We start from the raw sequence: 144179 nt of genomic DNA on the forward strand, positions 1-144179 counted from the left end.
ATGGTTCACTGTTGCTTTCCTCGAAGCGAGCAAAGAAGGCATTTAGCTCGTCTGGAAGGCTCGACTCACTGGATAGTTTGTGGCTGGGTTTCCCTTTGTAATCTGTGATAGTTTGCAAGCCCTGCCACATCCGTGCGGATTTTGCCTGAAATCCATGGCTTCTGGTTGGGATATGTACGTATGGTCACAATGTCATCAATGCACTTATGATTGATGTGGTTAACTCCTCAAAGCCATAAGATGAGTCCCAGAACATATTCCAGTCTGTACTAGCAAAACAATCCTGTAGTTTACCATCCACAGGAAGTACCAGTGACTCGTATTGAGCGTGTCATTGGTACTTCCTGTTTGAGTTTTTGCTTGTAAGCAGGAATCAGGAGAATAGAGTTATGGTCAGATTTGCCAAATGGAGGACGAGGGAGATCTTTGGATGCGTGCCTGTGTTGTGGAGTAAAAGTGATCTAGTGTTTTCGCCTCTAGTTGCACAGGTGACATGCTGGTAGAAATGAGGTGAAACGGATTTCAGTTTTCCTGCATTAAAAACACTGGCCACGAGGAGTGCTGCCTCTGGATGTGTATTTCCTTCTTAGCTTATGGCCCTACACAGGTCATTGAGTCCGGTCTTAATGCCAGTATGGTAAATAGTATGGTCTACAGTTTATGAGGTATTCTAACTCAGGCAAGCAGAACCTTTGAAGCTTCATTAATATTAAAGATTACGTACCAGCTGTTGTTAACAAAGAGACACACCACCCCCCTTGAGCTTACTCAATACTGCCTTTCTGTCCTGCTGATGCATAAGAAAAGCAGCCAGATGCATATTATCCATGTCCTTGTTCAGCCAAGTTTCAGAGAAACATAGGATATTACAGTTCTCCAGGTCCCGTTGATAGGATAGTCTCGAACGAAGCTCATCCAGTTTGTTCTGCAGTGATTGTACATTAACAATTTCTTGTCATTCAGCTCAAAAAATTCACTTTCTGTCCTCTTCTTCCATGGGCAAACATGTATGGAAAGTTTTATTTAAATCAACAGGGATGCAGCAACAGTAATTGAATAATAATGTATTTACCCATGAGCATTTCAATGGCAAAGAGAGGTTCAGGGAAATAAATGATAAATATATTTAGTTATTTTCATGAAATAAACAACCAGTGATTTATTAGGCATGATTTAAAAATACAATTAAATAGACTGCTATTTGGGGGCTTTAAAGTACAGTACTGCTTATTACATTACACATCAAATGTCCTTTTCACAATCACAATCAGTATCTTTCAAGCTCAGAGCACTATAAGCCAAGGAAACTAAGGGCAATTTTAAATCTAAATTGTCAACAAGCAAATACAAAATCAACAAGATTTATTCTAATTTATTAACAGATTTGATCACTTAATTATAGTACATAAAGGAACAGGTACCACCTGATTATGCCAAATAATGTTGCGAGGGACATTATATTTGTTATGAATAGAACATAGGCAAAACCAAATTGAAAGGGGAAATATAATGTTGCTCTTCAATAACATGACAGTGTTTTGACTATGCTAGCACCCAAAACAACAAGTCTGTATATCTGAGAATGTGAGTGTACACAGATGCTCAACTGAGGGACTTAGAGTACTTTAAAAAAAAATATCGTAACCCAAGACACTTCACATGATAAATATAATGTCAGCTAAAGAATGGTTCCCAGATATCCCCTGTATAATACTCAAGCCACAGTGCTACAATTTCTCCCCATTGTGGACACTCCTATGTCTGGTAAGGTTAGTCAGGAAGGAGAAGCTCTTGTAACATAGTTTGCACTTGAAGGGCTTCTCCTTGGTGTGAACGGTCTGATGCATCTTCACATAATTCGACTGAGCAAAGCGCTTCCCACATGTGGGGCAGGCGTATGGCTTGTCGGCATCCCCCCTAATGCTCCGCCTCCCACGTTGTGACCCAATGACACCAGGCAAGGTAGAAGCAGGAGCCACCACCCTCAGGTGGTTAGTCTTTGAGCTCCCCCCTCTAGCCATTGTTTGGGTGTTGTTGGGATTGTGTGCTGTGTTGGTAGGGTAACCATGAAGTAGCTGAGGAAGGCTAGACCCAGGCCCAGGCCTTTTATGAACCCAGTCACTAGATATTAGACGAGACCCTGAAAGAGAAGACAAACTTCCTGTTAGATTCCCATCAGGGGAGTCTCCCTCCACTCTCTCGGAAGGCTGAAGCCCAGGGTGACCTGCTCTGTTCATCATGGATACTGTGGAGTTTGTATCATAGGAACAGGAGGGTCTATCTCTATCAGCCCCAGGCCCTGCTCCATCCCTGCACTGAGACTGTGAAGAGAAGGGTCTGGGCTGCATACTGGAGCCTCTCTGATGACCACCATGTCTGAGGTTGTTCAGTCCACCTGTCCGCTGGTTGTGTTCTGTGTGGTGCTGGTGGTGGAGTCTCTGTCCCTCGCGGTTGGTTCCTGGATCCGACTCAGGAAGAAAGAGTGACGGCTCCTGATCCATGATCCTGATCCGGGGCCAGAGTTTGTGACCAGCCACCTCAGAGGTCCAGTCTCTCCCACCAGCAACACTGGATATTAACAAGTCCTCGTGGACTGCAGACTGTAAACACAAATGGAAGAGAAAATCATAAAAGTTTATATAAGAAACTTTTTGCTGTACATACACAAACATGACAAGATACAAGATATTCTAAAATATTAACCACAGTCAATGGAGGTATGGGGGATATAACCAGGTTGGGGGAGTATAGGGGATATGACCGGGTAGGGTTGGGGGAAACTTTGGAAAAAGTTCAACATTACATGAAAATGCTTTTCAATAATGAAGCATTTTTACAGACACCATCACACTATCATCTACTCTGCCTCATCTTACTCATTCTTTCCTCAGTTCTCATCCAGTTCTCTACTACATCCAAAACCAACAGAATTAACTACAAACCAACTAACTAGTACTATGTCACATTAAACTATACATGGGCCGTGTGCATTTTCTGGTGGTGTATCCTGAGGTAGGTCCTCTCTGAGAACCTCTTCTAGCAGTGTGTACAGGCGAACGGCCTCTCTCCCGTGTGGATCATCAGGTGCATCTTCAACTGGTGGGAGAACCTCTTCTCATACTGGGGGCAGCTGTAGGGTTTCTCCCGTGTGGACACTCTGGTGTCTCTTCAGGTAGCATGAGTCGAAAAAACAGGCACAGCACAGGCGGCAGCCCAACAATTTCTCCCCGTGTGCATCCTCTGGTGGATCTCCACCTGTTTGGGGAAACTGAAAGCTTTCCCACAGAATGAACACTGTAAGAGCTTCTCTTTGCCACCGGATCTGCTGATAGCATTACTACTACTGTAATTTGTGAATGGGCTTGTGTAGCCATTTAGTGTTGAGGCATTGGCATTGTCTGAGGTCTGGTTAAACATTAGGAGAGTGTGAGGAGGACAAAGGCCAGGGAGTGTCTGTTGTCACAGGGTCCCTGTTCCAGTTGATAGATCCTATAGAAGGCAGGCTGAAGGCAGCACCTGTTAGGGGGTTAACCTGAGGCGCCATCAGTCTGTCTGAATCACAACTATAGGAGCAGGATGTCGCATTGCTAGGCGAGTCTGTGTCTGTTCTCATACAGACACCTCCCCGTCCCCGCAGACCAAATCTACGCCTCACCCTGGTCTCAGCCAGTATGTTGTCATGGAGACTAAGTTTGGTTGCTGTTTTGTGTTCGACTGTCTGTTTCTGGTTGTGGTTAACAATGTTGTTCCCCAGCCCAGAGTTGAGGATGCTATGCTATCCACTGACCTCCAATATGTCGCCTCTGGTCATGGCCTGCTCAGTGATGTTGTCCCCTGGGCCCTTGGCTGCACCCGTCTGGGTCTGGGAATCCAAGATGGCCGCAGAGTCTCCTCTGTTTGCCTCCAGCCAACCACCTGCAGGAAGACGTTACAAAATAGACTTTACAAACATGGCAGAGAACTCATATACCAATGGAGTTCTTTGAGTCAATTACCTGATCAAGTTCATACATTATAATGTGTGTTTTAGTATGTAAACATAAGTTGTATTGATTTCATTTTATCAATGAAGAAAATTAAGAAAGAATAATAGCCAGGTGCATCACTACTCCCATTGAAGATGTATTACTGTATGTAGGTTATATGTATTTCTCCCTTACCTTGCTCCCCCATCTTTAGTCCACACCGCAGGTCAATTCTCTCTGGTCCGTCCTTTATTGTCTCTTCTTTGACAAGCAGCAGATCAGGCTTCACATCCTCCATGTCTACTGCCTGTAAGAGATACAGCGTGAGACGATGTTGGATGAAAAAATCTCATATGAGCACCCTGCTATGGAGCATATTCTGATGGGTCAGTGAAGGATTGCTATGAGTACTATGCAAACATGTTAGTTCATTTGATACTATGAGAGCTTCATCTGGGTGGACTGAGCTCTGCCAACACTGCTCACCCAGTTCCCGCTTAAGCCATTGCATCCAGTAAATTGAAGGAGATCTGTCGAATGCGCAGTCTGTTCTGCTCTCATGTGGATGGCCAAGGACCTGGCAAAGTCTCAGCTCACTCAACAAATAGCTGAAGATGATCCTATGCCAGTTAGCCCTTATGTAAATGAACTGAATACCCCCTCTAAATCTTGTAGGGGGGTAATGCACCTAAATGTGCGTAGTATGATTTAAAAAATGGGCACAATTGACATTTGTATACAAAACTATGGGCACAATTGACATTTGTATACAGAACTAGTGTCCTGACATTCTGGTTATCTCGGAAACATGGTTAAATGGTTCTGTCTCTGAAAAAGAGATTAAATACATTATAATAATTTTCTTAAAATGTGACGGATTACAGAAAGGGGGGGAGTGGCTTCAGAAAGTACTCTTATTCCACATTTTACTGTGTTTCAGCCTGCATTCAAAATGGAGTAAATAGATTTTCTTTCACCCATATACACACACACACAATACCCCATAATGACAAAGTGAAAACATGTTTTTCGAAATTTTTGCAGATTTATTGAAAATGAAATACAGAAATATCTACTTTACATAAGTATTCACACCGAGTCAACATTTTGTAGAAGCACCATCGAGCACAGCTCTGAATCTTTCTGGGTAAGTCTCATAGAGCTTTCCACACCTGGATTGTGCAACATTTGCCCATTATTCTTTTCAAAATTCTACAAGCTCTGTCAAATTGGTTGTTGTACATTGCTAGACAATCAATTTCACGTCTTGGCATATATTTAAGTAGATTAGTCAAAACTGTAACTTGGCCACTCAGGAACATTCACTGTCTTCTTGTTAAGCAACTCCAGTGTACATTTGGCCTTGTGTTTCAGATTATTGTCCTGCTGAAAGGTGAATTCATCTCCCAGTGTCTGGTCGAAAGCAGACTGAACCAGGTTTTCCTCTAGGATTTTGCCTGGGCTTAGCTTCATTCCATTTTATTTTATCCTGAAAAAATCCCCAGTCCTTGCCAATTACAAACATACCCATAACATGATGCAGCCACCACTATGCTTGAAAATATGAGAGTGGTACTCAGTAATGTGTTGAATTGGATTTATCCCAAACATAACACTTTGTATTCAGGACAAAAAGTGAATTGCTTTGCCACATTTTTTAAACAGTTTTACTTTTGTGCCTTTTTGCAAACAGGATGCATGTTTTGGACTACTTTTATTAGGTACAGGACTCTTTATTCTCCCTCTGTCAATTATGTTAGTATTGTGGAGTAACTACAATGTTGATCCATCCTGAGTTTTCTCCTAACACAGACATTAAACTCTGTAACTGTTTTAAAGTCACCATTGGCCTCATGGTGAAATCCCTGAGGGGTTTCCTTTCTCTCAGGCAACTGAGTTATGAAGGACGCACGTACCTTTGTTGTGACTGGGTGCATTGATACACCATCCAAAGTGTAATGAATGACTTCACCATGCTCAAAGGGATATTCAATACCTGCTCCTGTTTTTACCCATCTACCTATAGGTGCCCATCTTTCCAAAAAAGAGTTAAAACCTCCCTGGTCTTTGTTTTTGAAATTCACAACGTGACCGAGGGACCTTACAGATAATTGTATGTGTGGGATACAGAGATGAGGTAGTCATTCAAAAAATCATGCAACTTATTATGTGACTTGTTAAGCACATTTTTACTTCTGAACTTATTTAGGCTTGCCATAAAAAAAGGGGTTGAATATTTATTTACTCAAGACATTTCAGCTTTTAATGAATTAGTAAACATTTCGAAAAGCATAATTCCACTGACATGGGGTAGGCTAGTGACAAAAAAATCTAAATGTAATCCATTTTAAATTCATGCTGTAACTTAACAAAATATGGAACAAGTCAAGGGGTGTGAATACTTTCTGAAGGCACTGTATGTAAAATATAATTTCATGGCGTCCCATTTAAAAAATATATTTCTGTTCCCAAGAAATGTAAGCTCCTGGTTGTAATTGTGTCCATAACCCAGAATACACATGTATTTGTTGCTGTGATTTACCCCTTGCTGCCATGGCGGATGCTATTGGTGCTATATCTGAGTGTTGACCCTTTCCCCCCGGCCTCAGATCAATTAAAGAATACAGTGCCTTTGGAAAGTATTCAGACCCCTTGACTTTTTCCACATTTTGCTACGTTAAAGCCTTATTCTAAAATGGATTTCAGCAATCTACACACAAAACCCCATAATGACAAAGCAAAAAAAGATTTTTAGGAATTTTTGCAAATGTATTGACATTTTTAAAACATACCTTATTTACAGTTTAAGTCGGAAGTTTACATACACTTAGGTTGGAGTCATTAAAACTCGTTTTTCAACCACTTCACAAATTTCTTGCTAACAAACTATAGTTTTGGCAGGTCGGTTAGGACATCTTCTTTGTGCATGACACAAGTAATTTTTCCAACAATTGTTTACAGACAGATTATTTCACTTATAATTCACTATCACAATTCCAGTGGGTCAGAAGTTTACATACACTAAATTGACTGTGCCTTTAAACAGCTTGGGAAATCCAGAAAATGATGTCATGGCTTTAGAAGCTTCTGATAGGCTAATTGACATCATTTGAGTCAATTGGAGGTGTACCTGTGGATTTATTTCACGGCCTACCTTCAAACTCAGTGCCTCTTTGCTTGACATCTTGGGAAAATCAAAAGAAATCATTCAAGACCTCAGGAAAAAAAATGGTAGACCACAAGTCTGGTTCATCCTTGGGAGCAATTTCCAAACGCCTGAAGGTACCACGTTCATCTGTACAAACAATAGTACGCAAGTATAAACACTGGAACCACAGAGCTGTCATACCGCTCAGGAAGGAGACGCGTTCTACCTCCTAGAGATGAACGTACTTTGGTGTGAAAAGTGCAAATCAATCCCAGAACAACAGCAAAGGACCATGTGAAGATGTTGGAGGAAACGGGTACAAAAGTATCTATATCCACAGTAAAATGAGTCCTATATCGACATAACCTGAAAGGCCGCTCAGCAAGGAAGAAGCCACTGCTCCATACCCACCATAAAAAAGCCAGACTACGGTTTGCAACAGCAAATGGGGACAAAGATCGTACTTTTTGGAGAAACAAAAATATGACTTTTTGGCCATAATGACCATCGTTATGTTTGGAGGAAAAAGGGGGAGGCTTGCAAGCCGAAGAACACCATCCCAACCGTGAAGAACGGGGGTGGCAGCATGTTGTGGGGGTGCTTTGCTGCAGGAGGGACTGGTGCACTTCACAAAATAGATGGCATCATGAGGGGGGGAAATTATGTGGATATATTGAAGCAACATCTCAAGTCATCAGTCAGGAAGTTAAAGCTTGGTCGCAAATCGATCTTCCAAATGGACAATGACCCCAAGCATACTTCCAAAGTTGTGGCAAAATGGCTTAAGGACAACAAAGTCAAGGTATTGGAGTGGCCATCACAAAGCCCTGACCTCAATCCTATAGAAAATTTGTGGGCCGAACTGAAAAAGCGTGTGCGAGCAAGGAGGCCTACAAACCTGACTCAGTTATACCAGCTCTGTCAGAAGGAATGGGCCAAAATTCACCCAACTTATTGTGGGAAGCTTGTGGAAGGCTACCCTTGAACGTTTGACCCAAGTTAAACAATTTAAAGGCAATGCTACCAAATACTAATTGAGTGTATGTAAACTTCTGACCCACTGGGAATGTGATGAAAGAAATAAAAGCTGAAATAAATCATTCTCTCTACTATTATTCTGACATTTCACCTTGTTAAAATAAAGTGGTGATCCTAACTGACCTGACAGGTCATTTTTACTAGGATTAAATGTCAGGAATTGTGAAAACTGAGTTTAAATGTATTTGGCTAAGGTGTATGTAAACGTCCGACTTCAACTGTACCTAAGTATTCAGACCCTTTGCTATGAGACTTGAAATATAGCTCAGGTGCATCCTGTTTACATTGATCATCCTTGCGATGTTTCTACAACTTGATTGGAGTCCACCGGTGGTAAATTCAACTGATTGAATATGATTGGGAAAGGCACACACTTGTCTATTTAAGGTCCCACAGTTGACAGTGCATGTCAGAGCAAAAACCAAGCCATGATGTTGAAGGAATTGCCCGTAGAGCTCCGAGACAAGATTGTGTCGAGGCACAGATCTGAGGAAGGGTACCAAAAAATGTCTTCAGCATTGAATGTCCCCAAGAACACAGTGGCCTCCATCATGATTAAATGGAAGAAGTTTGGAACCACCAAGACTCTTCCTAAAGCTGGCCCCTTGGCCAAACTGAGCAATCGGGGGAGAAGGGCCTTGGTCAGGGAGGTGACCAAGAACCCGATGGTCACGCTGACAGAGCTCTAGAGTTCCTTTGTGGATACGCGAGAACCTTCCAGAAGGACAACCATCTCTGCAGCACTCCACCAATCAGGCCTTTAGGAGAGAGTGACCAGACAGAAACACTCCTCAGTAAAAGACACATGACAGCCTGCTTGGAGTTTGCCAAAAGGCACCTAAAGGACTCTCAGACAATGAGAAACAAGATTCTCTGGCCTGATGAAACCAAGATTGACTCTTTGGCCTGAATGCCAAGCGTCATGTCTGGAGGAAACCTGGCACCATCCCTAAAGTGAAGCATGGTGGTGGCAGCATCATGCCGTGGGGGATGTTTTTCAGAGGCAGGGACTGGGAGACTAGTCAGGATCGAGGGAAAGATGAACGGAGCAAAGTACAGAGAGATCCTTGATTAAAACCTTCTCCAGAGCGCTCAGGACCTCAGGCTGGGGCGAAGGTTCACCTTCCAACAGGACAATGACTCTAAGCACACAGCCAAGACAATGCACAAGTGGCTTCGGGACAAGTCTCTGAATGTCCTTGAGTGGCCCAGCCAGAGCCCGGACTTGAACATCGCTGGAGAGACCTGAAAATAACTGCAACAACGCTTCCCATCCAACCTGACAGAGCTTGAGAGGATCTGCATAGAAGAATGGGAGAAACTCCCCAAATACAGGTATGCCAAGCTTGTAGGGTCATACCCAAGAAGACTCGAGGCTGTATCGCTGCCAAAGGTGCTTCAACAAAGTAATAACTAAAGGGTCTGTATACGTATGTAAATGTGATAGTTTTTTATTTGTAATAAATTTGCGAAAATGTCTAAAAACCAGTTATTGCTTTGTCACTATGGGGTGTTGTGTGTAGATTGAGGGAAAAAACGATTTCATCAATTTTAGAATAAGGCATTAACGTAACAAAATGTGGAAAAAGTCAGGGGGTCTAAATACTTTACGAATGCACTGTATGCATTGATTTTAATCTGTCTCAATTGATCTCAAAACCCACACAGGTAAATGTCTTACTAATAACCCCCATAAATATTTGTCTAGTGATCATTGTCCCATACTATGTATGTATTAGAGATACCAAACAGCAAAATACTAATCCTCATTTAATAAAAAATATGCATTTAAAAAAGTTTCCTCCTTAAGGGTTTTTACATGACATGTTCTACTCTGATTTAGCCACTGTCTCCTGTATTCCTGACCCTGAGTTGGCTTTAGAAAATGTATCCTCCATATTTATTCCTCTGGCAAATAAACACGCCCCTTTTAAACAATTCAGAGTCAAAGATAGAAAACCAAGGGTTAGATCTTCGGAGCTATCTGAGCTCCTTCAGACGAGAAATCAGGCCCGGTCCAAAGCAAGGAAAACTGACTCTGTTGTGAACTGTGAGAATGATGCACTCTCTCTGACTCTGCTGGTGATTTTGAACAGTAACAGTAAATGCATTGAAGTGTAGAAATTCCTCTTCCCTGCCTAAGCAAGTTCTGTCTGACTCTGGCTAACTGATAAGAATGAGATAAGTGATGCTTTTAAACATAATTTTACCTTGGCAGACTTATTATTTGAGATAAACTGTGGTTTAATTGACACTGGTCAGTCAATCGACTGTTCTCCCCTCTGCCGGACTCTAGCTAACTCGACGGTTAACCAATCAACTTCTAGTGAATCTTTTTGTTTTCATTTCACCAATTTACTACCTGTTATGTGCTAGATGCCTTGCTTAAAGGGACATTTAAAAAAATGTCAACTTTATATTCATCATCTCCAGCACCACCATCAACATACAGTCGTGGCCAAAAGTTTTGAGAATGACACAAATATTAATTTCCACAAAGTTTGCTGCTTCAGTGTCTTTAGATATTTTTGTCAGATGTTACTATGGAATACTGAAGTATAATTACAAGCATTTCATAAGTGTCAAAGGCTTTTATTGACAATTACATGAAGTTGATACAAAGAGTCAATATTTGCAGTGTTGACCCTTCTTTTTCAAGACCTCAGCAATCCACCATGGCATGCTGTCAATTAACTTCTGGGCCACATCTTGACTGATGACAGCCCATTCTTGCATAATCAATGCTTGGAGTTTGTCAGAATTTGTGGGTTTTTGTTTGTCCACCCGCCTCTTGAGGATTGACCACAAGTTCTCAATGGGATTAAGGTCTGGGGAGTTATCTGGCCATGGACCCAAAATATCGATGTTTTGTTCCCCGAGCCACTTAGTTATCCACTAAGTTAGCCACTTAGTTATCACTTTTGCCTTATGGCAAGGTGCTCCATCATGCTGGAAAAAGGCATTGTTCGTCACCAAACTGTTCCTGGATGGTTGGGAGAAGTTGCTCTCGGAGGATGTGTTGGTACCATTCTTTATTCATGGCTGTGTTCTTAGTCAAAATTGTGAGTGAGCCCACTCCCTTGGCTGAGAAGCAACACCACACATGAATGGTCTCAGGATGTTTTACTGTTGGCATGACACAGGACTGATGGTAGCGCTCACCTTGTCTTCTCCGGACAAGCTTTTTTCCGGATGCCCCAAACAATCGGAAAGGGGATTCATCAGAGAAAATGACTTTACCCCAGTCCTCAGCAGTCCAATCCCTGTACCTTTTGAAGACTATCAGTCTGTCCCTGATGTTTTTCTTGGAGAGAAGTGGCTTCTTTGCTGCCCTTCTTGACACCAGGCCATCCTCCAAAAGTCTTTGCCTCACTGTGCGTGCAGATGCACTCACACCTGCCTGCTGCCATTCCTGAGCAAGCTCTGTACTGGTGGTGCCCCGATCCCGCAGCTGAATCAACTTTAGGAGATGGTCCTGGCATTTGCTGGACTTTCTTGGGCGCCCTGAAGCCTTCTTCACAACAATTGAACAGGTCTCCTTGAAGTTCTTGATGATCTGATCGATGGTTGATGTAGGTAAAATCTTACTGGCAGCAATATCCTTGCCTGTGAAGACCTTTTTGTGCAAAGCAATGTTGACGGTATATGTTTCCTTGCAGGTAACCATGATTGACAGAGGAAGAACAATGATTCCAAGCACCACCCTCCTTTTGAAGCTTCCAGTCTGTTATTCGAACTCAATCAGCATGACAGAGTGGTCTCCAGCCTTGTCCTCATCTACACTCACACCTGTGTTAAGAGAATCACTGACATGATGTCAGCTGGTCCTTTTGTGGCAGGGCTGAAATGCAGTGGAAATGTTTTTTGGGGATTCAGTTCATTTGCATGGCAAAGAGGGACTTTGCAATTAATTGCAGTTCATCTGATCACTCTTCATAACATTCTAGAGTATATGCAAATTGCCATCATACAAACTGAGGTAGCAGACTTTGTGAAAATTAATATTTGTGTCATTCTCAAAACTTTTGGCCACGACTGAACACTACATGACCAAAAGTGGACACCTGCTCGTCGAACATTGCATTCCAAAATCATGGGCATTAATATAGAATTGGTCCCCCTTTGCTGCTATAACAGCCTCCACTCTTCTGGGAAGGCTTTCCACTAGATGTTGGAACATTGCTGCGGGGACTTGCTTCCATTAAGAAACAAGAGCATTAGTGACGTTGGGCACTGATGTGGTGCGACTAGTCCTGGCTTGCAGTCGGCATTCCAATTCATCCCAAAGGTGTTTGATGGGGTTCAGGTCAGGGCTCTGTGCAGGCCAGTCAAGATCTTGCACACCGATCTCAATAAACCCTTTCTGTATGAACCTCGCTTTGTGCACGGGGCATTGTCATGCTGAAACAGAAAAGGGCTTTCCCCAAACTGTTGCTACATAGTTGGAAGCACAGAATCGTTGAATGTCTTTGTATGCTGTAGCATTAAGATTTCCCTTCCCTGGAACTAAAGAGCCTAAACCATTATTCCTCTTCCGCCCAACTTTACAGTTGGCACTATGCATTGGGGCAGGTAGTGTTCTCCTGGCATCGTAAAAACCCAGATTCGTCCGTCAGACTGCCAGATGGTGAAGCGTAATTACGCCAGAGAACGCATTTCCACTGCTTCAAAGTACAATGGCGGCGAGCTTTACACCACTCCAGTCGACGCTTGGCATTGCGCATGGTGATCTTAGGCTTGTGTGCGGCTGCTCGGCCATGGAAACCCATTTCATGAAGCTCCCGACGAACAGTTATTGTGATGACGTTGCCCCAGAGGCAGTTTGGACGTCGGTAGTGCAACCGAGGACAGAGAATTTTTACGCGTTACGCGCTTCAGCACTCTGCGGTCCTGTTCTGTGAGCTTTTGTGGCCTACCACTTCTAGTCGGAGAACTGAATACTGACAAATTCTTAAACTACATTGGAGGAGGCTTATGGTCGTGAAATTAGCATTACATTCTCTGGCAACAGCTCTGTTGGACAGTCCTGCAGTCAGCATGCCAATTGTACACTCCCTCAACTTGTGGCATTGTGTTTTGTGACAAAACTGCACATTTTAGAGTGTCCTTTTATTGTCCCCAACACAAGTTGCACCTGTGTAATGATCATCCTGTTTAATCAGCTTCTTGATATGCCACACCTGTCAGGTGGATGGATTATCTTGGCAAAGGAGAAATTATCACTAACAGGGATGTAAACAAATTTGTGCACAACATTTGAGAGAAATAAGCTTTTTGTGCATATGGAACATTTCTGGGATCTTTTATTTCAGCTCATGAAAATGGGACCTACACTTTACATGTTGCATTTATATTTTTGTTCAGTATAACTGGTTTAAAAATTACTTGACAAATAGACCCGCAGGGGTCTATTCTGGGTCCTGTACTTTTTACTGTTTACATTAACAATATTGTTGCAGGTTACAGAAAATGTATACTGTTGTGTATGCTATTGCCCCCACGATTGACCAGGCTTTATCTGAACTGCAGTCGGTCTTTATTGTATTACCAAAAAACTTTATTGACCTGAAATTAGTATTGAATGCAGGTAAAACTAAGCATATGTTGTTCTCTAGAGCGCATAAAAATAACTAATGTACTTTGGACGGTGTCCATATTGATTGTGTCCCTGCCTACAAATGTCTGGACATCTGGATAGCTGAAAAGCTGTCTTTTAAAAATAATATGGAGAAGTTGAGAATAAAAATAGGCTTCTTCTAAAGAAATAGATCATGCCTCTCGCTAAATAGTAGACAGCAAATTATTCAGTCTATGGCGACATCATCTACATGAACGCAGCTGCCACTTCATTAAAGCTGTTAGATGCTGTTATCATAGTGCTTTAATACGGGCGTCAGATTTAGTACTCATCAAAGCAATCTCTATCAGAAAGTTGGTTAGCCCTCTGATGTCACATAGGTTGATACATTTTCATTTATAAAGCCCTTTTACAAAAACTCCCACTGTACCTAACATTATTGCTAAACTTTAGACTTATGAGTTACTACACCCGGTGTCAGGGTTGGCTAACTCCGGGAATTCCTTTGGTCTCTAAGTTAGGTTAATCAGCTTTTAGTTGTCTTGCATCGTATATGTGGAACAATCTTCCAAATGTTCTTACATTTATACTTTGGTGCCTCTAGGGCAATTCAGAAGGCTGATTGAGGACCTTGTTACTGATTAATGTGTTTGTTTTTTATGACTTTTCTTTCTGGTTACATTTTGGATTTATATTTTGTTGTGTGTATTTTCTCTAATTTCTGTAATTCAGGGCTCATCTGTAAAAGAGACCTTGGTCTCAGTATGACTCCCTGATGAAATAAAGGTTAAATAAAAAAACATGTTCATTAATTTGATTACTTTACACTAATGGTTCGATCATTAAAAGGCATGGTCCCACAGTTTAGACTAAATAAAATCCACAAAGCATCTCAGAGTAAGAGTGCTGATCGTCCTCACCTGTCTACATAGTCTTATTCATTATGATCTAAAAGACAAAACTGATCCTAGATCAGCACTCCTACTCTGAGAGGCTTTGTGGATACAGGCCCTGACCTAATACCATTCAGACAGGAGTTCACAGTGGACTCACCTCAGTGAGACTGTGTGTGGTCCTGTGCTGCTCAGCTGGTTCCTCTGTGGGTTCAGAAGGTGGTGTAGTCTGGTTGTCCTCCATGACCATGTTCCCCTCAGGGTTCCCCAGACCCTCCTCACAGCCCTCTTCCTTCACCAGCAGCACCTCTGGACCCTCCTCCTCCTGGAAGAGACAGGTGTTACAGATTAAATAGACATACACTCCATCAGATACATAATGTAAACATGCACACACAGATAATAAACCAGGGTGGGCGCCAGAACGAATCCGTTGGATGGGCATTTGATTTTTTCATAGGGGGGGGCACGTTTTTTTCGGGACCTATGTGGATATATGTAAAAATATATATATATAATTTTCACGTGTTCAGTAAATTGTAAGTGTTGATATGACAGTCAGAAAGTCAATTATCAGTTGGAGCGTGTCCATGTCACACAGCCTAAACAACGAAAGCTGTGGAGTGCGTTGCTGAATTGGTTTCTTGCTAGAGATGTAGGGCCTGCTCTCTCAGTGAAGACATTTTGTGCTGATAATGGCCCGTAGAATTCTCACCGGCTTGTTCTATTCCGAATAGTGCCGTCCTCTTTCCTGTCTCACCATTTCATTTGGTGGTGGCCCTACCACCTGCTCAGTGCGCACAATTATGTATGTTTTGCGCTTAGGACTCGGAGGAATAGGTTCAGGTTGAGGCTCAGAATCAGAAGAAGACTCATCAGAGATGTGCTCATGATTCATTCTTCCACACCATCTGAGTCGTTTTTATTCAGATTTTGTAGCAACGCTAACGAGTGCATTCATTCATCTTGGCCTTCTTGCCATTGTAAATTACACACGCTCTCACGGTGTACTTCAAAAGGTCCAGAATACACTGATAGAGTACATACCATGTTTGGATTAGAATTAAAATAGATCAATACAATAGAATGTCCTTCATTAACAATCGGTGATTACATAATTATGCATTGTTCGCTTCCCCTTCCTCATCAACCCATCCATTCTCCCCCATCATACTTTAGCCTACTTAATTTATTTAATCTCTTATGCGTTTGAATTTAGTTCCGGTATAGTTTAGGTTCAGCTTCGAGACAATTATCGGCGTGATTATCAACTGGGCATGGCATCTTCAACTAATCGGGAGAAGGTGGGGAGCAGGCCATATTGTGGGGAGAAGGGGCCTCCTAAAACTGTCTATTACACCAATTCTGTTTGTGATATTAAGATTCTGACCATGTGTATTATAGACTTATTTAGGAAAAGTCTAGGACGGAGGAGGGCATGACTTTAAAATTAGCAGAGTAGCCTAATGCATTTTTTTTTGTATTCATGAGCAGTCCAAATGACTGCTTTTGCGCTTCTATTGTGGGTTGTATAGTAATGCATGTAGTTTAATGTGGCATGAACACAACACGTCATGATGTTGTCATCTGATTGTAAAACAAATCACTGTAAAAGTAGGTTACCTTCACACGTTAGTCCAAAATAGCATTGGAACGACTGAAACAGCGCCTTTCTGTGTTACTATATGTAACCCCTTTATCTGATGCGGTCAAAAAAGAGAATGTCATGCCATACTCTTTTAGTCCAGACAGCATCAGATACATGGGCTACACATACTGAGACAGAAGGGCGCTGTTTTGACTGCTCGGATACTTTATCTGACAGTGATAGGTCTTTCTGTCGGCGCGCGTCTCGGTCAAATAAATGATAAATATTAAAATATTTTGTTTGGACGATTATGGAGATACAGTACGGCGGGCCCCCCTAAGACCCGCCCATAATGCCGGCCCTGTAATAAACACACTTTCAGCATGAAGTGTTTACCCATCCCCACTACAGTTATAAAGGGCTGTCGAGTGTATGCAGAATAGGGTGAGATCAAATGTGATGTATACTAAAGGGTCTCAATGAAAGTCTTAGAATGAAAAGTCCCATTTTGTGTTTATTAAACATTTAAGTGTTAAAATACACCACATGAAAACCACACATACACGTCTCTGCATGCCTGGCAGACATCTCAGCTTGGATGTCGACCCACCACCTCAAGCTCAACAAGACGAAGCTGCGCCTCCATGGTGTCCCCCTCCCAGAGTGCAAAGAACATCGAAGCAGTGACTCGCTCCTGCAGGTTCATGCTCTACACCATGGGTGATGAGTTTGACACATGCTCTATAACATCTATAGAGTACGACCCTTCCTCACACAGGAAGCGATGCATGTCCTAATCCCTGCGCTTGTCACCTCCTGTCTAGACTACTACAACTCTGTTACCTGGATTTCCTGCTTGTGCCATCAAACCCCTGCAACTTATCCAGAACTCCGCAGTCCGCCGGGTGTTCAACCTTCCCAAGTTCTCCCATGTCACCCCACACCTCAGCACACTCCACTGGCTTCCAGTTGAAGCTTGCATCCACTAGCAGACCATGGTGCTTGCTTACAGAGCAGCAAGGGGAACTGCCCCTCCCTACCTTCCGGCTATAATCAAACCCTACACCCCAACCCAAGCACTCCGTTCTGCCACCTATGGTCTCTTGGTCGTCCCACGGCCAGCCCAGGCAATGTTCTTCTCTATCCTGGCACCTGATTGGTGGAACCAGCTTCCCCCTGAAGCAAGGAAGCAGATTCACTGACAATCTTCAGAAACCCTACCTCTTCAAATAGAATCTTAAATGAATCCGAAAGCCCCCCGAATCATTAAAATAAATAAATACAAATAGTATTTTCCTACTTGCACAGATATTACTGATAACTACTTTGAGGGAAACTGTACTTGCTATAACTGTGATATAAGTCGCTCTGGATAAGAGCATCTGCTAAATTACTAAAATGTAAATGTAATGTCTCAACAAAAAAATCACCATGAAGTTGATAAACCGCATACATTTTCTCATAGAAATAGTATTGGGGAAAAAATTAAGTAGTTGAATGCAGGTAATGAAACATGCAATTTTGAACATCATATAGCCTACACAGTACAAACACAATATGTAAGACTTTTTAGGCTTATATATCACACAATGTCTGAATGCAATATTCTACCAGGAATATTCAACACTGAAATGTGTTACTCTCGTTATTCCAAATGCATCTGTGGATCTTTTCTGCTGACAACAATGAAAATCAGAAGCTATCGTGTGGAATGGTTTTTCTGCTGGTGTATCTTGAGATAGCTCCTCTCTGAGAACCTCTTCCCGCAGTGCGTACAGGCAAACGGCCTCTCTTCCGTGTGGACCTTCAGGTGCATCTTCAGGTTGCCAGCCTGGGCGAAGCGCATATCGCACCGGGGGCAGCTGTAGGGTTTCTCCCCTGTGTGGACCCTCTGATGCCTCTTCAGGTGGCAAGCCTGGGTGAAGCGCATCTGACACTGGGTACAGTTGAAGGGTTTCTCCCCTGTGTGGACCCTCTGGTGCCTCTTCAGGTTGCCAGCCTCAGCAAAGCGCATGTGACACTGGGTACAGCTGAAGGGTTTTATTCCTGTGTGGACCCTCTGGTGGATCTCCACCTTCTGGGGGCAGCTGAAGCCTTTGTTACAGAACGTGCAGAGGAACCGTTTCTCTTTGCTATTGCCAGATGTTGGTCTCCCTCCCTGCTCCTTGGCCCTTTGGTCCTCTGAGTTCAATACCTTATCGAAAAGGACGCAGCCATGTGAATTGGAAGGCCCCATCGACGTGGACACAGGCTCACGATCCCTGAGCACGTGCAAATGGGAGTGGGTTGCGACATTTGGATTTGTCTCCAAGCTCTCCCTGTAATCTAAAAAATCTCTGCCTTTTGAATGTCCTTCTCCTAAGTGAGTCTTGTCTACATTCCACATCAGAGGCGCGTCGCCCTCCACTTTCACATCATCTACCACTATATCGTCCCCTTTCTTATCTAGGCACCCTTCAGTGTATACACTACTACTGTACTGGTTCCAGTCCTCTCGAGACAGATCAGTTTGTCTCTCTAAGCCCAAGGGCATGTTGCCAGGGTCCATCTCTGTAGTGTAAGAACAAGACAGATCATTGCCAGTCTCCAACGTGTCACCTGAGTCCCGATGGGAATGAACCATCCTTGGGCTTGGGATACCGTAAAGCAAATACTCTGAGCCAGGAGCAGGACGACAGCCCAGTGGTCCCAGCCCCAGTCTCTCTGGGTCTGACATTTGGTCAGGTCCTGTGTGTAAGAGCCTGTGTGTTACAGTTAAATTCTCGCTGTCTGTCTCTGACTTGAGGACGGCGTTCAGCATTCCACTGACCTCCGTGATGCTGCGTCGGTTCCTGGGCTGGGGCGGGGCGGTGGGGTCCTCCGTGGCTAAAAGGGGTGCCACTCCAGCCACTGCGCCAGTCTGGATGTCTCTGCTGTGTCGTGGGTCATCTCCTTCAGTCCTCTCTTGCTTGACCAGAGACGATCCTCCAGGACCTGCAGCCTCTGCATCTGCAGACTGACAAGAAGAGAGGAGGTTATTACAGGTACATGAGCTGAATTGGATAATAATGTCGTAGGGAAGTCTCACAAGTGCCCCTATGGCAGATAAATAAGGATGTACATGTAAGCAAGTCAATAGCTGAGGGGAGCCTTTTTGAAATAAACGGGCGACATTTGATGTACAGTAATTTACATATAACGTTTTATGCACACTAACCTCTATCACGATAACATGCTGGGTTGAGGTTCCACTCCCCTCATCTATAGATATGGGTTGGTCATCTATCCATGTATTGTGTCCCGCTGGCTTCACAAAGCTCCTGTGGCCTCCAGTGAGATGTCCTTCACCTGAGAGTGATTGTGGGGAAAAGGAGTGGTTAAGTTAGGTACTGTCAATGCTATATTGTACACTATTGACACTGTCTACAATTGGCAAGGATGTAAGATAACACTATTCATAACTTTTTAATATAGTATTTATTGATTGATTATATTACATGCATCAAAAAATATATATTGAGTATAACAGGAAATTCAAGAATTTTGCTAGAATATGATATTGTCTTTGTGCAAGAAGAATTTGTTCTTAATTGATCTGCCAGGTAAAATAAAGATATCCAAGTAATCTGGGGAAGTTGTATACTATCCAAAAACTGACCAAGACCCAATTCTGGATAACACATCTGAACACATGTGGAGAGGGGAACGGGGCGACAGGCCCTGCAGCCTTCTGCAAAATGTACCTCTTGCCATTCCCCTGTATCTGTCGAGGATCTTGACACTACTGGGACGACTGGCGAGGACGCGCTCTCGAATTGTCCTCTCTGCGCGCTCCCGTGCCACCTTCAGTTCCAATAGCTGTAGTTTCCTCCGCAATCCCCTGTTTTCTTTCTGGCTTTGAGAAATTTCCACACGAAACACTGCATAGTCGTCGTCTACGAGTTTACAGATCTCTGCCACGGCTGCATTCGCTAGCACCTCCATGATGGAGGCTATTTGAGTGTGAAAAACCATACAGTTGGCCATTGTTTGCTAACTTTTGCAGCTAGCTAGCATTACCTAGATAACATTTATCAAGTCCTGTCTCCAATGCGAATTAAAGACTACACGAGGTAAAGCTGTGCAGTTAAATGGGTCATATTGTAAGGCTCCAGTGAGTTAATAAACGTCCAAATAACAACAATATAAACGTTAATGTGGAAATGGTTCTTGGTCACCTGTTCACTTCCGTTTACACAGAAGAGAAAGGATTTTATTTGTTGGCGTCATAGCTTAAAGGGTGTGGTTAAATGAAAAATGTATGCGCGCTGTTCTTTGAATTACGGTACTGCTTATTACATTACACATCATTACATTACACACTTATTACATTACACGTATGATCAGTATCTTTCAAGCTCAAAGCAGACTTGTTTACAAAGAACAGTGTGTTAGAATAGAATAGAAAATAATACAACTTTATTCCAAAGACTCAGTAAGGTAAATATTAAACTGTCCTAGCATAGGTTTACTCCTTCCTGTGAGTTTCCGGCAGCTAGACTTGACGCTGTGTTGCTGTCTTTTACAGGTTGGATTGTGAATTGCACATTATGTCACAGAAAAGAAGGGTGAAAAATAAATCGCACCAATTTCTAACCCTACACATATACCAATACTTTAGCCCTACCAGATCCTACTGCAGGCCAACAGCTGCTGCCACTACCACATCTATTTTCTGGGATTTATGCTCCATCAGTGCAGACAATTAATAACCATAGCAATAAATCCTGCCTTACTAATACTCATCCTCTATGGATTGCTCTCTTCAGGCCTACTCACTGGGGGGCTCCCGGTCGAACACTTAACCTTGGCCAATCCTCTGCTCTCTTCACTGCCTAAGCATAGTAAACTTTCTGCCCCACTCAAACTCGTCTCCCTCTCAAAGAGCACTTCGTATCCCCAGTTGCATGGGTGCCCCTACCCCATTCATAGACGCTAACTACCTTTATCACCTATTGATGATAGAACCGATGTTTGCTCTCAATGTTAACAAGTATCGCTTGCGGTAAGGTTTTGGAAAAATAAGGAACGTAAGTTTCATATCAGTCCCCGCAAAAAACAAGGTTAAATTACTACAGGCCTTTATAGGATTAGGATGTGTGTTCCCACACGTCCATATATCCATGTTACAGTACGTGTTTATAGAAGACAGAGGGACCTCCTATGCTAATTAGCTATATAGCGTGCTCTGAACACCTGTGTGTAACGGAAGAAGGCTGCCAGAAACATGTAACTGAAAAATACTGTTGGCTGCAACTGTGATAAAGCCAGTTTAAACAGTACGTGTATATTTTACATTTGTGAAATTATTTTGATGTGGTATTAAAGTAAAGGGCTTTGTTTATAGAACCGCGCCGCAATTGAGAATCAATTTAGACTTAATTGTACATCTTCGGCGCCAACAGTTGACACACAGTTCTTTCTCAGTGCTTTCTCTATCCTTGTCACTAAATTATGTAGACAAGGAATGTTGAATAAAATTATATTTAAACTTACTCTGCCAGTTGTCCACAATGAAGTATTATTAAACCAACTTCAAAACGCGGGTCTATGTGTGTGGCAATCAATATGTTTTGCTCATGACCGAAGGCAGGTGCACAAGATGGAAGTACACGCACCAGAACCATGCATACTAACTGAAGTCTTGCAGGAGTTTGTCAGACCCTCCCCTATAGGTTTTGGTTTTGCGGCCGGAGTCCGCACCTTTGGGGGGGGGGGGGGGGGGGGGGGGGGGGGGGGGGGTACTGTCACGCCCTGACCATAGAGATCCTTTTTATGTCTCTATTTTGGTTGGTCAGGGCGTGAGTTTGGGTGGCCATTCTATGTCTGGTGTTCTATGTTGTCCTTGTTTTGTATTTCTGTGTGTTTGGCCTAGTATGGTTCTCAATCAGAGGCAGCTGTCTATCGTTGTCTCTGATTGAGAATCATACTTAGGTAGCCTGTTCCCACCTGTGTTTGTGGGTGGTTGTTTTCTGTTTTGTGTGTTCACCTTACAGGACTGTTCGTTTATCGTTTTTGTTGTTTTGTCAAGTGTTTCATATTTTAATTAAAATAATGAACACTTACCACGCTGCACCTTGGTCCTCCTCTCCTTCACCAGAAGACGATCCATACAGAACCACCCACCAACAAGGGACCAAACAGCGTGGTGGAATGGACTCCTGGACATGGGAGGAAATCTTGGACGGCAAAGGACCATGGGCACAGCCGGGAGAGTATCGCCGTCCGAAAAAGGAGATGGAAGCAGCTAAGGCGGAGCGGCGACGCTATGAGGAGTTGGCTCGAGGAAAAGTGCACGAGAGGCAGCCCCAGAATTTTTTGGGAGGGCACACGGGGAGATTGGCGGACTCAGGTAGGAGACCTGAGCCAACTCCCCGTGCTTACCATGGCGAGAGAGTGACTGGGCAGGCACCGTGTTATGCAGGGAAGCGCAAGGTGTCCCCAGTGCGCACGCATAGCCCGGTGCGCTACATCGCAGCTCCTCGAATCGGCCGGGCTAGAGTGGGCATTGAGCCAGGAGGGATGATGCCGGCTCAGCGCATCTGGTCTCCAGTGCATCTCCTCGGCCCGGGGTATACTGCACCAGCCCTACGCACGGTGTCCCCAGTATGCCAGCACAGCCCAGTGCGGCCTGTTCCAACTCCCCGCACTTGCCGGGCTACAGGGGGGATCCAGCCAGGACGAGTGGTGCTAGCTCTGCGCTCGAGACCGCCAGTGCGCCTCCATGGTCCAGTGCATCCGGTGCCTCGGCCAAGGACAAGGCCTCCTGCATGTCTCCCCAGCCTGGTGAGTTCTGTGCATGTGCTAAGCTCTAACCCTCCTGCATGTCTCCCCAGCCTGGTGAGTCCTGTGCCTTCTCTCAGAGCGAAGCCTCCTGTGATGATCCATGGCAAGAAGCCTCCAGTGATGATCCATGGCACGAAGCCTCCTGTGATGATCCATGGCACGAAGCCTCCAGTGATGATCCATGGCACGAAGCCTCCAGTGATGATCCATGGCACGAAGCCTCCAGTGATGATCCATGGCACGAAGCCTCCAGTGATGATCCATGGCAAGAAGCCTCCAGTGATGATCCATGGCACGAAGCCTCCAGTGATGATCCATGGCACGAAGCCTCCAGTGATGATCCATGGCACGAAGCCTCCAGTGATGATCCATGGCACGAAGCCTCCAGTGATGATCCATGGCACGAAGCCTCCAGTGAGGATCAATGGCACGAAACCTCCAGTGAGGAGTTATGGCACGAGGTCCCCAACGAAGGACGTCAGTCCGGAGCCTCCAGCGACGCCCTCTAGTCCGGAGCCTCCAGCGACGGGCTTCAGTCAGGAGCAGCCAGAGTCTCCCTCCTGTCCGGAGCAGCCAGAGTCTCCCTCCTGTCCGGAGCAGCCAGAGTCTCCCTCCTGTCCGGGGCCCGCTGCGAGGGTCCTCGGTCCGGGGTCGGCGGTAAGGGTCCCCGCTCCAGAGGCGCCACCTAAGTGGGCCAAGACTAAGGTGGAGGTCCACATCCCGCACCAGAGCCGCCACCACGGTGAAATGCCCACCCAGACCCTCCCCTATAGGTACAGGTTTTGCGGCCGGAGTCCGCACCTTTGGGGGGGGGGGTACTGTCACGCCCTGACCATAGAGATCCTTTTTATGTCTCTATTTTGGTTGGTCAGGGCGTGAGTTTGGGTGGCCATTCTATGTCTGGTGTTCTATGTTGTCCTTGTTTTGTATATCTGTGTGTTTCGCCTAGTATGGTTCTCAATCAGAGGCAGCTGTCTATCGTTGTCTCTGATTGAGAATCATACTTAGGTAGCCTGTTCCCACCTGTGTTTGTGGGTGGTTGTTTTCTGTTTTGTGGGTTCACCTTACAGGAATGTTCGTTTATCGTTTTTATTGTTTTGTCAAGTGTTTCATATTTTAATTAAAATAATGAACACTTACCACGCTGCACCTTGGTCCTCCTCTCCTTCTCCAGATGACGATCCATACAGAGTTTACAAAGTTTTGCGAAGGTGACATACATTTATACTTCAGTACCGGTTCTCTAACAAGTCAGGTAAACAATACTTTCCTGTGAATATTTTGTCTGAAAGACCAACACCACGGAAAATTGGCAGAGTAAATTCAAATATAATTGTATTCAACATTCTGGCTTGTAGAGGACCATTTCCAGAATGAAACACTATACATGTCTTAAGCTAAAGTGTACAACACCTGTTGAATATTGCCGGTGTGAGTAAACGCCGGCAAAAAAGCGTAATGAAATTGTTGCCAGCGAAGCTGGTTAGGCTGTTTTCCATGTTATCCAGAGGTAAACAAATCATCGGCCAGAGTGTCAAGTGTGGGCTCTGAAAGCGCTGAGAGCGAAACGAGATGGGTGGGACTAAAGCTTAAGGGGATATAAACAATGCTGAATGGGTGTAGACAAAGAAAAGCTCTTCACTAGATACCAAAACATTCAAAGGCCATTTTCTCAAAAGTTTAGCAACTTTCAAAGCAGCATTACTTTCCCATTGTTCCTCAAAAATGCAGTGTATGATTACCATTTTGTAGCCTCTACTTCTCTACTTTGATCCAATATAAAAAAACACAATTTCAAATTTTGCTACATAAGACCAAATCAAGGTGGTGAGTCACATATGACCTAACCTGGTAGAAACGGTCTCAAATCTCAACAAGACAGACCGGGTATTCTCAGTCTTGCCATTGCCACCAGGTCTGCGTCTCACCAAACGGAGGGTGTCACAAACACCAGGAATATATTTTTTTAATTTGATCCACTTCTACACTCAATGCTACCCCATTGATCACTCCTGTGAACGGTGCCCTGCTCCGGAGAGCAAAACACGACACGGGTCGATCCCTGAGGGGCGTGACACGAAAATGGAGCTGACGGATATGGCTGCCGTGTTTCTAGCTCTTATGAAACGTTGAAGTATTTAGTTTTTTTGTCATATTTCTTACATTATTAGCCCAGGAAATGTTTGATGTTATTACATACAGCCGGGAAGAACTTTTGGATATCAGAGCGGCGGTAACTCAAAAGCATTACCAGAATCGGATCCTTTGTTCGTACCTCCCAGGGCGGTTGAGCTGATTCCAGTGGCTGATCCAAAACACCACCGGCGGAAAAGAGGAACTCTGAGTGGACTTCTAGTCCAACTCAGGAAGCGCACACACACCCGCCGCTTCCTAGTATGTTACTCGCTAATGTTCAGTCTGTGGATAATAAAGTTGACGAGCTCAGGGCGAGGATTTCCTTCCAGAGAGACATCAAGGACTGTAACATACTCTGTTTCACGGAAACATGGCTCTCTCAGGATATTCTGTCTGAGTCCGTACAGCCAGTTGAGTTCTCAGTTCATCGCGCAGACAGGAATAAATATCTCTCTGGGAAGAAGAAGGGCGGGGGTGTATGTTTCATGATTAACGACTCATGGTGTGATTGTGATAACATATAGGATCTCAAGTCCTTTTGTTCACCTGACCTACAATACCTCACAATCAAATGCCTACCGTATTACCTCCCAAGAGAACTATCTTCGGTTATAGTCACAGCTGTGTATATTCCCCCTCAAGCCGATACCACAACGGCCCTCAAAGAACTTCACCGAACTTTATGCAAACTGGAAACCACATATCCCGAGTCTGCATTTATTGTAGCTGGGGATTTTATCAAAGTACATTTGAGAAAAACATTACTGAAGTTCTATCAACACAATGACTGTAGTACTCACGCTGCTAAAACACTCGACCACTGCTACTCCAACTTTCGGGATGCCTACAAGGCCCTCCCCCACCATCCCTTCGGCAAATCTGATCACGACTCAATTTTGCTCCTCCCTTCCTATAGGCAGAAACTCAAACAGGAAGAACCCGTGCTAAGGACTATTCGATGCTGGTCTGACCAATCGGAATCCACGCTTCAAGATTGTTTTGATCACGTGGTCTGGGATATGTTCCGGGTAGCCTCTGAGAACAACATAAACTCAGTCACCATATCAGTGTATTCGTCTATCAGGAAGTGTATGGGAGATGTTGTACCCACTGTGACTATTAAAACCTACTCTAACCAGAAACCGTGGATAGATGGCAGCATTTGAGTAAAACTGAAAGCACGTACCATTGCATTTAGCCATGGCAAGGTGACAGGGAATATGGTCGAATACGAACAGTGTAGTTATTTCCTCCGTAAAGCAAACAGGCAAAAGGTCAGTATAGAGAAAGAGTGGAGTCACAATTCAATGGCTCAGACACGAGACGTATGTGGCAGGGTCTACAGACAATTACGGACTACAAAGGGAAAACCACCAACGTTTGCTTCCGGACAAGCTAAACACCTTCGCCCACTTTGAGGATAACACAGTGCCACCGACATGTCCTTGCTACCAAGGACTGTGGGCTCTCCTTCTCCGTGGCCGACGTAAGACATTTAAGCGTGTTTACCCTCGCAAGGGCTGCCGGCCCAGACGGCATCCCTAGCCGCGTCCTCAGAGCATGAGCTGGCTGGTGTGTTTACGGACATATTCAATCTCTCCCTAGCCCAGTCTGCTGTCCCCACATGGTTCAAGATGTCCACCATTGTTCCTGTACCCAAGCAAGCTAAGGTAACTGAACTAAATTACTATCGCCTGTAGCACTCACTTCTGTCATCATGAAGTGCTTTGAGAGACTATTCAAGGATCATATCACCTCTACCTTACCTGACACCCTAGACCCACTTCAATTTGCTTACCGCCCCAATAGATCCACAGACGATGCAATCGCCATCGCACTGCATTCTGCTCTATACCATCTGGACAAGAGAAATACCTATGTAAGAATGCTGTTCATTGACTATAACTCAGCATTCAACACAATAGTACCCTCCAAGCTCATCATTAAGTTTGAGGTCCTGGGTCTGAACCCTGCCCTGTGCAACTGAGTCCTGGACTTTGTGATGGGCCGCATCCTGGTGGTGAAGGTAGGAAACAACACCTCCACTTCGCTGATACTCAACACTGGGGCCCCACAAGGATGCGTGCTCAGCCCCCTCCTGTGCTCCCTGTTCACCCATGACTGCGTGGCCACACACGCCTCCATCTCAATCATCAAGTTTGCAGACGACACAACAGTAATAGGCCTGATTACCAACAATGACGAGACAGCCTACAGGGAGGAGGTGAGGGCCCTGGGAGTGTGATGCCAGGATCAACAAAACAAAGGAGCTGATTGTGGACTTCAGGAAACAGCAGAGGGACCGAGAGACTGAAAAACAGCTTCTATCTCAAGGCCATCAGACTGCAGCCATCACTAGCACATTAGAGTCTGCTGCCCTATATACTACACTACCGTTCAAAAGTTTTGGGTCCCTTAGAAATGTCCTTGTTTTTGAAAGAAAAGCAAAAAAAAATTTTTTTTTTTAAAATAACATCAAATTGATCAGAAATACAGTGTAGACAGTGTTAATGTTGTAAATGACTATTGTAGCTGGAAACGGCAGATATTTTATGGATAATAATATCTACATAGGTGGACAGAGGCCCATTATCGGCTACCATCACTCCTGTGTTCCAGTGGCACGTTGTGTTAGCTAATCCAAGTTTATCATTTAAAAGGCTAATTGATCATTACAAAACCCTTTTGCAATTATGTTAGCACAGCTGAAATCTGTTGTGCTGATTAAAGAAGCCTTCTTTAGACTAGTTGAGTATCTGGAGCATCAGCATTTGTGGGTTCGATTACAGGCTCAAAATGGCCAGAAACAAAGCACTTTCTTCTGAAACTCATCAGTCTATTCTTGTTCTGAGAAATGAAGGCAATTCCATGTGAGAAATTGCCAAGAAACTGAAGATCTCGTACAACGCTGTGTACAATCGTGGCCAAAAGTTTTGAGAATGACACAAATATTAATTTTCACAAAGTCTGCTGCCTCAGTTTGTATGATGGCAATTTGCATATACTCTAGAATGTTATGAAGAGTGATCAGATGAATTGCAATTAATTGCAAAGTCCCTCTTTGCCATGCAAATGAACTGAATCCCCCAAAAACATTTCCACTGCATTTCAGCCCTGCCACAAAAGGACCAGCTGACATGTCAGTGATTCTCTCGTTAACACAGGTGTGAGTGTGGACGAGGACATGGCTAGAGATCACTCTGTCATGCTGATTGAGTTCGAATAACAGACTGGAAGCTTCAAAAGGAGGGTGGTGCTTGGAATCATTGTTCTTCCTCTGTCAATCATGGTTACCTGCAAGGAAACACGTGCCGTCATCATTGCTTTGCACAAAAAGGTCTCCACAGACAAGGATATTTCTGCCAGTAAGATTGCACCTAAATCAACCATCGATCAGATCATCAAGAACTTCAAGGAGAGCGGTTCAGTTGTTGTGAAGAAGGCTTCAGGGCGCCCAAGAAAGTCTAGCAAACGCCAGGACCGTCTCCTAAAGTTGATTCAGCTGCGGGATCGGGGCACCACCAGTACAGAGCTTGCTCAGGAATGGCAGCAGGCAGCAAAGAAGCCACTTCTCTCCAAGAAAAACATCAGGGACAGACTGATAGTCTTTAAAAGGTACAGGGATTGGACTGCTGAGGACTGGGGTAAAGTCATTTTCTCTGATGAATCCCCTTTCCGATTGTTTGGGGCATCCGGAAAAAAGCTTGTCCGGAGAAGACAAGGTGAGAGCTAACATCAGTCCTGTGTCATGCCAACAGTAAAAGCATCCGGAGACCATTCATGTGTGGGATTGCTTCTCAGCCAAGGGAGTGGGCTCACTCACAATTTTGACTAAGAACACAGCCATGAATAAAGAATGGTACCAACACATCCTCAGAGAGCAACTTCTCCCAACCATCCAGGAACAGTTTGGTGACGAACAATGCCTTTTCCAGCATGATGGAGCACCTTGCCATAAGGCAAAAGTGATAACTAAGTGGCTCGGGGAACAAAACATCAATATTTTGGGTCCATGGCCAGGAAACTCCCCAGACCTTAATCCCATTGAGAACTTGTGGTCAATCCTCAAGAGGCGGGTGGACAAACACAAACCCACAAATTCTGACAAACTCCAAGCATTGATTATGCAAGAATGGGCTGCCATCAGTCAGGATGTAGCCCAGAAGTTAATTGACAGCATGCCAGGGTGGATTGCAGAGGTCTTGAAATAGAAGGGTCAACACTGCAAATATTGACTCTTTGCATCAACTTCATGTAAGTGTCAATAAAAGCCTTTGACACTTATGAAATGCTTGTAATTATACTTCAGTATTCCATAGTAACATCTGACAAAAATATCTAAAGACACTGAAGCAGCAAACTTTGTGAAAATGTATATTTGTGTCATTCTCAAAACTTTTGGCCACGACTGTACTACTCCCTTCACAGAACAATGCAAACTGGCTCTAAATAGAATGAGGAGTGGGAGGCCCCGGTGCACAAACTAGAAAGAAGACAAGTACATTAGAGTGTCTAGTTTGAGAAACAGACACCTCACAATTCCTCAACTTCAACAGTGAAGAGGCGATAACGGGATGCTGGCCTTCTAGGCAGAACTCCTCTGTCCAGTGTCTGTGTTTGTTTTGCCCATCTTAATCTTTTCTTTTCGTTTGCCAGTCTGAGATATGGCTTTTTCTTTGCAACTCTGCCTAGTGTCTTAGTGGGTGCAATGAAATGCTTGTGTTACTAACATTATAAATGTCAAACAAATCATTAAATCATCAAACATGTAAACCAAGAAATAACAGTACGAATCCAATTTACAATCCAAATAATACTATATCAATAATTAGTAGAAAGAGGAGGAAGGGAAGCGCTACTAAGGTACACAATAGTACATTTTGGTAGATAGAAGGTGGTCTTTGGTAAAAGGGGTAAATTGGTCATCAAAAGGAAAGGAGGACCAAGGCACTCTTCATATAATTAATTAAAATGCCTTTATTAGTATGGCATGTTCATACTAATAAAGGCATTTTAATTAATTATATGAAGAGTGCCTTGGTCCTCCTTTCTTTTTGAATACTATATCAATAATCCAAATAGCAATCTGTGCTTATATACATAGGATGAATGCACCCAGAGGATATGCTAAGAATGATATGTACAGCAGCAGATGTATTAGAGTGAGCTGTGTCAAGATTACACCATGTAAATAGTGTGTATAAACAGTATAAAAAACAAGAAGTGTCCAGTGTCTCCATATACTGTACATGGGACAGCAGAGTTGACTGTGTGTGTGTGTTTGTATTTGTAAGTATGGGTGTGTGTTTTTTTTAAAAAAAATTGTTTTTTTTTCTTTAAATTTTATCCCATTTTCTCCCCAATTTTCGTGGTATCCAATCGCTAGTAATTACTATCTTGTCTCATCGCTACAACTCCCGTACGGGCTCGGGAGAGACGAAGGTCGAAAGCCATGCGTCCTCCGAAGCACAACCCAACCAAGCCGCACTGTTTCTTAACACAGCGCGCCTCCAACCCGGAAGCCAGCCGCACCAATGTGTCGGAGGAGGAAACACCGTGTACCTGGCCCCCTTGGTTAGCGCGCACTGCGCCCGGCCCGCCACAGGAGTCGCTGGAGCGCGATGAGACAAGGATATCCCTACCGGCCAAACCCTCCCTAACCCGGACGACGCTATGCCAATTGTGCGTCGCCCCACGGACCTCCCGGTCGCGGCCGGCTGCGACAGAGCCTGGGCGCGAACCCAGAGACTCTGGTGGCGCAGTTAGCACTGCGATGCAGTGCCCTAGACCACTGCGCCACCCGGGAGGCCTATGGGTGTGTGTTTTTGTGTGATTCAGTGGGATAATGTGTGCCGAAAAAGTATCTAAGGTTCAGGACAGGCAGACAGCTAGTGATGGCTGTTCAACAGTCTGATGGTCTGGTGTTAGAAGCCATCACGGAGGCTGTTGGTTCCGACTCTGATGCTCCTGTATTGTCTGCCAGACGGTAGTAGAGTGAACAGTCCGTGGCTCGGTTGGCTGAGGACCCTAATGATCTTCTTGGTCTTCCATCAACACAGAGTGGTATAAATGACCTGGAGGGCAGGCAGCGTGCTCCCGATGGTGCATTGGGCTGACCGCAACAACCTCTGAAGAGCCTGGTTTAGGGCGGTGCAGTTACCTTTTGACCCTCTCCCGTAGTGCACAATCAGCTCCTTGGTTTGGTTGGCGTTGAGAGAGAGGTTATTGTCCTGGCACCACTCCGCCAGGGCTCCAACTTCCTCCCTGTAGGCTGTCTTATCATTGTTTGTAATCTGCCTATCGCTGTCGGGTTGTTAGCAAAATTAATGATTAAGTAGGAGTTGTGCGTGGCCACACAGTCGTGGGTGAACAGGGAGTACAGGAAGGGGCTGAGCACACACCCCTGCTCCCCCACCCCCCGTGTTAAGGGTCATTGTGGTGGTGTTGTTGTTGCCTATTCTCACTACCCGGGTCACTACCCGGGGTCAGCCCATCAGGAAGTCCAGCAACCTGTTGTACAGGGATCAAATCAAATGTATTTATAAAGCCCTTCTTACATCAGCTGATATCTCAAAGTGCTGTACAGAAACCCAGCCTAAAACCCCAAACAGCAAGCAATGCAGGTGTAGAAGCAGGGATGAGTTCAGACCCAGGGCCCTGAGCTTAGTGATATGCTTGGAAGGCACTATGATGTTGAAAGCTGAGCTGTAGTCGATGAACAGAGGTATTCACATAGGTATTCCTCTCGTCCAAGTGAGATAGGGCTGTGTGTACTGCGATGGCGATTGCGTCGTCCATGGATCTGTTGGGGCGGTATGCAAATTAAAGTGGGATCCAGGGAGTCGGGTAAGGTGGAGGTGATATGGTCCATTACTAGCCTCTCAAACCACTTCATGATGACAGAAGTGAGTGCTATGGGGCGATAGTCATTCCGTAGTTACCTTATTAGCATGCTTGGGTACAGGAACAATGGGGGAGATCTTGAAGCATGTGGGAACAGCGGGCAAAAAAGTTGTTTAGCCTGTCTGGAAGTTGAGGCGCCAGTGTCCGCTACGTAGCTGGTCCCTTTATAATCCGTAATTGTCTGAAGTCCCTGCCAGATGTGGTGGTTCGAGCTTCCAGTTTTGTGCAAATGATGCCATCTATACACGTTTTTTGGTTGGGGTACGTATGTTCAAAACTCTTTGCTGTATAGAAAGATTACTATCAAATGTTAACCACAGTGAAGCCCATCTCTAACAACGTGATTCAAGTACCTAACAATATGGAGCCATTGAAGTTTATTATTTAAAAAAAATCTGTGTTGATTCAAGAATGAAGTATAATGTTTTGGTTCACTGAGATAAGGGAAACTCAATCCCTGCAATGATACAAAAATAACCAAGTCAGTCAGCACAGTCAATTTTGTATTTAATTTCAACAAAATTGTCATACTCGCATAACTTTAAAGCACAGTACTTTAAATGCACAAAAAGATACGTGACAAGTGGAATAACTTTTCTCACTATGGTAACACTATCTTTTCTGTAAATCTGGTACCCTCGCTTTGATTAAAATGCATTTTAGAATACTTTGGAAAAGGTTCAACATTACATTACACAAATCTTCACTACTTTATGTCAAGTAGATGGCGGCAGGTAGCCTAGCGTTTAAAAACCAAAAGGTCACTGGTTCGAGTCTCCAAGCAGACTAGGTGAGAAATCTGTCGATTTCAGCGACTTACAGGAGCAATTAGGGTTAAGAGTGTCTTCTAAATGACAAAAATGTAAGTAAACATGAATTAAGGCACTATCATTTCCTCACTATAAAACTCCAGTTTCACTCTTCATAAGTAAAGCATTTTTACAGACACCATCACTCCAACCATCACCATAGGGCTGGGCGATAGAGCAATATGAAACAATAGAAACACGTCTATTGTTTATTTTGTTGTGTCGCAAATCACTTTTTACGGCAATATTTTACGTCAATTGGACGACGCTTTGCGCGTGGAAGGAAATTTGCAACACAAACATGGAGGAGAGTAAACGTGACACAGAGCATGGATACACGGAGCTCGTACCTAAAAATAGGGGCTACTTAGGTCACCATATGAAAACCACACGTCTCAACAACAAATCTGCATTAATTTTCTCATTAAAAGTGTCTCAGGAATTTTTGGGTTATTTCAATTGCATTTGACATCAGTCTACACAGTGCAAGCACAATATAAAAATTAAGTGCGGCCCTCACACCCCTTTACTTTTTCCACATTTTGTTGTGTTACAAAGTGGGATTAAAATTGATTTAATTGTAATTTTTTTGGTCAACGATCTACACAAAATACTGTCAAAGTGGAAGAAAAATTCTACATTTGTAAAAAATAAAATAAATAATACTTTTTTTATTTTTTATTTACAGCTGTGAGTCTTTCTGGGTAAATCCTTAAGAGATTTGCACACCTGGATTATACAATATTTGCACATTATTCTTACATTAAAAAAAAGGCAAAACTGATACCAAGAAACTCAGGAACATTCAATGTCGTCTTGGTATGCAACACCAGTGTATATTTGACCTTGTGTTTTAGGTAATTGTCCTGCTGAAAGGTGAATTCATCTCCCAGTGTCTATTGGAAAGCAGACTGACCCAGGTTTTCCTCTTAGATTTTGCCTGTGCTTAGCTCTTCCGTTTATTTTTTATGATAAAAAAAACAAAACTCCCTAGTCCTTGCCGATGACAAGCACACCCATAACTTGATTCAGCCACCACCATGCTTGAAAATATGAAGAGTGGTACTCACTGATGTGTTGTTTTTGCCCCAAACAACACTTTGTATTTAGGACATAGTTCATTTCTTTGCTAGATTTTTTGCAGTTTTACTTTAGTGCCTTTTTTGCAAACAGGATGCATGTTTTTGAATATTTTTCTTCTGTACAGGCTTCCTTCTTTTCACTCTGTCAATTAGGTTAGTGTTGTAGAGTAACTACAAAGTTCTTGATCCATCCTGAGTTTTCTCCTATCACAGCCATTAAACTCTGTAACTGTTTTAAAGTCACCATTGGCCTCATGGTGAAATCCCTGAGTCAATCACCACCTTCCGGAGACACCTGAAACCCCACCTCTTTAAGGAATACCTAGGATAGGATAAAGTAATCCTTCTAACCCCCCCCCCCCCCCCCCCCTTAAAAGATTTAGATGCACTATTGTAAAGTGGCTGTTCCACTGGATATCATAAGGTGAATGCACCAATTTGTAAGTCGCTCTGGATAAGAGCGTCTGCTAAATGACTTAAATGTAAATGTAATGGTTTCCTTCCTTTCCGGCAACAGAGTTAGGAAGGGCATCTGTATCTTTGTAGTAACTGGGTGTATTGATATACCATCCAATGTGTAATTAATAACTTCACCATGCTCAAAGGGATATTCAATGCCTGCATTTTTATTTTATTTTACCCATCTACCAATAGGTGCCCTTCATTCAGAGGCATTGGAAAACCTACCTGGTCTTGAATCTGTGTTTGAAATTCACTGCTCGACTGAGGGACCTCACAATTATCTGTATGTGTGGGGTACAGAGATGAGGTAATCATTCAAAAATCATGTTAAACACTATGCAACTTAAGTGACATTTGTACTCCTGAACTTATTTAGGCTTGCCATAACAAAGGGGTTGAATACTTATTGACTCAAGACATTCCCGCTTTTTATTTTTTATTAATTTGTAAAAATGTCTATAAACATAATTCCACTTTGACATCATGGGATATTGTGTGTAGGCCAGGAACACAACAAAATGAGGAAAACGTCAACTGGTGTGAATACTTTCTGAAGGCACTGTAATTATATGTATCACACAATGCCTAAATGCAATATTCTACCCAGGAATATTCAACACTGAAATGTTATTCTGACAACAATGAAAATCAATCTTTGTCTTTAAAGGAAGACTCAGCGTTATGAGGTTGCCACGAGCAGAACCCCAGATATTGTGATGAGCGTGATGCTAGACTTTGCTCTCACACAGTCACACAGTATCTGCGCATGTACATGAGTTCGCTTCACGCTGCTACAACGTGGTAGCCGCAGGACCAAAACATCAGAAGTTTAGCCTCGTGCTTCAACGCTCTTAGTTGTTGTAGAAATTGACCCACTACTGCTGTTCACTTTGTGCATCTAAGTCATCTCCCTGAGTCTACCTTTATTGCAGGGTTTGGAATGTTTTTTCTGCTGGTGTATCCTGAGGTAGCTCCTCTCTGAGAATCTCTTCCCGCAGTGCGTAAAGGCGTTATGGACTCTCTCCTGTGTGGATCTTCAGGTGCGTCTTCAGCAGGTGTTGGCGGGAAAACCTCTTCTCGCACTGTGGGCAGCTGTAGGATTTCTCCCCTGTGTGGATCCTTTGGTGCCTCTTCAAGCTGCCAGACTGAGCGAAGCACATGTGACACTGGGGGCAGCTGTAGGGTTTCTCTCCTGTGTGGATCCTCTGGTGGATCTCCACATTCTGGGAGCAGCTGAAGCCTTTGTTACAGAACATACAGAGGAACCGTTTCTCTTTACTATTGCCTGATGTTGCTCCCCGAGCCTTGGCCCTTTGGTCCTTTGAGTTCAATACCTGATCGAAAAGGACACGGCCGTGTGAATCGGATGGCCCCATCGACGTGGACACTGAGTCGCATTCCCTGAATGTGTGTGTAGGGGAGTGGGTCTCAACATTTGGATTTGTCTCTAAGCTTTCCCTGTAATCTAAGAAATCTCTGCCTTGTGAGTGTCTGTTTCCTAGGTGACTATCTGCATTCCATGTGGGAGGAACAACACCCTCCACTTTCACAGTCACCTCATCTATCACTATAACCTTCCCTTTCTTATCTAGGCACCCTTCAGAGTATACACTACTACTGTACCGGTTCCAGTCCCCTCTAGACAGATCAGTCTGTCTCTCTAAACCTAAGGTCACGTTACCAGGGTCCATCTCTGGCTAAGAACAAGACGGATCATCACCACTAGTGTCTATCGCGTCATCATCTCCACGGCAATGAACCATCCTCTGGCTCTGGTGAAATACCGGTAAGTACTCTGAACCGGGAGTAGGAGGACAGCCCAGTCTCCATGGGTCTGATCTGTGGTCAGAACCTGTGTGTAAGAGCCTTTGTGTTAAAGTTAAAGTCTCTGTGTCGGTCTCTGACTTGAGGACGGCGTTCTGCGTTCCACTGATCTCCCTGATGCTGGGTTGGTTCCTGGGAGGTGTTGGGGCAGTGTTGGGGTCCTCTATGCTTACAGGTGGCGCTCCAGTATGGATGTCTCTGCTGTGCTGTGGGTCCTTCTCTCCTTCAGACCTCTGCTGCTTGACCCCAGGACCGGCAGCCTCTGCATCTGCAGACTGACACAAGAAGAGAGGAGGTTATTACCGGTACATGAGTTGAATTGGATAACAATGTCATAGGGAAGTCTCACAAGCTCCCCTATGGCAGATAAATAAGGATGTACATGTAAGCAAGTGAATAGCTGAGGGGAGCCTTCCGGGAGTAAACGGCCACATTTGATTTACAAAGTGATTGTAATTTTTATGCAACACTATTACACTAACCTCTATTACGATAACGTGCTGGGTTGAGGTTCCACTCCCCTCAACAGTGATTGGTTGATCATCTCTCCATGTATTGTGTCTCGCTGGCTTCACAAAGCTCCTGTGGCCTCCAGTGAGATGTTCTTCACCTGAGACAGTGACTGGGGGAAAAGAGGTGGTTAGGTACTGTCAACGGTATTTTGTACACTATTGATACTGTCTAGTATTGGCAGGGATGTAAGGTAACACTTTTCATAACTTCCTGATATACTATTTATTGATCAATGTATTATGTTCCATGCATCACATTGTTTTCATTGAGTAAATAATAGGAAATGCAGAACATGAACAATCTGGTTAGAATATGATATTGTGTCCTTGTGCAAGATAGATAAGTAATCAGGGGAATTATTGCATACTATCCAAAACGTGACCAGCAAGACCCAATTCTAGGTAACACATCTGAACACATGCAGAAGGGAACAGGGGAGAGGCAGTGCTGCTATATATGACAGGCTGCTCAGCCTTCTGTAAAATATGTGTGTGTCATGAACAACAATAGCTGAATGGTTTGCCTTCAAACTAAAAGTCCCCCATTGATGCAAACGGATAAAAATTGTGGAATCATGCCACAATTGGACAAGATAATTCTAAACAAGGTTGGAATGTTGTTATACAAATTCAACAAAAGACAAAAATGTAGTTTAAAGCAACAAAAAAACAACTGTTAATCGCACAGGGATGTAGACTTCAGAATTGCATTGGAGGCATAATTATATGCACTGTACAGCCTTACCTATGGATCTTGGGTCCATGAAATGGACTATCAGCCTATTCAGTGACACCCACAGATTACAATTCTGAAGAGTTTACACATATTAGCAGCGTAGCTCTTATTGTGTTACTTTAACTGTGGAAAATCACCTCACTATTCAGCCTATTGTATTGAACATTCATTTTGCAATGTACACCCTTATGCCTATGATCTTGGGAAGGACTAGGCTGTTTAATGAGGTGATTTCCCACAGTTAAAGTTCCACAATATGAGCTATAATGCTAATATTTGTTTAAACTATTTACAGTTGTGTTCTGTGTGTGTCACTGAGTAGGCTAATACCCAATTTTATGGACTCAAGATCCAGAGGTAAGGGTGTACAATGTACATAGACTGGTTCCTCTCTATGTTTCTTCCGGGGTTCCGGCCTTTCTAGGGACTTTTTCCTAACCACCGTGCTTCTACACCTGCATTCCTTGCTGTTTGAGGTTTTAGGCTGGGTTTCTGTACAGCACTTTGACATCAGCTGATGTAAGGTCTTTATAAATAAATTATTGAAAATTTGATTGTACATTGCAATATTAATGTTAAATATGCACAATATTTATTTATTTAACCTTTATTTAACTAAGCAAGTCAGTTAAGAACAAATTCTTATTTACAATGACAGCCAAACCCTAACCCGGACGACGCTGGGCCAATTGTGCACCACCTTCTGGGAGAGGCTGAATAGTGAGGTGATTTTCCACAGTTCCACAATAAGATCTACAACTCTAATATTTCTGCAAACTCTTCAGAATTGTAATCTGTGGGCGTCACAGAGTAGGCTGATACCCCATTTCATGGACCCAGAAGTAAGGCTGTATGTACACTGCAATATAATAACGCCCCAATTTAATTATGTAGTCTATATGTACCGGATGTGAAATGGCTAGCTAGTTAGCGGGTACGCGCTAGTAGCATTTCAATCAGTTACGTCACTTCCTCTGAAACTTAGAAGTAGGGTTGCACCTTGCTCTGCAAGGGCCGCGGCTTTTGTGGAGCGATGGGTAACGACGCTTCGTGGGTGCTGTTGTTGATGTGTGCAGAGGGTCCCTGGTTCGCGCCCGGGTCGGGGCGAGGGGACGGTTTAAAGTTATACTGTTACATATACATCCACAATGCGATTTGTACTTTGTCAAATTATCATAACATTACAACCTGGTATAGCATTATCTATTGTGGCATGATTCCACTATTTTTATCCGTTTGAATCAGTTTCAATGGGTTACTTTGATTTGAATGCGATCCGCCGATTCCACTATTGTTGTGCACCACACACTGGTATGCAAACAGTACCTCTTGACATTTCTCTGTTTCGGTCGGGGATCTTGACACGACTGGCGAGGACGCGCTCTCGCGTTGTCCTCTCTGCGCGCTCCCTTGCCACCTTCAGTTCCAGTAGTTTCCTTCGCAAAACCCTGTTTTCTTTCTGGCTTTGCGTTATTTCCAAACGAAACACTGCATAGTCGTCGTCTACGAGTTTACAGATCTCAGCTACAGCTGCATTCGCTAGCACCTCCATGATGGAGGCTATTTGAGTGTGAAAAACAATACAGTTAGCCATGTTCACTAGCGTTATCGAGATCACGTCTATCAATCAAGTCCTGTCTCCAGCGCTTATTAAACACTACACGCTGCAAGTATGTGATGCTGTCCAGTTAAATTAGTCATATATTGAGTTCCAGGGTGTTAATAAACGTCTAAATAACAATGAATGCTAAAGTGGAAATTGTTCTTAGTCACTGTTCACTTTCTGTTTACTTCGTGTGAGTTTCCGGTAGACTGGACGGTTATGGTTATGGTTTCCTTTCACAGGTCGGAGTGTGAATTGCACATTTTGTCACAAAAAAATAAGGGGAAATGGAGAAAATAAATTGCACCACCATCTAACCCACACATTTTATACACCACTATATCCCAAAAAACTCACTACCCCTATCTCAGTACTCTAGTCCTCCCAGATCTTACTCCAGGCCAACTGGGAGGATGGGACAGACCCCTTCTCTTAAAACCCCCTTTAGATCTAACGCTCTAAAATCTCTTGCACTCAAAAATATCTCTGCTGCTGCCACTATCAAATCTGTTTTCTGGGATTTACGCTCCATCAGTGCAGTATAATTAATAACTATAGCAGCAAAAAAAATAGACATTAAATCTTACCTAACTAAAACTCATCCGCAGGAAAGATTTGGCATCCTGTAGTGCATGTCTTGACTACATCGTTGTAAATAAGCTAGCTATCTAGCTACAGTACACACCTAAGTTAGCTAGCTAAAGTAGCAAGGCTAATTGAGGCTATTTCAAGCAGGCCCAAGATCTTCTCTTCGAAGTGCAAGTCTAGTTTGAAAATACCCAGCTGGTGGTGCGTCAGATGCTCATTCATTTTTTTTGCCTGAAACAATCAAGTTATTCACTAAACATTCTTCTCTCCAGATACACAAGGTGACATCGCTTTAAGACTTCTGCCAGTCTATCAGCTAGGCAGGAAGACATTCCCGACCCAGCTTCAATGAGACCAGAAAGTCCTTCATTTACTTGCAGCCTGTAAGTTTAAATAGTGGATCGGCATAGGAAGATTGATGGGGAAATTAGATGATAGCATTTTTAAACCTTGAATGAAAGGAACAGCATTCCAAAATATGTTACGCATCACTGCACTCCTAGACATTAGGTAGGTTTCCATTCAATTTGAGACAGATTTTCATTACGAATATAAAATCTGCATAAAACAATATGCGCATTTTCCCACCGGCGATATGTTTCCATCAGACTTTTTGCAGATAAAAAATTACTTTTGCTGTTAAATTCCCATGCACCGAATAAAAATAAATACAAGTTAAATGTGTTTCCATCACATTTTCAACGCTACTGATGGTTTTGTCACAACTGTTGCGTTAAATAACAAATGTGCCTACTCTGGTCTTGGCACATACGCTCTAGCTAACAGCTCGCACAGAGTGGAGGTTGGCTATCTACATTATGAGATTATTATGGATAAGAGCGATATTATTTGTCAAACGGCAGCCAATCATCAATCGTGTCACCAGAATAAGACCCTCGATATTTATTGGAAGGGAGTATCTTGCACATTCACCACCATGTGAAGTTCAACATTTATTTAATCTGTAGCCTAATAAACTCCATGCTTTCCAATGGAGTTTCCATTTAGCTTGGCAAATTTGTCAGAGGATGGACAGAGGGGGAGAGAGAGAACAAGAGAGGAATATCCTGGAGTGCTGGATATGAGGGAGGATGTAAAGGATGCATTGAATGCACCATTTACCATGGCAGAGATGAAAAGAACAATAGGTAAGGCTGGGTTAACTTCACCTGGGAAAGATGAGGTGTGCTATGTTATGTTGTCCCATCTTAGTGATGAGGCACTGGGTAAGGTTTTGGTGTTGTACAACAAAATCTAATTTTATTTGTCACATGCGCTGAATACAACAGGTGTAGACCTTACAAGCCCTTAACCAACAATGCAGTTAAGAAAATACCCCCCAAAAAGAGAATAACAAATGATTAAAGAGCAGCAGTAAATAACAATAGCGGGGCTATATACAGGGGGTACCGGTACAGAGTCAATGTGCGGGGACACCGGTGTCGAGGTAACATGTACATGTAGGTAGAGTTATTAAAGTGACTATGCATAGAGAATAACAGAGTAGGAGCAGCGTTCCAAGGGGGGGCAATGCCAATAGTCTGGGTAGCCATTTGATTAGCTGTTCATGAGTCTTATGGCTTGGGGGTAGAAGCTATTGAGGAGCCTCTTGGACATAGACTTGACGCTCCGGTACCGCTTGCCGTGCGGTAGCAGAGAGAGTATGACTAGGTTGGCTGGAGTCTGACAATTTTTAGGGACTTCATCTGACACCGCCTGGTATAGAGGTCCTGGTTGGCCGGAAGCTTGGCCCCGGTGATGGTAGCGCGTACAGCCCAGTACCTCTGTAGTGCCTTGTGGTCGGAGGCTAAGCAGTTGCCATACCAGGCAGTGATGCAACCCGTCAGGATGCTCTCGATGGTGCAGCAGTAAAACCTTTTGAGGATCTGAGGACCCATGCCAAATCTTTTCAGTCTCCTGAGGGGGAATAGGTTTTGTCGTGCCTTCTCCACAGTGTGGGAGGAGGGGAAACTACCAGGCAGTTGGAAGGAGGCAGTAGTGGTACCAATCCGGAAGCCAGGGAAGGACACAACAAGCTATCGGCCAATAGCTTTAACATCACATGTATGTAAGATTATGGAACGTATGATTACAGAGAGGCTAACTTACTTCCGGGAGAGCAGGGGGCTACTATTGCCACATCAGAGTGGGTTCAGGAAGGGAAGGGGAACTATGGACCCAGTGCTCTGCTTAGAAGCAGAGGTAAGGAAGGCTCAGGTGAACAAGGAGACTGAAGTAGCTGTCTTTTTTGATGTGGAGAAAGCGTATGATATGTGGAAGGAGGGGTTGCTAATCAAGCTTGACATTATGGGGGTAGGAGGAAGAAAGTACACTACTGTTCCATTTTGGGGTCACTTAGAAATGTCCTTGTTTTTGAAAGAAAAGCTCATTTTTGTCCATTAAAATAACATCAAATTGATCAGAAATACAGTGTAGACACTGTTAATGTTGTAAATTACTTTTGTTGCTGGAAACAGATGATTTTTAATGGAATATCTACATAGGTGTACAGAGGCCCATTATCAGCAACCATCACTTCTGTGTTCCAATGGCACGTTGTGTTAGCTAATCCAAGTTTATCATTTTAAAAGGCAATTGATCATTAGAAAATCCTTTTGCAATTATGTTAGCACAGCTGAAAACTGTTCTGATTAAAGAAGCAATAAAACTGGCCTTCTTTAGACTAGTTGAGTATCTAGAGCATCAGCATTTGTGGGTTCGAATACAGGCTCAAAAGGGCCAGAAACAAAGAACTTTCTTCTGAAACTCATCAGTCTATTCTTGTTCTGAGAAATTAAGGCTATTCCATGCGAGAAATTGCCAAGAAACGGAAGATCTCGTACAACGCTGTGTACTACTCCCTTCACAGAACAGCACAAACTGGCTTTAAATAGAATAGAAAGAGGAGTGGGAGGCCCCGGGGCACAACTGAGCAAGAGGACAAGTACATTAGAGTGTCGAGCAACAGAAGCCTCACAAGTCTTCAACTGGCAGCTTCATTAAATAGTACCCGCAAAACACCAGTTTCAACATCAACAGTGAAGAGGCGACTCCGGGATGCTGACCTTCAAATTACAGGAGGAGGAGGTAGATTTACAAATAGTTTTATTGGTTTTAGAACTTTATTTTTGTCCAGTTAGTGCAAGTTAAAACTATACTAAATATATTGAATTATCTAAAAAAAATAACTTCTTGTTTCACCATTTGGATTTTTATGAAATTTCACTGAGGATGGTCCTTCACTTCCTCCTCAAACGAGCCTCCACTGTTGCATAAACTGGTAACATTATTTGATAACTGGTTAGATGGTGTTATGCTTTCCCAAAACGTTGGTCTACATTAATGTAGCTGGAAGTTAGGTGGCTGACTCTGGCTGACTCATGCAGTGCTAACATTAGCCAGTAGTGGAATAAGTAACCAATTGTCACATTTGAGTAAAAGTAAAGATACCTTAATAGAAAATGACTAAAGTAAAAGTGAAGGTCACCCAGTAAAATACTACTGGGTAAAAGTTTAAAAGAATTTGGTATTAAATATACGTAAGTATCAAAAGTAAATGTAATTGCTGAAATATACTTAAGTATCAAAGTATTAAGCAAACCAGACGGGATATTTAAATTTTTTTTTACAGATAGCCAGGGGAACTCTTCATAAGACATAATTCACAAACAAAGCATTCGTGTTTAGTGAGTCCACCAGATCAGAGGCAGTAGGGATGACCAGGGATGTTCTCTTGATAAGTGTGAATTGGACCATTTTCCTCTCCTGCTAAGCATTCAAAATGTAACAAATACTTTTTGGTGTCAGTGAAAATGTTTGGAGTAAAACATACATTATAAGTTGTCCAAAATGTAAAGTACAGATACCCCAAAAACTACCTAAGTAGTACTTTACACCACTGACGTTAGCAGGCTAGCTGGCTAGCAATCCTGCAAGCTGATTTGTAACAATACATTCATAAAGTAAATGTAATTGAAACCAGTAGTAATGAGTGTAAACAATATTGTTTAATATAAAGTTATTTCTGTTGGAGTTTACATTCATGGGGAATAGGCTGGCTTTCCTATTACGTCACACCCCGCGAAAACATCTTCCAGGATGACTTCGGCATTTTTATGGAGTTTATGTAATAACTTGAAAAATTGAAAAGTGAGGTAACTTTGCATTGGGACTTTTGACGCGTATACTAATGCAAATCCATGTTACATTCAGTTATGTTTATGCTACCTACCCTTTAATGCAGGTTTTGATCTAAACTTCAGAAGCTATCAAGTGGAATGATTACTTTCTATGTTAATAGAGTGGGATGGTTTTTCTGCTGGTGTATCCTGAGGTAGCTCCTCTCTGTGAACTTCTTCCCGCATTGCGTACAGGCGAACTGCCTCTCTCCTGTGTGGACCTTCAGGTGTATCTTCAGATTGTCCTGGCGGGAGAACCTCTTCTCACACTGGGGGCAGCTGTAAGGTTTCTCCCCTGTGTGGACCCTCTGGTGCCTCTTGAGGTCACGAGCCTGGGCGAAGCGCATATGACACTGGGTACAGCTGTAGGGTTTTACCCCTGTGTGGACCCTCTGGTGGATCTCCACCTTCTGGAGGCAGCTGAATCCTTTATTACAGAACATGCAGAGGAACCGTTTCTCTTTACCATTGCCTGATGTGGCTCCCCCTCCCTGAGCCTGGGCTCTAGCCCTGTCGTTTGAGTTCAATACCTGATCGAAAAGGACGTGGCCTTGTGAATCGGAAGGTCCCATCGAAGTGGACACTGGGTCGCGATCCCTGAGCGAATGTAAAGGGGATTGGATCGCGACATTTGGATTGGTCTCTAAGCTTTCCCTGTAATCTAAGAAATCTCTACCCTGGGACTGTCCGTCTCCTAGGTGACTATCTGCATTCCATGTGGGAGGAATGTCGCCCTCCACTTTCACAGTCACCTCATCTATCACCTTAACCTCCACTTTCTTGTCTTGTCCAGAGTATACACTACTACTGTACCGGTTCCAGTCCCCTCTAGACAGATCAGTCTGTGTCTCTAAGCCCAAGGATATGTTGCTAGCGTCCATCTCTGTAGTGTAAGAACAAGACAGATCATCACCGCCAGTGTCTAGCGCATCACCAACATCTCCATGGGAATAAACTGTCCTCTGGCTCTGGTGAAATACCGGTAAGTACTCTGAGCCGGGAGCAGGAGGACAGCCCAGTCTCTCTGGGTCTGATCTGTGGTCATATCCTGTGTGTAAGAGCCTGTGTGTTTCAGTTAAAGTCTCAGTGTTGATCTCTGACGGTGTTCGGTGTTCCACTGACCCGATGCTGCATCGGATCCTGGGCAGTGCTGGGTCCTCCGTGGCTACAGGGGCCGCTCTAGTCTGGGTCTCTCTGCTGTGTGGTGGGTCCTCTCTTTCAGTCTTCTCCTGCTTGACCAGAGACGATCCTCCAGGACCTGCAGCCTCTGCATCTACAGACTGACAAGAAGAGAGGTGGTACAGGAGTCTAATTGGATAACAACGTCGTAGGAAAGTCTCACAAGCTCCCATATCCTCCTGAGACCCAGCAATTCATTTTTATGTTCTTTAATGGACATTAGTTTTTGATCGTATCGCTAAGGCCATACATGCCACTGTGTTAGGTCCTGTTGTACCTATGAGAGGACATTTGGGGATTTTCAATTATATCACGTGTAGCGGTGCCACCTTCATAATTCTTTCTTGTGTGTAATTATAATTTGAGTATGATATTCAAATTGGTAAACAGGTAAATATCTCAGGAATAGTGAGTTTTCAGAGCAGTGGAATAATTTTCACATGAAATAAGATCTAAATAAGAGCTTGTTAATAAATGTTGTCTGTTCATATTTACTATCAATTGAGTCATAAATGGCCACTACAGATCACATACAATAAAAAAATATGAATATAACTTTTTTCTTTGTTTTTGCACCCCAAATGCATTTTTTTGTATTTTTTACATCCACACTTTATGGATCTCTGGAGGCTATGGCAGATAAATGTGGATGTACATTTCAGTTTGCTGCAGCTACTGACTGGAACGAGCTGCAACAAATATTCAAACTAGACAGTTTTAACTAAATTCTTTATTCAAAGACACCATCATGGACACTCTGACAGTTGTGGCTGTTTTGCGTGATGTATTGTTTTCTGAACCTTCTGTGCTGTTGTCTGTGCCCAATAATGTTTGTACCATGTTTTGTGCTGCTGCCATGTTGTGTTGCTACCATGTTGTTGTCATGTTGTGTTGCTGCCATGCTATGTTGTCATCTTAGGTCTCTCTTTATGTAGTGTTGTCTCTTGTCGTGATGTGTATTTTGTCCTATATTTATTTTATATCCCAGCCCCCAGGAGGCCTTTTGTTAGGCCGTCATTGTAAATAAGAATTTGTTCTTAACTAACTTGCCTAGTTAAATAAAGGTTAAATATATATATATTTTTAAGTGAATAGCTTAGGGTAGTGATGGGCATTTGAAATGATTTCACTATTTTAATAATATTATATTTTTAGGATATCCGGATTCATGCGTTTTAAAGAATGTATTTTTATTGGTTTACTTCAATGGAGATTTGAGAGAAGGTGCGCTATGCTAAGGGTGGGGGAGGGTTGAGAGAGGAGCAGAGGCCGGTGGGTGTAGCACTGAGGGAGAAAGAGAAAGTAGCCAAACCAACTCCTGCTAGTTAGACAAACTTGTTGCTGCCAGAGTTTATCTGTCATGCCATCCTGTAGTGCATGTAATGACTGCATCGTTGTAAAAAAGCTAGCTAGCTACAGTAGCCAGCCAGCTAGCTAAAGTAGCAAGGCTAATTGAGGCTATTTTACTGTGCTTCCCATCCTTGTTTACAACTCCATTCATATGAAACAGCATCTGTTGGTTGATCATTGTAGCCTACTCCTCATTTAGCCAGCTTAATTCCGTAACTTTAATTCCCTTTTGCATTGAGTAGAAAGCTCCCACTTCACTTGCTACACATGGTTCCTCTTGATTGACATACAATTTGATTTGATTTGTAGCTTGTTATTGTATTTGTCACATACACATGGTTAGCAGATGTTAATGCGAGTGTAGCGAAATGCTTGTGCTTCTAGTTCCGACAATGCAGTAATAACCAACGAGTAATCTAACCGAACAATTTCACAACAACTACCTTATACACACAAGTGTAAAGGGATGAAGAATATGTACACCAGTGTGAAACGTGTGTAAGCTAACGGTGCAGTCTTTTTTTATGAGGCACTCTGTCATAACAGTTTTATTAAAACGTTGAATGTAATTATCTATCCTTGCAGGCTATGTAGCAGTGTCACATAGATCATTATTTAATTATAGACACTGCCTTAAAAAAATCTTAAATGAATACTCTCCCTAGTAATCGAATACTAACATCCGTTTTGGATATTCAAATAACCATGCCCATCTCTAGCTGAGGGTAGCCTTTCTGAAATAAACTGGCACACTAACCTCTATCAAGATAACGTGCTGGGTTGAGGTTCCACTCCCCTCATCAACAGTGATTGGTTGGTCATCTCTCCATGTATTGTGTCCCGCTCGCTTCACAAAGCTCCTGTGGCCTCCAGTGAGATTTCCTTCACCTGAGAGTTATTGTGGGAAAAGAGGTTCTTAGTAGAGCCCGACCTATATGCGCAAGATAGCTAAGTAAGTTAATCAGGTGAATTATTGCCTACTATCCAAGAACAAGCTCTCATGAACCCAAGTGGGGTATACCCAGTTTACAGCACCCCCCCCCCCCCCCCCCCCCCCGGGTTTTCAGTTGATGGTACTGATCAAAGCTTGCTCCCTCGTGAACTACAATCTCCAAACGCGCCTCACTTGCTATAGTTTCGGAAACCTTTAACGTAACCTTCAGCGAGAAGTAATATTTAAAATAAAAAATATACACTTACTGTGCAGTTTAGCAAGTTGCACCTTGCTGTTTTCAAACACTGCCTCGGCTACGACACATCCTCTCACCTTGCGCTAGCATTTCCATTGGACCATTCCATTCCACATTTCCTGTGTTTCTCAAAATACATCCGGGTGCAACTTTGCAAGTGTACATTCTATATTTGAAAAATAATGTATTGCTTATATGAAATATTTAGTTTTACTGCTCTAATTACGTTGGTAACCAGTTTATAATAGCAATAAGGCTCCTCGGGGGTTTGTGATATATATGGCCAATATACCACGGCTAAGGGCTATATCCTGGCACTCCCGTTGTATATTGGCCATATATCACACCTCTTCGGGCCTTATTGCTTAAATAACCTTTATCGTCTATTTGAATGGGCTAACTAAGACCCAATTCTGGGTAACACATCTGAACATGCGTGCAGAGGAAGGGGGCGACAGGCATTGCAAATATACCTCTTGCCATTCCTCTGTATCGGTCGAGGATCTTGACACTACTGGGACTGGCGAGGACGCGCTCTCGAATTGTCCTCTCTGCGCGCTCCCGTGCCACCTTCAGTTCAAGTAGCTGTAGTTTCCTCCGCAATGCTCTGTTATCATTCTGGCTTTGAGTTATTTCCAAACGAAACACTGCATATTCGTCGTCTACGAGTTTACAGATCTCTGCAACGGCTGCATTCGCTAGCACCTCCATAATGGAGGCTATTTGAGTGTGAAAAACCACACCGTCACAGTTTGCCATTGTTAACGTCAGCAACTAGCAAACTAGCGTTACGAAGATAACATATGAACAAAGTCCTGTCTCCAACGCGAATTACACACTACCTGTGGTAAGTTTGATGCTGTGCAGTTACATTTGTCATATTTTGAGTTCAGCGTGTTAATAAACGTCGAAATAAAAACGCTAACGGGGAAATTGTTCTTGGTCACTGTTCACTTCCGTTTACACTTGAAATGAAATTCTTATTGGTTGGTGTCATGGCTCAAAGGGTGTGGTTAAATGAAAAGGGTGCGCGCACCGTTTTTTGAAACACGGTACTGCTTTATATACTGAACAAAAATATAAACGCAACATGAAACAATTTACATTTTTTTACTGATACAATTCATATAAGGATATCAGTCAATTTAAATTAATTAATTAGGCCCTAATCTATGGATTTCACATGACTCGGAATACAGATCTGTTGGTCATACTAAAAAAAGGTAGGGGCGTGGATCAGAAAACCAGTCGGTATCTGGTGTGACTACCATTTGCCTACTGCAGCACGACATCTCCTTTGCATAGAGTTGATCAGAATGTTGATTGGGGCCTATGGAATGTTGTCCCACTCTTCAATGGCTGTGCGAAGTTGCTGGATATTGGCGGGAACTGGAACACGCTGTCATACATGTCGATCCAGAGCATGCTCAATGGGTGACATGTCTGGTGAATACGCAGGCGATGGAAGAACTAGGACATTTTCAGCTCCCAGGAATTGTGTACAGATCCTACGGTATCTCTGTGCATTCAAATCACAATAAAATGCAATTGTGTTCCTTGTCCATAGGTATGCCTGCCCATACCATAACCCCAACTGCCACCATGGGGCGCTCTGTTCACAACGTTGACATCAGCAAACTGCTGCCCACACAACTCCCTTAACTGGAGGCATATGTGGCATTGTGTTCTGTGACAAAACTGCACATTTTAGAGTGGCATTTTAAATGGTCTGTGGAGACAATAAAATGGCACTCTAAAATGTGCAGTTTTGTCACACAACACAATGCCACAGATGCCCCAAATTGAGGGAGCGTGCAATTGGCATGCTGACTGTAGGAATGTCTGCCAGGGAATTGAATGTTAATTTCTCTACCATAAGCCGCCTCCAATGTCGTTTTAGAGAATTTGGCTGTACATCCAACCGGCAACTCATGTATGGCCACTCATCACATATGTGATGATCGTGCTGTTTAATCAGCTTCTTGATATGCCACACTGGACAGGTGGGTGGATTATCTTGGCTAAGTAGACATGCTCACTAACAGGGATGTAAACAAATTTGTGCAAAACATTTAAAAGAAATAAGCTTTTTGTGCGTATTGAACATTTATGGGATATTTTTCAACTCATGAAACATGGGACTAACACTTTACATGTTGCGTTTATATTTTTGTTCAGTGCAAATGGATATTCCCATTAAACTGATTGAGATTAATTAAATTATTGTCATGGAGATGCTGTTTGGACGTTTGGTATAACGTGACCAATTATCATACATGGTTGACAGTGAAGGCCTATTTTGAAATGATATAGCCTATTCCTAACTTGGTTTTTAAGGGGATTTAAAAATATAAACAATAGATTGAATTTACGACCACAATCTGGAATGCCAAATTCAGAGGGTTTTTACACAAAATCTCCTATGATCAGTATCTTTCAAGCTGAGAGCATAATTGTTTAGAAAGAACAGTGTGTTAGCAAGAATAGAGTAGAACATATTAGAATGACTTTATTCCATCTACATCACCTCAATAAAGTAAATATTCAACTGTCCTTGTTCTAGCCTAGGTTTACTGTCTCTCTAAAAAGTAATTTACACAATCCTGTTTCAAATGACAAGTTAATGTGGGGCATGTGGTTAATTACCTTATTACCCTAAGAAACTTCACATGATAACTATAATATGTCAGCTAATGAATAGTGCCCAGACATCCCCTGCGTACATCTCAAGGCACACTGCTATCATTTCTCACCATTGTGGACGCTACTATGTCTGGTAAGGTTAGTCAGGAAGGAGAAGCTCTTGTAACATAGTTGGCACGAGAAGGGCCTCTCCTAGGTGTGAACGGTTGGGTGCTCTTTCAAATAGTTTGCTCTAGTGAAGCAGCTTGTCTCCGTCCTAATGCTCGGCCTCACACGTTGTGATCCAGTGATTACGTGAGGAGGTAGAAGCAGGAGCCACCACCCTCAGGTGTAGTATTTGAGCTCCCTCCTTGACCTCTAGCCATTGTTTGGGTGTTGTTGAGATTGTGTGATGTGTTATAGGCTAGGTACATCTTGTGGTGGACACCCATCCTGACCCTGTCTGTATTGGTGGGGTAACTTTGAGGTAGCTGAGGAAGGCTAGACCCAGGTCCAGGCTTTCTATGAACCCAGTCATCAGGCATTAGACGAGACCCTGAAGGAGAAGACAGACTACCTGAAAGACTACCACCAGGGGGGTTTCCCACCACACTCTGAAGGCTGAAGCCCAGGGTGACCTGCTCTGTTCATCATGGATACTGTGGTGTTTGTATTATAGCAACAAGAGGGTCTATCTCTATCAGCCCCAGGCCCTGCTTCATCCCTGCACTGAGACTGTGAAGAGAAGGGTCTGGGCTGCAGACTGGATCCCTGATTGGAGTTTCTGTCTCTCTGATGACCACCAGGACTGAGGTTGTTAAGTCCACCTGTGCACTGGTTGTGTTCTGTGTGATGGTGGAGTCTCTGTCCCTCGTGGTTCGGTCCTGGTTCTGACTCGGGAAGGAAGAGTGACGGCTCCTGATCTGGGGCAAGGGTTTGTGATCAGCCACCTCAGAGGTCCAGTCTCTCCCGTCAGCAACACCGGATATCAGCAGGTTCTCATGGACTGCACACTGTAAACACACATTGAACAGAAAAGCATAAAGGTTTATATAAGAAACTCAGCTGTACAAACAGAAACATGACATTATAAAATGTTAACCACAGTCAAGCCCATTGCTAACTCTGTGATTCAAGTACCTAACAATATGGAGCCATTGTAGTTTATTATAAAAAATGTCCTTATGTGTTGATTCATGAATGAAGTATAATGTTTAGGTTTGCATGAGATAAGGGAAACTCAGTCCCTCAGATTTTATTTTTTATTTATTTTATTTTATTTATTATCAGCACAGAAACAATTTTGTATTTAATTTCAACAAAATGGTCATACTCTAACATAAGGGACTTGAAGTGCGGTACTTTATTTCACAAAATGATATGTGACAAGAAGTATACATTTTCTCACTACGGTTAACACTATCTTTTGTAAATCTGGTACACTCACTTTGATAAAATGAATGTTAGAATACACTGGAAAAGTTCAAAATTAAATTACACACAGCATCACTACTGCATGTCAAGTAAACATGAACTTCTTAGGGATATCCCCCCTTTTTTAAATTTTCGCCTAAAATGACATACCAAATCTAACTGCCTGTAGCTCAGGCCCTGAAGAAACAAGGATATGCATATTCTGCATATTCTTGGTACCATTTGAAAGGAAACACTTTGAAGTTTGTGGAAATGTGAATTGAATGTAGGAGAATATAACATAATAGATCTGGTAGAAGAAAATACAAATTTAAAAAAAACGTTTTTTTTCTAACACCATCTTTGAAATGCTATCACTCTAGTTGTAATTCCGATGGTGTCCACAAGATGGCGGCAGTGTATGTGCAAACGGATAACTTGAAGTATGAGTTAACTACATGACATTTAGTGTGAAGTCACCCAGGTACATTTGGGCAAATCGTAAAGGAGACATTTGCATTCATATTAAATTTTTATGCAAGAATATCATCAAATCTGTATACTTGGACTTTGATTTAGCTTTTCCAACATTTGCAAAACAACCAGTTTTCATAACTTCATAACTCTGAATATTCTTATAATTTTTGTCCGAAAGGAAAAGGCATGCTGTCGCAAAAGGTTAGCACCTACATTTTGCGACATACAGGGTTTCCGCATACTCCTGTAAAGCCCAGCTCATTGGCTATCTAGCTAGCTTTGTTTGACCCCAATTGGTGCTTATTTGACAAAGATACAGTCAATCAAATGAAGACCGTCCGCGTCATTGGCGTGCCATGAAGGCGTCGCCCTCTGACCAAATTTGGTGTCCTATAGGATATACTATACCCCTAATGATATAGTGAAGTCTGGTTACGTTCTAGGTTCTCTGAGGAATACATACGAACGTGATTTGACCGGTTGAAACAACATTTAGGGTTAGATTTTCACAGATTCCTTTCTTTGCAAATTGAACAAGTGGAAATACAAAATCGATCGTGCATGCTATATGGACCTTTTTAGGATATGAAAAAGGATTTTATCTAACAAAACGACACTTCATGTTATCTCTGGGATCCTTTGGATGATAAATCAGAGCAAGATTTCAGAATGTAAGTACACATTTTGCCTTCAGAGGTGAATTTATCAAACCTATCGCGGTGAAAAAAGTGTTTTGTTAGGAGCTCTCAAACAATAGCAAGGCATTTTCGCAGTAATAGCTACTGTAAATTGGACAGTGCAGTTATATGAACAAAGAATTTAGTTGTTTCTAAATCATCCCCACTACATTTGAGTCCTATGCTGTAGTTACAGAATGACTTAATTGTTAAACCCATCATGGTGGACATAAATATGATGTTGTGGGTAAATATGAGTCAGCTATGATAAGTCAAGTCATCATCAGACAAACCTGACTAAACTATTTTGAAGTGTACATGTAACCAAGTTAAGAACGTACCGTAAGCTCACTCCACAGCTACCTTGAAATGTTGCAGATGAAGCCATTCAAGAGGTACCTGTTGTATGGTGAAGTAGTTTTGCATGTTGTCAAGGAGGGCAGTCATGAGTGTTGCAGAGGATCACTGGTTCAAGCCCAGTATGGGGCAGTCAAACAGTGGAGGAAGCTAAGCTGTTAGCAGCATACTGACTCCCTTGACATAGAGTAGTTGTTTGTTAGTGTGGGTATGTGTAGGTATATTTAGTAAGTGTATATTGGTTATAAAGCGCTGTTGTGTGTATGCAGAATAGGGTGAAAGATGTGATGTACAGTGTACAAAACATTATGACCACCTTCAGAATATTGAGTTGCACCCCCTTTTGCCCTCAGGACAGCCTCAATTCATCGGGACATGGACTCTACAAGGCATCAGAAGTGTCCCACAGGGATGTTGGCCCATGTTGACTCCAATGCTTCCAAACAGTTGTCAGGTTGGCTGGAAGGCACCTACTACTAGTGATGCTACGTTTGATACCAGAGCTCCGAGGCATGCGTTGAAATCTCTAAGCAGTTTACTTCAAAGCAGTGTGCCGGTGCTTGTATAATTTTATCAGAAGCACGTGTTCAATGTCGTCCGAAACTTTGTTTTGTCGATTAGCCACCTGATTGGTTTGGTATTGGCTTCTGTAGAAGACAAAAAGGCTATCCTATGCTACGGCGTGTGTGACGTCATCTATAATAATTTGGCTGTTCTAATTTCTTTTGATCAGCGGGTGCCACTAGTGTACACTGTGTTGATCAAAGCCTCAAGTAATGAACATAATTGGCTGGAAATACTCAGTGCTTCAAAAACCTGTTTCCCCATCACTATCTACTACCATACCCCGTTCAAACACACTTATATATTTTGTCTTGCACATTCTCCCTCTGAATGGCACACATACACAATCCATGTCCAAAGAATTTCAAGGCTTAAAAATTATTTAATCTGTCTCTTCTCCATCTGTACAGATTGAAGTGGATTTAACAGGTAAAATCAATAAGGGATCATATCTTATGGTCAGTCTATGTCATGGAAAGAGATGTTCCTAATGTTTTGTACACTGTCTATTAAGGGAGTCTCAATGAAAGTCAGACTGAAAAGTCCCATTCTGCATTAAACATAAACAAGTTTTAAATACACCATATGAAAATCACACGTCTCAGCTAAAACTCTGCATGAGCTTGAGAAACTGCATTCACTTTCTCATTAAAAGTGTATTGGGTGGGGCGGATAGTTGAATGGATGTAATGAAAATAATACAGCCTACACAATACAAACACAATATGTAACAGATGTTTTATGTCTGAATGCAATATTCAACAATGAAATCTGTTACTGTCGTTATTCCAAATGCATCTGTGGGTCTTTTCTGCTGACAATGAAAATTAATTTGTCTTTATTGCACGGTTTGATCTAAACATCAGAAGCTATCCAGTGGAATGGTTTTTCTGCTGGTGTATCCTGAGATAGCTCCTTTCTGAGAACCTCTTCCTGCAGTGCGTTTTGGTAAGTGGCCTCTCTCCCGTGTGGACCTTCGGGTGCATCTTCAGCTGGTTCTGACGGGTGAACCTCTTCTCACACTGGGGGCAGCTGAAGGGTTTCTCCCCTGTGTGGACCCTCTGGTGCCTCTTTAGGTCACCAGCCTGGGCAAAGCGCATGTGACACTGGGTACAGCTGAAGGGTTTCAGCCCTGTGTGGACCATCTGGTGCCTCTTCAGGCTGGATGAGTGGGAGAAACTGGCCCGGCACAGATGGCAGCTGAATGGTTTCTCCCCAGTGTGCATTCTCTGGTGGACCTCCACCTGTTTGGGGAAACTGAAGGCTTTCCCACAGAACGAACACGGGAAGTGTTTCTCTTTGCAACCAGATCTGCTGATAGCGTTACTACTACTGTCATTTGTCAATGGGCTTGTGTAGACATTTAGTGCACAAGCATTGTCTGAGGTCTGGTTTAACAGGAGGAGAGTGTGAGAAGGATGAAGGTCAGGGAGTGTCTGTGTTGTCGCAGGGTCCATGTTCCAGTTGATAGATCCTATAGAAGGCAGGCTGAAGGCAGCACCTGTTAGGGGGTTAACCTGGCACACCAGCAGTCTCTCTGAATCACAACTATAGGAGCAGGAAGGAGCATCGCTAGCCGAGTCTGTCTGTTCTCTCCAGCTGAATACAGACACCTCCCTGCAGACCAAATCTAAACTTCGCCCTGGTCTCAGCCAGTCTGTTGTCACGGAGACTAAATTCAGATGTTGTTTTGTGTTCCACTGTCTGTTTCTGGTTGTGGTTAACAGTGTTGTTCGCAAGCCCAGAGTTGAGGATGCTGTTCCATCCACTGACCTCCACTATGTTGTCTCTGGCCCGCTCAGTGATGTTGTCCCCTGGGATCTTGGCTGCACCAGTCTTGGAATCCAAGATGGCCGCCCAGTGTCCATTGTTAGCCTCCAGCCAACCTGCGGGAAGAGGTTACACGTCAGAGAAATCTACATATGGAGTTTAATGGAAAAAATAATAGCCAGGCGTATCACTATTCCCATTGAAGATCTATTACTGTATGTAGGCTATATGTATGTATCCCTTACCTTGCTCCCCCATCTTTAGTCCACTCAGCAGATCAATGCTCTTCGGTCCGTCCTCTATTGTCTCCTCTTTGACTAACAGCAGATCAGGCTTCCCATTCTCCATGTCTACTGACTGTAAGAAATACAGTGAGAGGATGTTGAATCAAGACATCTGATATGAGCACCCACCTATGGAGCATCTTGTGATTGGACAATGAGGGACTGCTATGAGTATTATGCAAACGTGTTAGTCGATTTGATTACTTGACACACTTTATTGGTTTGATCATTCAAAAGGCATGGTCCGACACTTAAAACAAAATGAATCAATACCTGGGCCTGTATCCACATAGTAAGAGTGCTGATCTAGGATCAGGTCCCCACCAGCCTACAGTCTTTAAAAGGCAAAACTGATCAGCACTCCTACTAAGATACTTTGTGGATATAGGCTCTGACAATTTTTAAAAATTTTAACCTTTATTTAACTAGACATGTCAGTTAAGAACAAATTCTTATTTACAATGACGGTCTACCCCGGCCAAACCCGGACGATGCTGGGCCAATTGTGCGCCGCCTTATGGGACTCCCAATCACAGCCGGATGTGATGCAGCCTGGATTCAAACCCGGAACTGCAGTGAAGCCTCTTGTACTGAGATGCAGTCTTGGACCATCGCACCACTCGGGAGACCTAATACCATGGGCTCACCTCAGTGAGACTGTGTGTGTTCCTGTGCTGCTCAGCTGGTTCCTCTGTGGGTTCAGGAGGAGGTGTAGTCTGGTTGTCCTCCATGACCATGGTCCTCTCAGGGTTCCCCAGACCCTCCTCACACCCCTCCTCCTTCACCAGCAGCACCTCTGGACCCTCCTCCTAGAAGAGACAAGTGATACAGATTACACAGACATACACTCCCTCAGGTACATACACACAGATAAACACATTTTCAACATGATGTGTTTACCCATCCCTACTACATGACTCCTGTACTGTAGTTACAGAATGACTTCATTGTTAAACACATCATGGTGGACATAAATATGTTGTGGGTAAATATGAGTCAGCTATGACAAGTCAAGTCATCATCCGACAAACCTGACTAAACTATTTTGACGTGTACAGTAGGTGTGTGGGTATATTTAGGTAGTGTATATTAGTTATAAAGCACTGTTGGGTGTATGTAGAACAGGGTGAGATCAGATGTAATGTATACTAAAGAGAGTCTTAATGAAAGTCTTAGAATGAAACGTCCAATTGTTTTATTAAACAAATACACCATATGAAAAAAATATATATCGTCATGAACCGCATTAATTCTCTCATTAAGTGTTTTGGGAAAATAATTAAGTAGTTGAACGGAAATAATGAAGTAGGCATTTGTGAACATGATATGTGACTTGCTTTATCATAATCAGTCCTATGACCCCAAAACACATTTGGAGTGTTATACAGTGCTGGAAAAGGGAGAATGTTAGCTTTCTAATGAGACCATCATGACCAACTCTACTCCAAATTGCAAGAAAATGACATGCCATTACATGCAGAGAATCACCAAGTCATGTTGAGAAAAACACAGTCAAAGTTTGCTGTTACTTTTAAAAGACATTTATTAAAATAATAACTATTTACTTAATACAAACAATACATGAAATCCATTGACATGAGTGCCCATGTTCTTTTTCTCTTATGCTCACACACACCATTTAAATTACATCTTGCTCCAACTATACAGATATAATGTCTGTCTACATTGTCGTCGCGCACACACGTGCACGTATATGGATACACGTGCACACAATTGTATACAAAAGTATGTGGACACCCCTTCAAATGAATGGATTTGGCTATTTCAGCCACACCCGTTACTGACAGGTGTATAAAAGAGCACACAGCCATGCAATCTCCATAGACAAACATTGGCAGTAGAATGGCCTAACTGAAGAGCTCAGTGACTTTCAATACGGCACAGTCATAGGATGTCACACTTCCAACAAGTCAGTTCGTCAAATTTCTGCCCTGCTAGAGCTGCCCGGGTCAACTGTAAATGCTGTTATTGTGAAGTGGAAACGTCTAGGAGCAACAGCGGCTCACCCGCAAAGCGGTAGGCCACACAAGCTCAAAGAACGAGAAGCTCAAATCGTCTGTCCTTAGTTGCAGAACTCACTACTGAGTTCCAAATTGCCTCTGGAAAAAACATCAGCACAAGAACTGTTCGTTGGGAGCTTCATGAAATGGGTTTCCATGGCCGAGCAGCCGCACACAAACCTAAGATCACCATGCGCAACACCAAACGTCGTCTGGAGTGGTGTAAAGCGCGGCGCCATTGGACTCTGGAGCAGTGGAAACACTTCACCATCTGGCAGTCCGACGGACGAATCTGGGTTTGGCGGACGCCAGGAGAATGCTACCTGCCCCAATACATAGTGCCAACTGTACAGTTTGGTGGAGGAGGAATAATGGTCTGGGGCTGTATTTCATGGTTCGGGCTAGGCCCCTTAGTTCCAGTGAAGGGAAATCTTAACGCTGCAGCATACAATGACATTCTAGATGATTCTGTGCTTCCAACTTTGTGGCAAAAGTTCGGGGAAGAACCTTTCCTGTTTCAGCATGACAATGCCCCCGTGCACAAAGTGAGGTTCATACAAAAATGTTTTTTTGAGATTGGTGTGGAAGAACTTGACTGGCTTGCACAGAGCCCTGACCTCAACCCCATCAAAACACCTTTGGGATGAATTAAAACGCCAACTGCGAGCCAGGCCTAATAGTTTAACATCGGTGCCTGACCTCACTAATGCTTGTGGCTGAATGGAAGCAAGTCCCCACAGCAATGTTCCAACATCTAGTGCAGTGGTCACCAACCTTTGAGTCAAGATCACTTTCGCAGTCATAAAGCAAGCTGAGATCTACTGCTCAGATTTTTTTTTACATTAACCTCACACAAACAGTTTTGTAGGAATGAGGTTTGGGCAGTAGGCCTAATACATTATCACAGCATATTGGCTATATGATTGGCCTCCCAATATTATAGACCATATTATATTTCAAAATAGATCAGTTGGTTTAGCACTTGTGAGGCACTGTGGAGCATGAATTGAAATAATTAGTTTTTTTATTTTACTGGACTGATGGTACCTGCATCTGATGGTCAACAAGGTCAAATCACGACGTCAGGGATCTTCAGGTCTAAAAGTCGGGAGCTCTAGAAAGATGCCCGAGTTTCCTACTTGGAATTCCGAGTTGAATGACTGTTCAACGATTTTTCCCAACCGCCTCTCACGGTCCCTGCTCTCTCCTTCCTTTCCTCCGGTGAGACTGATGACCAGAGAGAGGGGACACCGTCTTCCACCTGATGGCAAAACTGGAGTTGCACCGCATCTGCCTCATGCACAAATTCATGTTGTTCCTATGACCAGAGAAAGTTAAATATTCCTTAATACTAAAATCGACACGAGCTGCTAATAATAATAAAATGCAGGGCTATCGATACTTGGCTACACATTCATTGCAGCTGCAGCCCGAGCGGAAGTACGGAGAAGCACATTTTGTAATAGTGTTGAATAAAAACAGTGCCAGTGCTGAATATAAACTTAAACTCACAAAAACAGCAGCTCTTTGCTGTATTCGTTGACAGTCTCTCTGTGGTCATGGTTTTAAAAGTCATTCAATCTTACGCAGACTAGGAGCCTATTACACTTGGCTGTGGCCAGGGTCATGGAACCTCTGTAGCCACGGTGATTTGAGCTATCCGATTGAGCAGCACAGTAGGTGCACCCGATTTAGTAACAGATTTGCCGGTCAGCCGGGTAGGCGGAGTTTGTCTCGTGGGAACACTTTGTTACCCGGTGCGCTTTGCGCTTTGTTACCCGGTGCGCTTTTGAATCAAGTGCACCTACCGGCAACAGCTCAACACGATTTTTTAAAAAGGAGTGCAAGCCTTTATCGTTCGTTGGCTTTTCAACAGAAATATATGCTGATCGACTAGGAATGCCTTGAAGATCGACCGGTTGGCGACCACTGATGTCGTGGAAAGCCTTCCCAGAAAAGTGGATGTTGTTATAGCAGCAAAAGGGGGGGACCAACTCCATATTAATGCCCATGGTTTTGGAATGAGATGGTCGACAAGCAGGTGTCCACATACTTTTGTTCATGTAGTATACAAGCAACAGAATGAGCTAAAATTGGTCAAAGTAAGCTCTGGTCTCTAAGCAACTAAAATGAAAAATGAAAATCTGACAATATACACGTGTCACCAGAGAGTAAGATCTGACAGTCTCTTTGGATCCGGTTCATGTGGGCTTTGGTTAGAGTCTTTGCCGCTGGCTTGAGCTGACAAACGTTTGGTACAAACATAAGTATCAAGATTTAGGAAAACACTCACCATGAACACGCATTAACGTTTTTGTACTAGCAACACACACAGGACTTGGTCTCAAATGTCATCTGTCCTGGGAGCGGCATCACATGGACATCGGCGAAGTTGTTGACATAGTGGACGATTCACTGAGTGTCCTCGTAGGACAGCACCTGTTTTCTGGCGAGACGACCACCACACCTCTTCTTCCTTGGAGCCTCAGCATGTTCCTTGGAGCCTCACCATGTTCCTTGTAGAACGTTATCACTGCAGTCAGCTTTTTGTAGAAATTCTGAAATCAGAAAATAAAGTATTTTTAAACATACCTTTATGTGCTGAAAGGCACAATGTATTCTCCGCTGTTTTATTTCTATTCATGATATAGCCTACCACAATTTTTTTCTTAAATACCTCATGGAACTTAATATTGTTGCAGCCCCAATAAGAACAGAAAACATTAAGTTGTATTACTCTAATGAAAACTTACGTGTTGGAACTTGAAGGTTTCTCTGCAGATTTGCTGGCTATCAAAGAAATATGTCCTCTGGTGTTTCCTTTTGGTTAGTTCCTGTTCGAGGTGACCGTTTCCTTGCAGAGGTTCACAGAACCAGAGATCTCGCCAATGAGCACTAGATGTTTTTCATATGAAAAATAAGACAATATATAATTCTTTAACATTCAGTCATCGTCGTCATCTATTCTAGCCAATACATTTTAAAGTAATATAAACACGTTCAATAAAACACACAAACTACGCAACCTGCACAGCTTGAAATGCATGCGTGAATCACACACACACTTTACTAGTAGTGTAAATGGGTCAGGTTTGATATAAAGAAATGTCCTAACTTTATAGATGGCCATTTCATGCATTTATGTAACCTGTCTTTAGGACAAATATCAACACCACACACAGGTCCCATAAGTTACTGAAAATGTTTTATGGGTTACACATTCTCTCTCTCGCCCACACCACACACAGGTCCCATAAATTACTATCTAGACATCCCCCACTTCAGCTCTCCCTTCCAAGCCACACATTCACTCACACAGTTGGATTTTATACACCAACAGTTAGCTAGTCAGTCTACGTGTGCCTCGTCACACCCAGACACTGACAGATAGACAGACACAGAAAACACGCACACATTACACACTCACAATCATATAAACTTGACTAATAGTTGAATGGCAAGCACTTACCATTGTTGGGTTAGCCAATTCATCTGGTCACGTCTCTTGACCATCTCCTCGGGGGTAAAAATAAAACATCACGGCTTCCCTTTATTGAACTCGCAAGCCTTTTCAAACTCTTGCCCAGCACCATATTTCCCCTCAACCGACTGAAGCACCGTAATTGACGGATCCACCATTAATCAGTTGCCTCCTCAAGGTGCTCGACCTCGACTTCAGTGAGCTTGTCAGAGTCGCTTATGACGTTGCTCTGTGGCGCAGGGTCAAAAAGTAGTCGGCAATAAATTAATGCCACGGATCGTCTGAACCAGCTCCCAGCACATCGTTACTATTTTAATCTATCGATTTCTCTCTCCCGGGAATCCATCAACGCAGTAGAAAGCTACGCTGGCTAGCTAAGGTGTAGGCAGTAGTGACAGTGTAACTATGTATGATGGGTTTTGAAGTGCAAGAGAGTGTAGCCTGAGGTACACTTTATTTTCCCGAGGATGATACAATACAGTAGCTTTGATTGGGAAAACAGGAAAATCATTCGATTGAATAGCCTATTGTAGTTGATTCAAAATATATAGCTAACTACCTTGTAATTCATTCATGATTTCGGAATAGAGGGGTTTGATAGTGCAGATAAGCTAGTGCCGCGAAAGCCTGGTGTGTTACAAGCTAGCATCCACCAAACGGGTGGGAAAGTGCTACATTTCATCCTACATTTAGAAGATTAAAACTATATATATACTGAATTTGGCAATAATACATACAGATAATGAAAGCAAAGACATTGTTTTGTTAAAACCAGATGAAACCCCCAAATAGCAATAAAATCGACATTGACAAAAACACAATTTATATGCAAATTAGTCATTGCGACTACCGACTGATTATGATAGAGCGCGCCACATATAGCCTACACCAGGGATGGGTAACTGACAGCACCCCTTTTGTCTGTGAATTAACCCCGTAGAGAAAAAAATTATCTTCAACCCATGGCAAAATGTGTAGAACTGCAGGAAATTAACTCTAAACTAAAAAAACGTATCTTTGCTGTCAAGAAGAGGGCTGCTAAAATGCTTTACTTGCTAAATGTAGTTTAGGGCCCCAAAAAGGCTAGAGCCAGCTCTGACTGAGTTCTGATATTTTGGGGCCCCCACCCCCATCAAAGTTGTCCATCCCTGGCCTGCACAGTACAAACACAATATATAACAAACTTTTTAGGCACAAACACGCCTTATATATATATATATATATACAGTATATCACAAAAGTGAGTACACCCCTCACATTTTTGTAAATATTTGAGTATATCTTTTCATGTGACAACACTGAAGAAATGACACTTTGCTACAATGTAAAAGTAGTGAGTGTACAGCTTGTATAACAGTGTAAATTTGCTATCCCCTCAAAATAACTCAACACACAGCCATTAATGTCTAAACCGCTGGCAACAAAAGTGAGTACACCCCTAAGTGAAAATGTCCAAATTGGGCCCAAAGTGTCAATATTTTGTGTGGCCACCATCATTTTCCAGCACTGCCTTAACCCTCTTGGGCATGGAGTTCACCAGAGCTTCACAGGTTGCCACTGGAGTCCTCTTCCACTCCTCCATGACAACATCACGGCGCTGGTGGATGTTAGAGACCTTGCACTCCTCCACCTTCCGTTTGAGGATGCCCCACAGATGCTCAATAGGGTTTAGGTCTGGAGACATGCTTGGCCAGTCCATCACCTTTACCCTCAGCTTCTTTAGCAAGGCAGTGGTCGTCTTGGAGGTGTGTTTGGGGTCGTTATCATGTTGGAATACTGCCCTGCGGCCCAGTCTCCGAAGGGAGGGGATCATGCTCTGTTTCAGTATGTCACAGTACATGTTGGCATTCATGGTTCCCTCAATGAACTGTAGCTCCCCAGTGCCGGCAGCACTCATGCAGCCCCAGACCATGACACTCCCACCACCATGCTTGACTGTAGGCAAGACACACTTGTCTTTGTATTCCTCACCTGGTTGCCGCCACACACGCTTTACACCATCTGAACCAAATAAGTTCATCTTGGTCTCATCAGACCACAGGACATGGTTCCAGTAATCCATGTCCTTAGTCTGCTTGTCTTCAGCAGGCTTTCTTGTGCATCATCTTTAGAAGAGGCTTCCTTCTGGGACGACAGCCATGCAGACCAATTTGATGCAGTGTACGGCGTATGGTCTAAGCACTGACAGGCTGACCCCCCACCTCTTCAACCTCTGCAGCAATGCTGGCAGCACTCATATGTCTATTTCCCAAAGACAATCTCTGGATATGACGCTGAGCACGTGCACTCAACTTCTTTGGTCGACCATGGCGAGGCCTGTTCTGAGTGGAACCTGTCCAGTTAAACCGCTGTATGGTCTTGGCCACCGTGCTGCAGCTCAGTTTCAGGGTCTTGGCAATCTTCTTATAGCCCAGGCCATCTTTATGTAGAGCAACAATTATTTTTTTCAGATCTTCAGAGAGTTCTTTGCCATGAGGTGCCATGTTGAACTTCCAGTGACCAGTCAGTATGAGAGAGTGTGAGAGCGATGACACCAAATTTAACACACCTGCTCCCCATTCACACCTGAGACCTTGTAACACTAACGAGTTACATGACACCGGGGAGGGAAAATGGCTAATTGGGCCCAATTTGGACATTTTCACTTAGGGGTGTACTCACTTCTGTTGCCAGCGGTTTAGACATTAATGGCTGTGTGTTGAGTTATTTTGAGGAGACAGCAAATTTACACTGTTATACAAGCTGTACACTCACTACTTTACATTGTAGCAAAGTGTCATTTCTTCAGTGTTGTCACATGAAAAGATATACTCAAATATTTACAAAAATGTGAGGGGTGTACTCATGTCTGGATGCAGTATTCTACCCATAAATATTCAACACTGAAATCTGTTAGTCTCATTATTCCAAATGCATCTGTGAGTCTTTTTCTGGTGACAACAATGACAATGAATCTTTATATTTAATACATCTAAACATCTGAAGCTATTGAGTGGAATGTTTTTTCTGCTGGTGTATCCTGAGGTAGCTCCTCTCTGAGAATCTCTTCCCGCAGTGCGTACAGGCAAATGGCCTCTCTCCCGTGTGTACCTTCATGTGCATCTTCAGCTGGTGCTGGCGGGTGAATCTCTTCTCACACTGGGGGCAACTGTAGGGTTTCTCACCCGTGTGGACCCTATGGTGCCTCTTCAGGTCACCAGCTTGGGCGAAGAGCATGTGACACTGGGTACAGCTGAAGGGTTTCACCCCTGTGTGAACACTCTGGTGCCTCTTCAGAGTGCCAGCCTGGGCAAAGTGCATGTGACACTGGGTACAGCTGAAGGGTTTCACCCCTGTGTGGATCCTTTGGTGGACCTCCACATTCTGGAGGCAGCTGAAGCCTTTGTTACAGAACATGCAGAGGAACCGTTTCTCTTTACCATTGCCTGATGTGGCTCCCCCTCCCTGAGTCTGGGCTCTAGCCCTGTCGTTTGAGTTCAATACCTGATCGAAAAGGACACGGCTGTGTAAATCGGAAGGCCCCATCAATGTGGACACTGGGTCACAATCCCTGAACGTGTGTAAAGGGGAGTGGGTCGTGACATTTAGATTTGTCTCTAAGCTTTCCCTGTAATCTAAGACATCTCTGCTCTGTGAGTTTCCGTCTCCTAGGTGACTATTTGCATTCCATGTGGGAGGAACGTCGCCCTCCACTTTCACAGTCACTTCATCTATGACCAGACTCTCCCCTTTCTTATCTAGGCACCCTTCAGAGTATACACTACCACTACTGTACTGGTTCCAGTCCCCTCTAGACAGATCAGTTTGTGTCTCGAAACCCAAGGATATGTAGCCAGGGTCCATCTCTGTAGCGTAAGAACAAGATGAATCATCACCGCCAGTGTCTAAAGCGTTACCATCACCATCCCCACGGGAATTAACCGTTCTCTGGCTCTGGTGAAATACTGGTAAGTACTCTGAGCCGGGAGCAGGAAGACAGCCCAGTCTCCCCGGCCCCAGTCTCTTTGGGTCTGATCTGTGGTCAGATCCTGTTTGTAAGAGACTGTGTGTTACAGTTAAAGTCTTGGTGTTTGTCTCTGACTTGAGGATGGTGTTCGGCATTCCACTGACCTCCGTGATGCTGTGATGGGTCCTTGGCTGTGCTTGGGCGGTGGTGGGGTCCTCTCTGGCTACAGAGGGCGTGTCAGCCGTTCCAGTCTGGATGTCTCTGCTGTGCCGTGGGTCCTCCTCTCCTTCAGACCTCTCTAGCTTGACAGCAGGACCTTCAGCCTCTGCAGACTGACACAAGAAGAGAGGAGGTTATTACCGGTACATTAGTTGAATTGGATAACAATGTGAAGTCTCACAAAGCTCACCTATGGCAGATAAATGAGGATATACTGTACATGTAAGCAAGTGAGGGGAGCGTTCTGAAATAAACGGGCCACATTTGATTTACAAGGTAACATATTTTTTATGCAACACTATTACACTAACCTCTATCATGATAACGTGCTGGGTTGAGGTTCCACTCCCCTCATCAACAGTGATTGGTTGGTCATCTCTCCATTCATTGTGTCCCGCTGGCTTCACAAAGGTCCTGTAGCCTCCAGTGAGATGTCCTTCACCTGACAGAGTGATTGGGGGAAAAGTGGTGGTTAGGTTAGCTACTGTCAATGCTCAACATCAGTGCTTGACGAGCTGAGAACTGGCACATCAAATTTTCTACTGCTTGAACTCCTGTTCCTCTTATAGAATATTAGCTCAAAAGTGTTGTGAAAATCCTGTACACACACACACACATACATACATACACACACATATATATATATATATATATATATATATATATATATAAAAACAGTACCTGCACCCAAAATGAGTACTGGACCTATTTAAGTCAAGCACTGTCAACGGTATATTGTACACTATTGACACTGTCTACAATTAGCAAGGATGTAAGGTAACACTTCTCATAACTTCTTGATATACTATTTATTGATTTCTGTATTATGTTCCATGTATCATATTGTTTTCATTTAGTAAATAACAGAAAATGCAGTAAATCAAGAATCTGGTTAGAATATGATATTGTTTCTTTGTGCAAGAGAGTTAGTCTGCGTAACAGTTGTTTTAGCTAACATTACACTCCTTGTCACATCTATGGAGCACAAGGAGTGGAATTAAGTAGCTGAACAGAGACAGCAACCAGGCTTCAAGATAGCTAGCTAGCTAAGTAAATAATCTAATCAGGGGAGTTACTGCATACGCATACTGCTCCGTGGTTGCCATGGCGCTGTGAGGTATACTCAAAGTCGATATTCACGTAATAAGGAATTCCCCTCGACCATGCCCACAAATCTGAGAAAACAAGCATTCTTTCCCATTCATCTTTACTGTAAAAGAGACAACTTCGTAGTCGATTTTTTGTTATACAGAAATAACAAAACATGCCGAAAAGCTGCTGTATTGTTCAATGCACATGTAAACAGGTCAAAAATCCTGACCTACGGATCGCCACGTAGGAAAATAGAGCCTGCGAAAAGAGCCCTGTGGCTTCAGGCTATTCGGCGTGGGAAATGTGGAGACCCGGTGTTCAAGTAGGTTACACGTAGTAGCTATGTGTGTGGAAAACATTATCACATGTAAGGCATTTAACTTGTTTAGTATAGTCCATTTGTAACTTCACTCACTACTTGTAGCTGTATAGTACTGTTAGGATTTGTGTTTATTGCACTATAACCCAATACTACATCACGTGATTGAATATTAGCAACTGTTGGTCTGGGCGTCTGGGTGTCTGTGTGTTGGAAGTAAGTTAGCTTCAGATAAGTGTGCTGGGAAGCTGTGGTTAGCCTTGAGCGAGAACAGTGTGCTTTCTATGCAGGTGCAAGTGGCTCAAACAATTTTACAGAGCTATCTGACCTCAGTCTCTGGGGTGTGGGAGCGTAATCTACACAGCAACAGCGCCGGACACCAAGTAGCGCCAAGAGGCTGGGACCAGTCTGAGCGCCGGCGATAGGCTGAGCAAAGTTTAAACCACGCTCAGCCTCTACTGTGATAGGCCAACAGACGGGTTGGAACTACGTCTATCACCGTATAAGAACAGCTGTTTACTTACATCCTGCCAGTTCCCTGTTCTACCCTGCGAGGTGTTACAGTGAACCCGTATATACGAAAATTGCATTTACCATTTATCGCTTGAGTTTAATAAAAATACTTAAAGTATATTCAGTGACTCTGAATCACATTTTGTCCTGAAACCAGATTGAATTGACGCAAATCCCTTATAGTACATTGTTTTGTGTTGTTGGTCTTGGCTAGCTTAATGTTCCGGTCGGTAACTAGCTAGCACTCACTCCACTCACGTGGCTGCAAGCGCCGCCATGAAAAGGGGCATGAGGGAATCCCTACAACATTACGTAGTGAGAACCCTCTGAAGCAGGCAATGCTAAAAATGATTTTTTTTAAATGCACTTTTCTTTAATGTAGTTTTGTAATTTACTAAAACAGCAGACAAGAAAATTGTGTTTGAAAAAGGTCAGATTTTTGCTGTGAGTCAATGGGGTAACCTACAAGTGCCTTAAGCAAGCATTCACATCCCTTGACTTTTTTCACATTGTTACAACCTGTATTTAAAATTGATAAAATTTAGTTTTTTTGGTCACTAGCCTACACACAGTGTCCCATAATGTTAACTTGGAATTATGTTTTTTAATTCAAATTAAAAGCTGAAATGTCTTGAGTTTTGAGTATTCAACCCCTTTTATGGCAAGCCTAAATAAGTTCAGGAGTAAATATTTGCTTAACAAGTCACAATGAGTTGCAAGGACTCACTTTGTGTGCCATAATAGTATTTAACATGATATTTGAATGACTACCTCATCTTTGTACCCATAAAATTATCTGTAAGGTCCCTCAGTCGAACAGTGAATTTCAAACACAGATTCAACCACAAAGACCAGGGGTTTTCCATTGCCTCGCTAAGAGCACCTATTGGTAGATAAGTAAAACATTTAAAAAGCAGACATTGAATATCTCTCTTGCTCAGTTGTGCACCGGGGCCTCCCACTCCTCTTTCTATTCTGGTTACAGCCAGTTTGCGCTATTCTGTGAAGGGAGTAGTACACAGCGTTTTACAAGATCTTCAGTTTCTTGGCAATTTCTCACATGGAATAGCCTTAATTTCTCAGAACAAGAATAGACTGACAAGTTTCAGAATAAAATTATTTGTTTCTGGACATTTTGAGCCTGTAATCGAACCCACAAATGCTGATGCTCCAGATACTCAACTAGTCTAAAGAAGGCCAGTTGTATTGCTTCTTTAAATCAGAACAACAGTTGTCAGCTGTGCTAACATAATAGCTAAAGGGTTTTCTAATGATCAATTAGTCTTTTGAAATGATAAACTTCGATTAGCTAACACAACGTGCTATTGGAACACAGGAGTGATGGTTGCTGATAATGGGCCTCTGTACGCCTATGTAGATATTCCATTTAAAAAATCTGCCGTTTCCAGCTACAATAGTCATTTACAACATTACCAATGTCTACACTGTATTTTTGATCAATTTGATGTTATTTTAATGGACAAAAAATTTGCTTTTCTTTCAAAAACAAAAAACAAGGACATTTCTAAGTGACCCCAAACTTTTGAACTGCAGTGTACCTAGAAAGACCCAGAGCTGTAATCGCGACCAAAGGTGACTCAGAGGTGTGAATACTTATGTAAATTAGAAATGTCTATTTCATTATCAATAAATTAGCAAAACATTTCAAAGAACATGTTTTCACTTTATCATTACTGGGTATTGTGTGTAGATGGTTGAGAGTAATTAAAATCAATGTTGAATCCAGCCTGTAACACAACAAATTGTGGAATAAGTCAAAGGGTTTGAATACTTTTTGAAGGCACTGTAGGTAACCATTCCAACTGAGACCATCCTAGGCAGAGATCTCTCTAAATATAGTATTGTTTAAGTGTTTTTTTTTATTGCATTTCTTATCAACTTTTGGTTTTGATAATGTGTTGATAAATGACCTGAAATATCTGGTGGTAACTCACAGAATTGCAGAACTGATTATGGCAAGTCAGTTTATATTTGGCAAGTCAGTTTATATTTGTCTTGGCTTGCTAGCTCGTTGATATGATTTGAATGATGCAGCAACACCAGATCAACAGCATCGCTTTTTGGCCCCCTGCCCCAATTCCTAGCCGTGTGAGGGGATGCAGAGGCTCCCTTTTGTAGAGGGTGTCGTGGTCTTACTGGCGCTTTTACAGTCACCGAACCATCACCCAGGTGGGTGCTACATTTCAGTGGTGGATGATCCAGCCTACCTACTAAGGAGGAGCTGTGACAATTGAAGACGAGGTGCCAGATGAAGAGCTCCGTGGCCTGTCTGTCAATGTCTACCTCGCTGCCCAGCCTGGCTGTACTACCTACAGTACAGTAAATTCAGAAAGTATTCAGACCCCTTGACTTTTTCCACATTTTGTTACTTTACAGACATTCTAGAATAGTTTTTTTCCTCATCAATCTACACACAATACCCCATAATGACAAAGCAAAAATAGGTTTAGGGAAATTTTAGCAAATATATTAAAAATAACTGAAATATTACAACATAAGTATTCAGACCCTTTACTCAGTACTTTGAAGCACCTTTGGCAGTGATTAGAGCCTTGAGTCTTCTTGGGTATGACACTACAACCTTGGCACACCTGTATTTGGGGAGTTTCTCCCATTCTTCTCCGCAGATCCTCAAGATCTGTCAGGTTGGATGGGGAGCATCCCTGCACAGCTATTTTCAGGTCTCTCCAGAGTTGTTGAATCGGGTTTAAGTCCGGGCTCTGGCTGGGCCACTCAAGGACATTCAGACTTGTCCCGAAGCAACTCCTGCGTTGTCTTGGCTGAGTGTTTAGGGTTGTTGTCCTGTTGGAAGGTGAACCTTCGCCCCCAGTCTGAGGTCCTGAACGCTTTGGAGCAGGTTTTCATCAAGGATCTCTCTGTACTTTACTCCGTTTATCTTTCCCTCGATCCTGACGAGTCTCCCAGTCCCTGCCGCTGAAAAACATCCCCACTGCATGATGCTGCCACCACCATGCTTCACCGTAGGGAGGGTGCCAGGTTTCCTCCAGAAGTGACGCTTGGCATTCAGGCCAAAGAGTTCAATCTTGGTTTCATCAGACCAGAGAATCTTGTTTCTCATGATCTGAGAGACTTTAGGTGCCTTTTAGAAAACACCAAGCGGGCTGTCATGTGCCTTTTACTGAGTGGCTTCCATTTGGCCACTCTACCATAAAGGCCTGATTGGTGGAGTGCTACAGAAATGGTTGTCCTTCTGGGAGGTTCTCCCATTTCCACAGAGGAACTGTGGAGCTTTGTCAGAGTGACTATTGGGTTCTTGTTCACCTCCCTGACCAAGGCCTTTCTCCCCCGATTGCTCAGTTTGGCCGGGTGGTGAGCTCTAGGAAGAGTCTTGGTGGTTCCAAACTTCTTCCATTTAAGAATGATGGAGGCCACTGTGTTCCTGGGACCTTCAACGCTGCATAATTCTTTTGGGCACCCTTCCTCAGATCTGTGTCTTGACACAATCCTGTCTTGGGGCTCTACGGACAATTCCTTCGACCTCATGGCTTGGTTTTTGCTCTGACATGCACTGTCAAATGTGGTACCTTATATACAAGTGTGTGCCTTTCCAAATCCATTGAATTTACCACAGGTAAACTCCAATCAAATTGTAGAAACATCTCAAGGATGACCATTGGAAACAGGGAACACCTGAGCTCAATGTCGAGTCTCATAGCAAAGGGTCTGAATACTTATGTAAATAAGGTATCTGTTTCATTTTTACACATTAGCAAAAAATATGAAAAAACTGTTTTCACTAATCAAAGCTGTGGAAGACCATCGCCCAAGAACTGCCAGATCCCTACATTTGTTTTGTTCAATTGTTTTTTGTTTTTAAAGCGACTGTGCGATTCTACTTGTAATTAAAAGCGCTATATACAGACCTAATTCTGGGGGTAACACATCTGAACATATGTGCATTGGTGAAAGGGTTGACAGGCACTGACGTTACGCTATGAACGGCTTAAGGCCGTGCATCCTCGTCCTTCGTCTAAATGTACCTCTTGCCATTCCTTTGTATCGGTCGAGGATCTTGACACTACTGGGGCGACTGGCGAGGACGCGCTCTCGCGCTGTCCTTTCTGCGCGCTCCCGTACCACCTTCGATTCCAGTAGTTTTCTCCGCAATGCCCTGTTTTCTTTCTGGCTTTGAGTTATTTCCAAACGAAACACTGCATAGTCGTCGTCTACGAGTTTACAGATCTCTGCCACGGCTGCATTCGCTAGAACCTCCATGATGGAGGCTATTTGAGTGCGAAAAATCATACAGTTAGCCATTGTTGGCTAACTTTAGCAGCTAGCTAGTTAGCTATCAAACAAATCCTGTCTCCAACTCGAACTAAACACAACATGGGATGATGATGTGCAGTTAAATTAATCATATTTTGAGTTCCAGGACGTTAAAACGTCTAAATAAAAACGCTAACGTGGAAGTTGTTCTTCGTCATGATTCTCTTCCGTTTACTTCTTGTCCGTTTCCTTCAGACTACACGCTGTACTGCGTATTATTGCCATTCTCTGGCTGGAGTGTGAAACACACAGTTAAATATCTAATAGCCTCACACCCATTGGTGCAGGCCCGGTGGACTAGATAATCCAATATATACAAAAGTATGTGGACACGCCTTCAAATGAGTGGATTCTGCTATTTCAGCCACACCCATTGCTGACAGGTGTATAAAATCGAGCACACTGCCATGCAATCTCCATAGACAAACATTGGCAGTAGAATGCCCTTACTGAAGAGCTCAGTAACTTTCAATGTGGCACCATCCTGGGATTCTACCTTTCCAACAAGTCAGTTCATCAAATTTCTGCCCTACTAGAGCTGCCCAAGTCAACTGTAAGTGCTTTTATTGTGAAGTGGAAACATCTAGGAGCGACAGCGGCTCAGCCGCGAAGTAGTAGGCCACACAAGCTCACAGAACGGGACCGCCGAGTGCTGAAGCGCGTAGCTGGAGTGCTGAAGCGCGTAGCTGGAGTGATGAATCACGCTTCACCATCTTGCAGTCTGATGGACAAATCTGGGTTTGGTGGATGCCAGGAGAACGCTACCTGCCCCAATGCGTAGTGCCAATTGTAAAGTTTGGTGGAAGAGGAATAATGGTCTGGGGCTGTTTTTCAAGATTCAGGCTAGGTCCCTTAGTTCCGGTGAAGGGAAATCTTAACGCTACAGCATAGAATGACATTCAAAATGATTCAGAGCTTCCAACTTTGTTGCAACAGTTTCAGCATGACAATGCCCCCTGTGCATAAAGCGAGGTCCATACAGAAATGGTTTGTCGAGATCGGTGTGGAAGAACTTGACTGGCTTGCACTGAGCCCTGACCTCAACCCCATCGAACACCTTTGGGATGATTTGGAACGCCGACTGCAAGCCAGGCATAATCGCCCAACATCAGTGCCCAACCTGACTAATGCTCTTGTGGCTGAATGGAAGCAAGTCCCTGCAACAATGTGCCAACATCTAGTGGAAAGTCTTCCCAGAAGAGAAGAGGCTGTTATAGGGGGGACCAAAACTAATATTATGTCCATGATTTTGGAATGAGATGTTCGACGAGCAGGCGTCCACATACTTTTAGTCATGTAGTGTAGTTACAAGCAAAAATGTGGTTACACCCAATTCAGCCAGCTCACGGAAAAATATCCTGCTACCCTTAGAATAGCACTTGCAATATAACAGGACATGCATTACAGTCTCTACCTCCCCACATTCCTTATAGTTCCCATCTGGGTGTTTCCCCACTAACAATAACTCACTTCCCAATCCATAATGATCCAATCTCAGCCTTGTCAACAGCACCTCATCCCTCCTTTCACTCCCCAGATACTTACTGAACTTCCTCCTGGGTCTACCCCTCTGCTATGATGCTCCTACATTCCATCCCCTCTAACGAGACCACCATATCTACCTCCTCCCTCTTCAGAGCTACCTTATCCACTGTCTCATTTCCCCCCACCCCAACATGAGCTGAGACCCACAGAAAACCTACCTAGTTAGAATTATTTATTTTTTTTGCCATCGCGGGCCAGAATCATATTACAGGATTATACATCATGTGTATGACTGTGTTGACAGATATCTACTGTAAATCACGTCCAGATATGCTACATATTTTACTTTCTTTTTAATGCACAAAAATCAACCACATCCATGTTTTCCTTTTGGTAGGTGTTTTCATTATTAAGTATGGAATGAACTACACAGAGGGAAAAGTACACTGTGCATTCAGCACCACGGACAGAACTCTTGTTAATGGGTATGCACAAAACACAAGAAAGAGAGAGGTCAACATTACATTTAAACTACTCAATCAGTGTGAGGAGTGAAGCCTCTGATGGGCATTGACTAGAGCAGTGAAGTCAGGTATAGTTTCTGACGTCGCTATGTGCAGGATTGCTGAGAAATGAGAGTCAGTAAGAGATTATCTGTTCCTTGACTTGTTATATTTCATAACTGAAAATGTCTGTTCACATACATAGGTTGACCCAAACAGTACAAACATCTTCTGAGCATGACTCCCAATCTTTGGAAAGTTTTGTTCATCGAGAGATCCATAGAACCTCGTCAGTGACATTGTTTTGAATAGTTCTCCAATCACTGCATCAGACTGAAGATCGATAAGCTCAAGTGGCAGGTCAGTGAGAGCGTTATCCACATTGAAGGTGAAAGGAGAGGAAACCAACAGCATGTCATTTTCCAACACTTTGAAATCCTCAAAACAAGAAAACTCACCGTTCAAAGCACGCAGTAGCGATGTATACTTCCCCCACTGGTCATCTGATAGGGAACAGACTATTAGTGTCGGAAGGTGTGTGAGATTGTTAGCTTCTACTTGTTGGGTCAGGAGGAGTCATTTTCCCTTAAAGGCTTTGACAAGGCTGTACATCTGTTGTGCAAAAAGGCCCTTCCCTTGTAGTCTGGAATTCAGTTAATTCATGAGGGCCATGATGCCCACGGTGAAGGCAAAATCAGCCAACCATTCTTTATCTTGCAGTTGAGGGAAATCCACATATTTTCCTTTCATTTGCAAAAACTCAGCAATCTCCGAATTCAGGTCCCACACCCTTTTAAGCACCTTCCCCCAAACTCAATCTTTTAGTAATTTATTTTTAGTATTCTGTTACCAGATCTAATGTGTTATATTCTCCTACATTCCTTTCACATTTCCACAAACTTCAAAGTGTTTCCTTTCAAATGGTACCAAGAATATGCATATCCTTGCTACAGGCAGTTAGATTTGGGTATGTCATTTTAGGTGAAAATTTAAGAAAGATTTTGCTCTTATGAAGTTTACCACTTTAGTGACTGTATCCGCAACATGGCTCATTTTCAGAACACATTTACAGAGCACCTCCTGATGAGTAATGCAATGCAGGAAAAAAAAATTGATCTGGGTTCAGCGTAGCTACCTGATCTTGTATCTTTTTCAAAAGGCCAACATGTTTTCCTGTCAAGTTTGGGCACCCATCAGTGGTCACACTGGATAACTTTTAAAAACTCCACAAACTTATTAACATCCAATAAAAATGTCCCTGTGGTTGTGCTCTTCATTGACTGCACTAAAGAAAGCTCCTCTGTTATTTCAAAGGCTGGGGTTATGCCTCGTAAGTGTAACGGCAGTCCTCCTCCTCTTCATCTGAAGAGGAGGAGTATTGAGGGAACCAAGGCGCAGCGTAGTGAAATGACATAATTTTATTAACGAAAACACGAACTTGACTAAACTAACAAAAACAACAAACGGTGTAGACAGACCTAAACGACGAACTTACATAAAACAAGAAGAACGCACGAATAAGAAAACATAGACTACACAAACCGAACAAACCGTAAACAGTCCCGCGTGGTGTACAGACACAGACACGGAAGACAATCACCCACAACGAACACTGTGACAACGCCTACCTAAATATGACTCTTAATTAGAGGAACGCCAAACACCTGCCTCTAATTAAGAGCCATACCAGGCAACCCAAAAACCAACACAGAAACAGAAAACATAGAATGCCCACCCAACCTCACGTCCTGACCAACTAACACACATAAACTAACAGAAATAGGTCAGGAACGTGACATAACCCCCCCCATAAGGTGCGAACACCGGGCGCACCAGCACAAAGTCTAGGGGAGGGTCTGGGTGGGCATCTGACCACGGTGGTGGCTCAGGCTCCGGGCGAGGTCCCCACCCCACCATAATCAATCCTAGCCTCCATCTACCCCTAAAAATGTCCACCCATATCTTACCCCCACAAAATCCTCTTAGTAACATCCATGACAGGGACAGCACCGGGACAGAGGGATAAATCAGAATAAAGAGGTAGATCAAGATAGAGAGGGAGATCATGATAGAGGGGCAACTCCGGACTGAAAGGCAGCTCCGGACAGAGAGACAGCTCTGGACTGAGGGGCAGTTCTGGGTATATAGCCGTTTCTGGCTGAAGGGCAGCTCCTGGCTGACTGACGAATCTGGACGCTCATGGCAGGCTGACGGCTCTCGACGCTCATGGCTGGCTGACGGCTCTCGACGCTCATGGCTGGCTGACGGCTCTCGACGCTCATGGCTGGCTGACGGCTCTCGACGCTCATGGCTGGCTGACGGCTCTCGACGCTCATGGCTGGCTGACGGCTCTCGACGCTCATGGCAGGCTGACGGCTCTCGACGCTCATGGCAGGCTGACGGCTCTCGACGCTCATGGCAGGCTGACGGCTCTCGACGCTCATGGCAGGCTGACGGCTCTGGACGCTCATGGCTCTCTGACGGCTCTGGCCGCTCATGGCTCGCTGGCGGCTCTGGCAGATCCTGTCTGGTTGGCGGCTCTGGCAGATCCTGTCTGGTTGGCGGCTCTGGCAGATCCTGTCTGGTTGGCGGCTCTGGCAGATCCTGTCTGGTTGGCGGCTCTGGCAGATCCTGTCTGACGGACGGCTCTAGCGGCTCCTGTCTGGCGGGCGGCTCTAGCGGCTCCTGTCTGGCGGACGGCTCTAGCGGCTCCTGTCTGGCGGACGGCTCTAGCGGCTCCTGTCTGGCGGACGGCTCTAGCGGCTCCTGTCTGGCGGACGGCTCTAGCGGCTCCTGTCTGGCGGACGGCTCTGTAGGCTCATGGCAGACGGGCGGCTTTGCAGGCTCATGGCAGACGGGCGGCTTTGCAGGCTCATTGCAGACGGATGGCTCAGACGGCGCTGGGGAGACGGATGGCTCAGACGGCGCTGGGGAGACGGATGGCTCAGATGGCGCTGGGGAGACGGATGGCTCAGATGGCGCTGGTGAGACGGATGGCTCAGATGGCGCTGGGGAGACGGATGGCTCTGGCCGGATAATGCGCACTGTAGACCTGGTGCGTGGTACCGGCACTGGTGACACCGGGCTGAGGACAAGCACATCAGGATTAGTAGGGGGAGAAGAAACAGTGTGTACAGGGCTCTGGAGACGCACAGGAGGCTTAGTGCGTGGTGCCGGAACTGGAGGCACCGAACTGGATACACGCACTACAGGGAGAGTGCGTAGAGGAGGAACAGGGCTCAGGAGACGCACTGGTAGCCTAGTGCGTAGTGTAGGCACTGTAGGTACTAGGCTGGGGCGGGGAGGTGGCGCCGGAAATACCGGACCGTGCAGGCGTACTGGCTCTCTTGAGCATTGAGCCTGCCCAACCTTACCTGGTTGAATGCTCCCGGTTGCCCGACCAGTGCGGGGAGGTGGAATAACCCGCACCGGGCTATGTAGGCGAACCGGGGAAACCATGCGTAAGGCAGGTGCCATGTATGCCGGCCCGAGGAGACGCACTGGAGACCAGACGCGTTGAGCCGGCCTCATGACACCTGGCTCAATGCCCAATCTAGCCCTACCAGTGCGGGGAGGTGGAATAACCCGCACTGGGCTATGCACTCGTACAGGAGACACCGTGCGCTCTACTGCGTAACACGGCGCCTGCCCGTACTCCCGCTCTCCACGGTAAGCCTGGGAAGTGGGCGCAGGTCTCCTACCTGCCCTTGGCCCACTACCTCTTAGCCCCCCCCCCCAAGAAATTTTTGGGTGTTACTCACGGGCTTTTTGGGCTTCCGTGCAAGACGCGTTCCCTCATAACTCCGGTTCCTCTCTCTCTTTTCCTCCACTCTCCGAGCTGCCTCCAGCTGTTCCCATGGACGGTGATTCACTTTAGCCCATGGTCCTTCTCCGTTAAATATTTGCTCCCAACTCCACAAGTCCTGTATACTTCCCCGTTGCTCCAAATTACGCTGCTTGGTTCTGGATTCTTGGTGGGTGATTCTGTAACGGCATTCCTCCTCCTCTTCATCTTCGGAAGAGGAGGAGTATTGAGGGAACCAAGGCGCAGCGTAGTGAAATGACATAATTTTATTAACGAAAACACGAACTTGACTAAACTAACAAAAACAACAAACGGTGTAGACAGACCTAAACGACGAACTTACATAAAACAAGAAGAACGCACGAATAAGAAAACATAGACTACACAAACCGAACAAACCGTAAACAGTCCCGCGTGGTGTACAGACACAGACACGGAAGACAATCACCCACAACGAACACTGTGACAACGCCTACCTAAATATGACTCTTAATTAGAGGAACGCCAAACACCTGCCTCTAATTAAGAGCCATACCAGGCAACCCAAAAACCAACACAGAAACAGAAAACATAGAATGCCCACCCAACCTCACGTCCTGACCAACTAACACACATAAACTAACAGAAATAGGTCAGGAACGTGACAGTAAGAATATCAACAACTGCGCCGTGTCACGTGCATCACTGCAAGTCTCGAGGTTTTACTCTACCTCAGGCGAGCAAAACCATCAAATAAAATTTTTTTATTTATAAAGCCCTTCTTACATCAGCTGATATATCAAAGTGCTGTACAGAAACCCAGCCTAAAACCCCAAACAGCAAGCAATGCAGGTGTAGAAGCACGGTGGCTAGGAAAAACTCCCTAGAAAGGCCAAAACCTAGGAAGAAACCTAGAGAGGAACCAGGCTATGAGAGGTGGCCAGTCCTCTTCTGGCTGTGCCAGGTGGAGGTTATAACAGAACATGGCCAAGATGTTCAAATGTTCATAAATGACCAGCATGGTCAAATAATAATAATCACAGTAGTTGTCGAGGGTGCAACAAGTCAGCACCTCAGGAGTAAATGTCAGTTGGCTTTTCATAGCCGATCATTGAGAGTATCTCTACCGCTCCTGCTGTCTCTAGAGAGTTGAAAACAGCAGGTCTGGAACAGTTAGCACGTCCGGTCAGGGTTCCATAGCCGCAGGCAGAACAGTTGAAACTGGAGCAGCAGCACGGCCAAGTGGACTGGGGACAGCAAGGAGTCCTCATGCCAGGTAGTCCTGAGGCATGGTCCTAGGGCTCAGGTCCTCAGAGAGAAAGAAAGAAAGAGAGAATTAGAGAGAGCATACTTAAATTCACACAGGACACCAAATAAGACAGGAGAAATACTCCAGATATAACAGACTGACCCTAGCTCCCCGACACATAAACTACTGCCGCATAAATACTGGAGGCTGAGACAGGAGGGGTCAGGAGACACTGTGGCCCCATCCGATGATACCCCCAGACAGGGCCAAACAGGCAGGATATAACCCCACCCACTTTGCCAAAGCACAGCCCCCACACCACTAGAGGAATATCTTCAACCACCAACATACCATCCTGAGACAATGCCGAGTATAGCCCACAAAGATCTCCGCCACGGCACAACCCAAAGGAGGGGGGGGGGGGGGGGGGCGCCAACCCAGACAGGAAGACCACGTCAGTGACTCAACCCACTCAAGTGACGCACCCCTCCTAAGGACGGCATGGAAGAGCACCAGTAAGCCAGTGACTCAGCCCCTGTAATAGAGTTAGAGGCAGAGAATCCCAGTGGAGAGAGGGGAACCGGCCAGGCAGAGACAGCAAGGGCGGTTCGTTGCTCCAGAGCCTTTCCGTTCACCTTCACACTCCTGGGCCTGACTACACTCAATCATATGACCTACTGAAGAGATGAGTCTTCAGTAAAGACTTAAAGGTTGAGACCGAGTCTGCGTTTCTCACATGGGTAGGCAGACCATTTCATAAAAATGGAGCTCTATAGGAGAAAGCCCTGCCTCTAGCTGTTTGCTTAGAAATTCTAGGCACAATTAGGAGGCCTGCGTCTTGTGACCGTAGTGTACGTGTAGGTATGTACGGCAGGACCAAATCGGAAAGATGTGTAAGAGCAAGCCCATGTAATGCTTTGTAGGTTAGCAGTTAAACCTTGAAATCAGCCCTTGCCTTAACAGGGAGCCAGTGTAGGGAGGCTATCTCATGATCTCATCTCATGATAAGCTGTAGACCACACTATCTACCTAGAGAGTTTTCATCTGTATTTTTCGTAGCTGTCTACATACCACCACAGACTGATGCTGGCACTAAGACCGCACTGAATGAGCTGTATTCCGCCATAAGCAAACAGGAAAACGATCACCCAGAGGCGGCGCTCCTACTAGCCGAGGACTTTAATGCAGGGAAACTTAAATCCATCTTACCAAATTTTTATCAGCGTGTTAAATGTGCAAACAGAGGGAAAAAAACTCTGAATCACCTTTACTCCACAGACAGAGACGCATACAAAGCTCTCCCTCACCCTCCATTTGGCAAATCTGACCATATTTCTATCCTCCTGTTCCTGCTTACAAGCAAAAATTAAAACAGGAAGCACTCGTGACTCAACCAATAAAAAAGTGGTCAGGTGAAGCAGATGCTAAGCTACAGGACTCTTTTGCTAGCACAGACCGGAATATGTTCTGGGATTCCTCCGACGGCAATGAGGAGTACACCACATCAGTCATTGGCTTCGTCAATAAGTGCATCGATGACGTCGTCCCCACAGTGACCGTACGTACATACCCCAACCAAAAACCATGGATTACAGGCAACATCCGCACTGAGCTAAAGGCTAGAGCTGCCACTTTCAAGGAGCGGGACTCTAACCCGGAAGCTTATAAGAAATCCCGCTATGCCCTCCGACGAACAATCAAACAGGCAAAGCGTCAATACAGGACTAAGATCGAATCGTACTACACTGGCTCTGACGCTCGTTGGATGTGGTAGGGCTTGTAAACCATTACAGACTACAAAGGGAAGCACAGCCGAGAGCTGCCCAGTGACAGGAGCCTACCAGACGAGCTAAACTACTTCTATGCTCGCTTCGAGGCAAATAACACTGAAACATGCATGAGAGGACCAGCTGTTCCGGAAGACTGTGTGATCAGGCTCTCCGCAGCCGACGTGAGTAAGACCTTTAAACAGGTCAACATTCACAAACAGCTCTTTCTTGTTGGGGCAAAGTATTGCTGCAGAGTCAATGAAACATTCTTTAATGAATTCACCCTCGAAATTGTTTAGCAATTTTGTGGGACAGTACATAGCTAGCTCTTGCAATTCCGTCATTTGCTGAATGCAGTTTTGCGAAAAGTCCTTGCTGCTTTTGCAACTGAGAAAGCAACTCTTTTGATGCATTTTTGCGCAACTTCGAGCTAGCTACTATTTGTAACTGTGACGTGTGTGTCAGCATGTCAGTCACTGTCTGTCCTAGTGCAAATTGTTATTTATACGTGCCTTCAAAATATATGTCCCACAAGCGGTGGGAGTTAAATCATTACACAAAGGCGAGTATTCACTGGGCTCTTAATTTGAATAACAATACGTTTTTCAAAACTTTACAATTGCAAATTCTTTGTGTAATCTGAGCATGATTCCGCGGGCCGTATTGAATCAGGTCGCCGGCCGTATACGGTCCCCGGAACGGCCTTTTCTCAGGCCTGCTCTAGACCCTTTCTTCTTTAAGGTTGCTGCCCCTATCATCGCCAAGCCTATCTCTGACCTTTTTAACCTGTCTCTGCTCTCTGGCGAGGTTCCAGTTGCTTGGAAGGCAGCCACGATTTGTCCTTTATTTAAAGGGGAAGATCAATCTGATCCTAACTGTCATAGGCCAATTTCTATTTTGCCCTGTTGATCAAAAGTGTTGAAAAAATTTGATTGGCTTTCTTGATGTCTATAGTGTTCACTCTAGTATGGAATCTGGTTTGCTAACTACCTCTCTCAAAGAGTGCAGTGTATAAAGTCAGAACATCTGCTGTCTCACTGACACATCACTGCACTCTATACTCCTCTGTAAACTGGTCATCTCTGTATACCCGTCGCAAGACCCACTGGTTGATGCTTATTTATAAAACCCTCTTAGGTCTCACTCCCCCCTATCTGAGATATCTACTGCAGCCCTCATCCTCCACATACAACACCCGTTTGTCAGTCACATACTGTTAAAGGTCCCCAAAGCACACACATCCCTGGGTTGCTCGTCTTTTCAGTTCGCTGCAGCTAGCGACTGGAACGAGCTGCAACAAACACTCAAACTGGACAGTTTTATCTCAATCTCTTCATTCAAAGACTCAATCATGTACACTCTTACTGACAGTTGTGGCTGCTTTGCATGATGTATTGTTGTCTCTACCTTCTTGCCCTTTGTGCTGTTGTCTGTGCCCAATAATGTTTGTACCATGTTTTGTGCTGCTACCATGTTGTGTTGCTACCATGTTGTCATGTTGTGTTGCTACCATGCTGTGTTGTCATGTGTTGCTGCCTTGCTATGTTGTCTTAGGTCTGTCTTTATGTAGTGTTGTGTTGTCTCTCTTGTCGTGATGTGTGTTTTGTCCTATATTTATATGTTATTTATTTTTGTTATTTTTTATTTTTAATCCCAGCCCCCGTCCCCGCAGAGGTCTTTTGCCTTTTGGTAGGCCGTCATTGTTAATAAGAATTTGTTCTTAACTGACTTGCCTAGTTAAATAAAATAAAATAACTTCTGTTTTGGTAATGAGAATTGAATCATACAGACTATATTTTTAAATATATATAATGAACTATTAATTTAAATATGATTTACTAACTGTTGATATTTGGCTTTATGTCCTGTTTAATTGCAGACAGTCAGCAAGTGACAAAAAGAAAGCTTTAGCGAAGGCTGAAAAAATTCTGAGAAAAGGTTTACACCAACCCAGAACTGCCTGAAGTGTACAGAAGGAAGGAGAGAGAGGTTAGGGGTTGGAGAGGTTACAGCAAGAGTAATTAGCATATATATATAGTCTATACGAAGCCTATGCCCTCATACAGTGTCTAGAGGAAGTCAATACCCAACAGTGTTAGGAAGTCTACACATCCACCACACACACACAATCAGTAAGACATTTAGTTTATACTATAGGATGTCCACACACAGTCTGTAAGCCATTCAGTCCCTTCTATAGCACGCACACACCCACACTCAGTAAGCCATTCAGTCTCTACTATAGGATGACGTGTCCATAACAGTAAGATTTTCCCCATGTTTTGAGACATGCTCATTTCATGGCATGCTTCCTTTCCATTTCCAGATATCAAAAACAAAAGCAAAATTGTAAGATCTGTGTAACGTTCGTTTTCCTCCTCGTCTGAGGAGGAACAAGGATCGGACCAAAATGCAGCTTGGGTTGAATACATAATCCGTTTAATAAAGAAAGACGAAGCACACTTGAACAACTACAAAATAACAACCGATGTAAACAGACCTGAACATGAGAACTTACAGACAACAAAGAACGCACGAACAGGAACAAACTCACAAACGAAACAGTCCCGTGTGGCACAAACACTGACACAGGAACAATCACCCACAAACAAACAGTGTGAACAGCCTACCTTAATATGGTTCTCAATCAGAGGAAACGTAAAACACCTGCCCCTGATTGAGAACCATATCAGGCTAATTGAAAAGAACCCAACATAGAAACACATAACATAGAATGCCCACCCAGCTCACGTCCTGACCATACTAAACAAAGACAAAATAAAGGAAATAAGGTCAGGAACGTGACAATCTGACAAAGAAGCAATATGAAAAGAAGAAAAAACTGTGGCGGGAAAACTCAAAAAGGTATTACAGAAGAAAGAAACAGCTAAAAGCCGTATTGGACATAACAGCAAGCCAGGAAGACGATACACTTCAACATGTTCAAGAAGCAAAATGAAGAAGTTATTCAAAATCGTCAAGAAGACGCAGCCTCCCCAGCAGAACAGCCATTCTCACCTCAGCAGGTAAATGTCCCTGCCATCAACTCAACTCCTAAAAGAAGAGCGACATCTCTACAGACACCAGGACCAATGAAGACATCTACCCCAAAGGAATCACCCCAAAAGAGGAACAGAAGAAAGAAAACACTATCAAAATTGAGGTCAAAGTTGCGCTACACAGAAGAGAAGTTGCTGGAGAGGACCAAAGAGATGGTCAACCTAAAGAAACGACTGAAAAGACTTGAGATGATGGCCAAGAGGAAGCAGGTAATTGTCAACATGGAATGCAGAGAGGTCCAGAATAAAACTACAAAGATAGGTCATCAGAGAACATTACCCAATAACAGCCAGAGAAGACTAATGCGCAAACTTGTTTGCCGCTTCTTTCATCAGATGAAGTCTCCACTGTAATAAATGGGTAATCCAGAGACATTCAGAAAAAGGGCCAGATATTCCGTAAGAGAGCCTTAACGGACACTATGGCAAATCTTCATAGAAGATTTCTGTCTGAGAATCCAAGGCACAACCTTTCCAAGGCTCAATTCTTTAAACTTAAGCCATTTTGGTTAACATACAAATGTTACAAATCCATCACTCTTTATATCATTGATCTTGGCTTCAGAATACAGTTTCTTCTTCTTTTTGTTGAGTATTAGCTTTGTTGAGTATAAGCTTCTATCCTAAATAATGCCATAGATTTCGTTTTTTTTTTCATAAAAAAGGGCTTCACAGCAAAAAAGAGAAGTATGATGGAACCTTGTAATGGTAATACTGGGCATACTCTACAAAACTTCTAAAACAAAAATAACTGGGTCAGTCAGCACAGAGTCAATTTTGTATTTAATTTCAACAAAATGGTCATGTACTCATAACTTTTAAGTACAGTAATTTTATTGCACAAAACGATACGTGACATGTATAACAACTTTTCTCACTATGGTAACACTTTACATTTTCTGTAAATCTTGTACCCCTGCTTTGATAAAATCTATTTAAAAATACTTTGGAAAAGGTTCAACATTACATTACACACATCTTCACTACTTCATGTCAAGTAAACATGAATTAAGGCACCATCCGTATCTCACTATAAAACACCAGTATCAACCTAAAGGGACAAGATTGTCACTCTTCATCAGTGAAGCATTTTTACAGACACCATCACACCAACCATCACCATATCGTGAGGACAGACACTGGAGATGAGAAGCAAGTACAAGGAGTGAACATTTAATGAAACACGGACAGGAACAGAATACGGACAGCGTCTGGACACGGGAAAACAAAAACGACAATAATGCTGACACAGGGATCTAACAGAGGAACAGACAGATATAGGAGGGGGAATCAACAAGGTAACAGAGTCCAGCGAGTGCTGATGTGCGTAATGATGGTGACAGGTATGCGTAATGATGGGCAGCCTGGCACCCTCAAACGCCAGAGAGGAGAAGCGGGAGCAGGCGTGACATATCATCTATTTAATCATACTCATTCTTTCCTCAGTTCACCTCATCCAGTTCCCTACTACATCCAAAACCAACAGAATTAACTACAAACAAACTAACTACATGTCACAATACTCTATACATGGGCCCTGTGCATTTTCTGCTGGTGTATCCTGAGGTAGCTCTTCTCTGAGAACCTCTTCCCGCAGTGCGTACAGGTGAACGGCCTCTCTCCCGTGTGGACCCTCTGGTGCCTCTTCAGGTGACCAGCCTGAGCAAAGCGCGTCTGACACTGGGTACAGCTGAAGGGTTTCACCCCTGTGTGGACCCTCTGGTGCCTCTTCAGGCTGGACGAGTGTGAGAATTTGGCCCGGCACAGGTGGCAGCCAAACGGTTTTTCCCCGGTGTGCATCCTCTGGTGGATCTCCACCTGTTTCGGCAAACGGAAGACTTTCCCACAAAACGAACATGGGAAGCGCTTCTCTTTGCCACCAGATCTGCTGATAGCGTTACTACTACTGTCATTTGTCAATGGGCTTGTGTTGCCATTTAGGGTTGATGCACTGGCATTGTCTGAGGTCTGGTTTAACATTAGGAGAGTGTGAGGAGGATGAAGGCATGGGAGTGTTTGTGTTATCACAGGGTCCATCTTCCAGTTGATAGATCCTAAAGAAGGCAGGCTGAAGGCAGCATCTGTTAGGGGGTCAACCTGAGGTGCCATCCGTCTCTCTGAATCACAACTATAGGAGCAGGACGGAGCATCGCTAGCCGAGTCTATGTCTGTTCTCTCCAGCTGCATATGGACACCGCCCTGTCCCTGCAGACCAAATCTACATCTCGCCCTGGTCTCAGCCAGTCTTTTATGGAGACTAAGTTCGGATGTTGTTTTATGTTCCACTCTCTGTTTCTGGTTGTGGTTAACAGTGTTGTTCCCCAGCCCATAGTTGAGGACGCTGTCCCATCCATTGACCTTCACTATGTCGCCTCTGGTCCTGGCCTGCTCGGTGATGTCGTACCCTGGGCCTTTGGCTGCACCCGTCTGGGTCTGGGAATCCAAGATGGCCGCCCAGTCTCCTTTATTAGCCTCCAGCCAACCACCTGCAGGAAGAGGTTACAAAATAGATATTACAAACATGGCAGAGAGAACTTTATTACTTATCTTTTTTTTTGTCAATTACCTGGTCACGGTCATACATTATAATGTGTGTTTATTAGGTACACCCCCCCACGAAAATGGTTTGCTCCTACAGACAGTGATTTACATGGACGTGGCTTGCTATATTAAGCAGGCAGACATGCATAGATGCATTCAGTTAATGTTTGACTGAACGTTAGAATGGGCAAAATGGGGGCCTCCCTAGTGGGGCAGCGGTGTAAGGCATTGCATCGCAGTGCTTGTGGCATCACTACAGACCCGGGTTCAATCCCGGGTCAGTAGGTGGCGCACAAGGCAGCGCACAATTGGCTCAGCGCGCTCTAGCGACTTTTTAAGGGGTGGATCAGCTTAATATTGCGGAAAGATTGTTGCTTCCATCAATGTAATTGTCTGCATCATTTCCAATCCCCCATATATTTTTGGGGTAAATATATATATATATATCCATATACATACACATACCTATATAGATATACATACTTTTTTAAGAATATACCTTTATTATTGGGCAGGTAGTTAGCCCCCGGTGATGCATTGTGCAGACCGCACTACCCTCTGGAGAGGCTTACGGTTGTGGGCGGTGCAGTTGCCGTACCTGGCTGTGATACAGCCCGACAGGATGCTCTCGATTGTGCATCTGTAAAAGTTTGTGAGTGCTTTCGGTGACAAGCCAAATTTCTTCAGCCTCCTAAGGTTGAAGAGGCGCTATTGTGCCTTCTTCACCACACTGTCTGTGTGGGTGGACCATTTCAGTTTGTCCGTGATGTGCACGCCGAGGAACATAAAACTTTCCACCTTCTCCACTACTGTCCCGTCAATGTGGATAGGGGAGTGCTCCCTCTGCTGTTTCCTGAAGTCCACGATCATCTCCTTTGTTTTGTTGACGTTGAGTGTGAGGTTATTTTCCTGACACCACACTCCGAGGGCCCTCCCCTTCTCCCTGTAGGCCGTCTCGTCGTTGTTGGTAATCAAGCCTACCACTGTAGTGTCGTCTGCAAACTTGATGATTGAGTTGGAGGCATGCATGGCCACGCAGTAATGGGTGAACAGGGAGTACAGGAGAGGGCTGAGAACGCACCCTTGTGGGGCCGCAGTGTTGAGGATCAGCGGGGTGGAGATGTTGTTTCCTACCCTCATCACCTGGAGGCGGCCCGTCAGAAAGTCCAGGATGCAGTTGCACAGGGCGGGGTCGAGACCCAGGGTGTCGAGCTTAATGACGAGTTTGGAGGGTACTATGGTTAAATGCATTCTTACATAGGTATTCATCTTGTTCAGATGGGTTATGGCAGTGTGATTGCGATTGCGTCGTCTGTGGACCTATTGGGGCGGTAAGCCAATTGGAGTGAGTCTAGGTTATCAGGTAGGGCGGAAGTGATATGATCCTTGACTAGCCTCTCAAAGCTTTTCATGATGACAGAAGTGAGTGCTACGAGGCCATAGTCATTTAGGTCAGTTACCTTAGCTTTCTTGGGAACAGGAACAATGGTGGCCCTCTTGAAACATGTGGGCACAGCAGACTGGGATAGGGATTGATTGAATATGTCCGTAAACACACCAACCAGCCTGCCTTGCGGAGGGAATAGCTACACTGTTTGTATTCGGTCATGTTTCTGGTCGCCTTGCCATGATTAAAAGCAGTGGTTCGCGCTTTCAGTTTTGCGCGAATGCTGCCATCAATCCACGGTTTCTGGTTAGGGAATGTTTTAATTGTCACAGTGGGTACAACATCACAGATGCACTTGCTAATAAACTCGCTCACCGAGTCAGCGTATACATCAATGTTGTTGTCTGAGGCTATCCGGAAAATATCCCCGTCCACGTGATCGAAGCAATCTTGAAGGGTGGAATCAGATTGGTCGGACCAGCGTTGAACAGACCTGAGCACGTGCGTTTCCTGTTTTAGTTTCTGTCTATAGGCAGGGAGCAACAAAATGGAGTTGTGGTCAGATTTGCCGAAAGGAGGGCAGGGGAGGGCTTTGTATGCGTCGCGGAAGTTAGAGTAGCAATGATCCAGAATGCTGCCAGCTCGAGTTGCGCAATTGATATGCTGATAAAATTTAGGGAGCCTTGTTTTCAGATTAGCTTTGTTAAAATCCCCAGCCACAATAAATGCAGCCTCAGGATATATGGTTTTCAGTTTACATAGAGTCCAGTGAAGTTCTTTCAGGGCCGTCGAGGTGTCTGCTTGAGGGGGGGATATACACGGCTGTGATTATAATAGAAGAGAATTCTCTTGGTAGATAATGCGGTCGGCATTTGATTGTAAGGAATTCTAGGTCAGGTGAACAAAAGGACTTGAGTTCCTGTATGTTATGATTACACCACAAATCGTTAATCATAAGGCATACACCCCCGCCTTTCTTCTTACCAGAGAGATGTTTGTTTCTGTCGGTGCGATGCGTGAAGAAACCGAATGGCTGTACCGACTCTGATAACATATCCCGAGTGAGCCACGTTTCCGTGAAACAGAGACTGTTACAATTTCTAATGTCTCTCTGGAAGGCAACCCTTGCTCAAATTTCGTCTACCTTGTTGTCAAGAGACTGGACATTGGCGAGTAGTATACTCGGGAGCGGTGAGCGATGTGCACATCTACGGAGCCTGACCAGGAGGCCGCTCCGTCTGCCCCTTCTGCGGCGCCATTGTTTTGGTTCGGCTACTGGGATTAAATCCATTGTCCTGGGTGGTGGTCCAAACAGAGGATCCGCTTCGGGAAAGTCGTATTCCTGGTCGTAATGTTGGTAAGTTGATGTTGCTCTTATATCCAATAGTTCTTCCCGGCTGTATGTAATAAGACTTAAGATTTCCTAGGGTAACAATGTAAGAAATAATACATTAAAAAAACTAAATACTGCATAGTTTCCTAAGAACGTGAAGCGAGGCGACCATCTCTGTCAATGCCATCTCTCTAGAATATCTCTATATATTATGTTCTGTATATGCATGTCTCCCTTACCTTGCTCCCCCATCTGTAGTCCACTCAGCAGATCAATGCTCTCTGGTCCGTCTTCTATTGTCTCTTGTTTGACCAGCAGCAGATCAGGCTTCCCATCCTCCATGTCTACTGACTGTGAGAGATGCAGAGTGAGAGGATGTTGGATCAAGAAATCTGATATCAGCACCCTGCTATGGAGCATCTTCTGATTGGGCAATGAGGCATTGCTTTGAGTACAATGCAAACATGTTGATTTCATACTACGCAAAAGTGTTAGTTGATTTGATTACTTGACACTCTTTAAAGGGATAGTTCAGGATTTTGGCAATGAAGCCCTTTATCTACATTTACATTTTAGTCATCTAGCAGACACTCTTATACTTCCCCAGAGTCCGATGAACTCGTGGATATCATTATTATGTATCTGTGTTCAGTAATGCTAACTAGCTTAGCGCAAAGAATGGGAGTGTTTCAGTCTTCATTGCCAAAATTCAAAGGCATGGTCCCACACTTAAGACAAAATGAATCAAGACCTGGGCCCATATCCACAAAGAGTCTCAGAGAAGGAGTGTTGATCTAGGAACTTTCAAAATGTTCATTATGATCTAAAAGGCCAAACTGATCCTAGATCAGTACTCCTACACTAAGACACTTTGTGGATACAGACACTAGTTCACAGTGGGCTCACCTCAGTGAGACTGTGTGTGGTCCTGTGCTGCTCAGCTGAATCCTCTGTCGGTCCAGGAGTAGGAGTAGTTTGGTTGTCCTCCATGTCCATGGTCCCCTCAGGGTTCCCTAGACCCTCCTCACACCCCTCCTCCTTCACCAGCAGCACTTCTGGACCCTCCTCCTGGAAGAGAGATGTGATACAGATTACACAGACATACACTCCCTCAGGTAAGTACACACAGACAATAAACAGACTTTAAACATGGAGTGTTGACCCATCCCCACTATGTTTAAGTTCTACACTGTAGTTACAGAATGACTTCATTGTTGTTAAACCCATCATGTTGTTGTGGGTACAAATAAATCAGCTATAAGTCAGAAGTCATCATCAGACAAGCCTGACTAAACTATTTTGACGTGTACAGTAGATGTTTATTAGTGTGTAGGTATATTTATTAAGAAAGTGTATATTGGTTATAAAGCACTGTCGGGTGTATGCTTATTCTGTTCCTCAATTTTTTTGGTCATTTTCCGGTTTTCGGTTCTGTTCCCTGAACCAGTTCAAACCCCAAACGTGTACAGATTTTAGGTGGAGTAAATCCTCTCATGTCACCTCTTCCTCTCTGACTCAGACAACTACCGTGATGTAATCTCGTCCCCAGACACTTCCTCATATGTGCTGTGCGCATTAGCCTGGGGAAGAGGTTACGGTGAATGTGACTGTACATCAAAGGACCCCCCCCCCCCCTCCGGAGGAGAGGAAATGCATGTTTAGGTTCCACCTCCAAAGAATGATAAAGGCTATTTATACATATTCACGAATTGGGTGTGGGGATTTCCACGTGGTTGATAAACATCAACAAATAGGACACAGCTGTCAGTGTAGCTAGCTAGCATGCTAACCTTAGCAAGCTAGCTACAGTGCCGTCTGTAATTATTGGGACAGTGAAGCATTTTTTACCCATCAGTGCCTTGTATGCGGCTTGTGTGTATGGAGGCCTGGAGATGCTAAACGTGTTTATGTGATTAACGGTCAATTACCGTAAGACCGGTAGTCTTTTGCATGACAAAATGTCATGACCGCCACAGCCCAACTTGGGGGTATGATATTTGTGTATCTAACTTTCTCACTCATCATTATTCACTATTTATTCAGGATAATCAATAATCATGGTAGTAATCACATTAATGTAGAAGTGTTTAGAAACATATTCTATTCATATTTACAATATAAGTGATTCCAAAATGGCACAATACATTATTTACCATTAATTTCTATTGGACACTAAATAATCTGAAACACAACCTAAACAAACAGCGAATGCATCCAACAAATGTTTGAGTTCCAACAAATGTTTGAGTCACAAGCTTGATCTAGTCATGGCGTGCTATGAATATGGAACCAAATACTTAACTTTTTACTACTATAATACACATAAGTGAATTTGTCCCAATACTTTTGGTCCTCTAAAATAAAGGGGGCTATGTAAATAAAGTTCTGTAATTTCTAAACGGTTAAACCGATATGGATGAAAATACCCTAAAATTATAGCTGACAGTCTGCACTTCAACCTCATAGTCATTGTTTGATTTCAAATCCAAACTTTTGGAGTATAGAGCCAAAAGATGAAAAAATGCTTCACTGTCCAAATAATTTAGTAGGGCACTGTATATTGCTAACCTTATCTAGCTAGCTATTATTATCTGTTGCTGTGTGTTTAAAAAAAAAAAAAAAACACCGTATTCAAAAGATGGGCCTATGGCTGGTTCTGGAGATGGATTTGTCATAAGCATTAATTTAGGGAAGCCTTCACCACAGATGGAAACCAGTGGACTATCTATTGTTATCTCCAAAGATTCCATCAATTGCGGCCACGAATCCGCATATAAATAATTAAAGAATAAGATGAAGCTCCAGTTTAATGGATAACTACTGAACAATGGCTGATATGCGTTTTTCTACATTGTAATGGACACTGTGCAACATTTGGTAGGTAGGTACAACCTCTCTTACGTAGGTTGCTGGCAGGTTTCGGCTGTGGTACAGCAAAGCCGTCAGCCCGGTCTGATGTCCAAATTTGAGATTTTTGGTTCCAACCGCCGTGTCTTTGTGAGACGCAGAGTAGGTGAAAGGATGATCTCCGCATGTGTGGTTCCCACCATGAAGCATGGAGGAGGTGTGATGGTGACTTATTTAGAATTCAAGGCACACTTAACCAGCATGGCTATCAAAACATTCTGCAGTGATACGCCATCCCATCTGGTTTGCGCTTGTGGGACTATCATTAGTTTTTCAACAGGACAATGACCCAAAACACACCTCCAAGCTGTGTGACCAAGAAGTAGAGTGATGAAGTGCTGCATCAGATGACCTGACCTCCACAATCACCAGACCTCAACCCAATTGAGATGGTTTGGAATGAGTTAGACCGCAGAGTGAAGGAAAGTCAGCCAATAAGTGTTCAGCATGTGGGAACTCCTTCAAGCATTCCAGGTAACACTTTTTTGGTTACTACAAATGTGTTATTTCATAGTTTGTCTTCATTATTATTCTACAATGTAGAAAATAGTACAAATAAAGAAAAACCCTTGAATGAGTAGGTGTGTCCAAACTTTTGAATGGTACTGTAGGTCTAGAATATTTCTGAATTGATCATATAGAAATATCAAAACATTATTTTAACCACGCCAAAGAAACCACGGATTCTTTACCTTTTTCTATTATCAAGATACCTGCTGTTAACTGATTAGGACAATCAGGTTATCTAAATATCTATCGACTAGGTGGGACTCTAATAACTAAAAGTGCTTCATGCATAGCTTTTATTTTTACCCATTAGAGTAGGAGTAAAATGTCTCTATTCTCAGCACTTATGACCAATTTTCTACTCTGAGATGCTTTGTGGATAGGGGTCCAGATGTGATGTATATTAAAAGAGAGTCTCAATTAAAATCTTAGAATGAAAAGTCCCATTTTGTGTTTATTAAACATTTTTAAAAAATCTCAACACACCATATGAAAACCACATACACGTCTCAACTAAAAATCTGCATGAATTTAATAAACTGCATTAATTTTCTCATTAAAAGTGTCTTGGGCAAAACATTTTGTTTGTGCCCAATAGAAATGAATGGTAAATAATGTATTGTGTCATTTTGGATTCACTTATATTGTAAATAACAATAGAATATGTTTCGAAACACTTCAACATTAATGTGGATGCTACCATGATTACGGATAATCCTAAATGAATTGTGAATGATGATGAGTGAGAATGATACAGAGGGTCAAAGATCATACCCCCATTCATGCTAACCTCTTACCATTACCAATAATACAGGAGGTGAGCATGTCTTGGGGGTATGATCTTTGACCCTCTGTATCTTTCTCACTCATCATCAATCACAATTCATTTAGGAATATCCGTAATCATGGTAGCATGCAGATGAATGTATAAGTGTTTAGAAACATATTCTATTGTGATTTACAATAAAAGTGACTCCAAAATGACACACTACATGATTTACTATTCATTTCTATTGGGCACAAAATAATCTGAAACACAACCAAAGCAAACAGCGAATGCATCCAACAAATTTGTAGAGTCACAAGCTTGATGTAGTCACAACATGCTATGAATATGGGACAAAATACTTAATTTCTGCAGTCAACTGACCAAATCGCCCTCTAGTGACCTCATGGGTGGAATGTTATTAATAGACATTCTTTAAAAAAAAAAAAGTAAAATCCGGCGTTTCTATTTCAAACAGTTTTGTTATATTTCAGTCTTGTTTGATGTATATAAAGTGTAATATTGTGATGCAAAGCCAAACATTTATACATTTCAACTCTATATCAGACATGGTACAAGTGTCTTCTTTTTTTAAAGCCCATAACCATGTGTGTGAGGAGTATACTTTTGTTTCAAAGTAGATTTGTTTAAGACTACCTACAAACACTCTGTGTGACCCTGATTTAGCCCACTGCAGTAAAAGGTTATTTACCTTTCATTTCTAGTGGGCACAATATAATCTGAAACACAACCAAAACTGCAAATGCATCCAACAAGTTCGTAAAGTCACAAGTTTGATTTAGACATTGAGTGTTAGGAATATGGGACCAAATATCAAACTTTTGACTACTTTATCTATAAGAATCTTTAGCTGTGATAATCATTTTGAACGCTACCTTTTTGAAATAAAAGTCTTACTTGTTAAACAAAATACTTTTCTGAGCAATTTTATTAGTATAAAATAATATATAAATTATATTTCAATTTTTTAAAATTGCATACAATATAGCTCAGTATTTGAATTTTTTATTTTACAAAGTCACTATTGCTCATCTTTCTCAAGTGTGTCAATAATTTCTGACCCCACTGTATATCACACAATATTCTACCCAGGAATATCCAACACTGAAATCTGTTACTCTTGTTATTCCAAATGCATCTGTGGATCTTTTTCTGCAGAAAATTCCTCTTTGTTGTTAATGCAGGGTTTGATCTAAAGGTCAGAAGCTATTGAGTGGAATGGTTACTTTCTATGTTATATAGTGGATTGGTTTTTCTGCTGGTGTATCCTGAGGTAGAGCTTCTCTGAGAACCTCTTCCCGCAATGCGTTTGTATGCAAACAGCCTTTCTCCCGTGTGGACATTCAGGTGGCTCTTCAGCTGGTCCTGCCGGGAGAACCTCTTCTCACACTGGGGACAGCTGTAGGGTTTCTCCCCTGTGTGGACCATTTGGTGCCTCTTCAGGTGACCAGCCTGGGCAAAGCGCATATGACACTGGGTACAGCTGAAGGGTTTCTCCCCTGTGTGGATCCTCTGGTGTATCTCCACATTCTGGGAGCAGCTGAAGCTTTTGTTACAGAACATGCAGAGGAACCGCTTCTCTTTACTATTGCCTGATGTGGCTCCTTCTCCACGAGCCTGGGCTCTAGCCCTGTCGTTTGAGTTCAATACCTGATCGAAAAGGACGCGGCCGTGTGAATTAGAAGGCCCCATCGATGTTGACACTAAGTCGCTTTCCCTGAACGCGTGTAAAGGGGACTGGGTTGTGACATTTAGATTTGTCTCTAAGCTTTCCCTGTTATCTAAGAAATCTCTGCCCTGTGAGTGTACGTCTCCTAGGTGGTTATCTGCATTCCATGTGGGAGGAGCGTCGCCCTCCACTTTCACAGTCACCTCATCTATGACTATAACCTCCCCTTTCTTATCTAGGCACCCTTCAGGTACCCTACTACTGTACCGGTTCCAGTCCCCTCTAGACAGATCAGTCTGTGTCTCTAAACCCAAGGATATGTTGCCAAGATCCATCTCTGTAGCGTAAGAACAAGACGGATCCTCACCACCAGTGTTTAACGCGTCACCATCACTTTCTCCACGGGAATGAACCATCCTCTGGCTCTGGTGAAATACTGGTAAATACTCTGAGCCGGGAGCAGGAAGACAGCTAAGTCTCCCCAGCCCCAGTCTCTCTGGGTCTGATCTGTGGTCAGATCCTGTGTGTAAGAGCCTGTGTGTTACAGTTAAAGTCTCGGTGTCTGTCTCTGGCTTGAGGACGGCGTTCGGCGTTCCACTGACCTCCGTGATGTTACCTCGGGTCCTGGGCGGCGCTTGGGCGGCAGTGGGGACCTCCGTGGCTACAAGGGGCACTCCAGCCACTTCAGTCTGGATGTCTCTGCTGTGCAACGAGTCCTCCTCTCCTTCAGACTTCTCCTGCTTGACACCAGGACCTGCAGCCTCTGTATCTGCAGACTGACACAAGAAGCGAAGAGGTTATTACTGGTACATGGGTTGAATTGGATAACAATGTCATAGGGAAGTCTTGCAAGCTCCCCAATGGCAGAGACTTTCTGAAATAATCTGGCCACATTTTATGTACTGTAAATTTGATGTAATACTATTACACTAACCTCTATCACGATAACGTGCTGGGTTGAGGTTCCACTCCCCTCATCAAAACTGATTGGTTGGTCATCTCTCCATGTATTGTGTCCCGCTGGCTTCACAAAGCTCCTGTGGCCTCCAGTGAGATGTCCTTCACCTGAGAGAGTGATTGGGGGAAAAGAGGTGGTTAGGTTAGCTACTGTCAATGCTCAACGCTACACACTGTTGACAGTTTTAGAATTCTAGATAAGGTAACACTTTGCATAACTGCCTGATATACACTGCTCAAAAAAATTAAGGGAACACTAAAATAACACATCCTAGATCTGAATGAATGAAATATTCTTATTAAATACTTTTTTCTTTACATAGTTGAATGTGCTGACAACAAAATCACACAAAAATTATCAATGGAAATCAAATTTATCAACCCATGGAGGTCTGGATTTGGAGTCACACTCAAAATTAAAGTGGAAAACCACACTACAGGCTGATCCAACTTTGATGTAATGTCCTTAAAACAAGTCAAAATGAGGCTCTCCACGTGCCTGTATGACCTCCCTACAACGCCTGGACAAGCTCCTGATGAGGTGGCGGATGGGCTCCTGAGGGATCTCCTCCCAGACCTGGCCTAAAGCATCCGCCAACTCCTGGACAGTCTGTGGTGCAACGTGGCGTTGGTGGATGGAGCGAGACATGATGTCCCAGATGTGCTCAATTGGATTCAGGTCTGGGGAACGGGCGGGCCAGTCCATAGCATCAATGCCTTCCTCTTGCAGGAACTGCTGACACACTCCAGCCACATGAGGTCTAGCATTGTCTTGCATTAGGAGGAACCCAGGGCCAACCGCACCAGCATATGGTCTCACAAGGGGTCTGAGGATCTCATCTCGGTACCTAATGGCAGTCAGGCTACCTCTGGCGAGCACATGGAGGGCTGTGCGGCCCCCCAAAGAAATGCCACCCCACACCATGACTGACCCACCGCCAAACCGGTCATGCTGGAGGATGTTGCAGGCCGCAGAACGTTCTCCACGGCGTCTCCAGACTCTGTCACATGTGCTCAGTGTGAACCTGCTTTCATCTGTGAAGAGCACAGGGCGCCAGTGGCGAATTTGCCAATCTTGGTGTTCTCTGGCAAATGCCAAACGTCCTGCACGGTGTTGGGCTGTAAGCACAACCCCCACCTGTGGACGTCGGGCCCTCATACCACCCTCATGGAGTCTGTTTCTGACCGTTTGAGCAGACACATGCACATTTGTGGCCTGCTGGAGGTCATTTTGCAGGGCTCTGGCAGTGCTCCTCCTTGCACAAAGGCGGAGGTAGCGGTCCTGCTGCTGGGTTGTTGCCCTCCTCCACGTCTCCTGATGTACTGGCCTGTCTCCTGGTAGCGCCTCCATGCTCTGGACACTACGCTGACAGACACGGCAAACCTTCTTGCCACAGCTCGCATTGATGTGCCATCCTGGATGAGCTGCACTACCTGAGCCACTTGTGTGGGTTGTAGACTCCGTCTCATGCTACCACTAGAGTGAAAGCACCGCCAGCATTCAAAAGTGACCAAAACATCAGCCAGGAAGCATAGGAACTGAGAAGTGGTCTGTGGTCACCACCTGCAGAACCACTCCTTTATTGGGGGTGTCTTGCTAATTGCCTATAATTTCCACCTGTTGTCTATTCCATTTGCACAACAGCATGCGAAATTTATTGTCAATCAGTGTTGCTTCCTAAGTGGACAGTTTGATTTCACAGAAGTGTGATTGACTTGGAGTTACATTGTGTTGTTTAAGTGTTCCCTTTATTTTTTTGAGCAGTGTACTATTCATAGATTGATTATGTTCCATGCATCTTATTGTTTTCAATTATTAAATACTAGGAAATGCAGTAAATCAAGAATCTGGTTAGAATATGATATTGTGTCTTTGTGCAAGATAGCTAAGTAATCAGGGGAATTATTGCATACAATCCAAAAACTGACCAAGACCCAATTCTGGTTAACCATACTGTATGTGGTTAATCAAAGATTGTCTATTATGTTGACAAGATATTAGAGTGACAGCTCTGATAATATAAATGTCCTCAAAGATGGAAGACAGGCGGGAGGAGGCGAGATCAGGTGGGACCATTCTAGTCAATAGAGATATATAGACGACTCATCTTTGTATCTGTGCCATTATAGAGTCTGTGACAGCATGGGCAGGGCCATTGAGGCTATCTCTGATTCAGAGGGGTTGGGTTATATACGGAGACACATTTCAGTTGAAGGCATTCAGTTGTACAACTGACTAGGTATCCCCCTTTCCTTTCCATTTATTTGAAAGTAGGCCATTTTTTTTCTTCCTCTTTGGCTGATTGCTCCCAACTCATAGGAATCCCCACCCTGTTGACTACTTTAAAATGGTGGAAGCCCTCAATGGCAATGTCCATGCTAAAAACAGGTTATATCCATGAGGAGTCCTCTATCTCAATGACAACAGGCAAAACTCTGACATAAAGGTGTTTTTTCCCCAAATTTGCAGAAATACCACTTATATCAGTGCTTTGGTAACAACCTAACCATTATGAAACTTATATTGATCAAATATGCCTCACGTAGCAAATTAGCCATTAATTTTTTTGTTGACCAAATTCGACACTCATTTACCTCCATACAAAAATAAGCCTTCCTGGCCTTATTTTCGTGGACAGATTTTGGGTTGAGAAAAATTATCGCTTCGCCTCTTCCTCGCTCGGTTAATGCATCTAAAGTCACACATGCGCAGAGGGGAACGGGGCGACAGGCCCCGCAGCCTCGACCTTCTACAAAATGTACCTCTTGCCATTCCTCTGTATCGGTCGAGGATCTTGACACTACTGGGACGGCTGACGAGAACGCGCTCCCGTACCACCTTCATTTCCAGTAGCTGTAGTTTCCTCCGCAATGCCCTGTTTTCTTTCTGGCTTTGAGTTATTTCCAAACGAAACACTGCATAGTCGTCGTCGACGAGTTTACAGACCTCTGCCACGGCTGCATTCGCTAGCACCTCCATGATGGAGGCTATTTGAGTGTGAAAAACCATAGCAGCTAGTTAGCTAGCCCTACCTAGATAACACCTATCAACTAAGTCCAGTCTCCAGCGCGAATTAAACACTACCTGGGGTAAATGTGCAGTTAAATGAGTCATATTTTGACTTCCATTCTGTTCATAAACGTCTAAATAAAGACGCTAACGTGGAAATTGTTCTTGGTCATTGTTTACTTCCGTTTACACGGAATATAAGTTGTTATTGGTTGGCGTCATAGGTCAAAGGGTGTGGCTAAATAAAAACGGAATTTGCGCTGTTCTTCAAAATATGCAGTGATGGAAAAAGTACTCAATTGCCATACTTTCGTAAAAGTAAATGCTATATATCAAATTCCTTATATTAAGCAAACCAGACAGCACGACTTTCTTATTTTTATTTATGGACAGACGGGCACACTCCAACACTCAGATATAATTTACAAATGCAGTATTTGTGTTTAGTGATTCCGCCAGATCAGAGGCAGTAGGGATGACAACGCCTTGTATTGATAGGTGCAAGAATTGGACGATATTGCTGTCCTGTCTGAGCATTCTAAATTTAAGAAGTACTTTTTGACGTCATGAAAAATGTATGGGAGTAAAAAGTACATATTTTCTTTAGTAATGTAGTGGAGTAAAAGTTGTCAAATATACATTGTAAAGTACAGACCCCCAAAAACTACTCAAGTAGTACTTTATAGTATTTTAATAACTGTTTTACACCACTGGAAATGGGGTACTGCTTATTACATTACACATCCAACCTCTTCAACGATTGTGTATTATATTGACAAGCTATTCAAGATAGTCTTTCTAAAAATGGAAAGACTTGTCCTTAGATGGAAGGGAGGAGGCGAGATCAGGTGGGAACATTATAGCTAATGTGACGGCAGATGCAAGTGCGAACAACAGGCCATAGAGAGAGATCAAAGTTTATTGGTTTGTGTACACAATTTAGCAAATGATATAGTGAGCACAGCGAAATGCTTATGTTATTAGCTCCTAACAATGCAGTAAAATGTCAAACAAGTACACAAATAATAGAATAAAAAACAAAATAGAGGATTGATGGTGCTTTCAAGATAACTGGGGAAAAAACGGTCAAATCATGACGTTAGTGATCTAAAGGTTGAAAAGTCAGAGCACTAGAAGAGGCCCGAGTTCCCAGACTTGGAATTCCAAGTTGGATGACTGCTCAAAACGATTTTTTCCCAGTCTGAGCTCATTTCATTCTGAGTTCTCAGTCTTCTTGAACGCTCTGAAGTGTACAGTCTGAGATTTCCGAGTTCCCAGTTGTTTTGAACGTGGCGTCAACTTGGTATCTGTGCTATTATAGCGTATGTTTTTAGTCTATGGCAGCGCCATTGAGGCTATCTCCATTTTAAAGTAGTACATTTTCTTCTTAATTGGCTAATTGCTCCCAACTCATAGGAATCCCTACCCAGTTGACTTCTTTAAAAATGGTGGAAGCCTTCAATGGCAATGTCCATGCTAAAATGGATTATATCCATGATGAGTCCTCTCTCTGACAACAGGCACAACTCTAATTTGACATAGTTTTTGGGTAAGTTGACGAAATGCCACGTGGGTCCACCCATCAGTGCATTCGTAACCTAATAATTACGAAACTGATATTCAGTCAAATAAGCCTCATGTAGCAAATTAGCAATTACATTTTTGTTGACTGAATTCAACACCCATCAAAATCTAAAAATAACATTTTATTTGTGGCATTCGCCGAATACAACCGGTGTATACTTTACTGTGAAATGCTTGCTTACGATCCCTTCCCAACGATGCTGAGTTTAAAAATAAAATAGTAACAAGAGGGGAAAAAATAATTTACCTCCATACAAAAATGTCTCACTTTGTGGACTTATTTTCATGAACAGATTTAGCCTCGTCCTCTCTGGTATCTTTTAAACTCAGAGCAGAGTTGTTTAGAAAGATTACTATAAATGACCTAAAAATAATTTTAAAAAGAGGGACATTATATTTGCTATGAATAGAACATAGGCAAAACCAGATTTAGAGGGGAAATATAGTGTTACACTTCAATGACAGTGTTTTGGCTATGCCAGCACACCAAACAACAAGTATGTATAATGTGAGAAAGACAGCATGCCCAGATGCTCAACTGAGGGATTTAGTCATCCAAAAAAAACTCTCTCTAAGACACTTCACATGATGACTATAATATGTCAGCTAAATCCACAATGCTACGACTTCTCCCCATTGTGGACACTTATGTCTGGTAAGCTTAGTCAGGAAGGAGAAGCTCTTGTAACTGTCACGATCGTCTTGATGAGGAAGAGTGGACCAAGGCGCAGCGTGATACAAATACATCTTCTTTCATTAGAGAAGACGAAACACGAAACGAACACTTTTACAAATACTAAACAAAACAACAGTGAAGCTACAAACGAAAGTGCATACACAAGCTACTAACGTTAGACATAGACAATTACCCACAACAGCCTAATGCCTATGGCTGCCTTAAATATGGCTCCCAATCAGAGACAATGAAAGACAGCTGTCTCTGATTGAGAACCACTCAGGCAACCATAGACATACCTAGACACCTACACTGAACACAACCCCATAAACTACAAAACCCCCTATACAATACAACCACCCAAGATGAGACAAATACACACAAACATCCCCCCTGTCACACCCTGACCTAACTAAAATAATACAGAAAACAAAGATAACTAAGGCCAGGGCGTGACAGTAACATAGTTTGCACTTGAAGGGAATGTCCTTGGTGTGAACGGTCTGTTGCTTCTTCACATAGGTTGCCTAAGTAAAGCTCTTCCCACACGTGGGGCAGCTGTACGGCTTGTCTGCGTCCGTCCTAATGCTCGACTCCAACGTTGAGACCCAATTACACCAGAGGTAGAAGCAGGAGTCACCACCCTCAGGTGGTTAATCTTTCAGCTCCCTCCTTGACCTCTTGCCATTGTTTGGATGTTGTTGGAATTGTGTGTTGTGTTATAGGCTAGGTACCTCTCGTGGTGAACACCCATCCTGACCCTGTCTGTATCGGTGCGGTAGCCATGAGGTAGCTGAGGATAGCTAGACCCAGGTCCAAGCCCAGGCTTTCTATGAACTGAGACACTAGGCACTTCCTGAAAGACTACCACCAGAGGGTCTCCCACCACTCTCTGTGAAGTCTGAAGCCCAGGGTGACCTGCTCTGTTCATCATGGATACTGTGGTGTTTGTATCATAGGAACAGGAGGGTCTATCTCTATCAGGCCCTGCTTCATCCTTGCACTGAGACTGTGAAGAGAAGGGTCTGGGCTGCAGACTGGATCCCTGACTGGAGCCTCTGTCTCTGATGACCACCAGGACTGAGGTTGTTCAGTACACCTGTCCATTGTTCTGTGTGGTGGTGATGGAGTCTTTATCCCTCATGGTTTGTATTTTTATTTATTATGGATCCCCATTAGCTGGAGTCCAGCAAAATTAAGGCGGTTTATACAATTTAAAAAACATTACAATACATTTACAGACAACACACTGTGTGCCCTCAGGCCCATACTCCACAACTACCACATATCTACAGTACAAAATCCATGTGTACGTGTTCGTACGTTATCATGTGTGTGTATGCATGTGTCTATGCCTATGTTTGTTGCTTCACAGTCCCCGCTGTTCCATGAGGTGATTATTATTTTTTTAATCTGTTTTTTAAATCTAATTTTACTGCTTGCATCATTTACTTGATGTGGAATAGAGTTCCATGTAGTCATGGCTCTATGTTGTACTGTGCTCCTTCCAAAGTCTGTTCTGGACATGGGGATTGTGAAGAGACCTTTTGTGGCATATGCATGGATGTCCGAGCTGTGCGCCAGTAGTTCAAACAGACAGCGCGGTGCATTCAACATGTCAATACCTCTCATAAATGCAAGTAGTGATGAACTCTATCTTTCCTCCACTTTGAGCCAGGAGAGATTGACATCCATATTACTAATATTAGCTCTCTGTGTACATCCAAGGGCCAGCTGTGCTGCCCTGTTCTGAACCAATTGCAATTTTCCTAAGTCCTTTTTTGTGGCACGACTGAACAGCAGTCCAGGTGCTATAACTATGGCCTGTAGGATCTTCCTTGTTGATAGTGCTGTTAAGAAGGTAGAGCAGCGCTTTATTATGGACATACTTCTCCCCATCTTAGCTACTGTTGTATCAATATGTTTGACCATGACAGTTTACAATCCAGGGTAAGTCCAAGCAGTTTAGTCACCTCAACTTGCTCAATTTCCACATGATTTAGTTGAGGTTTAGGGTTAAGTGAATGATTTGTCCCAAATACAATGCTTTTAGTTTTAGAAATATTTAGGACTAGCTTATTCCTTGCCACCCACTCTGAAACTAACTGCAACTCTTTATTAAGTGTTGCAGTAATATCAGTCGCTGTATGAGCTGACGTGTATAGTGTTGAGTCATCCGCATACATAGACACTCTGGCTTTCCTCAAAGCCAGTGGCAATTCATTAGTAAAGATTGAAAAGGGTAATGGGCCTAGACAGCTGCCTTGGGGAATTCCTGATTCTACCTGAAATATGTTGAAGAGGCTTCCATTTAAGAGCACCCTCTGTGTTCTGTTAGACAAGTAACTCTTTATTCACAATATAGCAGGGGGTGTAAAACCATAACACAAGTTTTTCCAGCAGCAGACTATGATCGTTAATGTCAAAAGCCGAAGTGAAGTCTAACAAAACAGCCCCCACAATATTTTTATCATCAATTTCTCTCGCCAATCATCAGTCATTTGTGTAAGTGCCGTGCTTGTTGAGTGTTCTTCCCTATATGTGTGCTGAAAGTCTGTTGTAAATTTGTTTACTAGAAAATAGCATTGTATCTGGTCAAACACCATTTTTCCCTAAAGTTTACTAAGGGTTGGCAACAGGCTGATTGGTTGGCTATTTGAGCCAGTAAAGGGGGCTTTACTATTCTTAGAATGAGGGAATGACTTTAGCTTCCCTCCAAGCCTGGGGGCACACACATTCTAGTAGGCTTAAATTTAAAATATGGCAAATAGGAGTGGCAATATCGTCCGCTATTATCCTCAGTAATTTTCCATCCAAGTTGTCAGACCCCGGTGGTTTGTCATTGTTGATAGACAACAATAAAAAAATGTACCTCTTCCACACTAACTTTACGGAATTTTAAATTACGGTGCTTATCTTTCATAATTTGGTAAGATATACTTGGATGTGTAGTGTCAGCATTTATTGCTGGCATATCATGCCTAAGTTTGCTAATCTTGCCAATGAAAAAAATCATTAAAGTAGTTGGCAATATCAGTTGGTTTTGTGATGAATGATTTAGTGAATGGAGTTGACTTTGCCTTTTTTCCCCAAAATGTCATTTAAGGTGCTCCAAAGGTTTTACCTATCATTCTTTATTTAATTTATCTTTGTTTCATAGTGTAGTTACTCCTTTTATTCAGTTTAGTCACATGATTTGTCAATTTGCAATAAGTTTGCCAATCAGTTGTGGAGCCAGACTTATTTGCCATTCCTTTTGCCTCCTCCCTCTCAACCATACCATTTTTCAATTCCTCATCAATCCACGGGGATTTAAGTTTGTTGTCATTTTCTTAATAGGTACATGCATATTAACAACTGGAATAAGCAATTCCATAAATGTGTCAAGTGCAGTGTCTGTTTGCTCCTCATTACACACCACGGACCAACAGATATTCTTTACATCAGTAACATAGGAATCACTACAAAACTTCTTGTATGACCTTATACATTATATTAGGCCCAGCCTTTGGAACTTTGGTTTTCCTAGATATGGCTACTATATTGTGATCACTACATCCGATGGATCTGGATACTGCTTTCAAGCAAATTTCTGCAGCATTTGTAAAGATGTGATCAATACATGTTGATGATTTAATTCCTGTGCTGTTTGTAACTACACCGGTAAGTTGACTGATAACCTGAACCAGGTTGCAGGCACTGGTTATCATATGTGTTGATTCAAGAATTAAGTATAATGTTTTGTTTCAACTGATATACAGAACTCAGTCACTGCAATGACACAAAAATAACCAAGTCAGTCAGCACAGAATACATTTTGTATTTAATTTCAACAATGTACTTTTACTGCACAAAACTATACCTGTGACAAGTAGAATAACTTTTCTCACTATGGTAACACTTTACATTTTCTGTAAATCTGGTACCCTCACTTTGATAAAATTTATTTTTGAATACTTTGGAGAAGGTTTAACATGACATACATCTTCAGTACTTCATATCAAGTAAACATGAATTAAGGCACTATCATTTCCTCATTATAAAACACCATCATCAAACAACAGGACAAGGTTGTCACTTTTCATCAGTGAAACATTTTTACAGACACCATCCATCACCATATCATCTACTCTGCCTCATCATACTCATTCTTTCTTCAGTTCACCTCATCCAGTTCCCTATAGAGTACCACAGTATGAGTCATAATACCCATATAACCTAGCGGTCAAACAAGTACATTTTTCCAGTTGTTTTTCCACCATTCATTTTCCCCATAGGGGATTTAAGAACCACTACAAATAAGGGCTGTGTTTCGTGTAGGCTTACCCTGACGTGACGTTTTGATAACTGTAAATCTCTCTAGGAGAAGGTGATTTTTATCAATATATTTGCCTGTATTTAACCCCCCAAAATAAAATGCTAATTTACTGCTAATGTGGCTATCATAAAGAACTACAAATGCCATGATGATCTGGACGAGACTGCTGAATTGAGGCAAAGGTAAGAATCTCTGGATTAACTATCTAATGTTAGCTAAATTTAGTCATGAATAAATTGGCTATATTTCTTTAAATGTACAATTCTGTGCACTGTCTTCTGCAAGTTTTAAAGGGACACAAACCAATTAGCAAAGGTGTCAGCTAGAGATGGCTTTGCAGGGATTTGTAGTCTTGCATGATGTCTACTTTGATGCTAATTAGCATTTTAGAATCTGAGAGTAAATAGAGCTGAATATATTGATGAAATTCACCTTGTCCGAGAGAGATTTACATGGTTATCAAAACGTCACCCCACGGTAAGCCTACACTGTCACGACCGTCAAAAGGAGCAGACCAAGGCGCAGCGTGGTATGCGTACATTCTTCTTTATTAAAAGAATGAACACTGAACAAAACGTGAAGCTATACAAATGAGTGCTGAGAGGCAACTACACATAGACAAGAACCACGAACACAAAAGGGAAAATGGCTACCTAAATATGATCCCCAATCAGAGACAACGATAAACAGCTGCCTCTGATTGGGAACCATATCAGGCCACCATAAACCTACACATCACCTAGACCTACATACCCTAGACTTACAAAAACCCTAGACAATACAAAACCCCTAGACAATACAAAAACTAGCATACCCACCCTCGTCACACCCTGACCTAACCAAAATATAAAGTAAACATAGATATCTAAGGTCAGAGCGTGACATACACAAAACACAGGCCTTATTTTAAGTATTTCTAAAATCCTCTATGGGAAAAATGAATGGTGGGGAAATGATTGCAACCATTTCCCTGTTTGACCGCTAGGTTTTATGGATATTATGACACCTCCACTGTGGGGCTCTATATATCCAAAACAGAATGAACTACAAACACACTAGTACTGCATTAAATGTCACTATACATGGGCCATGTGCATTTTCTTCTGGTGTATCCTGAGGTAGCTCCTCTCTCAGAACCTTTTTCTGCAGTGCATACATACGAACGGCCTCTCTCCAGTGTGGACCTTCAGGTGTATATTTAGCTGGTGGGAGAACCTATCCTCACACTGGGGACAGCTTTAGGATTTCTCCCCTATGTGGACCATTTGGTACCTCTTCAGTTGGCCAGCCTGGGCGAAGCACAAGTGACACTGGGTAAAGATGAAGGGTATCTCCCATGTGTGGATCCTCTGGTGGATCTCCACCTTTAGGGGGCAGCTGAAGGCTTCCCCACAGAATGAACATGGGAAGCGCTTCTCTTTACCACCGAATCTGCTGATAGCGTTACAACTATTGACATTTGTCAATGGTCTTGTGTAGCCATTTAGAGTTGAGACACTGGCATTGTCTGAGGTCTGGTTTAACATTAGGAGACTGTGAGGAGGACAACGACCAGGGAGTGTCTGTGTTGTCGCAGGGTCCATGTTTCAGTTGATAGATCCTATAGAAGGCAGGCTGAAGGCAGCACCTGTTAGGGGGTTAACCTGAGGTGCCATCAGTCTCTCTGAATCACAACTATAGGGTCAGAACGAAGCATCGCTAGCCGAGTCTGTGTCTGTTCTCTCCAGCCGCATACGGACATATCCCCGTCCCCGCAGACCAAATTTTCACCTTGCCCTGGTAAACAGCCAGTCTGTTGTCATGGAAACCAAGTTCGGTTGTTGTTTTGTGGTTAACAGTGTTGTTCCCCAGCCCAGAATTGAGGACGCTGTCCCATCCATTGACCTCTACTATTTAGCCTCTGATCTTGGCCTGCTCAGTAATGTTGTCCCCTGGGATCTTGGCTAAACCTGTCTTGGAATCCAAGATGGCCACCCAGTGTCCTCTGTTAGCCTCCAGCCAACCACCTGCAGGAAGAGATTCCAAAATAGACTTTATAAGCATGGCAGTGAAAAGTCTACATATGGAGTTTTATGGAAAAAAATAGCCAGCTGCATCACTATTCCCATTGAAGTATATCTATTATGTTCTGTATATGTATGTCTCCCTTACCTTGCTCCTCCATCTTTAGTCCACTCAGCAGATCAATGCTCTCTGGTCCGTTGTCTGTTGTCTCCTCTTTGACTAGCAGCAGATCAGCCTTCCCATCCTCCAAGTCTACTGACTGTAAGAGGTACAGAGTGAGAGGATGTTGGATCAAGAAATATGATATGAGCACCCTGCTATGGAGAATCTTCTCATTGGGCAAGGAAAAAAAAGGTAAGGGTGTAGATCAGAAAACCAGTCAGTATCTGGTGTGACCACCATTTGCCTCATGCAGTTTATACATCTCCTTCGCATAGAGTTGATCAGACTGTTTATTGTGGCCTGTGGAAGGTTGTTCCACTCCTCTTCAAATACTGTGCGAAGTTGCTGGATATTGGCGGGAACTGGAACACGCTATCATACACATCAATCCAGAGCATCCCAAACATGTTCAATGGGTGACGTGTCTGGTGCGTATGCAGGCCATGGAAGAACTGGGACATTTTCAGCTTCCAGGAATTGTGTACAGATCCTTGCGACATGGGGCAGTGCATTATCATGCTGAAACATGAGATGATGGTGGCTGACGAATGGCACGACAATGGAGCTTGTCTCAGGAGCTTGACTCAAGAGCTTGTCAAAGTATCTCTGTGCATTCAAATTGCCATCGATAAAATGCAATTGTGTTTGTAACTTATGACTGGCAATACCATAACCCCAACACCACCATGGTGCACTCTGTTCACAACGTTGACATCAGCAAACCGTTCGCCAACACGACGCCATACACGTGGTCTGCGGTTGTGAACCGTTTGGATGAACTGCCAAATTCTCTAAAAACGACATTGGAGACGGCTTATGGTAGAGAAATTAACATTTAATTCACTGGCAACAGCGCTGGAGGACATTCCTGCAGTCAGCATGCCAATTGCACGCTCCCTCAACTTGAGACATCTGTGACATTGTGTTGTGCGACAACCACACATTTTAGTGGCCTTTTGTCCCAGCACAAGGTGCACCTGTGTAATGATTATGCTGTTTAATCAGCTTCTTGATATGCCACACCTGTCAGTTGGATGGATTATCTTGGCAAATGAGAAATGGTCAATAACAGGGATGTAAAGAAATGTGTGCACAACATTTTAGAGAAATAATCTTTTTGTGCATATGTTACATTTCTGGGGTCTTTTATTTCAGCTCATGAAACCAACACTTTACATGTTGTGTTAATATTTTTGTTCAATATGTATTGGTTATAACTGTCATGCTTATGCAGAATAGCATGAGATCAGATGTGATGTACACTAAAGAATCTCAATGAGAAAAGTATTTGAATTAAGTCCCATTTTGTGTTTATTAAACATAAACAAGTTTTAAACAAACCATATGAAAACCACACACACATATGTCTTTACTACAAATCTGCATGATAAACTGCATAAATGTTATCAATAAAAGGTGTCCTGGGGGAAAAAAACAAGTAGTTGAATGGAAGTAATAAAAAAGGCATTTGTGATCATTATAGCCTACACAGTACAAACACAATATGTAACAGACTTTTTAGGCGTACAGTGCATATAGAAAGTCTACACCACCTTTAACTTTTTTTCACATTTTGCTGCCTCAAAATTAAATATGAAAAGGGATTACATTACAATTTCCTGCAGATCTACACAACCATCTCCAAATTTTCAAGTAAAAGAAAGTTATAGAACATTATAGAACAAGTCTCCACCCGCATCAGTTAATACTTAGTGGAAGCACATTTTGGCTGCCATTACAGCTGTGAATAATTTGGAATAAGATTCTACCGACTTCGCACAACACTATATCCATTGTTGTCAAAATTGGGAATCATTGGACAGCCATATTCAAACCTTGTCTCCGATTTTTTAAAAGCTGATTTAAGTCACTATACTGAGACTAGATCACTCAGGAACTCTCAACACCTCTGTGTAACTGTCCCACAGAAAAATAAAACCCTATCCCAGGGTTTTCAGAAGACTGAGGTGAGTTTCTTTTTTCGTTTCATATTTATTTTGATCATAAATTCCCTAGTCCCTGCCGGTGACATAACCATAACATGATGCTGCCATCACAATACTTGAAATACAAAGAGATCAACAACATTGCACTTACATTACATTTTTGGCCTGAATTTTTTTTTTAAAGAGGGTTGTCTCAAATCCAATACAACAGAATGAAGCCCTCTCTATTTAAGTATTGTGGTGGCAGCATCATGTTATGGGTATGCTTGTCATCGGTAGGGACTGAGGAGTTTGTCAGGATCAGTGGTGTAAAGTACTTAAGTAAAAATACTTTAAAGTACTACTTAAGTAGTTTTTTGGGGTATCTGTACTTTACTATTTATATTTGACAACTTTTACTACATTCGTAAAGAAAATAATGTACTTTTTACTCCATACATTTTCCCTAACACCCAAAAGTACTTGTTACATTTTGACAGGAAAATGGTCCAATTCACACACTTATCAAGAGAACATCCCTGGTCATCCCTACTGCCTCTGATCTGGCACACTCACTGAACACAAATGCTTTGTTTGTAGTAAGCCCCTGGCTCCCTGTAAATAAATAAAAAACAAGAATGTGTGAATTAGAAATTAACACTTTTACTCAAGTAGTATTTTACTGGGTGACTTAATTTTACTTGTCATTTTCTATTAAAGTATCTTTACTTTTATTCAAGTATGACTTGTACTTTTTCCACCACTGGTCAGGAACAAAACAAATATCAAAGGAGCTACAGTGCCTTTGGAAAGTATTCAGACTCCTTGACTTTACACATTGTTACGTCACAGCCTTATTCTAAAATGGATTACATAAAAAAGAAAATCCTCAATACTCCATAATGATGAAGCGAAAACCTTTTTTAAAATTTTGCAAATGTATTACATTTTTTAAAACAAAATACCTTATTTACATAAGTATTCAGACCCTTTGCTATGAGACTCGAAATTGAGCTCAGGTGCATCCTGTTTCCATTGATCATCCTTGAGATGTTTCTACAACTTGATTGGAGTCGACTTGTGGTAAATTCAATTGATTGGGCATGATTTGGAAAGGCACACGCCTGTCTATATAAGGTCCCACAGTTGACAGTGCATGGCAGAGCAAAAACCAAGCCATGAGGTCGAAGGAATTGGCCGTAGAGCTCCGAGGCAGGATTGTGTCGAGGCACAGATCTGGGGAAGGGTACCAAAAAAATGTCTGCAGCATTGAAGGTCCCCAAGAACACAGTGGCCTCCATCATTCTTAAATGGAAGAAGTTTGGAACCACCAAGACTCTTCCTAGAGCTGGCCGCCCGGCCAAACTGAACAATCTGGGGAGAAGGCCTTCATCAGGGAGGTGACCAAGAACCTGATGGTCACTCTGACAGAGTTCCTCTGTGGAGATGGGATAACCTTCCAGAAGGACAACCATCTCTGCAGAACTCCACCAATCAGGCCTTTTATGGTAGAGTGGCCAGAAGGAAGCTACTCCTTAGTAAAAGGCACATGACAGCCCACTTGGAGTTTCCAAAAAGCATCTAATGGACTCTCACACCATGAGAAACAAGATTTTCTGTCCTGAATGCCAAGCGTCACATCTGGAGGAAACCTTGCACCATTTTTCAGCAGCAGGAACTGGGAGACTAGTCAGGATCGGGGGAAAGATGAAAAGAGCAAAGTACAGAGATGATGAAAACCTGCTCCAGAGCGCTCAGGACTTCAGACGCGGGCGAAGGTTCACCTTCCAAAAGTACAACGACCCTAAGCACACAGCCAAGACAACACAGGAGTTGCTTCGGGACAAGTCTGAATGTCTTTATTTTTAATTTTATCCCCTTTTCTCCCCAATTTTCGTGGTATCCAATCGCTAGTAATTACTATCTTGTCTCATCGCTACAACTCCCGTACGGGCTCGGGAGAGACGAAGGTCGAAAGCCACGCGTCCTCCGAAGCACAACCCAACCAAGCCGCACTGCTTCTTAACACAGCGCGCCTCCAACCCGGAAGCCAGCCGCACCAATGTGTCGGAGGAAACACTGTGCACCTGGCCCCCTTGGTTAGCGCGCACTGCGCCCGGCACGCCACAGGAGTCGCTGGAGCGCGATGAGACAAGAATATCCCTACCGGCCAAACCCTCCCTAACCCGGACGACGCTAGCCCAATTGTGCGTCGCCCCACGGACCTCCCGGTCGCGGCCGGCTGCGACAGAGCCTGGGCGCGAACCCAGAGACTCTGGTGGCGCAGCTAGCACTGCGATGCAGTGCCCACTGCGCCACCCGGGAGGCCCCAAGTCTGAATGTCATTGAGTGGTCCAGCCAGTGCCCGGACTTGAACCCGATCGAACATCTCTGGAGACCTGAACATAGCTGTGCAGCGACGCTCCCCATCCAACCTGACAGAGCTTGAGCGCATCTGCAGAGAAGAATCTGAGAAACTTCCCAAATACAGGTGTGCCAAGTTTGTGGTGTCATACCCAAGAAGACTTGAGGCTGTAATTTCTGCCAAAGGTGTTCAAAAAAGTACTGAGTAAAAAGGTCTGAATACTTATGTAAATGAGATATTTCAGTTTCTTTTTAATACAAATACATACATTTATAAACCTGGTTTTGCTTTGTCATTATGGGGTATTGTGTGTAGATTGAGGGAAAACAACAATTTAATCAATTTTAGAATAAGGCTGTAACGTAACAAAATGTGGAGAAAGTCAAGGGGTCTGAATACCTTCCAAATGCACTGTAGTCACTGTATATACACTATGCCTTATATATCACACAATATCTGGATATAATATTCTACCCAGGAATATCCAAATGCATCTGTGGATATTTTCTGATGACAACTAAAATGAATCTTTGTCTTTTGATATAAAAGTGTTTGTTAGAGTGGAGTGTTTTTTCTGCTGGTGTAACCTGAGGTAGCTCTTCTCTGAGAACCTCTTTCCACAGTGCGCACAGGCGAAGGGCCTCTCTCCCGTGTGGACTCTCTGGTGCCTCTTCAGGTCACCAGCCTGGGCGAAGCGCATGTGGCACTGGGTACAGCTGAAGGGTTTCTCCCCTGTGTGGACCCTCTGGTGCCTCTTCAGGGTGCATGCCTGGGCGAAGCGCATGTGACACTGGGTACAACTGAAGGGTTTCACCCCTGTGTGGACCCTCTGGTGGATGTCCACCTTCTGGGGGCAGCTGAAGCCTTTGTTACAGAACATGCAAAGGAACCGTTTCTCTTTACCATTGCCTGATATGGCTCCCTCTCCACGCGCCTTGGTCATTTGTTCCCTGTGTGAATCGGAGGGCCCCATCGACATGGATAATGGATCGTGTGTAAACGTGTGTAAAGGGGAGTGGGTCATGACATTTAGATTTGTCTCCAAGCTTTCCCTGTAGTCTAAGAAGTCAATGGTGTTGCCTTGTGAGTGTCCTTCTCCTAAGTGAGTTTCGTATGCATTCCATGTCAGAGGAGCGTCGCCCTCCACTTTCACAGTCACCTCATCTACGACCAGGCTCTCCCCTTTCTTATCTAGGCACCCTTCAGAGTATCCACTACTACTGTACTGGTTCCAGTCCACTTTCATAGGATTAGTCTGTGCATCAAATACCACAGGCATGTCACCAGGTATCATCTCTGTAGTGTATGAACAGGATGGATCATTGACAGTCTGTAAAGTGTCACCTGAGTCCCGATGGGACAGAACAGTCCTCGGGCTTGTGTTGCCATAAAGTAAATACTCTGAGCTTGGAGCAGGAGGACAGCCCAGTCGGTTCAGCCCCGTTAAGGTCTTGGTGTCTGTCTCTGACTTGAGGATGGCATTCAGCGTTCCACTGACCATGATGCTGCATCGGGTCCTTGATTGATCTTGGGCGGTGGTGGGGTTCTCCGTGGCAACAGGGGGCGCTCCAGCCGCTCCAGTCTGGATGTCTCTACTGTGTCGTGGGTCCACCTCTCCTTCAGACTCTTCCTGCTTGACCCCAGGACCTGCAGCCTCTGCAGACTGACAAAAGAAGAGAGGAGGTTATTACCGGTACATGGGTTGAATTGGATAACAATGTCATGGGGAAGTCTCACAAGCTCCCTTATGGCAGATAAATAAGGATGTACATGTAAGCAAGTGAATAACTGAGAGGAGCCTTTCTGAAATAAACTGTCCACATTTGATTTACAAAGTAACTGTACTTTTTTATGTAACACTATTATACTAACCTCTATAACATGATGGGTTGCATTTCCTATTCCCTCATCAACAGTGATTGGTTGGTCATCTCTCCATGTATTTTGTCCCGCTGGCTTCACAAAGTTTCTGTGGCCTCCAGTGTGATGTCCTTCACCTGAGAGAGTGACTGGGGGAAAAGAGGTGGTTAGGTATATTGTATACTATTGACACAGTCTAGAATTGGCAAGGATGTAAGGTAACACTTCTCAACCTCTTAATATACTATTTATAGATCGATGTATTGTGTTCCATGCATCACATTGTTTTCATTTAGTAAATAACCGGAAATGCAGTAAATCAATAATCTGGTTAGAATATGATATCGTGTCTATGTGCAAGATAGCCAATTAATCAGGTGAATTATATCCAAAAACTGACCAAGACCCAACACATATGAAGAGGGGAACGGGGCGACAGGCACTGAGCTCTATATAAAAGGAGACACCCCGCGCAACCTCCGCCAAAATGTACCTTTTGCCTTTCCTCTGTATCGGTCGAGGATCTTGACACTGGGACTGGCGAGGACGCGCTCTCGCATGGTCCTGTCTGCTCTGTCCCGTGACACCTTAATTTCCAGTTGCTGTAGTTTCCTCCGCAATGCCTTGTTTTCTTTCTGGCTTTGAGTTATTTCCAAACGAAACACTGCATAATCGTCATCTACGAGTTTACAGATCTCTGCCACGGCTGCATTCGCTAGCACCTCCATGATGGATGCCATTTGAGTGTGAAAAGCCATACAGTTAGCCATTTTTAGCTAACGTTAGCAGCTAGCTAGCGTTAACGTTACCTAGTTCACATCTACCTAATTCACATCCAAGTCCTGTCTCCAATGAAATTTAAAGAATACCTGGAGTAAGTGTGATGCTGTGCGGTTAAATTAATCTTATTTTGAGTTCTAACAACAATTAAAAAAGCTAACATGGAAATTGCTCTTGGTGACTGTACTTTCGTTTACTACGGTTTCTTCGCTTATGGTGTTATGGCGGTCCACAAACAACCGTTAGAGGTGCATGCCGCCACCTACTGTACTGGAGTGTGTAGTCATCACAGTTTACAAACTATAATAATACATAAACAAACATTAAGAAAAAACGAAACCTTCCTACCTTATCCTGTACTACTAAGAAAATAAAAAAGAGCCATACATGATCTTTGAGTCTTGGTCCACCCACCTTTAGACGGTGTATAAATGTCAGCCCTTGGACTCGCTGCCACACATATATCATAATGCCTCTAATCTTACATTTGGCCAGTGGAGGCTGGTGTGGGGAGCTATAGGAGGACGGGCTCATTGTAATGGCTGGAATGTAATGAATTGAGGGTATCAAACATATGGAAACCACATGTTTGACTCCGTTCCATTCATTCCACTCCAGCAATTACAATGAGCCTGATCTCCTATAGCTCCTCCCACCAGCCTCTACTGCATTCGGATTCACCTCTACCCAGTGGAGTGGGAATATCAATTATATATAGTTTTAAAGCTCTTTTGACTACCTGGTCTACTAGTACATTCCTGCCCATTCCCGTATGTTCCAAGATGGCGTGGCAGTGCGGACGTGTTTGTTGTTGTCCCGTGTAAATTTGATGTTCTTTTCGTCTTTTTTGTATTTATTTCAATATATTTCAATCACTTTTTTCATTTTTAAATTAAATATACCTTCAGCCAACCTGCTTCACGCAATGTGATACGGATCCGCTATTTTTAGACCTTATAGCTAGAACCTCCATCAGAAGCTAGCCAACAGAAGCTAACCAGCTAATTAGCTACTAGCTATTTAGTCATTGTTAGCCACTGCTAGCGGCCTTTACCTTTAGCTCAGACACCAGCCGCTTTTAGCCTGGATAATACCTGTCAGTCTTCACAGCGCAATATCAACCATGAGCATATCGGACTGCCTTTCTCCACTACATCATCAGATTCCTGCCGTAAGCTCTGGACCATTGCACCGGATCATCGCAGTTAGCTAGCTGCTACCGAGTGACCCAACCCTGAAGCTAGCCTTGAGCCAGGCCCATCTCCCGGACTGCTCAGTGGACCCTATGATCACTCGGCTACACAGCTGATGCCTCCCGGACTCTTCACTAACACGACTAAAAGCCACTACATCAACGGATTCCTGCCGTAAGCTCTGGACCTTTGCACCGGATCATCGCAGCTAGCTAGCTGCTACCGAGTGGCTATAGTGGCTAACGCCCTTGTCCCGAAGCTAGCACCAGTTAGCCTCGAGCCAAGCGCATCTCTAGCAAACGAAATTACTCCAGCTACAATACCTCTTTTACCAGTTGGCCTGGACCCTATGTCGACACGGAGCCCCACCAATCCATCACGTCTGGTCTGCTGACGTAATTCTGTCCGATGTGCCCTCAACCGGCCATAGCCGGACGTCGGTGAAGACACTTCTGCTAGCCCCGGCCTGCTAACTTTATGAATGCCGTGTCTCCCGCTCGCCTAGCGTAGTAACGACTACCTAACGACTTCCCTGTTTCATCTATTGCTGTTCATTGGACCCCATGATCACTTGGCTACATAGATAGCCTGCAAAGTTCTGTCATACTTTCCAGGTCTATGCCCAAACAGTTCGATCTTCTAATTTAAAAATGAATCTCTCCAGAAATAAGTCTCTTACTGTTGCCGCCTGTTATAGACCCCCCTTAGCTCCCAGCTGTGCCCTGGACACCATATGTGAATTGATTGCCCCCCATCTATCTTCAGAGTTCGTTCTGTTAGGTGACCTAAACTGGGATATGCTTAACACCCCGGCCGCCCTACATTCTAAGCTAGATGCCCTCAATCTCACACAAATTATTAAGGAACCCACCAGGTACAACCCTAAATCTGTAAACATGGGCACCCTCATAGATATTATCCTGACCAACTTGCCCTCCAAATACACCTCCGCTGTTTTCAATCAGGATCTCAGCGATCACTGCCTCATTGCCTGCATCCGTTATGGGTCCGCGGTTAAACGACCACCCCTCATCACTGTCAAACGCTCCCTAAAACACTTCTGCAAGCAGGCCTTTCTAATCGACCTGGCCCGGGTATCCTGGAAGGATATTGACATCATCCCGTCAGTAGAGGATGCCTGGTAGTTCTTTAAAAGTAATTCCCTCACCATCTTAAATAAGCATGCCCCTTTCAAAAAATGTAGAACTAAATGTAGAACTATAGCCCTTGGTTCACTCCAGACCTGACTGCCCTCGACCAGCACAAAACATCCTGTGGCATACTGCACTAGTATTAAAAAGTCCCCGTGATATGCAACTTTTCAGGGAAGTCAGGAACCAATACACACAGCCAGTTAGGAAAGCAAAGGCTAGCTTTTTCAAACAGAAATTTGCATCCTGTAGCTCTAATTACAAAAAGTTTTGGGACACTGTAAAGTCCATGGAGAATAAGAGCACCTCCTCCCAGCTACCCACTGCACTGAGGATAGGAAACACTGTCACCACCGATAAATCCACGACAATCGAGAATTTCAATAAGCATTTCTCTACGGCTGGCCATGCTTTCCTCCTGGCTACCCCAACCCCAGCCAACAGCTCTGCACCCCCCGCAGCTACTTGCCCAAGCCTCCCCTCCCTTCTCCTTCACCCAAATCCAGATAGCAGATGTTCTGAAAGTGCTGCAAAACCTGGACTAGTACAAATCAGCTGGGCTAGACAATCTGGACCCTCTCTTTCTAAAATTATCCGCCAAAATTGTTGTAACCCCTATTACTAGTCTGTTTAACCTCTCTTACATATCGTCCGAGATTCCTAAAGATTGGAAAGCTGCCACGGTCATGCCCCTCTTCAAAGGGGGTAACACTCTGGATCCAAACTGTTACAGACCTATATCCATTCTGCCCTTTCTTTCTAAAGTCTTCAAAAGCCAAGTTAACAAACAGATCACTGACCATTTCGAATCCCACCGTACCTTCTCCACTGTGCAATCCGGGTTCCGAGCTGGTCACGGGTGCACCTTAGCCACGCTCAAGGTACTAAACAATTTCATAACCGCCATCGATAAAAGTACTGTGCAGCCGTCTTCATCAACCTGGCCAAGGCTTTTGACTCTGTCAATCACCGTATTCTTATCAGCAGACTCAACAGCCTTGGTTTCTCAAATGACTGCCTCGCTTGGTTCACCAACTACTTCTCAGATAGAGTTCAGTCTTTCAAATCAGAGGGCCTGTTGTCCGGACCTCTGGCAGTCTATGGGGGTACCACAGGGTTAAATTCTCGGGCTGACTCTTTTCTCTGTATATATCAACGATGTCGCTCTTGCTGCCGGTGATTCCTTGATCCACCTCTACGCAGACGACACCATTCTGTATACATCTGGCCCTTCTTTAGACACTGAAACCTCAAAACGAGCTTCAAATGCCATACAACACTCCTTTTGTGGCCTCCAACTGCTCTTAAATGCTATTAAAACTAAATGCATGCTCTTCAACTGATCGCTGCCCGCACCCACCCGCCCGACTAGCATCACTACTCTGGACGGTTCTGACTTAGAATATGTGGACAACTACAAATACCTAGGTGTCTGGCTAGACTGTAAACTCTCCTTCCAGACTCATATTAAGCATCTCCAATCCAAAATGAAATCTAGAATCGGCATCCTATTTCGCAACAAAGCCTCCTCAACTCACGCTGTCAAACATACCCTCGTAAAACTGACTATCCTACCGATCCTCGATGTCATTTACAAAATAGCGTCCAACACTCTACTCAGCAAACTGGATGCAGTCTATCACAGTGCCATCCGTTTTGTCACCAAAGCCCCATATACCACCCACCACTGCGACCTGTATGCTCTCGTTGGCTGGCCCTCGCTACATATATTTGTCGCCAAACCCACTGGCTCCAGGTCATCTATAAGTCTTTGCTAGGTAAGCACCGCCTTATCTCAGCTCACTGGTCACCATAGCAACACCCACCCGTAGCACCAGCAGGTATATCTCACTGGTCATCCCCAATGCCAACACCTCCTTTGGCTGCCTTTCCTTCCAGTTCTCTGCTGCCAATGACTGGAACGAATTGCAAAAATCGCTGAAGTTGGAGACTTATATCTCCCTCACTAATTTTAAGCATCCGATCGCTGCACCTGTACACAGCCCATCTGTAAATAGCCCATCCAACTACCTACCTCATCCCCATATTGTTTTTGTAAACTTTTTTTTCTCTTTTTCACACCAGTATTTATACTTGCACATCATCATCTGCACATCTATCACGCCAGTGTTAATTTGCTAAATTGTAATTACTTCGCTGCTATGGACGATTTTTTGCCTTACCTCCTTACTCCATTTGCACACACTGTATATAGATTTTTCTATTGTGTTATTGACTGTACTGTTGTTTATCCCAAATCTAACTCTGTGTTGTTTTTTTGTCGCACTGCTTTGCTTTATCTTGGCCAGGTCACCGTTGTAAATGAGAACTTGTTCTCAACTGGCCTACCTGCTTAAATAAAGGTTAAATAAATTTAAAAGTAGGCAGAGACCCAGCAAAATCACACTACTACACCCAGTCTCCTGATTTTGTCTCCAATAGTTGGTCACTCCTATTACATTTGCCAGATGATACAACTATTCAATAGAGACAGGGAATTCCGTTTACTTCTTCTTTGAGTTTTTATTGGCAGACTACACCAAAAAGATGTATTGCCGCCATCTACTGGGTGAGGTGAAAACTGGGAGACTTTAAAGGGATAGTTCATGCTAAATCTATATATGGCTACAGCCATATTAGCATCGTCAGTTTTCATGAGTGGAAACAGCCGACCTGATGTTAGCAAAGCTGCTCTGCAAGCTGCAACGTCCTCCTGAGTGGCGCAGCGGCCTAAGCTGAGGCGCCACTACATCCTGGGGTTCGATCCGTTACCGGGAGCCCCATCCGGTGACCCACAATTGGCCCAGTGCCGTCCAGGTTAGGAGATGGTTTGGCCGGGTGGGTTTTCCTTGGCTCATCGCACTCTAGCAACTCCTTGTGGCGGGCCAGGCACCTGCAAGCTGACTTCGGTCGTCAGTTGAACAATGTTTGCTCCGACACATTGGTACTGCTGACTTCCAGGTTAAACAGCATGGCTTGGCGGATCATGTTTCGAAGGATGCATTTCTCAACCTTCGCCTCTCCTGAGCCAGTTGGGGAGTTGCAGCAATGAGACCAGAAGAGTGGCAGCAGCTAATGGGATCCCAAATAAAATACAAATACAAATAAAAACTATTAATTGGATAACCAGTTGGAGAAAAAAAAAAAACATTCGGTGGTTCTCAGGGATTTACAACAAAATAAACGTACTCCTTCAGTCGGATTCAAATGTCTTCTCAGATCCCTACACAGACTCTGGAGACTGGGAGGGAGGAACATCTTCATTCAATATTCCCTGCAACGATTTGGCCGTGAAGTCCTAGAGCGCTTCCGTTTACTTCTTCTTCTTTGAAGTTTTATGGGATACCACAGCTAATGCAATATTGCCGCCACCAACTGGATGGGGGAAAAAATACAAAAAAGTACATTCCATTACGGATAAGGGAAAAACGAAATTAATCCACACACAATACTAATGAAAAAAACAAAACATTACAAAAATCATCCCACAACCCAGTATCATTCATCCTTTGTGCATTGTTTTCCGGGAACATTCTTCATTAGAGCAAAGGTTCCCAAAGCACACACATCCCTGCAGCTAGCGACTGGAATGAGCTGCAAAAAACACTCAAACTGGACAGTTTTATCTCCATCTCTTCATTCAAAGACTCAATCATGGACACTCTTACTGACAGTTGTGGCTGCTTTGTGTGATGTATTGTTGTCTCTACCTTCTTGCCTTTGTGCTGTTGTCTGTGCCCAATAATGTTTGTACCATGTGCTGCTGCTATGTTGTGTTACTACCATGTTGTTGTCATGTGGTGCTGCTACCATGCTGTGTTGTCATGTGTTGCTGCCATGCTATGTTGTTGTCTTTAGGTCTCTCTTTGTGTAGTGTTGTGGTGTCTCTCTTGTCGTGATGTGTGTTTTGTCCTATATTTTATTTTTAATCCCAGCCCCCTTCCCCACAGGAGGCCTTTTGCCTGTTGGTAGGCCGTCATTGTCAGTGATGGAAAAAGTACCTAATTGCCATACTTGAGTAAAAGTAAAGATACCTTAATAGAAAAGGACTCAAGTAAAAGTGAAGGTCACCCAGTAAAATACTACTGAGTAAAAGTCTAAAAGTATTTGGTTTAAAATATACCAATCAAAAGTAAATATAATTGCTAAAATATACTTAAGAATCAAAATTATTACTTAAACCAGACAGCACCATTTTCTTGTTTTTTTAATTTAAGAATAGCTATGGGCACACTCCAACATTCAGACATAATTTACAAACAAAACATATGTGTTTAGTGAGTCCGCCAGATCAGAGGCAGTAGAGATGACTAGGGATGTTCTGTTGATAAGTGCGTGAATTTGACTGTTTTCCTGTCCTGCTAAGCATTCAACATGTAACGAGTACTTTTGGTTGTCAAGGGAAATGTATGGAGTAAAAAGTACAATCTTTTCTGAAGGAATGTAGTCAAAAATATAAATAGTAAAGTGAAGTACAGATACCCCAAAAAACTACTTACAGTTGAAGTCAGAAGTTTACATAGTTTACCTTAGCCAAATACATTTAAACTCAGTTTTTCACAATTCCTGACATTTAATCCTAGTAAAAATTCCCTGTCTTAGGTCAGTTAGGATCACCAATTTATTTTAAGAATGCGAAATGTCAGAATAATAGTAGAGAATGATTTATTTCATCTTTTATTTCTTTCATCACATTCCCAGTGGGTCAGAAGTTTACATACACTCAATTAGTATTTGGTAGCATTGCCTTTAAATTGTTTAACTTGGGTCAAACGTTCAAGGGTAGCCTTCCACAAGCTTCCCACATTAAGTTGGGTGAATTTTGGCCCATTCCTCCTGACAGAGCTGGTGTAACTGAGTCAGGTTTGTAGGCCTTCTTGCTTGCAACTGCTTTTTTAGTTCTGCCCACAAATTTTCTATACGATTGTCATGACGTCGCCCTCTTTGGGTACAGCGAGCACCATCCCCCTCTCTCTCTCTTCCCCCTACACCAGGCTCTGTTAGGCAGGTCATAAATTCCTGGAGGAGATTCTTCCTCATGGCCAGACAGTATAGCGAGAGAGTGAGTTTTCATAGAATGAACTAAGGAACTTCTTCCACATCACAGAACTTGAGAACTGAACAATATTCATGTTCTGGAGAATGTATAAACGGTCGGTGAAGTAGCCAGCTACAAACTGGTCCGTTTGGTACAATTTTGTAAAACTCATGAGACAATACAGCCACATTACCATAACCCTGTTTATACAAGAGTCTCAGTTGTGAGGCTTGCATCTAATTGTTGTATAAAATGAATGAGTAAAGATGAAACTATTTGTGAGATTATGTAATGTGATTTTAAACTGTTTAATGAAGGAAACTCCAATTCCCTTTGGAGTTTAACTAAATCATAGGCCCGCCCCATGAGCACAGACATTGATCTGGCGTCGTGGGACAGCCCCTTTCTGCTCTTCCCGAATATAACCCCTACCTTGGGAATTTATCTTCAGACTATGCTTCTCTCAATTACGAGATGGCTAAGGTTTGAGTAGAGACCAGCTTACCTCGATAACCACGAGAGGGATAAGGTTTCAGACGATTGCTGAATTCTTAACCATACCACGTGGTTAAACTCTGAGACTATCGAACCGACAGAATAAGAAAAAATCTTTGATACTAATTACTAGTCTGCAGCTAGGAATTCGGTACCAGTGAACGCGAAGACCGACAACCGCCGAAACCTCTATTCTATAACAACATTGCTGAATGTTACTCTGAACTATCCATTCTAACCACGGCAGAGAGAGAGAGGGCGGACAAACTCTCCAACAGAAACAAACTTTCCAACAGAGACCACGACGACACACTGAGCGTAAATATATATATTGATTGCAATTATTCCCGAATGGTTGTGATACAGCCTGGAATCGAACCAGGGTCTGTAGTGACGCCTCTAGCACTGAGACCGCTGCGCCACTCAGGAGCCCAAATACCATAAGTAACATTTCCAGGTTCCCCAGTGTCGGCATTGTTAACAGTTAACTTATAGGTATTGGACCCGTTGTAATACATTGTACAATTACATTCTAGTTCACACAAATGACAGCTTCCTTCTCCTTTAATACACCAAGGGCCTGTCATCACTCCAGCTACTGAGATGTATGGGAGTAAAGTATTATCTGGCCTAGCGAAAGATGGTGGGCCAATGTGTTTATATAATGCAGAAACCGTCATGGGGTCAGGGTCACGTGGCATCTCTTCCAGGAATGGTAAATCCATTTGTATTGTCAGATATACCCCTAAGGGAACTCCCACAAGTGGTAAACCTGCTCCTACCTTAACTGGCCCCAACCCACACATCAAACACTCTTTCTATCTAGATGTAAGATTAGCAACCATTTCTGCTCTACAGAGGAACATATTTTCCTCATGGTTATGAGGGCCCAGCAGGGCTCTCCTTCTCCGATGATCATCAACTTCTGGGCCACTACTCTGGACCGGCATTGGCCCTTTGGCGCTGGACTTATCTCACCCTCTGTCAGGTTTCCAACAAGAGGACAACCTACTGTTCTTATTAGCACTCCTGTGCTAATGCAGAGGAGGGCCACACTGCACCACCGGAACTGGCGAAGCACCATCTTCTCCTGGATCAGGAACTCGTCTGCAGTGCAATACGTGGATCCAAGTATCTCTCTCAGCAACCTTCACCGCAGTGGGGGTGGTCACCACGAAATCACCTGGTCTCAAACAGTGCTCAGCTCCACCTGCCAAGTTCAGCAAAGACGCCTTCACTCGAGGAAAGAGAGTTTTGAGAACACTGTTAAGGGTGACACAATACTCAACCATGTCTTCCTCCATTCCTTGCAGGGACAGCCTGTTATGGGCGAAAGGTGTATTCGTCATTTGCATAGGACGGCCAGTCAGCACCTCGTGTGGAGAGAGACCAGTGTCTGTATGGAATATGCCTCTCATACTCATCAGTGCCAATGGAAGCACTTTCACCCATGTCAGGCTTCTTTCACCAATCAATTTAAACAATTTAATTTTCAGAGATTGTTTCGCCCTCTCTACCATTGTCGGAAGACATCTTTGATGGCAGACCCCACCTAGGTATGATCTCTCTCACGAGTGCTTTCTCCACAGCAACCGCTGTGGCTTTCCTGCAAGGGAAAGCTTCAATCCATTTAGAAAAAAAGGCAAAAATCACCAAACAACTCAATGAAGTCCAACATTAAGTGCTCTAAAGGTCCTTCAGGCCTTGGATGGGACGCGGGGATACTGAAATGCCACATCCAATATTATTAGTCATGCAAATCAAACATGTTCTGCAAACACAGTAAAACCTACTGTACACCATTATGTATTTACAAGATCCACCATCCCTGCATTGGACACATGATCCTGACCATGTGATAACTGCAAGGAAATGGAAAGTACAACAGGGCATGGCTGGTCTGCTCCTCTCATCCAGCCATGCACCCGATGCGTCTTTACAACAGCACCCAGCCCACTTGCGTCTCTCTGACTCATCAGCCATTTCCTGCAAAGCAACCACATCATCAACAGAGAAAGGGTTGGTGGGAGCTGGAACTGCTGCCATCTGTAGGAAGGGGGAAACAGAAGAGGAAGCAGCCAATTTAGCTGCACGGTCAGCTTTAGCGTTCCCCAGAGGAATGTTGTTGTTAGAGGAAGAATGTGCTTGACACTTGATTATGGAAACAGAGGAGGGCAGCTGGACAGCCTGTAAGAGAGACGAAACAAGGTTACTGTGCGCAATCTTTTTTCCAGACGAGGTCTGGAAAATTCTATTCTTCCACAATGTTACAGAATCATGCAGAACACCGAACGCATACCTGCTATCAGTGTAAATGTTAACAGAGCTGTCCTCTCCCAAAATACAAGCTCTAGTCAGGCCAAAAAGTTCTGCCGCCTGGGCTGATGTGTGAAGGGAGTCAAGCACTCTCCATAGTTTCCAAAACCGTCACAACAGCATAACCAACTAATTGACCCCATTTTTAATTTCTCTGGGCAGATCCATCTACAAAAAAACTCAAAGTCTGGATTGTCTAACGGGGTGTCTCTCAAGTCCAATCTAGGGGTGACAGTCAATTTCAATAGCTACGTCACGGTCATGATCTTCACCGGCATCTGCTGTAGGGAGAAGAGTTGAGGGGTTAAGAATTGTACATCGTTTCAGAGTAACACGAGACATTGTCAACAGAATGTTCTGATAACCTAGCAGTCTCGCAGGTGTCAAATGAGCCGTTCTTGCCTGTGTAATAATTGAGTGCACAGCATGGGGCACATGGACAGTTAGGGAGACGTAGCCACAATATCAGAACATGCCTAAACAGCCTCAGTAGCAGCCACTACCGATCACAAACAGGAAACCGTTCCCCTGATCACACTATTTATTATGGTCTGGCAAACCCAAGCAAGGGGTAGACATTAATGTTTGTTTAAATTTTACCAATGCCATCTCAGCCTCATCCGTCCAGACCACAACTTCATTCGCATCCATCTTTCTCCCATAAATACAATCCTGCAGCGGTTGGACTATCTCTGCATAGTCTTTCAACCATGGTCGACAGTAACCAGCCACACCCAACAAAGACATCATGTGCTGCTTGGTAAAAGGTTTAGGAAAAGCTTTAATTGCTTCTAATCTATCTTTGGAGAGGGCGCGACCCCCAGAAGTAATGTCATGACCCAAATATTTAACGGAGCTCCGGCATAATTGCATTTTACTCTGGGAAACTTTGACCATTTTCTGCCCAAAAAATCAACAATGCCCTATTATTAGCAAGCTGGAGAGGTCACAACAAACTCTGCACACCGTACAGGTCTATCAAAAGCTCTGTTGGTGCGGTCCCAGCAGTTGTCTTATATACGGCTGTCACGATCGTTGTTGTAAGAATCGGACCAAAATGCAGCGTGGTTTGGGTTCATCATCTTTTATTTTGAGAACCGGCACAAAAAGAATAAAGAGCAAAGAAACGAACGTGCAGCTTTGTCGTGCTCAAAGGCAACAATACAAAAACAAGATCCCACAACCAACTGGTGGGAAAAAGCTGCCTAAGTATGATCCCCAATCAGAGACAACGATAGACAGCTGCCTCTGATTGGGAACCATACCAGGCCAACCTAGAAATAAAGAAACTAGAATGCCCACCCTAGTCACACCCCGACCTAACCCAAAATAGAGAATAAAGGATCTCTAAGGTCAGGGCGTGACAACAGCTATACACAGACAAGTTATATTTGCATGATTTAGCATAAATTAATTCATCGCTACCGGTGGCTCGCACATGTGACTGACCAATACCTCACGAGGCTTTCTCTCTCTCCATTTTGAGACCTTGAAACTGAGATACCTCGGTTGATCCCATAGTAATATTCTGGGCATACTGCAAGTGGAGGAACAGTGATAATGAGGATTCCTCCATACACGCTCAGTCAGTCACCTGCATGAACTTTTCTAATTAGTTATTAGGTATCTTTTGTGGTAAACGCCCATCCTGACCCTGTCTGTATTGGTGGGGTAACTATAAGGTAACTGAGGAAGGCTAGACCCAGGTCCAAGCTTTTTATGAACCCAGTTACCAGGCATTAGACGAGACCCTGATGGAGAAGACAGACTTCCTGAAAGACTACTGTTGTGGAAATTCTTACACAGGGACGCTCGAAGTCAATCTAATATGAATCATTGTTTATTGTCAGCGCGCTGGATAGGTTCCAAGAAACTTAATGGACAATAGTGAACGTCTGTCAGAAGCTCTGTTGGGGCAGTCACAGCAGTTGTCTTATATACGGCTATACACAAAGTTATATTTGTATGATTTTGCATAATTAATTCATCATTACCGTTTTCTTTCATTGATGTGACCGACCAATACTGGTTCATAACTTGCTACAGACCAATACCTCATAAGGCTTCTTCTCTCTAAGCTGAGACCTTGAAACAGATATATTTCGTTCTCAAAACAAGGTATGGGCGGACTGCCAAATTGCAGATACTGTGGTGAGGATTTGTTCAATCAGACACTTGCATGAACACAGAAATTGGTTATTAGAACAGTACATGAATAGAACACATGAATTAGTTATTAGAAAAGCACATGTATAAAATGTCCATCACACTACCACCAGGGGGGTCTCCCACTACTCTCTGTATTTGTATTTGTGTTTATTATGGATCCCATTAGCTGCTGCCAAGGCAACAGCTACTCTTTCTGGGGTTTGGCAAAATTAAGGCAGTTATACAATTTTAAAAACATTACAATACATTCATTACAGAATTCACAACACACTAAGTGTGTGCCCTCAGGCCCACACTCCACTACCACATATCTACAACGCAAAATCCATGTGTATGTGTGTGTATAGTGCGTATGTTATCATGTGTTTGTATGCATGTGTCTGTGCCTATGCTTGTGTTACTTCACATGGAACACCTCAAGCTGTTCCATGAGGTCTATTTTTACCAGTTTTTTAAATCTGATTCTACTGCTTGCATCAGTTACCTGACGTGGAATAGAGTTCCATGTAGTCATGGCTCTATGTTGTACTGTGCACCTCCCATAGTCTGTTCTGGAGGTATGTCTTGTGGGGTATGCATGGGTGTCCGAGCTGTGTGATAGTATTTTAAACAGACAGCTCGGTACCTTCAGCTTGTCAACACCTCTTACAAAAATAATTAATAAGGAAGTCAATCTCTCTTCCACTTTGAGCCTTGAGAGATTGACATGCATGTCATTAATGTTAGCTCTCCATGTACTTTTAAGGGCCAGCCGTGCTGCCCTGTTCTGAGTCAACTGCAATTTTCCCAAGTCCCTCTTTGTGGCACCTGACCACACGACTGTACAGTGGTCCAGGTGCGACAAAACCAGGGCCTGTAGGGCCTGCCTTGTTGATAGTGTTGTTAAGAAGGCAGAGCAGCTCTTTATTATGGACAGACTTCTCCCCATCTTAGCTACTGTTGTATCAATATGTCTTGACCATGACAGTTTACAATCCAGGGTAACGCCAAGCAGTTTAGTCACCTCAACTTGCTCAATTTCCATATAATTTATTACAAGATTTAGTTGAGGTTTAGGGTTTCGTGAATGATTTGTCCCAAATACAATGCTTTTAGTTTTAGAAATATTTAGGACTAACTTATTCCTTGCCACCCACTCTGAAACTAACTGCAACTCTTTATTAAGTGTTGCAGTCATTTCAGTTGCTGTAGTAGCTGACGTGTATAGTATTGAGTCATCCACATACATAGACACACTGGCCTTACCCAAAGCCAGTGGCATGTCGTTAGTAAAGATTGAAAAAAGCAAGGGGCCTAAACAGCTACGCTGGGGAATTCCTGCTTCTACCTGGATTATGTTTGAGAGGCTTCAATTAAAGAACAGCATCTGTGTTCTGTTAGACAAGTAACTCTTTATCCACATTATAGCAGGGGGTGTAAAGCCATAACACATACGGTTTTCCAGCTGCAGACTATGATCGATAATGTCAAAAGCCGCACTGAAGTCTAACAAGACAGCCCCCACAATCATTTTGTCATCAGTTTCTCTCAGCCAATCATCAGTCATTTGTGTAAGTGCTGTGCTTATTGAATGTCCTTCTCTATAAGCATACTGAAAGTCTTTTGTAAATTTGTTTACTGTAAAATAGCATTGTATCTGGTCAAACACAAATTTTCCCAAAAGTTTACTTATGGTTGGTACAGACTGATTGGTCGTCTATTTGAGCCAGTAAAGGGGGCTTTACTATTCTTGGGTAGCAGAATGACTTAGCTTTCCTCCAGGCCTGAGGGCACACACTTTCTAGTAGGCTTAAATTGAAGATGTGGCAATATCATCCGCTATTATCCTCAGTACTTTTCCATCCAGATTGTCAGACCCCGGTGGCTTGTCATTGTTGATAGACAACAATAATTATTTTACCTCTTCCACACTGACTTTACTGAATTCAAAAGTACAATTCTTGTCTTTCATAATTTGGTCAGATACTTGGATGTGTAGTGTCAGCGTTTGTTGCTGGCATGTCATCCCTAAGTTTGTTTATCTTGCCAATGAAAAAGTCATTAAAGTAGTTGGCAATGTTAGTGGATTTTGTGATAAATGAGCCATCTGATTCAATGAATGATGGAGCCGAGTTGGCTTTTTTCACCAAAATTTCATTTAAGGGGATCCAAAGCTTTTTACTATCATTCTTTATACAATTTATCTTTGTTTCATAGTATAGTTTATTTTAGTTGTTATTTAGCTTAGTCACATGATTTCTTAATTTGCAGTACATTTGCCAATCAGTTGGGCTGCCAGACTTATTTGCCATACCTTTTGCCTCATCCCTCTCAACCATACAATTTTTCAATTCCTCATCAATCCAAGGGGATTTAACAGATTTTACAGTGATTATATATATACACTGCTCAAAAAATAAAGGGAACACTTAAACAACACAATGTAACTCCAAGTCAATCACACTTCTGTGAAATCAAACTGTCCACTTAGGAAGCAACACTGATTGACAATAAATGTCACATGCTGTTGTGCAAATGGAATAGACAAAAGGTGGAAATTATAGGCAATTAGCAAGACACCCCCAATAAAGGAGTGGTTCTGCAGGTGGTGACCACAGACCACTTCTCAGTTCCTATGCTTTCTGGCTGATGTTTTGGTCACTTTTGAATGCTGGCGGTGCTTTCACTCTAGTGGTAGCATGAGACGGAGTCTACAACCCACACAAGTGGCTCAGGTAGTGCAGCTCATCCAGGACGGCACATCAATGCGAGCTGTGGCAAGAAGGTTTGCTGTGTCTGTCAGCGTAGTGTCCAGAGCATGGAGGCGCTACCAGGAGACAGGCCAGTACATCAGGAGACGTGGAGGAGGCCGTAGGAGGGCAACAACCCGGCAGCAGGACCGCTACCTCCGCCTTTGTGCAAGGAGGAGCACTGCCAGAGCCCTGCAAAATGACCTCCAGCAGGCCACATTATTTCATTATTTCACTTATAATTCACTATATCACAATTCCAGTGGGTCAGAAGTTTACATACATTAAGTTGACTGTGCCTTTAAACAGCTTGGAAAATTCCAGAAAATTATGTCATGGCTTTAGACGCTTCTGATAGGCTAATTGACATAATTTGAGTCAATTGGAGGTGTACCTGTGGATGTATTTCAAGGCCTACCTTCAAACTCAGTGCCTCTTTGCTTGACATCATGGGAAAATCAAAAGAAATCAGCCAAGACCTCAGAAAAAAAATTGTAGACCTCCACTAGTCTGGTTCATCCTTGGGAGCAATTTCCAAATGCCTGAAGGTACCACGTTGATCTGTACAAACAATAGTAAGCAAGTATAAACACCACGGGACCACGCAGCCGTCATACCGCTCAGGAAGGAGACGCGCTCTGTCTCCTAGAGATGAATGTACTTTGGTGTGAAAAGTGCAAATCAATCCCAGAACAACAGCAAAGGACCTTGTGAAGATGTTGGAGGAAACAGGTACAAAAGTATCTATATCCACAGTAATACGAGTCCTATATCGACATAACCGGAAAGGCTGCTTAGCAAGGAAGAAGCCACTGCTCCATATCTGCCATAAAAAAAGCCAGACTACAGTTTGCAACTGCAAATGAGGACAAAGATTGTACTTTTTGGAGAAATGTAACAAAAATAGCCAAAATGACCATTGTTATGTTTGGAGGGAAAAGTGGGAGGCTTGCAAGCCGAAGAACGCCATCCCAACCGTGAAGCACAGGGGTTGGTTGCAGCATCATGTTGTGGGGGTGCTTTGCTGCAGGAGGGACTGGTGCATTTCAGAAAATAGATGGCATCATGAGGGGGGGAAATGATGTGGATATATTGAAGCAACATCTCAAGACATCAGTCAGGAAGTTAAAGCTTGATCGCAAATGGGTCTTCCAAATGGACAATGACCCCAAGCATACTTCCAAAGTTGTGGCAAAATGGCTTAAGGACAATAAAGTCAAGGCATTGGAGTGGCCAAGCCCTGACCTCAATCCCATAGAAAATTTGTGGGCAGAACTGAAAAAGTGTGTGCTCGCAAGGAGGCCTACAAACCTGACTCAGTTACACCAGCTCTGTCAGGAGGAATGGGCCAAAATTCACCCAACTTAATGTGGGAAGCATGTGGAAGGCTACCTGAAATGTTTGACCAAAGTTAAACAATTTAAAGGCAATGCTACCAAATACTACTTGAGTGTATGTAAACTTCTGACCCATTGGGAATGTGATGAAAGAAATAAAAGATGAAAGAAATAATTCTCTCTAGTATTATTCGGACATTTAACATTCTTAAAATAAAGTTGTGATCCTTACTAGGATTAAATGTCAGGAATTGTGAAAAACTGAGTTTAAATGTATTTGGCTAAGGTGTATGTAAACTTCCGACTTCAACTGTAAATGGAAACTGAAATCTGGACATTGACTAACCAGAATAACCTACTGTTTTTTGGCAAACTCCAATAATGGTAGTCCCGTGCGAATCAACATCCCCGTGTTTTTAGATTAATGTCTGAGTTTGACAGTTGTTTCTCGCGATTTGAGCAAGAAAACAATAACTGATTCGATAAATTGAGCAAAGTGCTGCTCATGGCCTATATATGAAGGGTCTGCATGTATCGACTTTTACAGTGAATGCTTTTGTTTATACGTTTTGTGCGAATGAATTGAACATCACCAAATCCACAATTGAAAAATATGGCGACTATTTAATGCAACCCTTGTTGTTAATAGATCGCAAAGCAGCATACATCTGAGCTAAACTTTTGGAACAAGTTCACTTTCTCACCCATAGCCTAAAAACGCATGTCAAGCGAAAATTAGCTGTTTAGCTCACACCTGAAGGCTGGGGGGCATTTAGGACGTATTCTACTGCGGATAGCTAAAATATCCGAATGATTATGATCACACTTCCTCAATTCAAATATTATGGCGACACTTTACCAAATATGGTTTGGTATGGTTTAGAAACTTTTGAACCAAACTCAAGTTATCAGCGTAGCCTGTCATCACCTGGACTTCTTAAATAATCTTCACGCCTAGAAAAAAACCTATAGGCTTCCGTCATAACTGTCAATTTATAGAAAAATAAAGAAACCATCACAGGAGGCAATAAAACGAATCCCGTCCGAATCGTCCACCGGGATAACTGACATTATGGGGTAATAAATACATAACCAAGGTTCTCTAGTAATACTAGTCCCGTGAGAATAGGGCTATAGCCTTCATAATAACTCCTGCAGAATTAAGTATTTATTGCACTGAAATGATACACCAAATGTAGGCAATTTCTTTCTGCATCTTGAGATAATGCAATGCTCAATTAGATACCATCTTGATGAAGGCGCTGTCTTCATCATAAAAGCCTCATAAAAACTGATAGTATTTTAACCACATCAAATATGCATCGAAGCCGAACTGAAATCTTATCAGAAACACGTTGGGCCGTTTTCACAGGTTCATTTTTCCTGACAACCTGTCAAACTGTCAAACATCAAACTGATGTCATTTGAAGATTTTGCACAGAAAATGTTTCCCGTTATTTTTTCTTTATTGTATTTTTTCCCAAGTACCTAAACGTCTTTACCAATGTCAACTAGATCGAAGTATTCATTCTATCGATCTATTACATTATTCTACTGAGCTAGGGTATAGTTAGTCTTCTAGGGCAACATAATGACAAAAGAGAAGCTACAATGTATCTAATTATAAACAAGTTGATCAATAGCATACCAAAATGTCGGACGTTATAAGTTGAAACATATCTATATAGGGCAACAAAAAATAAAACCCTGCACCCCCTGTCAAAAAATCGTTCTGCAGTCTTTGACTGTAGCCAATAGCGCATTTTCTATATGAACTATAGGGCTAGGGTTGGGAGTGGGCTTCAGAATTTATTTATTTTTTCATGAGCATGGCCTTATTTCTATTACAGCATATTGGATAACTTTCATTCATATTCCATTCACCCAGTTCAATGTAACATTGATAGGTTTAGGCTACTACATGATACTCAAATTTTCCCTATACCAATTATGAGGTTGCTACCACCTAGCCTATGAATGAAAGTTTACAATGTAGGTGCACACAGGTCGACAGAAATATTTGAGGTGACAGACAGTTACACATGGACAAACAGTGACACATTCAATACCGCCTTGCACACTCTTGCCTGCATCTAGCTGATCTAATGTGTAATCATTCGTCCAACAGTTGCAAATGAGTTTCCATTGGACAATTCAGGTATGTTTGTCCCCGTTTAGTTCCATTTGCTTACGTTTAAGAAACGTTTTTCAACAGAATGGGCATAAACACAGTTCACTTTCATAGCGGCCACGTTGTATTCCATTACAAAAGTGTTTTAATCAATGATTTGGTGGTGTAAATATATTTAACAGTCTTATCTTATCTAATGTTTCACTATTAAAAAAAATAAAATGAAATTCAAGTCCTCCCCTTCCTCCTCTGAGGAACCTCCACTGGTGTGATGAGATCAGATGTGATGTATACTATTCTCAATGAAAGTCTTAGAATGAAAAGTCACATTTCGTGTTTATTAAACATAAACAAGTGTTAAATACACCAACATACACCTGTCTCAACTACAAATCTGTATGATAAACTACATTCATTTTCTCATTAAGTGTCTTTGGAAAGAAATTAAGTAGTTGAATAGCATTTGTGAACATAATATAGCCTACGCAGTACAAACACAATATGTAACAGACTTTCTAGGCTTATAAATGCCTTAAATATCACACAATGTCTGGATGCAATATTCTACCCAGGAATATTCAACACTGTTACTCTCATTATTCCAAATGCATCTGCTGACAAAAATGACAATTCATGTTTGTCTTTAATTCAGGGTTTGAGTGGTATGGTTACTTTCTATGTTATAGAGTGCAATGGTTTTCTATTGGTGTATCCTGAGGTAGCTCCTCTCTGAGAATCTCTTCCCACAGTGTGTACAGGCAAACAGCCTCTCCCGTGTGGACCTTCAGGTGCATCTTCAGCTGGTGCTGGCTGGAGAATCTCTTCTCACAATAGGGTCAGCTGGAGGATTTCTCCCTTGTGTGGACTCTCTGGTGCCTCTTCAGGTTGCCAGCATGGGCAAAGTGCATGTGACACTGTGTACAGCTGAAGGGTTCCTCCCCATTGTGGACACCCCTATGCCTGATAAGGTTACTCAGGAAGGAGAAGCTCTTGTAACATAGCTTACACTTGAAGGGCCTCTCCTTGGTGTGAACGGTCTGGTGTTGCTTCACATAGTTTGCCTCAGAGAAGCGCTTCCCACACGTGGGGCAGGCATACGGTTTGTCGGCGTCCGTCCTAATGCGTCGCTTCCCACGTTGTGACCCAGAGGTAGAAGCAGGAGCCACCACCCTCAGGTCATTAGTCTTTGAGCTCCCTCCTTGACCTCTAACCATTGTTTGGGTGTTGTTGAGATTGGGTGCTGTGTTATAGGCTAGGTACCTCTTGTGGTGAACACCCATCCTGACCCTGTCTGTATTGGTGGGGTAACCATGAGGTAACTGAGGATGGCTAGACCCAGGCCTTCTATGAACCCAGTCATTAGGCATTAGATGAGATCCTGAAGGAGAAGACAGACTTCCTGTTAGACTACCACCAAGGGGCTCACCCACCACTGTTTGTGAAGGCTGAAGCCCAGGGTGACCTTCTCTGTTCATCATGGACACTGTGGTATTTGTATCATAGGAACATGAAGGTCTATCTCTATCAGCCCCAGGCCCTGCTTCATCCCTGCACTGAGACTGTGAAGAGAAGGGTCTGGGCTGCAGACTGGATCCCTGACTGGAGCCTCTGTCTCTCTGATGACCACCAGGATTGAGGTTATTCAATCCACCTGTCCACTGGTTGTGTTCTGTGTGGTGGTGGAGTCTCTGTCCCTCACGGTTGGGTCCTGGTTCCAACTCGGGAAGGAAGAGTGATGGCTCCTGATCCAGGGTACTGATCCGGGGCCAGGGTTTGTGCCCAGCCACCTCAGAGGTCCAGTGTCTCCCGCCAGCAACACCGGATATCAGCAGGTCCTCGTGGACTGCAGACTGTAAACACAAATTGTACAGAAAAGCATAGCAGTTTATATAAGAAACTCTGCTGTACACACAGAAACATGACATTATAAAATGTTAACCACAGTCAAGTCCATCTCTAACACTGTGATTGAAGTACCTAACAATATGGAGCCATTGGGGTTTATTATAAAACAATTCCGCATGTGTTGACTCAAGAATTAAGTATACTGTTCTGGTTAGACTGAGTTAAGGGAAACTCAGTCTCTGCAATGATACAAAAATAACCAAGTTAGACAGCACAGAGTCAATTTTGTATTTAATTTCACAAAATGATCATACACTAAGACAACTTGAAGTATAGTACTTTTATTGCACAAAACGATACGTGACAAATATAATAACTTTTCTCACTATGGTAACACTTGACCTTTTCTGTAAATCTGGTACCCTCGCTTTAAATTGAATTTTTTTGAATACATTGGAAAAGGTTCAACATTACATAACACACAACTTCACGTGAAGTAAACATGAATTAAGGCACCATCATTATCTCACTATAAAACACCAGTATCAACCTAAAGGGGGAAAATGTGTCACTCTTCATCAGTGAAGCATTTGTACAGACACCATCACACCAACCATCACCATATCATCTACTCTGTCTCATCATACTCATTCTTTCTTCAGTTCACCTCATCCAGTTCCCTGCTACATCCAAAACAAACAGAATTAACTACAAACAAACTAGCTAGTACTACATAACATGTTACTATACTCTATACATGGGCCATGTGCATTTTCTGCTGGTGTATCCTAAGGTAGCTCCTCTCGGAGAACCTCTTCCCGCAGTGCATACAGGCAAACGGCCTCTCTCCCGTGTGGACCTTCAGGTGCATCTTCAGCTGGTGCTGGTGGGAGAACCTCTTCTCACACTGGGGGCAGCTGAAAGGTTTCTCCCCTGTGTGGACCCTCTGGTGTCTCTTCAGGTGGTGCTGATGGGAGAACCTCTTCTCACACAATTGGCAGCTGAATGGTTTCTCCCCCGTGTGCATCCTCTGGTGGATCTCCACCTGTTTGGGGAAACTGAAGGCTTTCCCACAGAATGAACACGGGAAGCGCTTCTCTTTGCCACAGGATCTACTGATAATGTCACTACTACTGTCATTTGTCAATGGGCTGGTGCTGCCATTTAGTGTTGAGGCACTGGCATTGTCTGAGGTCTGGTTTAACATAAGGAGAGTGTGAGGAGGACAAAGACCAGGGACTGTCTGTGTTGTCGCAGGGTCCATGTTCCAGTTGATAGATCCTATAGAAGGCAGGCTGAAGGCAGCACCTGTTAGGGGGTTAACCTGAGGCGCCATCAGTCTCTCTGAATCACAACTATAGGAGCAGGACGGAGCGTCGCTAGCCGAGTCTGTGTCTGTTCTCTCCCGCCTCATATGGACACCTCCCCGTCCCCGCAGACCAAATCTATGCCTCGCCCTGGTCACAGCCAGTCTGTTGTCATGGAGACTAAGATCGATTGTTGTTTTGTGTCCCACTATCTGTTTCTGGTTAACAGTGTTGTTCCCCAGCCCAGAGTTGAGGACGCTGTCCCATCCACTGACCTCCACTATGTCACCTCTGGTCCTGGCCTGCTCAGTGATGTTGTCCCCTGGGCGCTTGACTGCACTGGTCTGGGTCTGGGAATCCAAGATGAGAGCCCAGTCTCCTCTGTTAGCCTCCAGCCAACCACCTGCAGGAAGAGGTTACAAAATAGACTTTACATGGCAGAGAACTCTACATATGTCGTTTTTTAACCTGGTCAATCACCTGGTCAAGTTCATACATTATAATGTGTGGGTTTTATATGTAAACATAAGTTGTATTTATGAATGAAAAAAAAAAAAAGAATAGCCAGGTGCATCACTATTCCCATTGAAGATCTATTACTGTATGTAGGCTATATGTATTTCTCCCTTACCTTGCTCCCCCATCTTTAGTCTACTCAGCAGATCAATGCTCTCTGGTCCATCTTCTATTGTCTCCTCTTTGACCAGCAGCAGATCAGGCTTCCAATCCTCCATGTCTACTGACTGTAAGAGATACAGAGTGAGAGGATGTTGGATCAAGAAATCTGATATGAGCAACCTGCTATGGAGCATTTTCTGATTGGGCAATGAGGGATTGCTGTGAGTACTATGCAAACAGGTCAATTTATTTGATACTATGCAAACGTGTTAGTTGATTTGATTACTTGATACTCTTTAACAGTTTGATAATTTAAAAGGCACAGTCCCACACCTAAGACAAAATTAATCAAGACCTCATTAGTTCATTTGATTACTTGACAGTTGTGATGGATTTATTTATTTTTTACCCAGTTTTCTCCAAAATTTCGTGGTATCCAATTGGTAATTACAGTCTTGACTCATTGCTGCAACTCCCGTATGGACATGGGAGAGGCGAAGGTCGAGAGCCGTGTGTCCTCCGAAACACAACCCAACCAAGCTGCACTGCTTCTTGACACAATGCCCACTTAACCCGGAAGCCAGCCGCACCAATGTGTCGGAGGAAACACCGTGCAGCGTGCACTGCGCCCGGCCCGCTACAGGAGTCGCTAGTGCACGATGGGACAAGGACATCCCTGTCGGCCAAACCCTCACCTAACCCGGATGACGCTGGGCCAATTGTGCGCCGCCCCATGGGTCTCCCGGTCGCGGCCGGGTGCGACAGAGCCTGGACTCGAACCCAGGATCTCTAGTGGTACAGCTAGCACTGCCATGCAGTGCCTTAGACCACTGCGCCACTCGGAAGAGATGTTTGTGCATTTCTAATAACCAATTTCTGTGTTCATGCAAGTGACTGACTGAACAAATCCTCACTATCAGTATCTGCAATTTGGCAGTACACCCAGAACTTTGTTTTGAGAACGAAAGGATATCTCAGTTTCAAGGTCTCAGCTTGTACAGAAGAAGCCTCATGAGGTATTCGTCTGTCACATGCATGAACCAAATGTTAATGATTAATTAATTATGAATGATGAATAAGCTAAATCATGCAAATATAACTTGCCTGCGTAAATATTTAAGAGAACTAACGGGACTGCCCCGGTGGAGCTCACTTCAGACCGATACCTTATGCATCTAAGTTTGACTGACCTCTCAGCATGCTGGTAATAAACAATGATTCATTTAAGATTGACTTTGAGTGTCCCATGTGTAGAATTTCCATGACACTCTTTAATGGTTTGACAATTCAAAGGCATGGTGCCACACTTAAGACACAATTATTAAAACCTGGGCCTGTATCCACAAAGTCTCAGAGTAGGATTGCTGATCTAGGATCCTTCCATATAAATCTTATTCATTATGCTCTAAAAGACAAAACTGATCCTAGATCAGCACGCATACGCTGAGTAGCTTTGTGGATATGCCGCTGACCTAAAACCATTCAGACAGTAGTTCAGTGGGCTCACCTCAGTGAGACTGTGTGTGGTGCTGTGCTGCTCAGCTGGTTCCTCTGTGGGTTCAGGAGGAGGTGTAGTCTGGTTGTCCTCCATGACCATGGTCTCCTCAGGGTTCCCCAGACCCTCCTCACACCCCTCCTCCTTGACCAGCAGCACCTCTGGACCCTCCTCCTCCTGGAAGAGACAAGTGATACAGATTACACAGACATACACTCCCTCAGGTACGTACACACAGATAATAAACACACTTTCAACATGGAGTGTTTACCCATCCCCACTACGGTTGAGTCCTATACTGTAGTCACAGAATGACTTCATTGTTTTTAAACCCATCATGGTGGACATAAATATGATGTGGGTAAAAATAAGTCAGCTATGATAAGTCAAAAGTCATCAGACAAACCTGACAAAACTATTCTGATGTGTACAGTAGGTGTTTGTTGGTGTGTGGGTATCACAGGAGGTTGGTGGCACCTTAATTGGGGAGAACGGGCTTGTGTTAATGACTGGAGCGGAAAAGGTGGAATGGTATCAAATACATCAAACACATGGTTTCCAGGTGTTTGATGTCACTCCATTTGCCATTCTCCTCTCAGCAGCCTCCTGTGGTGGGTATGTGTAGGTATATTTAGTAAGTGCAAAATGTATATTGGTTAAAACGTTGTGTTTATGCAGAATAGGGTGAGATCAGATGTGATGTATACTAAAGAGTCTGAATGACAGTCTTAGAATGAAAAGTCACATTTTGTGTTTATTAAACATAAACGAGTTCTAAATACACCATATGAAAATCACACATACACGTCTCAGAAACAAATCTGTATTTACTCGATAAACTGCATTTCTTTTCTCATTAAAAGTGTCTTGGGAATTTTTTGGGTAGTTGAAAGGAAGTAATGGATTTAACATCAAATGTACAGTACAAACACAATATGAAACAGACTCATTAGGCTTATATATATATATATGCCTTATATATCACACAATGTCTGGATGCAATATTCTACCCAGGAATATTTAACACTGAAATCTGTTACTCAGATTACTCCTTGTTTAGCCTCATGCTTCAACACTCTTAGTTATTGCGGAAATTGACCCACTACTGCTGTTTACTTTGTGCATCTAAGTCAGAGATCATCAACTAGATTCAGCTACGGGCCAATATCTTTCTTGCAGATTGTCAAGGGGCCGGAACATAATTATCATTTGTAGACTGAAAATTGACCGCAAGAAGACCAAACAGATATATTTGACAAAAATATAATAATTTCAAACCTTGCTTAAATTTGTATATGATCACATATATCTTTCTATTAGGCATGGGAATACTCAGGATTCCAAAATTAAAATCAATTGGAACTGATTTGCTGGTATTTTATGTCCAACAATAAAAACAAATACAAATGTATTAGTTTTAATTGCTCAGAAAACTCAACCGCGGGCCGCCAGTTGGTGAACCCGGATCTACATCATCTCGCTGAGTCTACCTTTACGTAGTGTTGAATATTCAACACTGAAATCTGTTACTCTTGTTATTCCAAATGCATCTGTGGATCTTTTCTGCTGACAACAATGACAATTCATGTTCGTTTTTAATGCAGGAGGTGCTCAACACGTCAGAAGCTATAGAGTGGAATGGTTTTTCTTCTGGTGTATCTTGAGGTAGCTCCTCTCTGAGAACCTCTTCCCACATTGTGTACAGGTGAACGGCCTCTCTCCTGTGTGGACCTTCAGGTGCGTCTTCAGCAGGTGCTGACGGGAGAACCTCTTATCACACTGGGGGCAGCTGAAGGGTTTTTCCCCTGTGTGGACCTTCTGGTGCCTCTTCAGGCTGCCAGACTGGGCGAAGCGCATGTGACACTGGGGGCAGCTGTATGGTTTCTCTCCTGTGTGGACCCTCTGGTGGATCTCCACCTTCTGGGCGCAGCTGAAGCCTTTGTTACAGAACATGCAGAGGAACCGTTTCTCTTTACTATTGCCTGATGTTGCTCCCCTTCCCTGAGCCTGGGCTCTAGCCCTGTCGTCTGAGTTCAATAGCTGATTGAAAATGATACGCCCGTGTGAATCGGAAGGCCCCATCGACGTGGACACTAAGCTTTCCCTGTAATCTAAGAAATCTCTGCCTTGTGAGTGTCCATCGCCTAGGTGACTATCTGCATTCCATGTGGGAGGAGTGTCGCCCTCCACTTTCACAGTCACTTCATCTACAACTAGACCCTCCCCTTTCTTATCTAGGCACCCTTCAGAGTACACACTACTACTGTACCGATTCCAGTCTCCTCTAGACAGATCAGTCTGTGTCTCTAAACCCAAGGGCATGCTGCCAGGGTCCATCTCTGTAGTGTAAGAACAACATGGATCATCGCCAGCATTTAACACATCACCTGAATCTGGATTGGAATGAACAGTCCTCGGGTTACTGTAAAGTAAATATTCTGAGCTTGGAGCAGGAGGACACCCCAGTCCCCCAAGCCCCAGTCTCTCAGAGTCTGACCTGTGGTCAGATCCTGTGTGTAAAAGCCTTTGTGTTACTGTTAAAGTCTCTGTGTCGGTCTCTGACTTGAGGACGGTGTTCAGCGTTCCACTGACCTCCGTGATGCTGTGTCGGGTCCTGGGCTGCACTGGGGCGGGGTCCTCCGTGGCTACAGGGAGTGCTCCAGTCCCTCCAGTCTTGATGTCTCCGCTGTGCCGTGGGTCTTCCTCTTCTTCAGACCTATCCAGCTTGACCCCAGGACTTTCAGCCTCTGCAGACTGACACAAGAAGAGAGGAGGCTATTGGATAACAATGTCATAGGGAAGTCTCACAAGCTCCTCTATGGCAGATAAATTAGGATGTACATGTAAGCAAGTGAATAGCTGAATAGCCTTTCTGAAATAAACTGGCCACATTTGATGTACTGTAATTTTGATGTAATACTATTACACTAACCTCTATCATGATAACGTGCTGGGTTGAGGTTCCACTCCCATCATCAACGGTGATTGGTTGTTCATCTCTCCATGTATTGTGTCCCGCTGGCTTCACAAAGCTCCTGTGGCCTCCAGTGAGATTTCCTTCACCTGAGAGAGTGATTGGGGGAAAAGAGGTGGTTAAATTAGGTACTGTCAATGCCTACCTCTATGTTGTAGACTATTCACAATTTTAACAAGATCTAGAATTGGCAAGGATGTAAGGTAACACTTCGCATAACTTATTGATATACTATTTATTGATTTATGTATTATGTTCCATGTATCACATTGTTTTCATTGAGTAAATAATAGGAAATGCAGTAAATCAAGAATCTGGTTAGAATATGATATTGTGTCCTTGTGCAAGATAGCTAAGTAATCAGGGGAATTATTGCATACTGTCCAAAAACTGACCAAGACCAAATTCTGGGTAACACATCTGAACACATGTACAGAGGGGAATGGGGCTACTGTACTGAGCTATATATGAACATCACAGGAGGTTGGTGGCAGCTTAATTGGGGAGGACGGGCTCGTGGTAATGGCTGGAGCAGAATTAGTAGAACGGTATCAATGTGTAGTAGTAGAACGGTATCATTTGCGCCGTTCCAGACATTATTATGAGCTATCCTCCCCTCAGCAGCCTCCACTGACGTACCTCTTGCGATTCCTCTGTATCGGTCGAGGATCTTGACACTACTGGGACGACTGGCGAGGACGCGCTCTCGCATTGTCCTCTCTGCGCGCTCCCGTGTCGTCTTCAATTCCAGTAGCTGTAGTTTCCTCCGCAATGCCCTGTTTTCTTTCTGGCTTTGAGTTATTTCTAAACGAAACACTGCATAGTCGTCGTCTACGAGTTTACATATATCTGCCACGGCTGCATTCGCTAGCACCTCCATGATGGAGGCTATTTGAGTGTGAAAAACCATACAGTTAGCCATTGTTAGCTAACGTTAGCAGCTTGCGTTACCTAGATAACGTATATCGAACAAGTCCTTTTCCCAACGCGAATTAAAGACTACATGGGATGAGTATGTAATGCTGTTAAGTTAAAATAGTCATATTTTGAGTTCCATGGTGTTAAAAAAGTATAATTAACGACAATAAAAACGCTAACGTGGAAATTGTTCCTGGTCACTGTTCACTTCCGTTTACTTCTTCTTCTATGAAGTTTAACGGCGGTTGGCAACCAATTTGTTGCATTACCGCCACCTACTAGACTGCAGTACAACTCCCTTATACTTTGCTTGAAAAATAAAAATGTAAGAAATAAATACCCTACCATCTAACTTACTAATTTCAAAATTATATAAAATAAAATTAGCACCACCCTACTCCACTAATTAACTGTATTTATTCCTACCTCAAGCCATCATCCTGAAAGGATGGGACATCACCACTTAACACACCCTGTAACTCTTCTGTCAAGTCTCGCACACCAAAATACCTTTTTGCAGCTGCCACCACAACCTCAATTTTCGGCAACTTCCGTTCCATCCCTGCAGTACAGTTTATAACCATTGCTATAAATGCTAAAAATCCAATCTTACTGAAACTTATATCACTTTTTAGCCTATCCCTCTGTACTGGTACAGATCTATTACTCACACCACTCCTCTCAGGATCCCTCCCCCTTGACCCATCTTCCTCTACTTTCTTCACTGCCTCAGCATATGACAACTTCTGCACTACTCTAACCCTGGAAATCTCAACCTGCCTCTCTCACACGGGACATTTCTGATCCTATGTCCCATGGGCACCCCTACAATTAACACATACTTTCCCCAATGCTACACATTCCTTTGTCTCATGCCCTTCTGCACACTTCTCACACCTAGGAACCTCCCTCCTACACACTGCTGCCACATGCCCATAAGCTTGACACCTGTAGCATCATAATGTATTCGGCTCATACACTCATATAGGATAACTTATATATCCAAACTTCACTTTGTCATGCAAAGACTCAACTTCAAAACTCAAAAAAACAGACAATGACTCTTCTGTTTCCCCACTCTCGCCACCCTGTTTGTGTCGCATCAAACGACGAGCATCACAAACACCGGGAATCTTTCCCCTCAGCTGGTCAACTTTTATATTTACTGATACCCCAGTTATCACTCATTTCATTGGTGCCCTTTTCTTGAGCGTGAAACAATTCACTCTTGTTGCCCCCATTTTGTTTTACTCCGAGCGCCTTCTCCTTCTGACCAACAGAAACTCAAACAATTATCACTAGACCACTTCTGGTTACCCTCACCGATTCCACGTTTCCAAACTCTTTTTTCACCCACCGTGAGACCACAAATGGATCAGCCAAAAGGCAAGAGTCCACTTTTTCCTTAAACTTCACTCCTCCTGTCTTCAGCTCACTCTGCTTACACTTTCTACCATTCTTTAACAAACCATCTCCCTTTTTTCCAACATTTTTATCTGACTCAAGCTCACCCTCTTCTTCCCTCTCTCTCTTAGACCTTCTATCCCTCTCTTTTCCCCTCCATTCCTCGTCCGTTTTCCAAGTATACGTCTCCTTATGATAACACGGCACTACTCCTGACAACCATCTTGTTCTTGCTTTCTCTAGGGACTCCCTTTCCACCACCTCTAACCAACATCAGCGTGTCGTCAGCCAACCGCATACTCGACCAGGGGAAGATCACTTGATGGAATGGCACACTTCCGTTTACACTGAAGAGAAAGGATATGAATGGTGGTGTCATAGCTCAAAGGGTGTGGCTAAATGAAAAGTGTATGCGCGCTGTTTTTTAAAATACGGTACTGATTATTACGTTACACGCCAAGTCTCCGATTCAAGTATCTTTCAAGCTCGGAGCAGATTTGTTTATAAAGAACAGTGTGTCAGCAAGAACATAGTAGAATAGAATACAACATAATTATTTTATTTAATCTACATCACCTCATTAAGGTAAATATTCAACTGTGCTTTATTTTTTTATTTAACCTTTATTTAACTAGGCATGTCAGTTAATAACAAATTCTTATTTACTATGACAGCCTACCAAAAGGCAAAAGGCCTCCTGCGGGGACGGGGATTAAAAATAAAGATATAGGACAAAACATACATCACGACAAGAGGGGATAACACAACACTACATAAAGAGAGACCTAAGACAACAACATAGCAAG

At 43.4% G+C, this 144179-nt stretch overlaps 7 protein-coding genes across 11 annotated transcripts; all 7 read right to left on the reverse strand.

Annotated features, from left to right (window-relative positions):
* Positions 1-835: 835 nt before the first annotated feature.
* Positions 836-48078, reverse strand: LOC120052920 (zinc finger protein with KRAB and SCAN domains 1-like). 4 transcript variants are annotated; one of them, XM_039000155.1, is made up of 7 exons: positions 48040-48078; positions 19407-19537; positions 19020-19205; positions 14783-14947; positions 4161-4272; positions 3788-3915; positions 836-2600 (listed from the first exon to the last, which is right to left on the reverse strand). In XM_039000155.1, exons 1-7 carry the CDS (start codon positions 48047-48049, stop codon positions 1728-1730), a joined length of 1605 nt encoding a protein of 534 aa, XP_038856083.1. In that variant the 5' UTR covers positions 48050-48078; the 3' UTR covers positions 836-1727. The 4 variants fall into 4 exon arrangements, with proteins under 4 accessions (XP_038856083.1, XP_038856082.1, XP_038856081.1 ...); XM_039000154.1 differs by lacking the exon at positions 48040-48078 and adding an exon at positions 38805-39280; XM_039000153.1 differs by lacking the exon at positions 48040-48078 and adding an exon at positions 19933-20418.
* On the reverse strand, positions 42706-47410 carry LOC120053007 (zinc finger protein 585A-like). The gene is made up of 2 exons (XM_039000259.1): positions 47134-47410; positions 42706-45127 (listed from the first exon to the last, which is right to left on the reverse strand). Exon 2 carries the CDS (start codon positions 44726-44728, stop codon positions 43958-43960), a length of 771 nt encoding a protein of 256 aa, XP_038856187.1. The 5' UTR covers positions 44729-45127; positions 47134-47410; the 3' UTR covers positions 42706-43957.
* A 1792-nt stretch (positions 48079-49870) lies between the features above and the next one.
* Positions 49871-71795, reverse strand: LOC120052972. The gene is made up of 7 exons (XM_039000220.1): positions 71344-71795; positions 65709-65839; positions 65343-65510; positions 56378-56539; positions 55692-55803; positions 55450-55562; positions 49871-51201 (listed from the first exon to the last, which is right to left on the reverse strand). The coding sequence occupies exons 1-7, from the start codon at positions 71618-71620 to the stop codon at positions 50839-50841; spliced, it is 1326 nt and encodes a 441-aa protein (XP_038856148.1). The 5' UTR covers positions 71621-71795; the 3' UTR covers positions 49871-50838.
* LOC120052983 (zinc finger protein 235-like) lies at positions 64072-65334 on the reverse strand. The gene has a single exon (XM_039000236.1). It carries the CDS (start codon positions 65331-65333, stop codon positions 64218-64220), a length of 1116 nt encoding a protein of 371 aa, XP_038856164.1. The 5' UTR covers position 65334; the 3' UTR covers positions 64072-64217.
* Positions 71796-84247: 12452 nt separating the features above from the next.
* On the reverse strand, positions 84248-95449 carry LOC120052226 (zinc finger and SCAN domain-containing protein 32-like). Its single transcript, XM_038999050.1, has 5 exons — positions 95423-95449; positions 95215-95388; positions 89649-89810; positions 88982-89093; positions 84248-85967 (listed from the first exon to the last, which is right to left on the reverse strand). Exons 1-5 carry the CDS (start codon positions 95447-95449, stop codon positions 85006-85008), a joined length of 1437 nt encoding a protein of 478 aa, XP_038854978.1. The 3' UTR covers positions 84248-85005.
* Positions 95450-107050: 11601 nt separating this feature from the next.
* LOC120052227 lies at positions 107051-114449 on the reverse strand. The gene is made up of 5 exons (XM_038999051.1): positions 113967-114449; positions 113486-113622; positions 112356-113276; positions 107309-107420; positions 107051-107163 (listed from the first exon to the last, which is right to left on the reverse strand). The coding sequence occupies exons 1-5, from the start codon at positions 114241-114243 to the stop codon at positions 107051-107053; spliced, it is 1560 nt and encodes a 519-aa protein (XP_038854979.1). The 5' UTR covers positions 114244-114449.
* A 20533-nt stretch (positions 114450-134982) lies between these two features.
* LOC120052960 (zinc finger protein 500-like) lies at positions 134983-142178 on the reverse strand. Of its 2 annotated transcripts, XM_039000205.1 has the most exons (6): positions 141691-142178; positions 141004-141140; positions 140670-140831; positions 138090-138254; positions 136596-136707; positions 134983-136367 (listed from the first exon to the last, which is right to left on the reverse strand). In XM_039000205.1, exons 1-6 carry the CDS (start codon positions 141971-141973, stop codon positions 135409-135411), a joined length of 1818 nt encoding a protein of 605 aa, XP_038856133.1. In that variant the 5' UTR covers positions 141974-142178; the 3' UTR covers positions 134983-135408. The 2 variants fall into 2 exon arrangements, with proteins under 2 accessions (XP_038856133.1, XP_038856132.1); XM_039000204.1 differs by lacking the exons at positions 134983-136367; positions 136596-136707; positions 138090-138254 and having other exon boundaries at positions 138813-140831; positions 141010-141140.
* Between the last annotated feature and the right edge of the window lie 2001 nt (positions 142179-144179).

This window comes from Salvelinus namaycush, chromosome 8, assembly GCF_016432855.1.
Source record: "Salvelinus namaycush isolate Seneca chromosome 8, SaNama_1.0, whole genome shotgun sequence".
Lineage (NCBI taxonomy): Eukaryota > Metazoa > Chordata > Actinopteri > Salmoniformes > Salmonidae > Salvelinus > Salvelinus namaycush.

What these genes read in the sequence shown, in the direction of transcription:
- LOC120052920 (XM_039000153.1), bottom strand. Translation starts at nt 20,215, where the DNA reads ATGGCCAACTGTATGGTTTTTCACACTCAAATAGCCTCCATCATGGAG. An exon ending in AGCATGTTATCGTGATAGAG is followed by an intron (nt 19,206 to 19,406) that starts GTTAGTGTGCAT and finishes TCTTCTTGTCAG; the next exon opens with TCTGCAGATGCAGAGGCTGC. An exon ending in ACCGACGCAGCATCACGGAG is followed by an intron (nt 14,948 to 19,019) that starts GTCAGTGGAATG and finishes TGTCTCTTCCAG; the next exon opens with GAGGAGGAGGGTCCAGAGGT.
- LOC120053007 (XM_039000259.1), bottom strand. Translation starts at nt 44,728, where the DNA reads ATGGACGCTAGCAACATATCCTTGGGCTTAGAGACACAGACTGATCTG.
- LOC120052983 (XM_039000236.1), bottom strand. Translation starts at nt 65,333, where the DNA reads ATGCCGAACACCATCCTCAAGTCAGAGACAAACACCAAGACTTTAACT.
- LOC120052972 (XM_039000220.1), bottom strand. Translation starts at nt 71,620, where the DNA reads ATGGCTAACTGTATGATTTTTCGCACTCAAATAGCCTCCATCATGGAG. An exon ending in ACACACACAGTCTCACTGAG is followed by an intron (nt 55,804 to 56,377) that starts GTGAGCCCATGG and finishes TATTTCTTACAG; the next exon opens with TCAGTAGACATGGAGAATGG. An exon ending in ACTAAAGATGGGGGAGCAAG is followed by an intron (nt 55,563 to 55,691) that starts GTAAGGGATACA and finishes CTCTTCCCGCAG; the next exon opens with GTTGGCTGGAGGCTAACAAT.
- LOC120052226 (XM_038999050.1), bottom strand. Translation starts at nt 95,449, where the DNA reads ATGACATTGTTATCCAATTCAACCCAT. An exon ending in TGTTATCCAATTCAACCCAT is followed by an intron (nt 95,389 to 95,422) that starts GTACCAGTAATA and finishes TTCTTGTGTCAG; the next exon opens with TCTGCAGATACAGAGGCTGC. An exon ending in ACTACAGATGGGGGAGCAAG is followed by an intron (nt 85,968 to 88,981) that starts GTAAGGGAGACA and finishes CTCTTCCTGCAG; the next exon opens with GTGGTTGGCTGGAGGCTAAT.
- LOC120052227 (XM_038999051.1), bottom strand. Translation starts at nt 114,243, where the DNA reads ATGGCTAACTGTATGGCTTTTCACACTCAAATGGCATCCATCATGGAG. An exon ending in ATACAGAGGAAAGGCAAAAG is followed by an intron (nt 113,623 to 113,966) that starts GTACATTTTGGC and finishes CTTTTCCCCCAG; the next exon opens with TCACTCTCTCAGGTGAAGGA. An exon ending in CCCTGAAGAGGCACCAGAGG is followed by an intron (nt 107,421 to 112,355) that starts GTCCACACAGGG and finishes TACCTCTTACAG; the next exon opens with TCAGTAGACTTGGAGGATGG.
- LOC120052960 (XM_039000205.1), bottom strand. Translation starts at nt 141,973, where the DNA reads ATGGCTAACTGTATGGTTTTTCACACTCAAATAGCCTCCATCATGGAG. An exon ending in CCCGACACAGCATCACGGAG is followed by an intron (nt 138,255 to 140,669) that starts GTCAGTGGAACG and finishes TGTCTCTTCCAG; the next exon opens with GAGGAGGAGGGTCCAGAGGT. An exon ending in CCACACACAGTCTCACTGAG is followed by an intron (nt 136,708 to 138,089) that starts GTGAGCCCACTG and finishes TATCTCTTACAG; the next exon opens with TCAGTAGACATGGAGGATTG.